The sequence below is a fragment of the Oryx dammah genome, unplaced genomic scaffold, assembly GCF_014754425.2.
Source record: "Oryx dammah isolate SB20612 unplaced genomic scaffold, SCBI_Odam_1.1 HiC_scaffold_21, whole genome shotgun sequence".
NCBI classification, from domain to species: Eukaryota; Metazoa; Chordata; class Mammalia; order Artiodactyla; family Bovidae; genus Oryx; species Oryx dammah.
The window spans coordinates 20,244,101-20,374,955 of NW_024070205.1; the positions used below are offsets into that span (position 1 = coordinate 20,244,101).

Sequence of the window (130,855 nt, forward strand, 5' to 3'; positions counted from 1 at the left end):
TCCTGTGATAAACCATAATGGTCAAGAAGATGAAAAAAGAATGTCTATATATGTATAACTGAGTCACTTTGCCGTGCAGCAGGAATTAAATACAACATTGTAAATCAAGCATACTTCAACAAAAATTTTAAAATAAAACAAAATTTTTGTCTAGATTATTAAAAATTATAAAATGAAACTTTATCTAGCCAAAAAAGAAGTTGATTTCAGATGAAACAACCTTTACAGATAATTCATATGTAGCTGAGCTCCAGATATCTCTTTCCGCCATTAACTGTTTAATATCATTCTCCATCCTTTCTCTTTGTAATGTATATAAGTCATGATATTCTTCTACAATTCTAAAAGAAAAATTAAAAAACAGATACATAAATACATATCTCAAAAAAATAACTTTGTTCTAAAGCAGGCAATCTGTTCCTTTAAAACTCATCATAAGGTAATTATGGCATAACTGCTGGATATATTAGTAACATTAATATATAGGAAAATAGAAGAAAAAATATTCACATTTCATGTATAAATCTTACAGAGGTCTTAAGGAAAAAGTTTAATATATTGTTCCCTGCTCTAAACACTTTTCATCATATTCTTCTTTATTCTCTAGAATTTTCACACCATGGTATTCTAGTGGTATAACAAGACATTTAATAAAAAATTCTAAATACATGTAGTAGTAATATAACTGTTTTTAGCTTTTTTTCTCATTGAATTTAGAATTCTTTACTAAGAAGATACAAAGGCACAAAGCCCAATAATTGTGAGCTATATTTTAAAATTATATATAATTAGCATAAGATTTAAAGAAATTCTCTACCAATCAAAAGCTTAAGTTTAATTAATTAAGTACCTTTATCTTAAATCTTTTTTCTTCATGTTTACCAAAATATATCTTTTCCTTCTAACTGAATTAAAAGCCCTTCCAAGATTAAATACAAACGCAGAAGTTATAAAGTGATTGGCAGCCTTTCACAAACCTTTTGAAACACTTCCTCCTAAAGACTATTAGGGCTTCCCTGGTGGCTAGGTGGTGAAGAATCTGCCTGCCAATGTAGGAGACGCAGATTCTATCCCTAGATGGGGAAGATCCCCTGGAGAAGAAGACGGCAACCCACTCTAGTATTCTTGCCTGGAAAATTCCATGGACAGAGAAGCCTGGCGGGTTACAGTTCATGGGGCCTCAAAAGAGTTGCCATGACTTAGCGACTAAACAACAACAAGGACATTAACTTTTCTGAAACAATAAAAAGCTAGTGACATAAAATTCTTCTGATTTCATTGAAAGCCATTAACCACCTACATCAGTTCCTAAAGCCTCCTTCTATTTGGAGACTTCGACTTGTTCAAACTGCAAAAAAATTAATCACCATAGATGTCATGCAGATGAATATACATGTAAAAATTCAACAAGCTATAACCTTAACAGCTACACACTAAAATTAATGCACTAGCTATGCACTAAAATTAATGACCCTTGTTTATAACAGCCAAAGAAAAAATGCAGAAATAACCTTAATGTCCACAAACAAGGGACTGGCCAAATAAAATACATAATGTAGCTCTCTGATGAAAATACTCTGTTGCTAATTAAAGATCATGTTCTTAAGAGTGTACTACATAGGAAAAATTTTTGTGTAAAACATAAAACAAGAAAACCCAAATGATAATGGACTATATTCAGTTTATATGATTTTTTAAAATATATATAGAAAAAAGAAAAACATACTGAAATAGTAATAGTAGTTAACTCTAAAAGAATTGTGAATGTTCTTTATTTTCTTATTTATGTGTGTCTGTATTTTCCAAATTTTCAACAAAATAATCATTATAAAAATATTACCTGTAATTTCTAATCACATGCAAAACAGGAACCATCCTACCTCAGAACCACCAATGTTTAAAGAAAGTGAGACCTTTTTCTTCTCTTTTCTTCCCCTTCTCTTTGATTTTAGAAGATGTTTTGTTCTTATAATGGACATTAGCACAAAAGAAGGTCTAGTTTATTTTTTTAATTCATTCAACAAATATCTGTTCAGTGCCTGCTATATCCCAAGTAATATTCAAAACTAAACAAAAAATAAAAATAAACTTTGCCCTTATAAAGTTTATTTAGAAGAGCTAATGAATAAATTAAAGTAAAACATACTATATTAAGTAGTGATAGTGCTGTGGATAAAAATAAGTCAGATAAAGGGGATTAAGAATATGAAGTATATTACAATTTTAAATAGAGGGGTCAGGAAAGACCGTATTGATAAGATATTTGAGCAAAGGTCCAAAAGAAGGAGGGAGGAAACCATCCAGCTGCCTCGGGGAGAAGGACTCCAGGACCTGAAGCAGGCCCCCCTAGTGTGTTTAAAGAACAGCACAAAGACAAGCAGACTTAGAATAAAGCAGAAGTCAGAGGAATTCTGGTAGGACGAGTCCCGTGATTTTTTTAAAAATTTTGAACAGAGAAATGACATCATTTGAGTCAAGTGTTAAGAGATCACACTGGCTGGTGTGTGGAGAACAGACTCACAAAGTGTAAGGGCAGAAGTAAAAAGGCCATTTAGAAGTTTATTGTAATACCCCAGGCAGGAGATGAAGATGGTAGTAGTTAAAGTGGTGACGATTCTGTATATATAACGAAAGGAGAGTTGACAGAATTTGCTAATGGAGACGTGAGATTTGAGAGAAAAAAGGGATCAAGGCTAATGCCAGGACTTCTTGCTGGAGAAACTAGAAGGAGGGAGTTGCCATTAACTGAAAGGGGAAGAGCATGTGGGAAGAGCAGATTTGAGGGGAAGAACAGGAATTCAGTTTGGAAATGTTAAGCATCTAAGCAAAAACGTTAAGGCTGTTGAATACATGTCTGGGATTCAAAGAGAAGACTGAAGCTAGAGATACAAATTCATGGACGTGGTTGAAGCTGGAGATAGAAATTTGTGAATTGAGAGTATATAGATGATGGCATTTGAGGCCACGAAACTGAATAGATTCACCTAGGAAATGAGTATAGAAAGAAGAAAGATCCAAGAATGAGCACGCCAACACTTAGAAACTGGTGAGATGCAGGCAGAGAAAACAAACTTATGGTTAACCAAAGGGAAAAGGGAATGGAGAAGGACAAATTGGGACTTTGGGATTAGCAGATAAAAACTCCTATATATAAAACAGATAAACAGGATCCTACTATATTATACAGGGAACTATGTTCAATATCCTATAATAAACCATAATGGAAAGGAATATGAAAAAGTATATATATATACATATATATTCTATCTCCAGCTTATATCTATATATACATATATATATACACAAAACTAGTGGAGGCAATAGAATCCCAGTTGAGCTATTTCAAATCCTAAAAGATGATGTTGTCAAAGTGCTGCACTCAATATGTCAGCAAATTCGGAAAACTCAGCAGTGGCCACAAGACTGGAAAAGGTCAGTTTCCATTCCAATCCCAAAGAAAGAAAATGGCAAAGAATGCTCAAACTACCACACAATTGCACTTATCTCACATGCTAGTAAAGTAATGCTCAAAATTCTCCAAGCCAGGCTTCAGCAATACATGAACCGTTAACTTCCAGATGTTCAAGCTGGCTTTAGAAAAGGCAGAGGAACCAGGGATCAAATTGCTAACATCCGCTACATCATTGAAAAAGCAAGAGAGTTCCCCAAAAAACATCTATTTCTGCTTTACTGACTATGCCAAAGCCTTTGACTGTGTGGATCACAATCAACTGTGGAAAATTCTCAGAGAGATGGGAATACCAGACCACCTGACCTGCCTCTTGAGAAACCTGTATGCAGGTCAGGAAGCAACAGTTAGAACTGGACATGGAACAACAGACTGGTTCCAAATAGGAAAAGGAGTACGTCAAGGCTGTATATTGTCACCCTGCTTATTTAACTTATACGCAGAGTACATCATGAGAAATGCTGGGCTGGAAGAAGCACAAGCTGGAATCAAGATTGCTGGGAGAAATATCAATAACCTCAGATATGCAGATGACACCACTCTTATAGCAGAAAGTGAAGAACTAAAGAGCCTCTTGATGAAAGTGAAAGGAGAGTGAAAAAGTTGGTTTAAAGCTCAACATTCAGAAAACTAAGATCATGGCATCTGGTCCCATCACTTCATGGCAAACAGATGGGGAAACAGTGTCAAACTTTATTTCTGGGGGCTCCAAAATCACTGCAGATGGTGACTGCAGCCATGAAATTAAAAGACGCTTACTCCTTGGAGGGAAAGTTATGACCAACCTAGACAGCATATTAAAAAGCAGAGACATTGCTTTGCCAACAAAGGTCCGTCTAGTCAGGGCTATGGTTTTTCCAAGTCATGTATGGATGTGAGAGTTGGACTATAAAGAAAGCTGAACGCCGAAGAATTGATGCTTTTGAACTGTGGTGTTGGAGAAGACTCTTGAGAGTCCCTTGGACTGCAAGGAGATGCAACCAGTCCATCTGAAAGGAGATCAGTCCTGGGTGTTCATCAGAAGGACTGATGTTGAAGCTGAAACTCCAATACTTGGCCACCTGATGCTAAGAACTGACTCATTTGAAAAGACCCTGATGCTGGGAAAGATTGAGGGCAGGAGGAGAAAGGGATGACAGAGGATGAGATTGTTGGATGGCATCACTGACTCAATGGACATGAGTTTGGGTAGGCTCTGGGAGTTGGTGATGGACAGGGAGGCCTGGCATGCTGCAGTTCATGAGGTCGCAAAGAGCTGGACATGGCTGAGCAACTGAACTGAACTGAACTGATACACACACACACACACACACACACACACAAAACTGAATCACTTTGCTCTGCACCAGAAACTAACACAACACTGTAAATCAACTATACTTCAAATGAATAAATAGAAATTGGCGAGATGAAAGGAACCTGTAAGGGATCTCAATAAGGAGCCGAGAGTAAAGTAGTAGGAAAACTAGGACAGCATAATATACTAAAAGACATTGTTTTAAGTAAAAGCAACTGGTCAGTTATGACAAATGCTGCTGGTAAGTCAAGCTAAATGAGAACTGAGAATGGGCCTTTGGATATAATAATATGGAAGTCAATGGTGACTCTGACAAGTGCAATCTGGTGGAATGGTGCGGTTGAAAGCCTGACTGGAGTGGGTTCAAGCGATAACGGGAGGAGAGAGAGTAGAGAAAAGGAGTATGACACCTTTTGAGGAAGTCTGTTGTAAGGGGAACAGAGAAATGGAGCCACAGCTAGAAGGGGATGTGTCGTCCTCAGAGACTTGGAAGGTTGTATGTATGGTTTTTGGGTCTGGGGAAGGGGGGTTTTCTTTTGTTATTATTGTTTTTAAGATAAGCGCAATTACAGCATATTTGTATACTGGTGTGACTGATCAAGTATAGGGAAATATTAATGATACAGAAGAAAGAGGGAATATGTGCTGAAAATATCAAGAGTACTTAAGAGTGGATGTAATAGGACACAAATGGAGAGACTGACCTTAGAAAGGAGACAGTTTATCCACAGTGAGAGAAGGAAAGAGCGAATGTATGAGCACAGATGTAGCGGGGTGGGGAGATGAGAGAACTGAGCTCTCTCTTCAGTTTGCTTCTGTATTTTAGAAAGCAAGGTCATCAGCTCAGAAAGAGGATGGAGAGGTAATATCAGAGATCGGAGGATAAAAGACAGAGTATAAGGTAGTTATTTACCAAGATAACAAGGATGACTCAGCTACAGAAAACAGTAGTACATTCAGTGGACAAAAAATAATCAAGGTACCCCTCATTCTAGCAAGTGACAAAACAGAATACAAGTCAGAAAGTTATTTTTGAATTTATATTTTGTATAAATTTGTGTTTTTCTTGACATCTAGAAAATACGGTCACTCTTTAACATGTTAAAAAAAAAGCAAAAGATAATGCTGGATTAAAAGGCACGTAGAATAAGATACAATGTGTGGTACTAGATTGGGCACTGGTTTGGATAACCCAATGTAAAATTCATTTGGGGAATAATTAAGAACATTCAAATAGGAATTGGGTGGGGACTTTTCTGGTGGTCCAGGGGTTAAGACTTCATGCTATAAATGCAGGAGTCCCAGGTTCAATCCCTGCTCAGGGAACTAAGATCCCACATGCCACATAGTGCAGCCGAATAAATAAAGTTAAAAAAAAAAATTGGGTAATATATGAGGTAAAAATTTGCTGAAACAGCTATGGATTATTGACTGAAAAAACAGGCTAACAGTATGTACAATACAACTTTGGTTTAAACAATGCACGTATGCACATAGGAAAAATACCCATAAGAATATACACTAAGGTATTTACAGTAGTAATCTATAGGGAGTGAAATTGTGATTTTTTTAAATTTATTTTTGATTGTATTTATTAATTTTCTTAAAAGGCACATGTACTATTTCTATGATAATATAATAATATCTTAAATCAAGTAAACATGAAATTAAAATGCAATGAGATATATCTTTTGACACATACCCAAGAGCTTCCTAGTAATCAGAACTCCAACAGAAAATGAAATAGAAGTTAGAAAACTACAGCCTGTGGGTCAAACCTGGCCCATCGCTTGTTTTAGTATACCCCATGAGTTAAGAACTTTACTTTAAAATATTTTATGTATTTGATTTACTTTTTAATAGTTTTTAGTGGTTAAAAAACAATAGGAGAATAATATTCTATAGTAAATGGAAATGTTATAAATTCAGATTTCAGTGTCAGTAAATAAAATTTCATCGGAACACTGATGCTGCTTTTGCACTACAATGGCACACATTGACAAAGGCAGACTTGTATTAGAAACCATATCTCACCATCTGGCCCTTTACAGAAAAAGTTGGCTAAGTCCCTGAAATAGAATAATAACATTAGGACCTCAGCAGAGTCACTAACATCTAAAAGAGAATTAGACTCACATTACTAACTACTAACTTGGAAAATGCAAACAAAAACCAGATACATTTTCATATTTATAAGACTATAAAAGATATGGGCAAAAGGGAAATCTCATACACTGATTAGAGGATACACTGGTATAACTACTTTGGGGAGTATTTGGTAACATCTAGCAAGACAAGGGTAGAATATGCCATGACTCAGTAATTCCCCTTCTAGGTTGTACACCCCTGGAAAACTTTCATACAAGGAGACACAAGATGTGTATTACAACAGTGTGTGGAAGAGTTAATATATACAATGAGCTTTATGTATATTAACTCCTTCAGGAACTGCTGTAATTTTAAAAAATTTCAAATTCTTTTAAAAAATTTTACTTCTTGAAAGAAGGTGTGAAGCAAATATGACATAATGGCTAACATTTGGTAACTCACCTGGCATTCTTTTCAGCGTCTAAAAGAGCTTGTGCCAAATCTCTGTGAGCCTTCTCTGCTTCCTTTGTTAATTTTATATCATGTGTCCGAACCAGACACAGTTCCCTGAAATAGAGCAAGCCAATTTTATAGCCATAGCTGAACATTTTGAAAAAGTTTCTGCCTAGGAAATCAGATTTATACTCAGGAATCTTTTCAGTTATCATGCATATATCTCTTCCCAGTTTTTCTGCCCTATAAACCAAGGCAAGAAATCTAGTATTCATTCAGGTGAACTCTAACCAGGTTTAGCAATGGAGTCAGACTGGCTAGAAGAGGCAGAAAGAAGATGTGGAGAGCTCTCTAGAATGGAGTGAGGGCAGAGGCTGGCAGCCAAGGCCTTAAGGCGGCTCTATCCTACCCTCTGGCATGTCTATTCTATTGTCTTCATTCCTGCCACTAACATCTTGCCACAAGGTTAGCCAATCACAAAATGTGATAGCTATTACACAACTGCTTATTCTCTTTGGGATTTGAACCTTAACATCCATAATCATGGCACTGCTCTGTAAACCAGATTAAGATAAGCACCTCTATTTAGGAAGGAAGAACAAGAGTCTTTTCCCTATCAAATATACACAGAGCCCTAGTTTTGTGTTAACCTATGTAACCCATGTCTCTGCATCTCTATCTAGGCCTTTCTGTTCTCTTGCAAAAGATGAAATGAGAGTCAGAGAGTCCTTTAATCATTCTACTTTCCCTGAGTATCTTTTACTATCTTTAGAGACAAAGCTTTGATAAGCAGTTTTCACCTGGTCAGTTCCTCAATCACATTCTTAAAATTGTACAGTTCTTCTAAAATGCGCTGGTCCATCACTCGCTGAGTTACCATGTCTTTGTAGAAGTCGATCATCTCCCGGGCAATTTGGTCAAGCATTTGTACATACCGCTCTCTGCATGAGAAAAAGGAAGACAAGACATCAGGCAGAAAGGAACAGGAGCCAGAAAGTATGTGAGAGAGAAAAGTAATTTTAAGGAAAGAAATAGTGAACAGACACTCATAAAAGCTATGCGCGAAGAACAAGCTAGAGAAAGACCTAGGCTGTGAATTTGTGCCATCTCATGAATGAATTCTGAATGCCAAGTGAATGAACTATGGAGAATTTTAACCAGAGTCATAGTTATCTGGAACATAATGTCTGAGATGTAGAACAAAATAATGACTTCTTTTATTTCTTCTTCTAATTTACAAACTCTATGATGATAAAAACTATATCTTACATATTTATTCATTTACAACATCTGACAGTATCTTGAATAGAGTGGGACTTTTATAAATTAAATTCATGAATAAACCCACTTTCTCAAATTGACCAAAATGTTAAAGGACACCAACTGTAAGTCCCTAAGTACAGTAAGTAATTTCTCTTGCTTCTGAACAACATCAAACAAAATATTTGGAAATGATTCTAGATGATAAACTATGAATACCATAACTGAGAAGTCTTCATTTATTTTAAAAGTGATCTAGGTATTATATTCTAAAAACAGAGACCCCAGGATTATAATATCTTTGAGTTGGAATAATCATTTAGTTGAATCTCTCACCCACTGACAAAAAGAATTATCCAGCCCTTGCTTACACACTTAAAGTGACAGGGAGTTCATTGGGAAGCATCAATTTTTAAAATGCTTTCTTTAGGATTTTCCCTTATGGCGATATAGGAACAACACACTCTGAAGGGCTTTTCCATTAAAACACAACTACAGGATGAACCTAGAGCCTATCGTACAGAGTGGAGTAAGTTAGAAAGGGAAAGACAAATATCATATATTAACGTATACATATGGGATCTGAAAGGCAGCACCAACAATCCTATGTGCAGGGCAGAAAAGGACACGCAGACATAAAGAACAGACTTTTGGACACAGTTGGAGGAGGAGAGGATGGGATAATTTGAGAGAATAGCACTGAAACATACACATTTCCATGTGTAAAATAGACAGCCAGTGAAAGTTTGATGCATGACACAAAGAACCCAAAGCCAACCTGGGGGGATGGGGTGAGGAGGGAGGGGGAGGAGGGTTCCGGAGGGAGGGGTTACACGTGTGCCTACGGATGATTCACGCTGATGTACGGCAGAGGCCATCACAATATTGTGCAGTAGTTATCCTCCAATTAAAATAAATTAATTATTTACAAAACACACACACAATTATATCCATGATAAAGCATACTTTCTGAAGTATTACTTCACTCGCAGAAAGAAACTCAAGCCTCTAGAAATGGAAAAAAACAAAAACAACAACACAAGAGCAACAAACTAAATACAGTAAGCTAACAATGGGGTGGGAAGTGGCAACCAGTAAAAATTATTCACCAGGAAAACGCAAGATTAGAGGTGGCCCAGTAAAAGTGCTAACGTTGGGTCCCAGAGACCAAGCCTTGGGCTTTCTTCAAAGCAGGCAACCTGGGTATAGGAGGAAGCCAGGATTCCAGAAGAGAAAAAATGCAAATCATCTCTTCAGGAAGCATCCATCATTTATACCCTAAGGATTTCATGGTTAAGATTAACCAAATTATTAGTCACACAAGCAAAGATTGGAAAACACTCGCAATTACACCATCATGAATGAGACTCAGAAGAAACAAAATGGCAAGTAACTAATGAACTGATTCATGACATACATGCTGAAGTATCTAAGGGAAATACACTGATGTCCGCCTTTTACTTTTAAGTACACAAAATTGGTGGATAAATACCAGGATGGCTAGATAGACAGATAAGCGATAAAGCAAGAAAAGTATATTAATGGCAGAATCTAGATGTATGTATGCTCACAGTAAAATTCTTTCCATTTTTATGTGTATATTTGAAAATTCCCATAAAATACTGGAAAAAATAACAACCGGAAAAAAAGTCAGGTGCCTGCATACAAAGATAAACATAATGTCAACCAAAAATAATTACTGTGGTAGCCCTATTTCTGTGAGTCTTACTCAGCTTATAACCAATCTGTGTCAGTTATTCTCCCCTTATAAAAAACAGCTATTATGAACCTCTGTTTCATATGAAACCTTCCTTCTACAGCAACAAGCCTGAGACAGTTGCATGAAAAGACATACACACAAGCTGATCAGAAAGACATAAAGCAGAAAACTAGTGATAAACAGACAGACAAGCAAACAGCTAGGGGCTGATATAGAGTATTTCTGGGGCATGTGAGGTGTTACCATTTGCTGGGGATATCTATTGGATCCTCCCAAAATCTTGTGAAACAGGGAGGACTCTGTAAGATACCAGCCTGAGGACAACAGATGTCTTCCTCATTGAAGGTTAGCCCTAGTTCTTCAAAAAAAACTCCTACCACAGCAAAATAGTGGACATTAAATTATGCTGAACCGACAAAGTGTTTCACTATTCCACAAATACATCATGAATGTTCCCAGCAATCATCCTGAAACCTCATGGTTTATCCCTACCTACTTTGTATCCTTAACTCCAACTCTACCCTATTCTAAATTCTTAGCTTTGAAGCCCTGCGTGCTGTGTTTGGTTGCTCAGCGGGTCCAACTCTTTGCAACCCCATGGACTGTTGCCCACCAGGCTCCTCTGTCCATGGGGATTCTCCCGGCAAGAATACTGGAGCGGGTTGCTATTCCCTTCTCCAGAGGATTGTCCCAACCCAGGGATTGAAAGCAAGTTTCACACACTGCAGGATTCTTTACCCTCTGAGACACCAGAGAAGCCCATTTCAAGCCCTATTCTGATCCTATTGCTAGCATTCTGAAGTTAGTATTTTTGTCTCCCTAGCATCTGACTCAATTTTCGTTAAAGAATTCTGGCTTTGATTTCCCTGTCTCTTTCTGTCTAGACTTCCTGGAACAGGGCCCCACCCTATTTTGGCCTGTAAAAGCTAACTCCTAAAATCAGCTGGAAGAGTTCCACTCACATCAATTTCTCACTAAAGAAACTTTGGATACCGTCATCTAGTTCCTCTCCAATTGATTCCTCATCTGGCCTTCCTGACTTTGTTCTTAGAGTGACAACTCAGCCTTCATTTGTCCGTATCCGTGTTCTGATTTGGCATTCTGCAGCTCTTGGTGGTGTTCCAACAACTTACTCCCTAGTGTTCTAATCTTGATCAGTCTCCTGGTAGTGGCTTTGCTTCTAGTTAATGAGTAGTGTCAGACAGGCACACTCTGTTTCCACAAATCAGACAGCGGACAAATAGGACACATGTATACTGTTAATTCCCATTCGGGCGATACAGATAATCAGAGAGATCTAATCATTTACCTATGGTTCCAGGGCAAGTAAGCTGCAGATATGTAATCAGAACCCAGTATTCTACTATTCCTTTCAGCTTTTGGAAAGTACCATAGTCATAAGGAGAAGAACTATAGTACTAATAGTATTTATAATCATAATCTATCATTATCATTTGTACTGAGCAGCTACTTACTTCTGTGCTCTCATTTAAACCTCACCACAATTCTATGAAGCATCTTAACGCCTGACCCATAGTAGAAACTCAGTAAATATCATTTTCAAGTGAACAAAAAGACAAATGAAAATTTTCACATAGCTATTATCTTCATTTACGGATCAGAAGACTAAGGTATAGATTTTTACCAAGGTCATACACCTAGATGATGATTTAAAACCAGACTGGTCTGTCTTCAGAATCTTTTTTTTTTCTACTTTTTCTACTTATTCACATAGCATTTCACTCCCCATCATAAAAGAAGAGGGTGTCAAACATCCCAACAGAAATCAACTTAAGGAAGTTCTCAGATAATATACTTTTACTATATAAAATAGAATAGAAATACACTTGGGTCCCTTATTATCAACAGAATAGAGACATATATTTTTGTGATTTTCTGAAAAACAGATATAAATATAATTCCAATACAAAATTCAGGAGGAAACTGGGATACTTCAGTAACAGCTCGAACCTGATTTTGGACAGTAGTTCTCCTCTATCTGCACAGTCCACACTGACTTGTCGAATCAGTTCATGAAATACTGTGTTATAAATGGTCTGTTCCTTCTTCAGTATATGAAGCAGTTTGTGCATCTGGCAAAAGATAAGTAAGACAATCAGTATTTATTATAGTCTTGCCAGTAAAAGACATCTTAGGGGGTAAGCACTCTGAAGTTTTAGTGTAACTTTTTGAAATACCTAGATTAATTTGCTCACTTACATTTTTCTTTATAAATATATATAAAAATGATCCATTAGTAAAGTGTCTACCTCTTTATCCGATGCACTGAGAAAGTCACAATATTACTACTATGTTATACCTGCCAAAAATACAAAGCCTGAATTGAATAATTACACATCAGACAAACCAAAATTGAGGAATATTCTGTAGATATCAAAGTTAAGAAAACCAAAGACCAGTTTCAGGAACATGACAACTAAAAGTACTATGTGACCTGGGATTCTGAAATAGAGGGGGAAATAGCTATAAACGCCATTATAGGTACAGTTAATAAAATTTGAAACTTGAATATGAACTGTATTAGATAATATTATCATATCAACATTAAATTTCCTGATTTTGATAACTATATTATAGATATATAAGAGAATGTCCTTATTCATAGGAAACATACCCTAAAATGTTTGGTGATAAAGATGCATGAAGTTGCCAGCTTACTCTAAAATGGTTCAGGAAAAAACCCATACACATGGAGGATGTATACAGAAAGAGAAAGAGAATGATAAAGCCAACAGGGCACAATGTAAACAATTAACGAATCTGGGTAAAGATTACATAGGAGTGCCTTATACTGAACTTGTCTATAAATTTCAAATTCTATAAAAATAAAACTTTACAAAACAAAAGAGAAATAGCCCCATAAAGGAAAAAAATCTGTATCTATGTAAGACTGAAAAAGCTCTTTCATTAGGTGCAAAATAAAAAGTACAAGTGGTAAGAAACCATGGTTTAATTGGCAGTGTTTTTTAGTACTACATGAAATAAGGGTTTTATAATCAGTGGTGCCTTATATTCGGTTAAATACAATAACAATAATAAAAAATTATAGCGTTTACCACACGTCAAGCATTGTCCCAGGCACTTTACATTCATTATGTCATTTAATCTCCACAATAACCTTATGAGGTAAATAGTATTATCTGTAAGTTACAGATGAGGAGGAAATCAAGGCACAAATACATTAAATGACCTGCCCAAGGTCACCAGCTAATAAATGGCAGGGTCAGGATTCCAGTCCAGGCATTTTACTTCCAGAGCAAATGCTCTGAACCACTAGTGTTCACTGATGTTTGCAGTTACCTTGGTTGGCCCTGTATATTCCTGATTTTCCACACCGGCCCTCTCCAGCATAGTGTCCATCACATCATTCAGTTGGATCACTTCTACTCTCTTATTAGGTTTCCTAAAAGATTAAGACGGCAGATGTATATAATTAATGTTATAAAACGTCATGATCAAAAGGCAAAAGGAACATAATATGTATAAAGAAAATGTACATACTATGGAATATTAATGGCATTTTAAAGCATTATACCTGTACGTACTAATCTTGTGGGATACCAATAATACAGTAAAACAAAATACAAAAACAAAACAAAAACCAAAAAAATACAAATAGTATGATCCTCTTTTTCATAAAAGAAAATAATGTTCTGTTCTCCTCCCTCAAAAAAAATTTTATATACCTACTGTGTAAGACTATAACACAGAAAAATGTGGAGTGATAAACATCATGCTGTTAATATTGGCTACAAGTTGTTAATATTGGCTAACAAGGTGTTACTATCAGATACTTCACAATCAAAAAGAAAATGGACAAAGGATAGATAAGAAAAAAAAAAAGCCTATAGCAAAATGGAGAAATACTAATAGTTAAATGTAGAATATAAAGGTATTTTATATATATTCAGTAATCCCACTTAAAAGACTTGAAACCAAGATCTCAAAGAGAGGGACTTCCTGGTGGTCCAGTGAATCCACAGTTCCACTGCACGGGGCACAGGTTTGATTCCCAGTCAAGGAACTCGGATCCTGATTGCTGCATAGCATGGCCCCCTACCCCCCAAAAAAAGGATCTCAGAGAGAGATTAGCACTCCATGTTCACTAAAGCTCTATTCACAATAGCCATTGAAGCTCTATTCACAATAGCCAAGATGTGGAAACACCCTAAATGTCCATTGATGAATGAATGAAGAAGTATACACACACAGGAATATTATTCAGCCTTAAAAAAAAAAGAAAATACTTCACTATGTAACAACATGAATGTACCAAGAGGATATCATGCTAAGTGAGACAAGGCAGTCACAGAACAAGCACTGCTTGATTCCATTTACATGAGGTACCTAAAATGGTCAAACTCATAGAATCAGAGAGTTTAATAGCAGTCTGCAAGGGCTGTGGGGAGGAGGAAATGAGAAGTTGCTAATCAAGGGCATAATATTTCAATAATGCAAGGTTCTAGAGTTTTGCTGTATAACACTGTGCCTATAATTAACAACACTGTATTTCACCCTTACAATTTTATTTTTTTTTTACAATTTTATTAAGAGGGTAGATCTCATATTAAATATTTTTCCCACAATAAAATTTAAAAACAAGAACAAAAAAAAACATTTAAAATGGTAATTTTAAAAAAAAGTGTTTTCTAGCACTTTGATGTTATTATAAATATGTAAAGAATCAATATACAGTTGGACAAAGAAAGCACTGATTAAATGACAGAAATGTAGGCAATCATTGTCTTGGGTTTCTATGATAATTTTATTATTTTTGTGTAATAAACTATCAATAAAAAGGAAAAAAAATATAGTTATTCTTTCTTAGAAACATTCTCAAAATAAACTGTACTTACATGGATGGGAAGAGCAATAGCCTATTTTCACTATCTGTGAGGAGAGTAGTGTATTTGCTGCAATAAATAAGACAGGTAAATGCTATTGTAAGAAAACTGTTTGGCCTATTTATCACATAAGAAAACATGAAAAACTTAAGATCTCACAGAATTGAGAAGCTTGGAGACAACCAGAAAGTTCCATTGTTTTACACACAAGATCATACCTAAATGGCCTTAGACATCTACAGACACATATACTTAGATTTAAAACATTTAAGTAAAAGAGCATCAATCACATTTTCCAATATATCACAATACAAAAATTTCTTTGATTCATTAAAAAAAATGACCTATCAAAAGCGGAAGAATGTTCTAAGAACACCAAAGTCAACAAAGTTAAGTGACTAAACAGGTTACAAAATTAATAAGAACTAGAGATGAAACCAAACCCAGTTTTCCTGATGCCCAACATACATATTTGTCGCCTGGAAGTACGTGCCTATACCTAAATGGGTATCACAATGCGAACCACGTGGCAATTCTTCAAATTCATTACTGTTTATGTATCTTTTTTCTTCCTCCAGTTGAAAAAAATTTACTTTGTTTCTGCCCTCTACTGGAACAGAGTTGGTTAATAAGGTCCATTTTCAGAATTTAGATTCGTGAAAAATATTCAGGGACTGTAAAGGCTCAGAATAGTTTCAAATGTGAGTGTGTGAGCGGGACTACAAACAATGATACCCTGGGAGCAATGAGTACACCTAGCACCCAGATCTTGGTTTCTGAGAACTCTTCTCCATGTAAAGGAAAACAGTACTTCTCAAAGAAGTGACTCAGCTCATTTCAGAGCTGGAGTTGGGAAATCCAAGATGAACCTGAAAATCTCACTGAGCCTGAGAATAAGAGAAAATGGGCACGTGCCTAAAGAACACAAGAGCTAGCTCAAAGGAGCTGGCATTAGCAAAATCAGGAAAAACCTGAACATCAATGATAGCAAAGAAATATGACTCACCAAAAAAAGGGAGAAATCTATGAGTCTATACTGTAAAACAGCAACTAATACATACGAGAATGATGGAGCTAAAAAAGTCGTCAACAGGATCTATAACTAGCATGTTGTAAGGAAACACACACTGAAGTATTTGGTGGCAAAAGGTTATGAAGGCCTCCAACTTACTCTTGAATAGTTTAAGAGTGTGTGTGTGTGTATGTGTGTGTATTAAAGCAAATGAGGTAAAACGTAATTACTCAGTGAGTCAGGAGAGAGTACATGGGAGTTCCTTGTCTTATTTTTGTAACATTTTTATAACTTTAAAATTATATAAAAATTAAAAGTCACCCCCCAAAATGAGTTACATTTAGTTCCCTTTGGCAAAATACTGTTCTGAAACCCACCATTATAAGGAAATGCCACATAACATGTACTGGATAAGGTGAAATGAATGACAGCTTCTGGATATTTTACTATAAAAACTAGTCCACAGTTTTAGTTTTTCAAATTTCAAATTATGAAACATTCAAGTGTTGTTTTGGAAAATAAAACCATTTTCAACCTCATAAAGCAGGAATCAAAGAAAACTAGAAATGACTAGTTTGAAGTCTGGAGTTAAGCCCCAGAGCATGCATGCATTATGAGGTTTCAACTTAGAGGGATACTTTCCTTTGTCATTGCTCAAAACCATTTATAAAGAGGAAGCAAGCATTCAGAACAAAGATCTAATTTTTTTCATTCAAAATTAAACAATAGGTAAAAGACAGAGAACAATTTAATCACGAAAATCTCAAAATTTTAAAAATTGAAATATAACTGATTTATAATATTATGTTACTTTTAGGTGCACAGCAAAGTCACTCAGTTATACATATATTTTTTCAGAATATTTTCCATTATAGGTTATTACAAGATATTAAAGATATTACAGGATATTGAATATTTTATAATCGAACAGTTCCCTGTACCATACAGTAAATTCTTGTTGTTTCAAACTCTTTTAAGTAAGACATTTTTCATTAGTTTTTGATACCTTCCTTAAATTTTATTAGCATGTTACGCTGAACGTTTACTCATTTCATTGTAGATATTGACTAGGAAAAGGCTCCCCTGGTGGTTCAGTGGTAGAGAATCTGCCAGCCAAATGCTGGAGACACAGGTTTGATCCCTGGGTTCAGAAGATCCCTTGGAGAAGGAAATGGCAACCCACTCCAGTATTCTTGCCTGGGAAATCCCATGGACAGAAGAGCCTGGCGGGCTACAGTCCATGGGGTCACAAAAGAGTAAGACACAACTCAGCAACCAAACAACTGCCTAGGAACATGAGTGAATTGCTCAGGTTCCTCTATGTCTGGGAAGCAGGAAACAGCTCAACTTGTCAGATATTCAGTATATACCCCAGTACTCACTCATCAAAACACTCTAAACCTGAAACTCCTGTATTTGACACAATATGAAATTCTTCAGGAATCAATGTATCTATTAGTTTCTTTGGCTTAAAAAGAAAGAACAAGAATAAAAACATTAGATGAGTCATATAAATCCTAATTGCTATCCCCAAAGGATACTATTTATTAAGAGATTTTGGTTAGAGAAATAACAACACTTAGTAATATGGGTCATGGCAAGGAATAATAAACTTTTAGCAGAAAACAGGTTAAAAAATTAACCGTGAATTAAAGAACAATCTTGGTTTTAGTATTAGATAACAAAGAAATCTATTGACTTGAAAATTGAAGAGTTATTTCAAATTTACCTTAGCAACCTGCCAAAAATAAGAATTCTACAACTTTTTTTTCCTGCCTTTTCTTAAATTGAAATCTAGCTGATTTACGATGTTGTGTTACTTTTAAGTACTCTACAACTTTAAACTGTGGGTTTCTTAAAAAAAAAAAAAAAACTAGGCTCCTCTCCTGTATTTTCAAGATTAAATAGTTGTAGTTCGGAAAACTGCTTAAGATACATTTGATCTTCTCCCAGTAAATTCCCTTTTCTAGAAAAAATTAGAAAAGTGCCATGAAAAAATTAGAAAACCTAAACAATGCAGGCCGTTAGAGTTTCACATGGCTTTATGTTTTGAGGATTTTTTTTTTTTTTAGGTAGAGGGAGAGGAAGTTATTTGTCAAATACTTGACTTACCTTATGAGGTACAATGACTCCATCACGTGACTGCAGCGCATGGTGCGTTCGTGGGGGACAAACCGCACTCTCCCTCGTCTCTCCTTTAACATATTTAACATCATACAGAAAAGAAATATCCCTAAGATTAAAAAATACAAAATAAGTTTTTTGTTTGGCTACTGGATAAAAGTGGGTAATGCCCACACGCATCCTTCTAGTGGGTAAAAAGGGACACAAAACTGGTCTTCTTACCTCATCCTTTACTTAGAAGGCTGAGGCATTAGAGTTTTCCCCTACATCCTTCCTCTTCTCCACCTCAAACTTCTTTCTCCTTTCCTTCAACCTCGGGTTAAGATGTATTCTATTCCCCAGGATTACTTCCTCCACTTCAGTCCTTCATTTCATCTTTGCCCACATCCTTGGGGATCTCATTCTGTCAGTTATAATCTCTGTGTATTTCCTCTTCTCTTGGAACATTCCCTCCGGTCTATCACTCAGGTCGTTTCTGCTTCTAAAAATCTTCCCCTGACTGTGCACTGGCGTCAAGTTACCTACCTCGCACTTTCTGCTCAACATTAGACTTCTTACAATTTCCCTGCAATTCTGATTTCATTCCCATCTCTCTGCTGAACTCATGCTCCAGAAAGCTGAGGATGACTTTCTACAGTTCAGTGACCAGTTCTCACCTTCCACTCCTTCTGGGGTATTTTCCAGGGTTGATCACCTCACTTTCTAAAAACACTCTCCTCTCCCCTGCCCTCTGTATGACTGGACTCCCTCGGTTCCCTCGTCCCACCCACTCCTTCTTGGACATCTCTGTGACCTCCTGCCTACCAAATGGAAATGTTCCACAACATCCTATCCTCATTCCTCTGCGCTTTCCCTACAGGGTCTCCTTTGGCTATGCTATCAAATCTCACCTTATCATACTTGTTACTTCTAGATACTTTTAGTAACTTCGAGTTACTAAATAATTCTCCTGCATTCTAACTTGTCATCCTTCTGTAATCACTAATTCTGTCAGTTAGCACCACCACTCTACTCATCAAAAATCTCAGCATCCATAATTGATTCTGTCCCATCCTTTGTCCTCAATATCTGTCACTAACACTTATTGATTTTATCGTCGCCCTCTTCTTTTCTCTTGCCAATGCCAAATCAGGGTAACCTTTGCCACGTAAGGTTATGTATCCACAGTGTCCGAGGACTCCAGTGAGGATATTTCAGAGAGGCCACTGTCCTGTCTTACCTACTACAGATCTCACATTTTAAACATTCCTACTTAGATGTCATTTGACATTAACATTTTAACGTCACATTATTGCTGCACTCAGAGCTAATAATTTTTCAAAGTACTTCAAATATCTCATAACTACTAATTATTAAATGGTAATAATTAAAGTCATGGTCCACTGGCATAAAATAAAGTACCGATACTTATGACACCAGAGCCCCAGAACACAGAAGTCCATAGCCTAAATTTCTGCCACTTTTTCTAGCACTGAGACATAACTGAGGAATAACACCTTATATTTACACAGCAGTAAGAGCAGTGTACAGTTTTACAAGTGCTCTTGCGTTCATTATCTCATTCGTGCTTTCTATATCCCTGGGAGGTACACAAAATGGAGTCAGTTATTCCCTTTTTACAAATAAGAAACTGAACTCAGAAAAACCAAATAATCTACCCAAGTATTAGTAACTGTAAACTCACTATTAAGTGGTATTTCAGTAAGGAGCATGGCAGGAGTTAAGTTTTTTCTTTTTTTTTTTTTTAGAGGGAGTAAATTGATAAATGAATGACACAGAGAAAATTAGGAGACCACAATCTTCACAGAGAAAATATTGACACTTTGGATATTTTTAGGAATGATATAAAAACAACAAATATAACTTGCTGATTTGATCACTTCCTTGATGGTGGTGCAGTGGTAGAGAATTTGCCTGCCAATGCAGGAGGCACAAGAGACCTGGGTGTGATCCCTGGATCTGGACGATCCCCTGGAGTAGGAAATGGCAACCCACTCCAGGACTCTTGCCTGGCAAACTCCACGGACAGAGGAGCCTGGTGCACTACAGTTCATGGGGTTGCGAAGAGTCAGACATGACTGAGCGACTGAGCACACACAGGTGTAAAGGTTAAGGGTTTGCTCTGAGGAAAACCAGGGGCTAAGCACTTATTTTTCAAGTTTTTGCATGTCATAAAACTATGTTACCTAGCTCTTCTCAGAAGTGCAAATAAAAGAGGCCCTAAAGACATTCTGCCTGATACTGTCCCTCCTGCTAGGGTACAATAAGGAACAGAAGAGTAAGGGGACAAGTACACAAAGGCACACCAAGGCAAATTTAAATGAGTGAAACGTCAGAAGAGCCAGCTTCCATTGCCATCCTACTGATAATAATCATACACAAACGGCAGACCCATGCCCTCTTCAGATTGTATGCTGGTTCATTAAAGATACTTTAAGCTTTAAAACTATGATACTGTGATTTTTCCAGTTCTGCTCCTCCCAAGGAAATCATACAAAATGAGATCATGACTCTGTTCATCGCCTCTACCCCACTATCTTCCCTCTTTACCTTCCAGCTCCCGTTAGGGAAACTGGATGGTCAATCAGGTATTTGAACTTATTTCTTCGGACAGGGTTATGCCAGACATGGTCAACAGAGCGAGGAAGAGTACCCTGGGGGAAAGAAAACAACCATGAGTACACAGCAGAGGGCGCTCTAGGCAAATGAAATCTATTCTTAATCATTTTTTTTTTTTTTGAGTACATTAAAGGCATTTGGATACGGTTTAGAAAAAGTATAATTCTTACTCGATAACAAGAAGAATTATTATTGAAACTAGAACAACTTAATAGTGAAAGAAAAATATCAAGACTCCGGGCTTCCCTGGTGGTACAGTGGTTAAGAACCTGACTTGCAACGCAGGGCACAAGGACTTCCCAGGCTGGGGAAGATCCCACAAGCCCCGGAGCACCCAAATCCGGGCCCCACAACTACTGAGTCCAGTGCTCGAGAGTCCAGGAACCACAACTAACAAGCCCACATGCAGCAACCAGTGAAGCCTGGGCACCCTAGAGCATGCGCTTGGCTATGACCAGGGGCTACTGCAATGAGAAGCCTGCGTGCTGCAAGGAGAGAGTAGGCCCCGCTCCCTGCAACTAGAGAAAGCCCACGGGCAGCAACCAAGAGCGAGCCAGCCAAATAAATAAACAAATAACTTTTTTTTAAAAAAAGAAAAACATCAAGACTAAGACTAGTAATGATCATTTAGGTAAATCACACAGAAACAGGTTAATGGATATACTCAAGTATTTCCTTGAAAGTACTCATGCAAAATATTTTAGCTTTCAATCTAGGAAATTAATTTTAAAATATCCTTAAGACAATCTGGAATATAAAACATATTAAATAAATACTTAATGAACTGGATGTCAAGATAAATGTTCCCAAGTACTTTATACACACACATACACACACACACATACATACACACACACACACACACACACACATACACACCTTTGGAGTTTTAATTTTCTTAGGAGGCAGTAAGTTTTCAGGACAAGGACCAGCATTGGCCACAGTGGTCAGAGAAAGCAGAACTTCCTCAGGGATGAACTCATTTTGAAGGGAAGTAGGAAGGGGTTTTGACCGATCCACCAAAATTTTTTTCTCCTTTAGTTCAGGAAGTCCTAAGAAAATAATGGGAAAGAAAAGCTTACTGTAGTTTTTGTTGTTGTTGTTAGTTAGTTAGAGATTTCCAGGCTGTCTCATCAATCCTATATATATGTTGCTGACAGAGAGAACCATTGCCTCTGGTTGTCAAGAATAGCAACAATATTTAAAACACTGTATCATCTAGTCAAGAAAAAAAAAAATAACTCATACTGTTTGCCCTACTCATGTTACCGAAATCACAAATCCGTGTGTCCTATGCACAGCGAAGCCCATCAATATTAAACGTTAATGTTTGGAACAGAGAAAGGTTTATTACAGATTCACATGAGGAGATGGGTGGCTCATACCCTAAGAACCCCAAAGTTACGGAAAGCTTTCAGCAAGTCCCTTTAAAAGCAAAAGGGGAGGGATGGGCGTGGTTAGTTGTTGCAGACTTCTCAGGGTCAGATTCTTTGTTCTTGAGGTCCAGCCATGGGCAGGTAGTGATGTTCCTGTGAATCTCTACCAGATGAGTGGTATTCTCTGACCTGACAAGGAAGAGCAAGGTTACAGGGTATAACCTTCACCCTCCAATGTCGAGGTCCCGGCTAAGAGGGGGTAGAGCAGCTCCTTCAGGGCCAGGCTCCCACACGCTGCCCAGCTGTCATCCCTGAGGGAGCCAGGCATCCAACCCAACTGGCCCTCATTCTCCTCAGGCCGCCCAAATGGGGGAGACCACGTCTCACAGATTGGCACCCAGGCAGACAGCCATTGCTCTTAGGTCGCAGAGACAGGGAAGGGAGAATCTCACTGCTGCCTCAAGGCCTGGACCAAGGCTAGTGGAGGGCCTTAGTGAGGGCTCTGGAGCCCCACAGGCTGTTCCCTGGGCCCTCCAGCTCACCCCCTGGCCCAAACCTGGGTAAGCTAGAGGGCCTCCAGCAGAAGACCTGTATCTGTCTCTTACCTCACTCTCCACCTGATGACCACACCACTGATCCTTGATTGAATCACTTCCCCACTGATCCCTCATTGACAGTTATCAGTGGGCCACTGTGGTGCTGACCAATGGCTGAGAAGGACAACTGACAATCCTTCATTAACAGTTGGTTGCTTGCAAGCAGGGCGCACTAAGGCACCAAGCAACGGCTGAGCAAGACCTGTTGCCTAGTAACAGGGTGTGGAGTAATGAGGCACAGTAATGGCTGGCTGCTAAGGGCTGCGCTCATTCTGCTCTGTTACACTCACATCAGACATGAGTTCAAAAACTCATGTACAATGATAAACCTCCATTACTCCAAATTCAAAACTGAAAACAACTCACTTAACTTGATCAGTTAACTGGGATAGCATAAAGATGATGGGGATGTCTATTTACCCTTTGATGTGAAAATCACAAAAGAAATCTCTTCAAAACTGTCAAATTACTTAGTGATTTTTTCTATCTAAGTTCAAAGGTGAAAATTCAATTGGAACATTTACAGAGTGGAATGGATTTGAGTTGGATTTAACAGAGAACTGTGATTGTTAGAAATGAAAAGAGTATAATCAGTTCAGTGCAGTTCCCCAGTAGTGTCCAACTCTTTGCAAGCCCATGAACTGCAGCACGCCAGGCTTCCCTGTCCATCACCAACTCCCAGAGCTTGTTCAAAAACAAACAAAAAAAGGAGTAGAATAATCTGAGCAAATTAGTAAGGTACACTCGGTATAAAGAATGTTCTGCAGAGTTCAATGAGGGCAGATGATTTATAAAGAGAAGGTAAACACCTAATATAGGAAAAGTCTCCTATGTAGTTAGTCAAGGAGGGCTGGGCTGTCACTCCTCTTAAAGAACTCTCCACTAATCTATGCTTCTCACATAGCATGGTTTATTTTAATTTTTATAAGGATGTATCATGCTTTAATGACCATCAGAACACATGAAGTTCACATTACCAAATCTTTATCTCTTGTGAGTTTGGGATGGAGTCAGAATATCAGAAGAAATAAGAAAAAAAAAAAAGGTAAGTGGATTCTAGCAGAGTCTCTCCTAAAAACAAGATGTAGGTGAGCTGGAGGAGCCTTGAACATAACAAGGGGAGAAATGAATCTGGCAGATTCTTATTCTAGAACAGATCTGCACATCCATATATGAATGAAAATCTTATGTAAGTACCTTCATTCAGAATAATTACTAAAACCTGATACAAACTCTTGAGAAGACTCTTGAGAGTCCCTTGGACTGCAAGGAGATCCAACCAGTCCATTCTAAAGGAGATCAGTCCTGGGATTTCTTTGGAAGGAATGATGCTAAAGCTGAAACTCCAGTACTTTGGCCACCTCATGCGAAGAGTTGACTCATTGGAAAAGACTTTGATGCTGGGAGGGATTGGGGGCAGGAGGAGAAGGGGACGACCCAGGATGAGATGGCTGGATGGCATCACTGACTCGATGGACGTGAGTCTGAGTGAACTCCGGGAGTTGGTGATGGACAGGGAGGCCTGGCCTGCTGCGATTCATGGGGTCACAAAGAGCCGGACACGACTGAGCGACTGAACTGAACTGAACTGATACAAACTAGTTCCTTAACAAAGAAAAATCCCCCAAAACCCAGAAAGTACTGTTTCAAACCACCACTGGTACTTAAAATAGGTTGAATTTAGAACAACATAAAACTCATCAGCATTTGAAAAAAAAAATTACAATCCTTACGCGGAGTAGGACTGCAAACTATTATAAAAGGCAAGGCTTTTGATTTTATTTAAACAAGTATATTAGTAAAACAAAACTAATTAAAGTATCTGAAATCTCAGATTAAGGAAAAAAGTGAATGGTTGTGATTTCTGATTATGGTCATGATTACTTATGCCTTGACGAACGTTACCTGTCTCTTCCTTGGATGCAGAGATTTTCAAGTTTTTGCCCTCAGGTGTTGACGTGGAGGGTGTTTTCGGGAGTGACATTAAGCAATGCCTAGCACTCTCTGTAAATAGTTGAAATACCCCTCTGGAAAGCTAATCTACAACCATATCACCGGCATGCAGTACTGGGATTTGGCAGAGTTGCAACACAGACCTGCAGGGAAAAAAGAGACATAGAACGGAAGGGAGGGAGGGATACCCGTTTAGTGTTCATGCTAAATTTGGAGTTTACAATTCATCTACCTTGGGTTTTCTTTGGGGAGATTTCTGGGCTCTCCCAAGATATCTGATGCAACTAAAATACCTGGGCCCAGGCCGGGAAGGACACGCTGGGCCCACCCCTCCGACCACCGGAACCACCTAAGGGCGCCCCTGGCTTCCCCACAGGCCGGCCTCGCGCTCGCAGCTTCACCGACTCGAGGTCGGGCAGAACTCGACCTCGTTTCTGCCGTCAGAAGTGATGGGAAACGGACACTTGCAACCCGTACCCGTAAATTGTGTTTCCCGCCAGACATCTTGTCGCCACGCCTTTCCCCGGACGCCTTCGTGTTGTCATGGAAACCCAGGACCCCGCGCCTTGGCAACCCTCAATGGCGGCTGCCTTCGGCGGTGCCGGCGGACGACGGAGACGGCTAAGAAACAGTCTCTCGGGGATCGGATGTTTTAAATCATAACACGCTTTCAGTTGCGTGAAGAATAAAAACGTTTAATTGAGCCGTTCTTACGGAGTCAGAAAGTGTCTGGATCCCAGGGCTTCCGCAGCAGGTGGGCGCCAGGGCGCAGGCGCTAGCCAGTGTCGCACCCCCACCCCCTCGGCCTCCCCACTCTCCCACCTTGGGACCAAAGGCGGAGTCCGACTCGAGCGAGTGTTTCGCCATCCATTCATTCCACTTTTTTGTTTCCTCTGTTTTTCCACAACCAAATTCAGGGGGAAATGGGGTGATCAACAAGTACTGAGTTCCCATCAATCCTATCAACTGAGGCAGTATTGCGGATGCTGCCTCTGTCCTTGGCATTTCCATTGAATCTTCCTTGGATACTTAAGAGCCACTTGCGCCCGCGCCCCTCATACCCCAACCCCTACCCCCATTTTCCCTGCGGGCGGAAGGCATTCCTAGGTACAGAAATTTTTAGCTGGAGGTCGGTGGGGAAATTGCACCTCAGGCAGAGACAACCCGATCAAATCGTTAGGTCTTACTGCTTAAAAACATGATCACAGGAAGTTATGTGATAAATACATTGAAACAGAGAAGGTGAAAACCCCCTCTCAACACCACCATTATCGGCTCTGCTGTACCCGACCCACAGCAAAGCCAACTGACATCTGATTATGATAAAGGAAAATACACTTTATCACAAGGTGCTAAGCAAGTAGAGCAGGCTCAAAAGACCAGAATTCCCTGATGGCTCTCAGTGAGGCGCTTTAGAAGCAACGTGAGAAACTGGCCACAGGCACCTGATCAGCTTGTAGACATTTTGACAGCTTGATTGCGGATTAGTGGTGAGTTAACCGGGTGTTATTTCAGGAGTCAACATCAACCTTACTGTTCCAAACGGTCTGGGGTCTATGTGCTTTCAAGAGCATTCAGTCAGTGTCTTCTGACTGGTGATGGGGTTACTATCTGTAAAACAACTGGAGGATATGGCTCAGAATATTTATCTATAGCCTTTGAGTAGGAACTAAGCGTCCTTGACTTGCTTAAACTGTTATTTTATCTTACTTGTTTTGTTTCTAAGTGTTCTCACTTCTCTGAATTTGCTCTTTGGAACGTGGAGAAGGCCTAGAAGGCTAAAGCTTTCCTGCAAACAGGAGGCAGGGGATGTGGGGTGGGATCTGTCCCCTGGAAGGCCTTGGAGTTCTACTGCCCAGATTCAGGATCATTTTGTATTAAGATGGAATCTTAATACTAAGTAGTGCTGGTGGAATCCCTGCATTTAGATGAAGCTGTTAGGTATTATTTCAGGGGTTCTGAAGAGCTGCAGTACCATAGTCCTTTATGTCTCAGTGCAGAAAAGAATTTAGCAAGAGGCAAAGTGTTGGAGAAAACTCTTGAGAGTCCCTTGGACTACAAGGAGATCAAACTAGTCAATTCTAAAGGAAATCAGTCCTGAATATTCACTGGAAGGACTGATGCTGAAGCTGAAACTCCAATACTTTGGCCACCTGAATCAAAGAACTGACTTATTGGAAAAGACCCTGATGCTGAGAAAGACAGGAGAAGGGGACGACAGAGGATGAGATGGTTGGATGGCATCACCATCCAAATGGATGGACAGGAGTCTGAGCAAGCTCCGGAAATTGGTGATGGACAGTGAAGCCTGGCAGGCTGCGGTCCACAGGGTCGCAGAGTTGGACACGACTGAAAGTGATAGATGTGGGACTTCACAGGTGGCCCAGTGGTAAAGAATCCACCTGCCAATGCAGAAGACACAAGGGACTCCAGTTCAATCCCCGGGTCAGGAAGATCCCCTGAAGTAAGAAATAGCACCCCACTCCAGTATTCTTGCATGGAGAATCCCGTGGACAGAGGAGCCTGGCAGACTAGTTCAGGGAGTCGCAGAGTGTGACACGACTGTGCACACAAAGTGATAGATAGGAAATGATTTATTAGAATAGGATACTTGTGAGGTTTACAAATGGGTGGGAAATTTCATACCAGGAAAACTTGCTGGGCTACCGTTTTATAATCAAAGGAAAAGTGGGGAGGAGAACTTCTTTGACTTTCTTGAGTAGACATCATGCTTCCATCATCAGCTCCTCCTCCAGGTTGAGCAGGGGAGCTTTCTTGCCTCTAGCCCCGGTCAAGCTAGGTCTGTAAGTTATTGTTTATGTGTGCAGAGACCATGTCCTAGGGATTATTAATGCTGAGCTCACTGGGCAGGATGTGGCTCTCACAGCACCATTAGCTTATTATTTGAGGCATGTCTCATCCTTTTGTTGCACGGTTTTGTTGCTAAGCAAACCTCTATTGCACAGTCATTAACTTACAGGGGCCTCCCACATTTTTTCTATTTACAACCCCCTGGGGGGATTAATTTTCATCACCTATTGTTCTTTAGTTGCTAAGTCATTTCCAACTCTTCTGCAACCCCATGGACTGCATCCCACCATGCTCCTCTGTCCATGGGATTTTCCAGGCAAGAATACTGGAGTGGGTTGCCATTTCCTTCCCCAAGAGATCTTCCCAACTCAAGGATCAAACCCACATCTCCTGCTTGACAGGTTCTTTACCACTGAGCCACCTGGGAAGACCATGTCCCTTTACTCTGTCCCTATCACATCCTCCTCCAGGTGTTTACCCCTTTATGCTTAAAAGCGGGTAAAGGGCAACGATTGATCAGTGGTTATTTCCAGGTGAGAAGGGACGTAGGCCTGCCTGGAGGAGGAGTAAAAACTTGGCTGAATGTCCATTCTCTATTCGGAGAACTGCAAGTTAATGTCATTCTGGTTAGCGTCATCCTTTTAGCTCTCTTAGATGTTAAGTATTGGAGGATGAGTCTACAAAAAATTTAAATTAAGAGAAATACAGCAGTAAGCATTAGAAAGTCATTAAGAGAGATTATGACCATGACTTTGAAGATTCAAACTGTTTTACCCCAAGGAGTTTCCAAATCTGGAAGAGGATCACTTAAGGCCTCAATCTGTTTTAGTTAGGCCTAGAATGTTTTATATTTGAGGGTCTATTGAGTCTTCTCAGTATAGATTTAATCTCTTATTTTTTGTTAATATCCGTTGGTGATGAAAATGGCTTCCCTGCCCCTCTAGGGACAGAATTGTTTTTTGGTGTTAGTTATATAGATGGCATCTCTAGGCAAAGCCACTTTTGGACTTGGACCCCAGTGGCCTTTTGATTGTGAAAGCATCAAAGGCTGAGGGACCCCCATCACTCTCTAGCATCTGAGGCATTTCCTCTTCCAATGCCCAGCTGGTCACTGAGTCGTTATCTATTCTTTGAGGCCCCATTGACTGCAGCCCACCAGGCTCCTGTCCATGGAATTCTCTAGGCAAGAATATTGGGAGTGGGTAGCCATTTCCTTCTCCAGAGGATCTTCCCGACCCAGGGATGAAACCTGGGTCTCCTGCACTGCAGGCGGATTCTTTACCATCTGAGTCACCAGGGAAGCCCCTCCAAAGCCCTGGCTGCTTGCAAAGGGCCCATTGATCACAATCTTTCCTGCCGTGTCCCTTCTGTCCACACAGGGCACACTGATTTTTGTCTGGGTACCCATGGGCCTTGTGGCCCACCATGGCCAGACTGGCACAGAAAGCCTGGTCTCCCTTTGCTTGTCCTGAGTGGACAAAGCCATTGTCACCATCTGGGCCTTTTGTTTATCTCTGGGTGCGTTCCACCTTTTTGGTCATATCTTTGTTATTGAAAAACCAAATAAACCAGTTGGACAAAATTGCTCATGGGGTCTGAGGACCAGCAATTGTTTTTTCAATTTTGTGTCTGATGTCTGGGACAGACTGGGTATGAAATGCATAGCCAAAAGGGCCTGTTCCTTGGGGAAGGGGGGTCCACATTTGTATACTTTTAAAAGTTTTCACTAATCTCCCTTGAAAAATGGCAGAATTTTCCTCTGGTCCCTGTTGTACTTCTTCCACTTTTTTCCTAATTAGCAGATTTCACTGTAACTTTTTTATACCTTCTATTAAAAACAATCATATGATCCCATCTATCCCTATCAATAAATTTAGTGACTTCATTGTGGATCTGCCTTAGGGACAGCTTTGTTCCCCACCTGGTGTACTGAATGGCCCTCTTGTGCTTGGCCTGTCATTTCGTCAGTATGGACTCTGGCTACCAGTATCACATGCTGTTCTTTCTCAGGGGTGTAGCAGTGAGATAAAAATCTGTAAATTCCCCCTGGTGAAATCAAAAGATCTGATTAACCAGGTGAACTCCTGTGTGACATGTTCAGGGTCCTCAGAAAAATCCCCCAACTTATCTGCCAGATTTAGATCAGACGCTGAAAAAAGCTCATTTCTTGATTTTTATCAGAAATTTCTCTTGGAGGCAGAACCATAGGGGCACTTAGTGATAACTTACATAGCTGTAGGTAATAGCTAAACCGAAAATTACCCCCTTGGTTAACTTGGAGTACAAAGGTCTCTCCTCACCCTTGGGTGTGTTTCCCCTGGGATAATAGCCTTGGTTTGAGTAGCCATTTCCATAAATATAGCAGCTTTCATCAAAACAATAGTTAGCTATTGAAAAGTTTTCTTCTCATGTTAAAATCCACCATGTAATTTAATTAAGAATTTAATGACTTTTCTAATGCTTATTGCTGTATTTCTCTTAAATCTTTTTGTAGACTCATCCTCCAATGCTTAACATCCAAGAGGGCTAAAAAAGATGATGCTAACCAGAATAACACTGACTTACAGTTCTCCCAACAGAGAAGGGACAGCCAGATGTTACCCCTTCACTAGGCTGACCTACGTCTCATCTCATCCAGAAGTAGCTAATGATCATGATCGCCCTTTACCCACTTTTAAGCACAAAAGGTTAAACAACTGGAGTGGGGAAATAATAGGGACGTAAAGGGACATGCAGGTGACTAAACAGTTAGTCCCACTAGGGAGTTGTAAATAGAAAAGGAGGGAGACCCCTTTAAGTTAATGATCACTCAGCAGAGCAGGTTTGCTTAACCACAAAACGATATAACAGAAGCATGAGACAAGCCCCCAAATAATAAAACAATGGTGGCAGGAGACTCACACCCTGCCCAGTGAGCTCAGTGAGCTGATGGTCCCCAGGACACAATCTCTGCACACATAAAAAACAGTAACTTGTAGATCTCGTTTGACCATGTAGGGACAAGAAAACTCCCCTGCTCAACCTGGAGGAGGAGCTGACAATGGAAGCATAATGTCTACTCAAGAAGGTCAAAGAAGTTCTTCTCCCCCTCCCCACTTTTCCTCTGATTATAAAACTGTAGCCCCAGTAAGTTCTGGGATGCAGTCTTTCTCACTTGTCCACTTGTAAACCTCTCAAGTGTCCTATTCTAATAAATCACTTATCTCTCACTTTGCCTCTTGCTACATTCTTTTCTGTGTTAAGACATAAAGGACTATGGTACCAGAGCTCTTTGGAGACCCCCAAAATGACACCTAACAGTTTTGTACATGCCTCTAGTCTGAAAAACAAATGTCAGAAGGGGAGAAAACTTCTTTTCAGTTGTCATATCTGTCAGTACCAAGCATAGTGCCTGGCACAAACACCTTCAATACATGATGTTTCAAAATCAACTGAACAGTTCTATTGCTTCATTGCTTCTGTGTTTATATGCTTAAATCTCTGGGTTTGGGGCTAACAGCTGATAGAAATATGAGCAAAGGGTTGAAAATAAAAACAATATAATCTCTATGGCCCCTGTTAATTCTGAACACGTTGGACGTTTAGGCTACCACTTCATTTAAGATAACTAAAAAGCACCACAAAGCATAGTGACGCATCTGCTAGCATAAAGGTTGGCCTTCTGTTGGGAGGGGCATATTCACTGCAGAAGTGTGAATGTAACAATGTAGAAATAAGGAAGAAAGCATTTAGAAAAAATGGAGTACAGAGATAGTTTGAGATTTTTTTAAAAAAACTATCACTTCTGAAATCAGGCCTCTATTTTTCTCAAGTCTAAATTAGCTATTTAGAATAAGTCTTTACACGGAAGACAAACTTTATTAAGGATTTAGTAGATTATATGGCTTGTACAGCTTTCCTACTAACCTAAAGCTTATGAATTTTAGCATCTACTGACTTTCAAACTAGGCATTAAATTCAGGGTGGGGAAGAGCACCAGTGGACTAAGCAAGAAGGACTTCTCTGTTTCAACCAGAGTGCTGCTGCTAAGTCACTTCAGTCGTGTCTGACTCTGTGCGACCCCATAGACAGCAGCCCACCAGGCTCCCCCGTCCCTGGGATTCTCCAGGCAAGAACACTGGAGTGGGTTGCCATTTCCTTCTCCAATGCATGAAAGTGCAAAGTGGAAGTGAAGTCGTTCAGTCGTGTCTGACTCTTAGCGACCCCACGGACTGCAGCCCACCAGGCTCCTCCGCCCATGGGAGTTTCCAGGTGAGAGTACTGGAGTGGGGTGCCATCGCCTTCTGTGTAGCCGTATTCTACGTTCTTTAAAAACTGGGTTCCAGCACTCTGTGACATGACAGAAACTTCAGTGATGTTGGAAACTACTCCAATATTTACATAAGCCTCACTAATAATATTCCTTTATTCTTCAAAACATTTATGTTCCAGTTCCTTCCATTTCTGAGCCATCAACATAAAATCCTGGAGATGTGAAAAAATGCCCAAGGCAGAGCTTTCTTTGACTGTACACACAAACACACACACACTACTGTATAAACCATGTAAGTTACATGAAATTTTCCATTAGTAAATAAGTCACTTAAATTTTATTAACAGAAGTATGAACTGTCTTCCATTTAGAGATTTATTCTACCTTCTAAGACTAGAAGTATTCTTATATTGGCGCAAGAAAGGCCTTATTAATCTGTTATCTCCACGATTTCTAAATATTAGATACACTAGTTCTAAACACTTAATACTTAAGTAAAAGCAGAAATACTTAGATAATTCCACAGAAAACAAAAATATTTTTTGCATAAAAGACCTCAACAATTCATAACTTGTATCTTTTTTAGGCTATGTAGCCCATGTGACCAACTTTTACAACATAAAATGTTCCATTATATTTCCTATGAAAACTTCAGGATTCAATTTTTCAGGCAAGTAGAATTTCCTTTTAGAAGTTTGCCACCCTACCCTAATACTGAACAGATAAATCTGAAAGTAATTTTGGATCTGGCAACAGGAATGCTTTTAGCAATCTTGTTACCAATTCTATTACACGAGAGCCTATATTACATCAAGGTGCAAAGCCAACGCACATCATCCTGAGAGTCTATTTAAAAGAAAAGTATATATTTTGGGGAGTGTGCAGGAAACATACTCCTTGTCCAGGTCTTTTTCTTTTTCTTTAAGGATTCCAATGAAATAATACTAAGGATTTAGGTTTGAAATTTATGGAGAGTAAGAAAATAATGAGGCCCTATTTTCACCAGGGCTACTTGTTTGTAGCAACCCTGTGAGGTAATTATTATCCCCATTTTACAGACAAGGAAAACTGTGGCTCTGATAAATTCAGCAACTTTGGGTCCCAATGCTAGAAGTATGAGGTTACCTTAATTACAAGTCTGTACATGGACTTTTTTGTTTTTGCCACACTGGTGGTTTACAAACTGGGTATTCTGAGTAAGAGGAAATGGGTATAACCAAACAAGAAGGGCTCCAGCCCTATATCCCTATCTGAACCAGAAGCAGCTATTTTTTATGTTTTATATGCGGGCTTAAACCTAACAATTTAATTTTTCTTAAAAGGTTTCAAAACTAACATATTTAAACTACTACACTGTATTATGTATTAGGCCACCTACTTACCACAGTTATGCTAGTTTATCGTCATTTTCCCCCAGAGAGAACAATGAACTTTATTCAAAATTACATAGTTCTACACAAAACAAAAATATTTTGGCATAAAAGCCTTCAACAATTCATAACTTACATCTTTTTAGGCTACGTAGCCCATGTAACCAACTTTTACAACATAAAACGTTCTGTTATGTTTCCTATAAAGACTTCAGGATTCAATTTTTCAGGCAAGTATAGTTTTTATATAATGATGAAAATTGCCCATACTAAATGAATTGCAACCTCGGTTTTCTAATTAAGCTCTAACATGAGGAAGCAACTTTACCTAGGCAATTGCAGTAATTAATCCACCAAAAACTAATAAAAGCACCCTCCATTTTCCTTCCCTATCCAGAACTGAGAATAAAAGCATCTAACAAATGTATGACATTAGAGATCTTAGTTGTTCTCTTAGGTAACACACCCAAACTAAGGATTATACTCTATAGGAAATTAATTAATTAATACTTTATAGGAAAGAAATTTTAAACTCATTACTTTTCAAAAGGAAAAAAAGTATCATTCCATAAGTGAAAATCATTTCTACTGCTATTAGCAAAAGAAGGGAATGAAAAAAGAAACAACCTCAATAAATCTTTCTGAAACACATTAGTAAGAAGTTTTAGTTTATTTGTTTAGAAGAGTGTAAGTAGTTCTCTAAAGGCAAGACTTTCGTTAAAAGCAGCTAGTAGTAAGATCATGACTGTCAAACTAATGTCTTTCACAGAAAGTGGCTTTTCCTTTAAGTGTTTCTAAAAATATCTTAGGACAGTCTTATCATTCTAAACAGTCTATAATTATATACATATTATTTGTTGTCACTTTAAAATCTTGGGTAGAAAAAAAGTAGTAATAAACAAAGGGAGGATGAGAGTTTAAAAACAAATAAACAAAACCCAGCCTTGATCAGTCTAATAAATACAGTATTCAGAATGAGTACACAGCAACAAAGTCCTCTCGAGAGTGTACATTCACAGTACTGAACAAAAAATACAGACCTAAGAATTCCATTCTCTCGCTTCAATAGACTGGCTTATTCATAACCACATCTTAAACCAGTGTGCTTTTCTCAGCTCCCTCTTTATATTTAAAATGTAGTTCTAAGTTCCAGTGATTGACTGATTTTAATTTTTAGAAAAATGCTGGAAATTGTGAGCTATACTAAAGCAGTCTTATTGGAATGTTATTCCATTACAACTACAATACCACTGTACAGATAATTACTGCTTGGGAACATGTGGAGTACCTTTTAAAAATAATCTTCCTTGAGGTACGGTTTTGTCTGTTGAGGGTGGATTTGCCTAAGCTCAACTGGACCAAAAATATGGGAAATAAAAGAGGGGACTTAGCTGGGAACTTGCAGTACACATAAAGTTATGACTATTAAGAAATTTTACTTACCTTTCTGTGAGATTTAAATTGACTTTACATCAATTTGAAAAAGACTTCTCACCACTTTCTAGACAGCAGTAGGGCTGCTAGAATACCAAGATAATAGCTTCTCAAGTAGGCTGCTTTCCCAGTTTTGAGTAATTAAGTCTCCCTTCTTTGGGGTGGACCTACATGGTCTCCAAAGCTCCATCTTTACAGACATAATCAAACCTCATATAAACAACCAAAATAATTCCTACACACAACATTGTATTATTAGCCCTAGGCATCTTATAACATGGGAACATCACACAATAAAGTACATTTTCTTGAAAATGATCACCTATTATTTACTGTACCTAAAGTACACTACCATTAAGAATAACTGAGCGAATGCAAAAGCCAGCTTCTCTGGATCTTTAGTATTCCCTTAATATTAATGGTGGTGATTAATACTTAAGATACAGACTCACTAGTCTGCAAAATAACAGAAGTCAGTATTCATTAGATAAAACAACTATACCAATGGTTACTTCTAAATAACTTCAAAAAAATTATTACCTGAAAGTTTAAACAACAACAAAAAACTTATCTTCCACATAAGTTTTACAATAAAATAGTTTAAACACATGATTGATTCTGTCATACATTAGAAAATATTTTTCTTTGTCCAGCCTCACTTCTTTTTCTCTTCCCATTTTTGTCCCCTTCAATATATAATATTATGGATGCAAACTCAAGAATTCAAGGTGTAAGGGATAATTTTGCTTCACAGATATCATGACTACACAGTATAACAAAAACAAGATAAAAATTGAATAGACCTGAACTTAAAAACAAAATACAAATTAGGATATGTAATAAGATTATATTTGGAAAAATAGATATTTTCTCTACTAGAAACAGCAAAACATTCCACATTATTTTCTTTCCCAACTGCATGGTTAATTAGCATACATTCCAATAGTGTGCATGAAAAAATTTCTAAGCCACAGGTACTTAAGTGATTTCTTCAGCAGTGTTCTGGCTAATTCAGTGGCCAAGAAAACATGATGTTTGGTCTCTAATTAGATGGAGTTAAGAAACAAAACCAAATTTCTGAGATTTAGCTGATATGATTTAACAATCTGTTGTTACATCAGCTACAAGTTTCCCTTCTCCCAAAAAACAAAAAAATCGACTGCTTAAAAGTGTCCAAACTTCCAGTAAACTTCTAACAGTTCATTTTCAGGTGACCTAGGAATGGAGTGAGCCATCTGTAAAGCCTGAAGTGGTCCAAATAACACAGATAACTTCATGATGGCTGAAAACAGACGCTGGCCCCAAGTCAGGTAGAATACCCAATCTTCAATGTCAAGGAAGGAAACAAAGTCCAAGCTTCTAAAACACATAACGACAAGTCCAGGAACGTGGTCGAATATAATCCAGAAACGTGGGCTTTAAGGGGAAAAAAAAAAAGGAAGAGTAGTTTATTTGTATGCTCTGTACATATGAGGTATGGGGTAGGTTAAGGGGGTGCTGTTACGTATTGTACTGCTTTTTAAAACTCTTATTATGTATGTATTTATTTTTGGCTATACTGGGTCTTTGATGCTGCTCGGGCTTTTCTCTAGTTGCGGCGAGTGGGGGATGCTCTCCAGTTGCGCACTGCAGGCTTCTCACTGTGCTGGCTTCTCTTGCTGTGAAGCAGAGGCTTTAGGGTGCAGGGGCTTCAGGAGCAGCAGCACAAGGGCTCAGCAGTTGTGGCTCCCAGGCTCTAGAGTTAATGGCTCAATAGCTATAGCACATAGGCTTAGCTGCTCTGCAGCATGTGGGATCTTCCCAGATCAGGGATCGGACCCAAATGTCTCCTGCATTGGCAGGCAGACTCTTTACCACTGAGCCACCAGGGAAGCCCACATCCTGTACATGTCCTAAATGCCTTCCAGCATTTAAGCTATAAGCAGCTCACTAATTCAAAAAAAGTCCACCATTTTTATCTACAGCACAGATTTACTTGCTCTAGAAGCTTTACATGAGGCTAAGTCCAGTAAAATTTACAAAACTGCATGGACTCCTGACCAAATTTCAAATAGACATTACCCTTTTTCTGTATCTTGCGTTTTATTTTATGAGCACCACTCTAAATGGTGGTGGGTTAAGGGTGATAATATACACAAATTACTATAATACAAAGTTTAAATTTTCTGAATCATCTAAATGAGGAAGAGGAGAAAGTTCAGAAATAGAAGAGAGACTGGAGCAAGAACTGGAAAAAGCTTCATGGATGACACTGCCTCCAAACTGGATTTTGATAAAATTTGACGGGTGATATCTGAGTGCAAAGAGCAGAATGACGAGAGACAAGAGTTCAGAGCAACTGGTTCAAATGCACAAAGGGGATTCGTAGGAAATAAGGAGGGGGTTGAGAGCAGCACAGCAAGATCAGGGTGGGCAGCAGAAGCTTTGGGAGGGAAACTGACTGATTTGATTTCAAGTATCTTTAGTTATGGGCTCCCCAGGTAGTGCAGTGGTAAAGAATCCACCTGCCAGTACAGGAGGTGCAAGAGACGCAGGTTCAATCCCTTGGTGGGGAAGATCCCCTGGAATAGGAAATGGCACCCCACTCCATTATTGTTGCCTGGAAAACTGCATGGAGCCTGGTGGAGTCACAAAGAGTTGCATGCAACTGAGCACACATACATCTTCAGATATAGGTACCAGGGAGAAATACCCAGGTGGACGTATCAAGAAGCCCCCGCCCCACCCCGCCAATATTTGGGAGTTATCTATAAGCAGCTAAAAGCTAAAGTTCTAAGAATGACACTCTCACATAATTACAAAAAAGAAAACAAAAACAAAATAACAGGATTGAGAAAGTAGCTGACATAAGCACAAGTAAAACAGACAGTGAGAAGCTGCTGGATAACATAAGGAGCTCAGCCTGGTGCTTTGTGACAGCCTAGACGGGTGGAATGCCAGTGTTGGGAGGGAGGCTCAAGAGGAATGAGATATATATATATATAGCCGATTAAAGCTGTAGGCAGAAACCAACACAACACTGTAAAAAGCAATTATCTTCCAGTTAAAAAATAAAGGGAAATCGGCTCATAGGCATATGGTCTAGCTGAACGCTGCTGCTGCTGCTGCTGCTAAGTCGCTTCAGTCGTGTCCGACTCTGTGCGACCCCACAGACGGAAGCCCACCAGGCTCCTCTGTCCCTGGGATTCTCCAAGCAAGAACACTGGAGTGGGTTGCCATTTCCTTCTCCAATGCATGAAAGTGAAAAGGGAAAGTGAAGTCGCTCAGTCATGTCTGACTCTTGGTGACCTCATGGACTGCAGGCTACCAGGCTCCTCCGTCCATGGGATTTTCCAGGCAAGAGTACTGGAGTGGGGTGCCATTGCCTTCTTGGGAACACTGTTATGAAGAGTTTATTACTTCAGGAAGAAAGAGGTAAAAGATAAATATTTGTGGGTTGGAATGGATACACATGCCACCAAGAAAACCCTGGAAAAGACCTGCACTTTCAGGGCACAGGAAGAATATTAGAAGGAGCTAAATAAAAATCAGATGAGGAGGGAAAAAAGAGAGACAGAACTAAGAACTAGGAGAGTTCATGGGAAGAAAACAAAAGAAAAGTTCAAGGACAGTACAGTAAAATTAGGTAAGTTACTGCTTTTATTCCACATTTCCCCTCCCCCTTAACATTAATTAATCACCGTCTCCACTACTCCCTTCCCCTTAATCCTGCCCACAACTCTCATAATCAGAGGACAAATAGGTTACTTTTCTACTCCAGTCTGATTGAACACTCACATTTTTCAGAGGGCAGTGTTGACGTGCATACCACTCTTGAGAATAAAAACAAAGGAGGACTCCATTGCCCGCAAAAAGGGAAGTCCACATCAGAACGTTCCAAATTGGTCTTTTCCGACTATCGTTGACAAGAAAGTTGAAAGCCACTAAAGTTATGAAAACAACAAAAGTTATATGCAGTCATCAAAACAATCTACCAGGAGTTTAGGAGACTCAGATGTTTGCTATAATCATGCGGTTATCATAAATAGCTTCAACTGTGTATATATAGTTCTATTCTGGCCACTGGTGATATAAGTAAAAACGAAGCTTCATTGTTAAAACTTATTAATCAGTGATTATTCGGAAATTAGTCAGTATTCTGAAAACATATATTCCATGAAAGCATTCATATTCTAACTTGTCCCTCTCCACCCCACCCCAAAAAAGGGTTAGTTTTTTTCAGACTGTGAACACTGTGTTAAGAATGGCCAGGTTTTTAATAGTTTTTATGAGCTACCAAAGCAGTGGTATCAACAGTCTTCAAGAGGTTATTTATTTAGCTCACTTCCCAACGTCAAAGTGTAAACATCTTGCAACAGAACTGTGTATAATTACTCAGAATGAATGTTCTTACTATCCGACAAACACAGCCTTGATATGGTACGAGTACTATCTAGTTTTCTGCATCAATGTTCTGTTTTCTTTTAGCATTATACTCAGTATTCACGAGATGCCCAGATACTCACTTCCAAAGAACATGAAGAGCACAAAGAGCACTGGATAGAAAAAGTTCAAGCACACAGCCAAGGCGTACTCGTGCACCACGGCCGACACGGCAAAGACCGCCAGCATGGCTGCTGGCCTGAGCCTCTTTGTGAAAAACTGCAGTGAAAGGGAAACATAACGGCAACTTTCAAAAAGTAAGTCATCGAACGTGCACTGCACAAGACACACTGAAAACGTACTAAAGGCGCCCATTTAATTAGATTTGTATTTGATTTTCTAAGTTTACTCCTCGGAGTAACACAAATGTACTAAAATAATGACAAAAAACATCTGTGCTTAAAAATCCTTATTTCACTACATGAGGCATTTCCAAAACTAATGTTGAAAGATTGAGCATATCTTCAAAAACATTAATAACTTATATCTGTAACACACTATGGTTGACAAAACATAGTTTTCATTTATAAATGGACACAGAGTAACACTGTACGGTAGACTGGGCAGGTACCATTTTTACAGGTAACAAAACTAAGATTCAGAAATAAGTGACTTGCCTCATCCATAAGTCAAACTACCCTTACAAGTGAAGGACACCCAAATATAATGTCATTTGTACAATGACACACTGTCATTCAGCCAATAGTGCCCTTACTTAACAATTCAAATCTACAATCCAGACATCAGTGTTAATCAGATACCAGTGTTAACTGACTACATTTAAGTCAGCCTAAATAAATTCTGTTGTAAAGAATGTCTGGAAGACATACATTAATAATCTATACTGGAGAGTTGTAAATTCGACCATAGGTGCTTTCTCCACTTCTAACAAAAGGAACAAAAACAAAAAACAAATGGAGAAAGTTAGGGGGAGACTGGAGATTATCTGTTATTATTATTGGAGATTATCTGACTCCTTAAAAAATATATATCAACCATTACTGGTGGATCATTTCAGCTTCTCCAATGCCTCCATGCATTCTTACATTGCAGCTGTGAAATCCAGAGCAAAGACATGGTCTTAATCCTAGCACATGTACACACTGGTCCTCTACGCAGTACTACTCAAAGCAGAAGACTTCTGAGACCTTAAGGGCTCACAAGAAAATTGCAGACAACTAAGGATAATTTCTTATAGCTGTACAATACTAATACTTTCTGGAAAAGAATCTCTGTTTCTTCAACAATTTCAACTAAACCCCACTGCTCACCCAGAGAAAGTCCTTGTAAGCATAGTAATATAGCCAGTCATGGACCACCACATTCCAGGTCCTGTAATAGTTAGAGTACGATGTAGAGTTCCACCAATCCTGAGGAAAAAAGCAAAGGTGTAAACACATAAACAAAACCAAAGCCAAACCTCCTGAATACTCCCAGAGAATAGACGCACATAATGAGACATCCAGAGACTGTTATGATAAATTGCTGGTCCACACACTGATGCAGAAAAATCTTCAAAGGCATTTTGGTTATTAGTGTTCAGTGTGACATTAATCCTAGTTCAACGGATGATTAAGTTCCCAGGTTCATTGTTTCTCATCGTCATCAAACAAGTTATGATGGAAGGCACATCACATAATCATTCAAGATAAATAAGTAACCTAATGTTCATCTAAGTAACAATCACTTACCTTGCTAAAACACAATGAGAGAATTTGAAGGTCACACAGACTCAGACAGTGTGATAACCCTCAAGATCAGTCTGCTGGTATCATAAGCAGCAAAATGTTAGCTGTACAACAAGTAAGAGGGCAGCCACCTCCAAGGTGCTCCTTTAGACGTATCTTGTTCCCTCTAAGATCAAATCAGTGGAAGAAGACATCTAAAATTTACACCACACTCACAGCTCTTTTTGAGAGAGGAGTGGAGTAGGCTTAGAATGTTGCCAAAACATCAACAAACAAAACTCTAGAGGACTTAGGGTAGGATTACAGAACACCACTGGGGGAGGAAATGGCAACCCACTCAGGGAATCTCACCTGGAGAACTCCATGGATAGAGAAGCCTGGCAGGCTACAGTCCACGGGGTAGAAAAGAGTCGGACACGACTGAAGCGACTTAGGACAGAACACTATGAACCGATCTGCCTCAGCCTACAACTTAATACCAACTTTGGAAGCATAAGAATGCTATCTGAAGCAGAATTAAAAGCCTTTCAAAACAAAGGAGGGAAACGTTACTTCCTTCATGAACTGTTGAACAATCTTACATGTAACAATTTGCTGAGATCACTCCTACAGCACCAGACAGCCAATTTCAAATGAATGAAAAGTCAGCAAAGTCTCAGAATGCCCTCTGGACACATGCTTTCCCACTAAAATCACCAGAATGGGATCCAGTAGAAACCAAATCTGGATCTAAGGGAGCAGACGTTAGAGGTAGCAGAAAAGACAAGACTATGCCACCTTTATCAGCAACAAAATTTCTGACTTAATATTCGTAAAACCTGTGGGGGAAAATGACTTCACATTTATGTTAAAAAGCTAGGAGCCAACAATATTCAAATACTTAACAATGAGGAAACAAAACGTGAAAAGGAGAATGAGTCCAAGTACATGTTACCTTGTAAAACATCCTGTCACCAAAGCGTAACATCTCAGCAAAGGCATTGAGCCAACAGTGCAAAAAGGCAAAAAAAATAAGCAACAGTATCAGCACACCTAAAAATAAGATGAACAATATTAGAGTCTTTCCAAATAGCTCATATACTAGTAAGTTAATTACATGTTGTCATTTGCTTAGCTAAATTACTCTGTAAAATTAAAATTATTCCAGCTTATCATTCCAGAAACGATATGGTGTCTTTTGAAAGCTAATTATTTCAACCCAATAAAGAATGACTCTCTTCCAAGTGGGTTTTATAGACAAAAATGGCCCAGCTTGTTTTTAACGGAAATGCCTAAATGTATGGCTTAACTTGGTAGTAGACTTCTGTCATTCTAAAATACTCCATGCCTTTGAATCCATCCCACAACCTGGAAGCAACTTTCTAATACCTCTCTACCAGGCAAATGCCTGTTTATTTTTTAATACCAAATACTAAATGTCACCTCCACTATAAACAAAGTTCATCAGCATTTTATATACATTATACAGTATTTTAAAATATCCATTTATATGCCCATCCCTTTCAAAAATAGTAGTCTACTATGTATAAGACTGTGTAGGAGAGACTATGACTGGCTGACCTGGCTATAACACACAATCCTTGAGCTTACGGAATTTGTAGCCTAGTGAGGAAGATATACATAAGTAACACGTACTCTATCAGAAGGACAGATAGACTTACTGGAGGAAATCTTGAAGGGCAAGCGGGGAGTGGTACTAGAAAATGTCTGGGGTAGAGGGAAAGGAAGAGAGGACATGACGATACCATGTAATACCATTTAATGGGCAGAGAAAAGAGAAAGAGTAAGTAAAGGGAACTGAAAGCTGCTCACTGCTGTGTACGGCATGGCCAGAAAGACAGGAGAGTTAAGAGGGGCGAGAGAGACTGTACCATGCGGTCAACAGCATTCAACGCTTCGTGGAGATCAAACAGATTAAGGGCTAAACCAACTACTGCAAGAGATCAGTGATTTTAATAAAGGCCATTTCAATGGCCTGGTCCGATCAGGAGCAGGAGCAGAGTGACTGAACCGTGAATGAGAAGATAAAGCATAGATATGGACTACGTGCATTCCCTACAGTCAGAGAAAGCAAAGCTTGCATGAAAGCGAGATGCCCAGTGGAAAAGACAGCCAGAGATAGGAAGTACGCCTCATTTGTGGGATATATGGAAAGAGATCAAAGATGGGTATAGATGTGTAGATGAGTTTATAGTGAAAAGCAGGTCAATCAAAGGTACTCATATGCAATAGCTTTCGGCTTTCCTTGCAACTTCATGAATGGCCATATTAACCAGTAACCACATTACCTGGCAAGATGGAGTTAAATATACATAAGATCAGAACACGAGCGCTAAAGGGCTCCTGTTTGATATTCCGAAATAAGGGGGTGCAGAGCCTTTCAAAGATGTAGTACATATAAAAAAAGCAACCAAAAACCTGGAACATAACAAAGATAATTATAATAATGGTGGCTTGATCAGGAAAGATAAAAAGTTATTTTTTTCCTTCAAAAGAAGATACCTATGTGATCCATAAACTAATGTACACACACACACACACACACACACCATTTAACATAGTGTATAAGATTGAACTTTAATCCTTCAGAGATAGTACTCAAGGCTAATATCTATCATACCCATTCTCAAGCCTTTACCAAATGGCATTTTTAAAAGATCAGACTTTGAAATCTGCTTTTCCTGTTACATGAAACCCATAACAAAAAAACTTATTTCATAAATGGGTATTTGATTGACACAAGATTTTAAAATTTGTTCTTCTGGGATTTATGATACAGATAAAGGGTTGGGAGAGTGTCAGACCACATCTACACATATATATGTATCAATAATAAAAAATAGAAAGGGAGGGGGAAATTAGTGTAGATGCAAACTGAAGTAACCACATAGAATTACTTTAATTACAATAAAAATATTTATTATAGAAAATTACTTTTGATGTACTGGCAAAACAAATACCAGTTTCTGTACTGGGAAGAGTTTCCACTTACACAAGATATCTAGAATAGTCAAATTCATAGAATTAGAAAGAACACTGGTAAATGCTTGAGGCTGGGGTAAGGAGAGGGGACGAGGAGTTAGTGTTTAATGGGGACAGAGTTTCAATTTAGGAAGGTGAAAAATTTCGAGACATGGATGATGGTGAGAGTTGCACAATAACATGAATGTACTTGGTGCCACTGAACTGTACAGTTAAACATGGTTAACACAGTATGTTGTACACTATTTGATTTTACCACAATATTAAAATACATACACACACACACACACACACATATATATATAAAAGACTTCAGTAAGAGTTTCAGAGCTCCTGGGAGACATGAATTTACCAATATTTTAAATATATTAAGTTATTGTTGTATTCAAATCCCCATCTCCTACCAACCAACAAACCTCAGGCACTTCAAAAAAATTTACCTGTGCAAACTGCATAGTCACATAACCCCATCTTACAGTTGGAGTCCTAAAAAGGAAGAAACGAAACAACTTTCTCAATAAATAACTGAACTTTAAAAAAGATCCTCACAGTATTTTCCCCACACAGAACATCATTTCTGATATAGGAAACACATGTGTAATTCTGTTGAGAATTACTGCAATCAAATCAGATTGCTAGAATCGCCATTTGGGATTTCCCATGCCAGCAGGAGTCCTGCTCTGTACTCCTACCGGAACTGGCCCACCTAACCGCCTCACTCCTGGCACGTTCTGGTGCTATCCCATTTCTGCTTCCTAGTGCCATTACCTGGGATAGTTGTCACGGTAGATGAGGGTAGGAGCAAACAAGAAATACAAGTACTGGTTGACTGTGGGTACTGGAACAGTGCCTGGAAAAAGGAAACCATGTTAGACTGGAGGCTCTTCACTTCCTTTCAGCAAAACTGAAAGGGGAAAATAAGCACAGAATAGGGAAGACAAAAAGCTACCTCTCCTTAGCTCATGATGTTTCCTCTTGCTCTGTCAAAATGATGACTTCTTATCCCTAAATTAACTGAATATTACCAATCCCTCTGTGGGCTTCCCTGGTGGCTCAGACGCTAAAGCATCTGCCTGCAATGCGGGAGACCTGGGTTCAATCCCTGGGTCAGGAAGATTCTCTAGAGAAGGAAATGACAACCCACTCCAGTACTTCTGCCGGGAAAATTCCATGGACAGAGGAGACTGGTAGGCTATATATAGTCCATGGGGTCGCAAAGAGTTGAACACAACTGAGTGACTTTTAATCCTTTTAAGTTAAGTTATTCCTGTGACTCCTTGATTTGGAAGAAGAAGGCACATAGGCATAAAGCGCATAATGAATCTATTAACATTCTACATAGGCAGAATACTCTCTGAGATAAATCACAGAAAAAGCCTCTACGACCCACCTCCCAGGGTAATGGAAATAGAAACAACAAACAAATGGGACCCAATTAAACTTAAAAGCGTTTGCACAATGAAGGAAACTATAAGCAAGGTGCAAAGGCAGCCTTCAGAATGGGAGAAAATAATAGTAAACGAAACAACTGACAAATAATTAATCTCCAAAATATACAAGCAGCTGCATGCTGCTCAACACCAGAAAAACAAACAGCCCAACCAAAAAAGTGAGCCAAAGAACCAAACAAACATTTCTCCAAAGATGACATACAGATGGCTAACAAACACATGAAAAGGTGCTCAACATCACTCATTATTAAAGAAATGCAAATCAAAACCACAATGAGGTATCAGCTCACAGCAGTCAGAAAAGCCACCATCAAAAGTCTACAAACAATAAATGCTGGAGAGGGTGTGGAGAAAAGGGAACCCTCTTACACTGTTAGTGAGAAAGCAAACTGGTACAGCCACTATGGAAAACAGTGTGGAGATGCCTTAAAAAGACCCAGCAATCCCACTGCTGGGCATAAACATACACACTGAGGAAACCAGAATTGAAAGAGATGCATGTACCCCAATGTTCACTGCAGCACTGTTTACAATAGCCAGGACATGGAAGCAACCTAGATATCCCATATAAAATGGGGTATTACTCATTTCCCATTGGAACGCATCTGAGTCAGTTCTAATGAGGTGGATGAACCTGGAGCCTATTATACAGAGTGAAGTAAGTCAGAAAGAGAAACACCAATACTGTATATTAAGGCATATATATGAAATTTAGAAAGACCGTAACTATGATCCTATATGCAAGACACCAAAAGAGACACAGATGTAAAGAACAGACTTTTGGACTCTGTGGGAGAAGATAAGGGTGGCATGATTTGAAAAAATAGCATTGAAACAAGTATATTACCATATGTAAAATAAATGACCAGGGCATCTATTCTACCAGTCTCCTTTGATGCATGAAGCAGGGCACCCAAAGCCAGGGCTCTGGGGTAACCCAGAGGGATAGGGTGAGGAGGGAAGTGGGAGGGGGGTTCAGGATGCAGGGGACACTTGTATACCTGGGGCCAATTCATGCTGATGTATGGCAAAAACCATCACAATATTGTAATTATCCTCCAAATAAAATAAATTAAAAAAAAAAATTCTACACAAATAATGCAAAGTTGCAAGAGTCTAATAATCAGTGTTTTTAAATTTGGGTTGCTACAAAGGTAAAACAGAAACAATCAGGAAACAGCAAGAAAATCTTCCAAATTAATACAGACCATATATATATATAGATATAGATACAGATATATTTCTCCTTCCTAACAAGTCAGGTTTTTTGTTTTTTGGATCCTTATATTTAAAACCAAACATAATCTCTACAGAATATAATATACAATCAATCCCAGTAAACATCCTAAAAGGTTGAAATACCCTATGAACAATCCTTTGAATTCTGGAATTACATACTTGATTTCTCCTTGGCTGAATTGAGTACCCGAGGCACATTCTCTCTGACAAATGAGTGGGCCTTCATTATAAAACGAATCTGCAAAGGAGAGGGAAGGAAAGATGACTTTTCTATCATTGTGTTGTCTCCTATAAGCAACCACTGAACAGCACAAGATTATAATCACATAAAGAGCTATTAATTTTGTATATGCCAACTCAAACTCACTTTAACGGACTAGAACAGTGAAGACTTCTCAAGAGGGATATGTTATTACTCAAATTATTTTGCATCTAACACCTCTATTACATGTATATTATAAATTGAAAAATTAAAACCCTGTTCAAAGAAAGTCTCCTGAAATAGTCCTTTCCATCCAACAGAGCATTACAGACAACCAAGCAGAGTACTGCTGTTACTGCTGTTCAGTGGCTGTCATGTCCGACTCTTTGCCACCCCATGGCCTGCAGTACACCAGGCTTCCTTGTCCTTCACTATCTCCCACAGTTTGCTCAAACTCATGCCAATTCAATCAGTGGTGCCAAACAACCATCTCAACCTCTGACGCCCTCTTCTCCTGCCCTCAATCTTTCCCAGCATCAGGGCCTTTTCCAGTGAGTTGGCTCTTCACATCAGATGGACAAAGTATTGAAGCTTCAGCATTAGTCCTTCCCAATGAATATTCAGGACTGATTTCTGTTCGGATTGACTGGTTTGATTTCCCTGCAGTCCAAGGGACTCTCAAGTGTCTTCTCCAGCACCACAGTTCGAAAGCATCAGTTCTTTAGTGCTCAGCCTTCTTTATGGTCCAACTCTCACATCCGTACATGCTGCTACTGCTAAGTCGCTTCAGTCGTGTCCGAATCTGTGCGACCCCATAGATGGCAGCCCACCAGGCTCTGCCGTCCCTGGGATTCTCCAGGCAAGAACACTGGAATGGGTTGCCATTTCCTTCTCCAATGCATGAAAGTGAAAAGTGAAAGTGAAGTCGCTCAGTAGTGTCCGAATCTTCACGATCCCATGGACTGCAGCCCACCAGGCTCCTCCGTCCATGGCATTTTCCAAGCAAGAGTACTGGAGTGGGGTGCCATTGCCTTCTCCGCACATCCGTACATAACCACTGAAAAAACCACAGCTTTGACTTGATGGACCTTTGTCAGCAGTGATGTCTCTGCTTTTTAATATGCTGTCTAGGTTTGTCATAGCTTTCTTTCCAAGGAGCAAGTATCTTTTAACTTCATTGCTGTACTCACCACCTGCAGTGGTTTTGGAGCTCAAGAAAAGAAAATCTGCCACTGCTTCCACTTTTCCCCCTTCTATTTGCCGTGAAATTATGGGACCAGATGCCATGAACTCAGTTTTTTGAATGCTGAGTTTTAATCCAGCTTTTTCACTCCCCTCTTTCACCCTCATCAAGAGGCTGTATAGTCCCTCTTCACTTTCTGCCATTAGAGTGGTATCATCTGCATATCTGAAGTTGTTGTTATTTTTCCCAGCAATGTGGATTCTAACTTGTGATTCATCCAGCCTGGCATTTTCCATAATGTACTCTGCATATAAGTTAAACAAGCAGGGTGACAATATACAGCCTTGATATACTCCTTTCCCCATTTTGAACCAATCCATTGTTACATTACAGATAGCCAATATAAGTCAGAAAATTCTGAAGGGCATACAAGCAAAATAAATCTTTCAGATGGTTGTATGACAAAACAATCAATCTGACACTTTAAAAGTAGAGTTTTTAATGACAAAAATATTTTCTAATTTAGATGGCTTCTAGAAAAAATGTTCAAGAACTAAATGTGAATTCATCCAGAATAGTTCAATTTATTTCAATTATCAAGAATTAGAGAACACTGAAGATAGAACGAATTTTAAAAGATGATCTAGCTAACACTTTAATTTTATAATTAAGAGCCTAAAGAACTAGATATGAAAATTTATCCAACTAATAAACAAAAGTAACTGAATTATTATTATTAACTAAGCAAATCATTGCACTAGGCACACTCAAAATCTTACCTGTTCAAGTATAACAATGAACCGGGAAGCTGGGGGTAGTGTATATGCTAACACAACATAAACTGGTCCTAAACCTAGAACTCCAATCTGGAAGACTACAAAGAGGAAGCAGTGTATGAAAGAATAGACCAATGGATGAGAAGTCCTGTGATAGCCTCTGGCCCAGCGTTGAAACAAGAAATAAGGAACTATAAGTGTACATAAGAACATGGTGAACCACGTCCACAGAGCAACAGTAACTTTCCCAAAAGCATAAGACAGGAGATTGAACTCAAGCACCAGCCTGGGGAGAAAAAAACACAAAGAACACAGAAGTAGATTTTTTAATACACACTTATTCATAAAATTCAAAACTTTCAGACCCCAAACCCTCAACTTCAGCAAACAACACTAATAAACAGAAGTCATGGATATAACATTTGTGCTCCTAAGCTTCCACTTCACAATTTATTTACTTTCTAAAAGCCATAGGATAATATGGTCTTTGAACATATGATATCTAAAATACTAAGACTCAGAACTTCCCAATGAGTAGATTCTCACATTAATGTATTTTAAACTCTGAAATATTCTATGGCAAAGTTAATATCTGAAACAGCAATCAGTTATGTACAAACGATGGTCTTTCAGAAAGAAATAGTACAATCTGAAAATCTAATATACATTACATCATTATCTCAAATTTCAAACATTAAATTCCAATAAGCTACCCTATTTTTAGAAACAAATATAATACATACCACAGTAGAAAAATTGATGTTATATATACAAAATTCTCTCCAAATTTTCCTAAAGGAAAATTACCTAGAAACAACTAATATGGTCTATTAAAACAGATCATTTAAAAAGTTAAAAGTAATAAAACTTCTAATATTTTTTTTGGTTGTACTTTTCAAGAGAGGAATCTCACTCTTGAACTAGCTGCTCTGGGATTTTCTGAAGCAATTTAACTGAATCTTTTTTTTTTTTTTTTCCAGAATATAAATACAGGGAAAACTCTCAACACCCCATGCACCCACTAAACCGGTATGCTGTCTTACCTTCCTTCATCAATATAATCTACTGCAAGTGTGCTGAGAATGAAGAGAATGAGGAGGGCAATGAACATGTGATATATTGTTCTGATGTGGTCCACCTCTAACAGCTCACTGTAAATACAGTTCAAAGAAAATTAATCAATATTTTAAAACACCAAATATTAAAGACTTTACTTCAAAGTAGTTCAGAAGATGCTTAATCCATGCTCCAAAAATATCTCAACAGTAATCATGAAATATTACTAACAGTATTCTTATAAAGAAATGAATAATAACTACCTACTCACAGAGCATTTCAAAAGAAATGCTCATTACCTACTCAAAATGCACTTTTAATTTTCAGTTCACAAATGAGGTTGCCACAATTAGTCTACATAGCCTATTTTTCCCCCATAAAATCTACATAACTGCTATGACTGATTCATATTGATACATGGCAGAAATTAACACAATATCGTAATTATCCTTCAAGTAAAAATAAACAAAATAAGGAGGCTTCCCTGGTGGTCCAGTGGCTAAGACTCCGAGATTCCAAGGCAGGGGGTCTAGGTTTGATCCCTGGTCAGGGAACTAGATCTCACACGCCGCAGCTAAGAGTTTGTATGCTGCAACTAAAGATTCCATGTGCCTCAACTGAAACCCAGCACAGCCAAATAAATAAATATTAATAATTAATTAAGGGAAAAAAATCTGCACAACTAGGGTTCTAAGATAAGTAAATTTGAGAAAACTATCATCAAGTCTCAAAGCCTAGCTAAAGAGAGATGAAAAAAACTTATGTATCAAGAAGGCAGCAATACTCTCTCAAAAGTGGTTTACTTAATTGGGAAAGTTTTGTTCCAGCTCTTTGGGTAACCAATTCTCTGAAGCACAACTTCAAGGAATTTATCAGAGGACCAATAACCACTCTTACGTACAACTTCTCCTTTGAAACCAGACACAGAACCAAAAAAATCAAAAGAGGAGCATGAGATGGCAAATGTACAAAAAGAAGTATCAAAACCAACGGATTATATGAACACAGAATAAATATTCATAGATTACACAGTGATTCTAACAATCAGAATAGCTTGATTTTTAAAAATTCAAACAAATAACCAGAACAACTAAAAATACTTACTCTAAGACAGATCGCCTTATAACAAAAATCTTTCCATGTTCCAGAGGTGCTCTCAGATCTCTGGGAAGACCAAAAATTAAAATAAAATATGAGTACTTCAAGTATTACAAGAAATTTAAACCTATGGATAAAGAGAAGGAATAAATACTACCAACTATAGCTTGTAATATTAATTAACTGCCTTCTCACTACGATCCAGGTACTGTGTTAGGGTTTTACGCATGTTAATGCATTTGCTCCTTCTGAACAATGCTATGAGGTAGGTGCAGACACATCTGATTAGGAAGAAGAGATGTTAGGCAAATCTAACCAGAGCAGCACTTAAGCCTCCTGGAAATGGGCGGCCAGCCCTATGGAGATAGATGCATTCCTGGAATGACAGGTTGACAACCACTCTTCCTTCTCCTAAATATTCCTAAAGACAAGACTCCAGCCATACTTTACTCAGTTAACATACTATTATTGATCTGTCCTCCAAAACAGCACTTTTATTTATGATCCCTTGTGCCTCAGCTGGTAAAGAACCCGCCTACAATGAGGGAGACCAGGGTTTGATCCCTGGGTTGGGAAGATCCCCTGGAGAAGGGAAAGGTTACCCACTCCAGTATTCTGACTTGGAGAATTCCATGGACCGTATAGTCCATGGGGTCACAAAAAGTCGGACACAACTTTCACGACTTTCACAACAACTCCTAAGGTCTTCCAACAATCCCCAACAGCCTCATGATCTAAAAAAGTGCTTCCAGTTACTAAAACCTCCCATTTTAACGTCTATCTCTATCATCATCTTCAGAGTTTCTTGTAGTACCGCTAGCACTTCTGATGACTCTCCTGATCAAAACTGTTCTCCAGAACAGCAGACTGTCAGAGACCATAATAAAACGAGGCATAAAACCAAGGAAAGCACAAAATGGCCAATTAGCACACACTGGCCTTTGACAGCCCTCCATTCCCTCTATGGCTCTGGATGGCTGACCAATAAGAATAACTACTTGCATTGTACTTTATTACAAGTACTGTACAGAGTACAATAGGGTGGCAGGATTATGACATAGGGAAGAGCACTGACGCTGGAGACAGACTCTGGGTTCAAATTCCCACTGTGTTATCTTGGACATTTAACTGCTCTGTGCTTCAGATTCCCAAATTTGTAATATGCAGACAGTTATAGTATCTGCCTCACAGGGTCACTGTTTCGTTTAAAGGTAAAGATTTCAACAAGCATTGGCCACGTTATTTTATGAGTCAGCATAATCTTAAATGAGGTATGCTGTTTGTTATAATCCACATAGTAAGATGAAGAAACCCACCCTTCAAGAGGTTAAAACAGCAACATACAGCTAATAAAAGGTGATGCTAGGGTGTGAGCCCAGGCATTTTACCCACTGAGCTGTACTAGACTATATGTGAGCATTAAAAGAAACTATTTGTACTTACTTAGCTCTGTGGTTGTTGTCTCCCTCAAATATAGAAAAGGATGTGAGAGCACAACCACCATTGTCTAATGATGTGGATTTTTCAATGAGATTGGTCACAAAATCATCAAAGTGACTGCCAACTTCCTTCATAAAAACGGGCTTCAATTCCTAGAATTTTAAGACAAAGAAAACCATTAAGAACTAACTAGTTTATGAGTTGTTAACATTTTTTAAAGGGTTCTCTGGTTGGTTTTTTTTGGCTGTCCAGGACAGGATATGGGATCTTAGTTCTCCAACCTGGTTCCCTATGAAAAGAAATCCATGTTAAGTGAATTCACAGGAGTAAAAACAGAAAAGTGATTTCTATATGCATCTGACCTGTAGTTTCAGAAACTGCTACTGAAAAAGCAACATGATGATTTATGTCAACTAAATGAACTCCTCTGAATTACATATAAACCAAAATGACAGAAATGCTAAAAATAACTTCAAATTTTTATATGGAAAACAAAGTAAAAATCAATATTATGTCACCATTATACAATTTTAAGTCCCCTTCTGAAGCAACACCTTCAGCACCAAGTACCCAGTGTTTATAAGTCATGTCTTTACTGTATGATACCAACATTCATACAATATTTACTCCTACCTCTATAGCTATATATTTATCTACTCTATAACACATACATTTATAACAGAATTGTTATACATTTTAACACTTCAAAACTTACAGAGTCTTCAAAAAGCACTGGCCAAAAGAATTTCTTCAAATTACAAGAGGCCACCTACTGTGGATGCTCAAATTGTAAATTGTGGTATTTTTAAACTGGCAGGACTCATGTATACAAAGAAAAACGAAGCATTACTTACTAATTTCTTCAAGAAAACAAAATGCTCTCCCTTCTAATTATATTAGTTAGGTTGAACCTAAGCCTTTGACTGTGTGGATCACAATCAACTGCGGAAAATTCTGAAAGAGATGGGAATACCAGAGCACCTGACCTGCCTCTTGAGAAACCTGTATGCAGATCAGAAAGCAACAGTCAGAACTGGACATGGAACAACAGACTGGTTCCAAATAGGAAAAGGAGTACGTCAACGCTGTATATTGTCACCCTGCTTATTTAATTTCTATGCAGAGTACATCATGAGAAATGCTGGGCTGGAAGAAGCACAAGCTGGAGTCAAGATTGTCAGGAGAAATATCAGTAACCTCAGATATGCAGATGACACCACCCTTATGGCAGAAAATAAAGAGGAACTAAAGAGCCTCTTGATGAAAGTGAAAGAGGAGAGGGAAAAAGTTGGCTTAAAGCTCAACATTCAGAAAACGAAGATCATGGCATCCGGTCCCATCACTTCGTGGGAAATAGATGGGGCAACAGTGGAAACAGTGTCAGACTTTATCTTTTTGGGCTCCAAAATCACTGCAGATGGTGATTGCAGCCATGAAATTAAAAGACGCTTACTCCTTGGAAGAAAAGTTATGACCAACCTAGATAGCATATTCAAAAGCAGAGATATTACTTTGCCAACAAAAGTCTGTTTAGTCAAGGCTATGGTTTTTCCAGTGGTCATGTATGGATACAAGAGTTGCACTGTGAAGAAAGCTGAGCACTGAAGAATTGATGCTTTTGAACTGTGGTGTTGGAGAAGACTCTTGACAGTCCCTTGCACTGCAAGGAGATCCAACCAGTCCATTCTAAAGGAGATCAGCCCTGGGTGTTCTCTGGAAGGAATGATGCTACAGCTGAAACTCCAGTACTCTGGCCACCTCATGCAAAGAGTTGACTCATTGGAAAAGACTCTGATGCTGGGAGGGATTGGGGGTAGGAGGAGAAAAGGACGACAGAGGATGAGATGGCTGGATGGCATCACCGACCTGATGGGCGTGAGTCTGAGTGAACTCCGGGAGATGGTAATGGACAGGGAGGCCTGGCGTGCTGCAATTCATGGGGTCACAAAGAGTAGGACATGACTGAGCAACTGAACTGAACTGAAAATATTTGAAGTAGCCTTTTTTCTGGATTCTGTTTTTGCTTTCTGGATTGTTTTGATTTGGTTTTAATATTTATTTGGCTGCACAGGATCCCAGTTGCAGCACACAGGATCTTCTTCCTTACATTGTACAGGATCTATCCTTGTGGCGCATGGACTATCTAGTTGTGGCACACAGGCTCAGTAGTTGAGGAGCACTGGCTTAGTTGCTCCATGGCATGTGGGATCTTAGTTCCCCAACCAGGGATCAAACCCACGTCCTCTGTACTGCAGGGTGGATTTTTAACCACTGGACCATCAGGAAAGTCCTGGACTCTTAACAGTTTGACCAAGTCCTTTAAAAGCAAAGCCTTAAAATATTAATGTATCTAATGAAACTATGTGAAAGCTTTTCAGACTACTTTCTCCCAGAGTTCTCAAATGTTTGGGTAGGGGGGAGGTGGGAGAGGTCTTGGGCAGTGAGTATACACTGAAATCCCAGCCCTCAGGACAGTGAAACTGAGCAGGATCCTATGAGGCTCCTGGGCACAAGTCTTTCTGTGTCCTAGTTTCTTGTTTGAAGGAAACAGGCTTCATTCAGCCTCCTTGACCTTCCTTACAAAGGTTCAAACAGTGGCTAATCATTGAAGGAATGGAATGCAGAAACAAGGGAGGGGCACTGAAGAAACAAGAGTGCAGGGTCTTCCCTGGAGGTCCAGTGGTGAAGACTCTGCTTCCACTGCAAGGAGCATGGGCTCAATTCCTGGGCATTCTTGGTCAGGGAACTAAGATCCCACAGCCCATGAGAAAGTGAGAAAGTGAAGTCGCTCAGTCGTGTCCGACTCTTTGCGACCCCATGAACTGTAGCCTACCAGGCTCCTCGGTCCATGGAATTTTCCAGGCAAGAGTACTGGAGTGGGTTGCCGTTTCCTTCTCCAGGGGATCTTCCCCACCCAGGGATCGAACTTGGGTCTCCTGCATTGCAGACAGTCACTTTACCATTTGAGCCACCTATGAAAACTTACCACATTAAATCATTATAACTAGGCTCAATCACATCTTTATTATCAAAATAGGAACCATTACAATCAACACACTTTTGCCAATGAGAAAAGTTTGTTTATTCCTGTAGCGTAAAAATCTGTGCTTCAGGATTCAGTGAACTCTTGGAAAGCATTTTCTGTCTCCTGCTGGTTGTAGAAGTGTTTTCCCTGCAAAAAGTTGTCCAGATGCTTGAAGAAGTGGTAGTCAGTTGGTAAGAGGTTAGGTGAATATGGTGGATGAGAGAAAACTCTGTAGCCCAATTAGTTCAACTTCTGAAGCATTGGCTGTGTGACATGCAGTTGGGTGTTGCCACGCAGAAGAATCGGGCCCTTTCTGTTGACCAATGCTGGCAGGAGGCGTGGCAGTTTTTGGTGCATTTCATTGATCTGCTGAGCATACTTGTCAGATGTAATGGTTTTGCTGGAATTCAGAAAGTGGCAGTGGATCAGACCAGCAGCAGACCACCAAACAGTGACCGTGACATTTTTTGGTGCAAGTTTGGCTTTGGGAAGCGCTTGGAAGCTTCTTCTGGTCCAATCACTCATCACTGCTGGTTGTCATATAAAATTCACTTTTTGTCCCACATCACAATCCAATCAAGAAACAGTTTGTTGTTGCTGCACAGAACAAGAGAAAATGGAACTTCAAAACAACGATATTTTTGGTTTGTGGTCGGCTCATTAGGCAAAAACTTATCGAGCTTTTTCACATATCTCCAATTTGCTTCAAATGCGGAAGGACCAAAGAATGGTTGAGGGTGACGTTGAGTTCTTTGGCAACTTCTTGTGTAGTTTTAAGAGGATCAGCTTCAATGATGGCTCTCAATTGGTCATTTTCATTTCCGATGGCCAGCCACCACAATCTTCATCTTCAAGGCTCTCAACTCCTTTGCAAAACTTCTTGAACTACCACTGCACTGCACATTCGTTAGCAGTTCCTGAGCTAAATGTGTTGTTGATATTGTCAGTTGTCTGATTCTTATGACCCATTCTGAACTCCAGTAACAAAATCGCTCGAACTTGCGTTTTGTCTAACATCATTTTCTAGTCTAAAATAAATATAAAATACACAGCAACTAATAAGTCATCAGTTTAAAAAAAAGCAAGAAATGTGCATTAAAATAATGTATAACACAAGCACATTTACTTGAGAATGTATTCCAATATCAAATGGCAAAGTTCAACAATGCAAAACCGCAATTACTTCTGCACCAATCTAATACTACACCAAACAGAAAAATTCAGGAAAGGTCACAAAGAGAAAGGAGATGCTAGTCCATATGTCCTACCAACCTCCCAGAATGCATCCTGGCTGACTGTTACCTGTACCACCAGGAAGGACCCTGAGTCAGAGACAACCTGGAAACTGATGCCACCCCATGAAACCCGAGACCGCGAGCCACGCGGCAGGGCAGTCCTCCTGGGCTCCCTCACTCTCCCACTCTCCACCCGGGTGCTCCTTCCCAACAAAGTCGCTTGCTTTGTCAGCACGTGTGTCTTCTCAAGACAATTTACCTCCTAGTGTTAGACAGGGGCCCATTCTCGGGCCCTAGAAAGGGTTCCCCTTCCTGCTACAGTTTTAAGGACAAAACATAGAGAACCTATGTCCCCTGGAAGAAATAGAGTTTTATAAAATTACTTGTTCACATTAAGGTTATTCAAATAGTATTTTTACTTTCTCTTGCTTGTTTCATTTCAATTACATGCCCCTCTTCATTCTGAAATTTTTCAATAGGTATGATGCTTCCCCAACCAAAAACAAAACACCCAAAAAAGTGGCACTCAAAAAAAAGGTTCTTTCCTCATTAAACTCTATTAATGCTTTTGCACTAACCTAAAAGAACTGAACTGCTTAATAAATCAAGGGATTTCTCCAACTACAAAAATGTTGTCCAACATAGAAATATACTGAAAGAGAAGAAAGGAAAGAATTCATTTGTTCCACTAAGTGCTAGAGACAGTTCTGGGCACTGTTGTGGCACTGTTTGTAGCACTGGTGAGATATGACAATGAACAAAACCTAGTCCCTGTCCTCACGGAACTTAAAATTCCAATGAGGGTAAACAGGACATACAGGATGCCAGATGGTGTTAGGCAAGAAATAAAGAGGGACTCAGGGAAAGAGGGGAGAAGGCAATGGCACCCCACTCCAGTACTCTTGCCTGGAAAATCCCATAGACGGAGGAGGCTACAGTCCATGGGGTTGCTAGGAGTTGGACAAGACTGAGCGACTTCAATTTCATGCACTGGAGAAGGAAATGGCAACCCACTCCAGTGTTCTTTCCTGGAGAATCCCAGGGATGGGGGAGCCTGGTGGGCTGCCGTCTATGGGGTCGCACAGAGTCGGACACAACTGAAGCGACTTAGCAGCAGCAGCACCAGGGAAAGAGGGTGTCATTTTTCAGAGGTCAGGGAAAGCCTCAAAGATTAAGATGACATTTGAGAATATCTGTAGAAGGTAAAAGCACAAGTTAGTTGATTTATATGTGGGGAAAGTACCAGAAAGAAAAAAGCATACGCGTAAAAAGGCCTGAGGCAGGAACACCCTTGACGTGTTTGAGAAATATCAAGGAAATAGGACATCACAGTTGAAGCAAAAGAGTGATAAGAGTTGAGGTCAGAAAAGAGGGGAGGGTGAAAAAAAAAGCAGGAGAGGGGCTAAACCATTTAAGGTCTTAACACTTTACAACCCTACTCATATCAGTTCACTGAAATCTCACTCAGCATTACAAAAAGAAGCCTGGGATCCTGAGAGGTGGTAATTAGGAATCAAGCCATTTCTTTTCACTAGATTCCTCATACCCTGGAATCAGTACCTTTCTCAATTAAGTACTGGGTCAAGTAGCGTGGCGGGGCGGGGCGGGGGGGTGTGCGGAGAGAACATAATGTATGTTACAAAGATATCAGTAAAAGCTGCTGAAATCAGGTCTTAATCTACCCAACTCAACTTAAACATACTCAGTCAGCTTCTCAAGGCACGAACTCTTCTTGTGCCTTAGTTATGTCTCACCCACAGATGAGCTGTTGCCACACATGCCAAAAAACTTGCAATTTCCAAAGGCTACAGCAATCTCCTTATCCTCACCCTCCTTGGCAATCAGACCATTCTCAATCACCTTCCTTTTCCCCTCATACTCCAAAAGTTTTACTGTAAACAAAGAATGCTGCCCACCATAAGCCACAGGCAGTGCAGTCGCCCCATCCACAGCCCCCCGCTGCCCTCAGGGGAATTCAGAATGGAGAAAAACTCTGTGTTTTGGATATACAGACTCCTAGACAGTAAGCTGATTGGCAGTAATCTTTCTGTGCTTGACTGTATGTTTTTTTCCAGGCAAAAATCACATATATACGTACAGATCTCCTGACTTCTCACCTGCTTCTTTTGAACACTCCCCTAAGAGTCACTGAGAGACTATTTCCTGGGCTTCAGGGCCCCTGAATAAGGTTCCTGAAACAAACTTAACTCACTTTTACATTCTGAGTTACTCTTTCAGTGGAAGTGAAACTCAGCAGGACCCTGTGGGGCCCTTCCAGGTATAAAAGCCTTTCTGTGTTCCCTGTTTCTTGTCTGCAGGGAAAAGGTTTGAGCCTCCTAAACCTTCCCTGCATTCCAAAGAATGGATTCATACTAATTAGATGTTACTAATGCAGAAACACATAAACTAAAAGATGTTTGCTCCTTGGAAGAAAAGCTATGATCAACCTAGACAGCATATCAAAAAGCAGAGACATTACTTTGCCAACAAAGGTCTGTACAGTCAAACTATGGTTTTTCCAGTAGTCATGTACGGATGTGAGAGTTCGACCATAAAGAAAGCTAAACATTGAAAAAAAAAAAAGAAAGCTAAACGTTGAAGAATTGGTGCTTTTGAATTTTGGTGTTGGAGAAGACTCTTGAGAGTCCCTTGCACTGCAAGGAGATCCAACCAGTCAATTCTAAAGGAAATCAACTCTGAATATTAATTAGAAGGACTGATGCTGAAGCTTCAATACTTTGGCCACCTGATGCAAAGAGCCAACTCATTAGAAAAGACCCTGATGCTGGGAAAGACTGAAGGCAGGAGGAGAAGGGATGACAGAGGACGAGATGGTTGGATGGCATCACCGACTCAGTGGACATGAGTTTGAGCAAGCTCCGGGACATAGTGGAGGACAGGGAAGCCTGGAGTGCTGCAATCCAAGGGGTCACAAAAAGTTGGACACAACTGAACAACAACAACAATGCAGAAACAAAGAAAAAGCAGTCAAGATACATAGTTCAACACTAAAACAGAATCCTGGTTCCTCCTCAAGGGATATACTGAGGAGTGATATAATGGCTCAGATGGTAAACAATCTGCCTGCTGTGTGGGAGACCTAGGTTTGATCCCTGGGTCGGGGAGATCCCTCAGGGAAGGGAATGGCTACCCGCTCCAGTATTCTTGCCTGAAGAATTCCATGGACAAAGGAGCCTGGGGAGGCTACAGTCTGTGTGGTCACAAAGAGTCAGACATAACTGAATGACTAACACTTCTGCTCCTATTCAACACTTAACAGATACATATCTTCAAATTGTTCTTCAGAAACAATTCCAGGTGGAAGATGGTAACTTTAGGCTCACAGTGCAGACTGGTCCAACCAGAAGGTTGCTGATTTGAGATTCCTAGAATAGCACCCTGTTACCTCTTTACCAATCAATCAGAAGAAAGTTACACACTCTATAGATATCTCCCCAAATGCTGCCCTGTCACCCCAAAAGTTGCCTTTAAAAATTCTTCCCTGAAAACCACCAGGAGTTCAGGTCTTTTGAGCATGAGCCACACATTCTCCTTGTGCAGGCAGGTACAGTACAGAATCCCCTGAGAAAGAAACTAGACATGGTTTTCTTGACAAAAGAGAAGCCATTTTTGGCCTTAAGAAACTTTGTTATCTAAGCCTGGTGACAATGCTTGCCTTTGAACAGGTCTCAGTAATTAAGGACATTAAAGGAAGTAAGGGAATGCATGGAACAAAGGAAAAAAGAGTCAAAAAACAACAGTTCAGCAATTAATCAATCCTAGTTTCTCCTCAAGGGATACATAATAAATCTTCCAGTTCAGCAGGAACTAAGGTCCTCACCAAGGTGGAAGCTGGAATCATAATGTTGGCCTCCAATCAACTAAAGCTTCTGTTGACCTCTGGCCCAATTTTATGCTGAATTTTCTTCAGCTCAAGCCCCTTCATGAGTATGCATGTACCCTTAAGTTAAGACTTTCCCAATTTCACTGTTGGAGGGACACTGTTTTGGGAAAGACCCCCCAGAATTTTCCAAGTAATAAATCACTCTCCCGTTCTTTGCCCTGGTTGTGTCTTTTGGTTCAACAAACACCCACCAGGGAGGGAGTGAACCCCATTTTTTTGAGTAACACTTGCTTGGTCCTTGCAATAAACCTTTCTCTGCTCTAAACACTAATATTTCAGTTTGTATGGTTTCATAGTATACCAGGCACATAAACTTGGATTTGATAAAGGCATTTCTTAATGCTGATGACATAAAATGGGTATTTTATGGCAAGACAAGACAAATTTTTTCTCTGCCTGTCCAAACCTCCTCCTTCCCCTTTAGCATATATTATGCACCTGCATTAATCTGACCTCCTTAGGAGATAACATACCTTCCTAATCTCCTCAAGGGTCACAATTCCTTCAGAGATAACCTTCCCTCTTAATCTTGTAAAGGGCCCCAATGACCCATAGTTTCCATGGGGATTGTGTAAGCTGTCAATAATGTCATTTAATGCATAGCCTCTGACTCAAAATGTAACTATCTATGACCTCTCATAGGTGGAACGGTTCTTAGAACTTTCTGAGAGGCTGTTCCCAGGTTATAGTCCTCAATTTGGCTCGAATTAAAGTTTTCATTTCTTTTTTAACAAGACTTTTCCATTTTTTTCATCAACAATAGCTTTGTCCTCTTTCTCTGAGGAATTAAAGTTGATAGAAGCTGCTGCCACTGGGACATAAGGAAGAACTCTATTGTTGACACTATTAAGTTTCTTTAGCCTCCTTCTTTCACATATCCAAGTACTGGTGAAAAATAAAGAGTGACTGCTTATTATTGTCATTCCTTTTGTAAGAGGGAATACAGAAAAACATAGTACAAGGAATGTTCCACTTCAGCCTTCTTCTGAGTTCTTCTATTATATGAAATTGGTTTTAATAGGCATTTCAAAACATGACCACAATAAATCTGTCTAAAAATGTCTATCAATAATCTGAAAAGGAGACTGAAGGTTATAGGCTTTCTAATTTATCTTCTCAATCTCATCCCTATTAACAGTCATTTCAGCCAGCCACGTAGTATGATTGTCCCAGCACAACAGATAGACAGAAGGATGATGGAAGGAGGCAGACCATTAACTAGAAACTATCTAAGCACCTTGCTTTTCTAATCTATCAAAGAACCTCATTTTTTAAAACAAGCAGCTCATGAAGACAACCTCTAAGATTTTAATAATCTGGAATAACCACCATGAAATGAAGACCCTATTGTTAGAACACAGTGAAGACGCACTAGTGATTAGAGATGAAGCTGGAGAAGCAAACAGGGTCTCCTTCATGACAGACCTTTAAGCCATTTTAAGATTTTATTCTTGGCCACACCACTTGTAGTATCTTAATCTTAGTTCCCCAACCAGGGATCAAACCCGCACCCTCAGCAGTTAAAAGTGAGAGGTGCTAACCACTGGACTGCCAGAGAATTCACTCATTTTAAGGATTTTTCATTTTATTCTAAGGACAACTAGAAACCATGATTTTTTAATAAGCACAAGGTTTACAAACATATTCCGATTTGCACTTTAGAAGGAGAACACTTCTACAATAAAAAGCCTTCCAAACAGAGGTTACTTTGGACTGAATCTTAAAATGAGAAGAGTAGGGTTGTTTTTGGATAAAATAACGGTTACAGAGGCATGAAAAGAAAAGTAGGCTGAGAGAAAGAAACACCAAGTGAAAATATATGCTCTGAGCACAGAGCACAAAACACTGTATTCTTGGCACTCTCAGAGGGCATGGAAGCTCTGCGTCGTTTCCCCATATCTGCCCTGTGCATCTCTCCCAGCTGGCTGTTCCTGAGTTATTATATCCTTTTCTAATAAAATGGTAACTTAGTAAGTAAAAAAGAAATTTAAAAATAAATTATACTCTGACTCCATAATATCATATCACTAGTTCATGAATTATTTGTTTCTCTGATTCACTGCCTGGCTTTGCACAGAGAATCTTTTTACCCTCACAGTGGCATGGAACCAGAAACCTGACCGTTTCATGCAAAGCCAGTAGAATAAAATAGGTTAATACAGTGTTTAAATTGACTCTCCAAGAGAGGTCTCCCCTGACAATTCACTCTAAAGTTACTGCATCTTATTCTTTTCATCACTGCACTTAATACAATCTGAAACGCTATATAGTTCTTTTTTGGTGTCTTAATGTCTACCTTCCCCACTTGGCTGTAAAACTATGTCTATTTGTTAACCACTGTACAGCCAGCTCTTAGCAAAGCGATCGCCAAGACAATAGGTGATAAACACATTTCCTAAGTTTTTGAAATCAACTCCTGCCACCAAAACTCTTACTCATACAACTGCTCACTTTATTCAATGTCTATTATTAATATAAAGCAGAAAGTAGATACTAAAAATAATAACACATAGCCCTGACTTCTTTGTGGAAACTATTAAGTAGAAGGGAGTAAAAATCATTATTATTGCCTGCAATGACTGTTATTAATTAAATGACTGCTTTATGCTAGATACTTTCTAAGGGGCTTTTATGTATTATTTCTAGTCTTAAAACAATCTCTGAAGTATGTAACAGAATGCCTATTTTACACATGAGAGATCTAAGCTTGAACAAGTCAAGTGATGTGACTTACCCAAGGTCACCACTTGTAGGCTACAGAACTAGGATCAGAACTCCAGTCTATGACCTAAGTTCACATTACATTATATTGCTTTCCACCATACTTTATATAAAATATTTTCTATGATTAAAAAAATATTTTTTTCTATATGATTAATGTAAGTCAAAAAAGTAAAACCTAAAAAGTCAGTGGTGTACATACATGTAGCCTGAAAATGACAGGTAATACAGTAAAAAGGTGTTGTTTAGCAGAAGTTTACAGTCCTAAGTAGTGCATTGTAATATACTCCTCCTCCAAAGGAAAAAAAAAAGTCTTGAGTATAACTATTACACAGTCCTTAATAAGGAAGCCAAAGTTCAAGATAAACCAGGAACTAATGAAATCAGAGCTCTGAATTTTAATCCCTTTTTTGTTGAAAATGAGATTCATCCTGGGCTATCTCCCAACTTAAGTTAGACTCTAATATTCTTGATATTACATTGTTATCAGCCTAAACTGACCTGAAACACACTTTTTAACCCCAAGCTACTTAGGTAGCTCCCTCATCTTAACCATCCAAATAGTATATTGTACTGCTTCTCATCATCGTTGCCTACCTCCTTCACTTCATTAGCCATTATTAAATGCCAGAAAATCAGAAAGGAGTAAAACTACATCCCCAGTAGTTACCAAATGATATATCCATCATTTTTTTAAATCACATTTTCAAAGAACATTTTAACACACACAAAAAAAGCCCACAAAATGATGTTAAGAAAATACACAAACTGATTATATAAATTGATGCTGATTTTGCCAGTGTATCTATGACACAAATGCCTACATGTGTCTACTTGGATCTGCATGTACAATACAAGAAAGAAAACAAATTACTGGGAGGAAATAAACCAAAATATTATTTCCAAGTGATGGGTATATGGGTTGTGTTTCCTTTTTATACTTTGTCTCGTATAAATTAAAACCCACATTAAGAAAATACATTCCTCCTGTTCTTAAAACAATCCTCCTGTTGTCATATGGTATCATAACATTAAAATAAAATCTGTTAAACCTTGTGCTTTCTTTTTTCTTAATATGCCACTGATTTTTCTTTGGCACTAAAAAAGAAAACAAATATTTGAAAAGAAAATACCTCAATCAGTGATATGCAGAACATTACTAATTTTGATATTTTGGATTCTCATTAACTATAAAACAGAGAGTAACCGTAATCTTTTCAATAGAGCTCTAACATCACATAATTTCTTATCACAAATACCAACTAACAGTAACCTCACTTTATAGCTTTCAATGAACACTTTAAAGGCATCTAATTCAGTTGTTGCTCCTCTTGCTTCTATTTTATATGTAGTATTATCAGCTAGCATGAGAAATGACTTCTCCAAAATCTCAGCTCCTAACGTAGTACCTGACAGACCAGGGGACCAAGTATGTGTTGTTCACAGAACTGAACATTCCCAAAGGCAGTATATGGGAGGGACATTTCCTCATTTTGTAAATAAGTGATGAAATCATAAAGAACAATGAACTTTCTCAAGGTTCCAAGAAGACTAAAGACTAACACATTTATGTATTTAAATAAAATAAGAAGAGGCAGAAAGGGAAACAGAAGAATGTACACAGCCAGAAGAAGGTAAGAAATGATCAGAAGACCAGAGGTAGTGAACTACAATAGACAGTTTTTACAGTGACTGTTACCATTCAATCTATCATTTCCCACCCCCTTCCTTAGTATCAGGACCCTTAATTTGCTACCTGGGCACTTAAATCCCAGAATAAATAAATTTCCCAGTCTCCCTTTGCACCTTGGTGTGGCCAGGAGACTAAGTTCTTGCCAATGAGATACAAGCAAAATTGGTTTGACCAAACCTCCAGAAAACTTCCTTAAAAGACAGCTGGTACCTGTTCCTTGCCCCATTTCTTTCCCTACATCAATTCTGTTCTTTGAATCTCAAATGAAATGGCTAGAGCCACTTGCAATGACAAAATGGGTCATGGCCTACAAATGGTGAGGTAGGGAGGAGGAAGGAACCAGAGTTACTATACCAGCTGTGGAACTCTCACCTCCAGATCATTCCCATGAGAGGAAAATGTATTTCTATCTTGTTTAAGTCACAATTATTTGGGTCCATCCTGTGTTACTCTTCAGCGTTACTGGTTGGGACATATACTTGGATAACTGAGATATTGAATGGTTTGCCTTGGAGACGAAGAGAGATCATTCTGTCGTTTTTGAGACTGCATCCAAGTACTGCATTTCTGACTCTCTTGTTGACCGTGATGGCTACCCCATTTCTTCTGAGGGATTCCTGCCCACAGTAGTAGATATAACAGTCATCTGAGTTAAATTCACCCATTCCAGTCCATTTTAGTTCGCTGATTCCTAGAATGTCGATGTTTACTCTTGCCAAAAAGGTCAGTTTTCATTCGAATCCCAAAGAAAGGCCATGCCAAAGAATGCTCAAACTACCACACAATTGCACTCATCTCACATGCTAGTAAAGTAATGCTCAAAATTCTCCAAGCCAGGCTTCAGCAATATGTGAACCATGAACTCCCTGATGTTCAAGCTGGTTTTAGAAAAGGCAGAGGAACCAGAGATCAAATTGCCAACATCCACTGGATCATGGAAAAAGCAAGAGAGTTCCAGAAAAACATCTATTTCTGCTTTATTGACTATGCCAAAGCCTTTGACTGTGTGGATCACAATCAACTGTGGAAAATTCTTCAAGAGATGGGAATACCAGACCACCTAACCTGCCTCTTGAGAAACCTATATGCAGGTCAGGAAGCAACAGTTAGAAATGGACATGGAACAACAGACTGGTTCCAAATAGGAAAAGGAGTACGTCAAGGCTATATATTGTCACCCTGCTTATTTAACTTCTATGCAGAGTACATCATGAGAAACGCTGGACTGGAATCAAGATTGCCGGGAGAAAGATCAATAACCTCAGATATGCAGATGACACTACCCTTATGGCAGAAAGTGAAGAGGAACTAAAAAGCCTCTTGATGAAAGTGAAAGAGGAGAGTGAAAAAGTTGGCTTAAAGCTCAACATTCAGAAAACTAAGATCATGGCATCTGGTCCCATCACTTCATGGGAAATAGATGGGGAAACAGTGGAAACAGTGTCAGACTTTATTTCTGGGGGCTCCAAAATCACTGCAGATGGTGACTGCAGCCATGAAATTAAAAGACGCTTACTCCTTGGAAGAAAAGTTATGACCAACCTAGATAGGATATGCAAAAGCAGAGACATTACTTTGCCGACTAAGGTCCATCTAGTCAAGGCTATGGTTTTTCCAGTGGTCATGTATGGATGTGAGAGTTGGACTGTGAAGAAGGCTGAGCGCCAAAGAATTGATGCTTTTGAACTGTGGTGTTGGAGAAGACTCTTGAGAGTCCCTTGGACTGCAAGGAGATCCAACCAGTCCATTCTAAAGGAGATCAGTCCTGGGTGTTCTTTGGAAGGAATGATGCTAAAGCTGAAACTCCAGTACTTTGGCCACCTCATGCAAAGAGTTGACTCACTGGAAAAGACTCTGATGCTGGGAGGGATTGGGGGCAGGAGGAGAAGGGGACAACAGAGGATGAGATGGCTAGATGGCATCACTGACTCGATGGACGTGAGTCTGAGTGAACTCCGGAAGTTGGTGATGGACAGGGTGGCCTGGCGTGCTGCGACTCATGGGGTCTCAAAGAGTCAGACACGACCGAGCGACTGAACTGAACTGAACTGTGTTACTCTTACAGTACAAGATAACCTCAACTTATACAAATGATCAGTCAATTTCTAGGCAGAAAACACTTAGACCTGTCTTTCTAGCAGTCTGCCAACAAATCAATAAACTGGGACTATCCAAAAACTTCTTTAGTTTACTCAAACAAATCAAAGTGTGAAGAAGAGTACTCATCTGTAGACATTCCATTTCAGTCCTATTCATTATGGATTGCTCCTTTAATGGCCAAGCAGCTGCATTAGATACTGATGTGAAAAATAAGACTAGAAATGGTATACAAGAAACAAGCTAAACATAAATGTATATTTTTAAGAAGTAGAAATAGAAAGTAAGTTTTCATCCCTTCCAATTTTCACATTAGACCTAACATTTCCCCTATAAAATCATGTACACTGATAAAAGTTCTACAAATATCAATAGTAAAGATATCCTCTTTTCTCTTCTCAATATACTCAATTTCCTCTGGAAATTGTCCTCCAATGTGAGAACAGGCACCCGAAGTCTAGGTTAGGGTGGTGCCATAGGGCCCTGCCCTTCTGAACAAACTTCAGTTCTCTCACTCATAGACCTGAAACTCATGAGCTTAGAAAGTTTGACTGGAAACCTTATTAACTGAAAAATTCAGAAGTAGCTGAACTCTTGCCATTAAACACCCTTTCCAAAGTCTAAGTGTTCAACTTCTCCTAGGACTATATGACATACATTAATCTTTCAAATATACTTTCTCTTATATTTAAATAAGGGAAAGTAGGTTTCTGTTATTTGCAACCAAGAGAAAAAAAAACAGTGTTAAAGATAGCTAATTTCTCTATTACTGCAGAGAATGTAGTTCTAATCCAATCATTTGAATCTCCCTTGGACTGTTCCAACAAAGGCCCATCTAATCAAGGCTATGGTTTTTCCAGTGGTCATGTATGGATGTGAGACTTCGACTATAAAGAAGCTGAGCACCAAAGAATTGATGCTTTTTAACTGTGGTACTGGAGAAGACTCTTCAGAGGACCGCAAGGAGATCCAACCAGTCCATCCTAAAGGAGATCAGTCCTAGGTGTTCACTGGAAGAACTGATGTTGAAGCTGAAACTCCAATACTTTGGCCACCTAATGCAAAGAGCCAACTCATCTGAAAAGACCCTGATGCTGGGAAAGACTGAAAGTGGGAGGAGAAGGGGACGACAGAAGATGAGATGGTTGGAAGACATCATCAACTCAATGGACATGAGTTGAGTAAACTCCTGGAGTTGGTGATGGAAAGGGAGGCCTTGCGTGCTGCAGTCCATGGGGTTGCAAAGAGTTGGACATGACTGAGTGACTGAACTGAACTGGACTGTTACAAGATCTTTAAAGGGTTGTTACAACACAATTACAAGGCTTTTAAAAGGTCATGACTGAGAGTTACACAATGCCATATGATCCCACTAGCACCAGATTTTTTTTAATTGAGTATTTCGAAGTTTTTTATGACAGCATTTAGATCTAGAAGTGACTAAGAAATTCAATCAGTTCAACCCACTAATGCCATCATCTCTCTCATTTCTCTTCCCTTAGGACTAAAGAGTTTGCTTGACAATCTTCTTAACATCTTTACAAGTTCAATTCCTGGGTTGGGAAGATCCCCTGAAGAAGGAAATAGCAGCCCACTCCAGTATTCTTGCCTGGGAAATCTCATGGACAGAGGAGCCTGGCTACAGTCCTTGGGATTACAAAAGAGTCAGACACGACTTAGCAACTAAGCAACAAGAACAAATGTGAATTTGATAAACAACTAACTTTGAGACTAGGTTATGTCTCAAATGTTGCATGATGATTAACAAACTATCTGTTGTTTGTCTGAAATTCAAATTTAACCAAGTGTACTGTATTTACATCTGACAACTCTAGATACATGGAGCTGAAAGAGTTGCCCAATACAATCTATAGATTATCTATTCTGTTTACAATAGGAAGTAGAGAATTAGGAGCAAAAGTTTAAGTTAGCTACACAGACAATAATACATACTCTTAGAGCTGAAGGGGAGCTTGTAGATAACTAGTCCAGTGTTCTCACTTTAAACATTAAGGGAAAAGTGTGCCAACTGGATTGGAATATGACACCAAATAACAAATGACTAGAAAGACTTTATTTTCATTTATCTTTAAAATTATTTCTAAGACCCACAAGGGAAAAGAACAAATAAATTTCATGGCTCTGAAAAATATTCACGTACCTGCCATCTCAAAGGTCATTTCACATTAGTGAGTGTAACCAATAAAAGAAAACAACAAAAAAATATAACCAGTTAGACATTATTGTTATGAAAGGGAGAATTTAAGTAAATAAGGTTACATATATAAAACACCTAGTTTAAGACCTAGCACACAACACGACTTCTAAATGGGTTACCTTCTCCTCCCTGCCCCTGTTTAGTCACTAGACTATTAAAAATATTACAGGAGCTTCCAATGTGGTCTCATCTTCAAACTCAATAGTTTCTTCAACTTTGATATCAGTATAGCATTCCTAATACATCTCCCTCAAAAACATTCCAATTCGTTAATAACGGCAAGATGTTCAATCTCATTTGATACCAAATTGCCAATCAAAACACTCCTAAGTTAAACTGCCTGTTAAGTTCACCAAAGGAATTTTGGTGATTCATTCAGAACAAAGCAGTGTATAACAATTATAGAGTATAGGCTAAGGGCATAAACTAAGAACTTAGACGTATAAAGTAGGACGGATAACATTTCAAGCTGGGGTTTCAGAAAACTTCAGAAGCACCAGCATTTGAGTGAGAATTTGAAGAATACAGAGGATTTTGATTGATGAAGGTAGGAAGTTAAAGAAAATTTTACGCTGAGCTTCATGAATAAGGGCATGAAGGCAGAGGAAAAAAATGCCTTACAATATGGCCCAAATTTTATTTTCTTATCATATCCCACCAGGGGCACAGATGTCAATCAAGTGTCATTTCCAAGATACAGTTTAAGTTGCTTACTTCCATACCTCTGCTCAAACTATGCCCTGCTTATCTTACATATCTGGTTTTATCTTACATATACTGTTTTACAAAATAAGATAAAAATATCTAAATTTAAAGTATTCTATATAAATGCACATAAGTGAAAAAAGTTAAAGTGTTAGTTGCTCAGTCGTGTCTGACTTTTTGCGACCCTATGGACTATAGCCAGTCAGTTTCTGTCCATGGAATTTTCCAGGCAAGAATACCGGAGTGGGTAGCCATTTCCTCCTCCAGGGGACCCTCCCAATCCAGGGATCAAATCTGGGTCTCCTGAACTACAAGCAGATTCTTCACTGGCTGAGCCAAATACAAGGCAGACCCCCCTTTTAGGGGGCTTCCCGAGTGGCTCAGTGGTAGAGAATCTACCTGCCAGTGTAGGAGACAGGAGTTTGATCCCTGGGTTGGGAAGATCCCCTGGAGTAGGGAATGGCAACTCACTCTAGTATTCCTGACTGGGAAACCCTATGGACAGAGGAGGCAGCAGGCTATAGTTCACGGGATAACAAAGACACAATTTAACAACTAAACAACAATATAAATGTGTATATGCATGCATGCACACGTGACTGATTAATAAATGAAAACAGGGCTATTTCATCTACATCACTGGACATTTATATATTCAGGTTGGCTAATCAATTTTGGAAGTAATCTTCTTACTGGGAGATAGGGAGCCTTGCATTTGAAGCCAACTTACATTCAGGCACACATAGTAGTTGATTTTTTTAAATGAATTAATTTACTATTTTTGGCTGCACTAGATTATTGTTAGTATATGCAGGCTTTTTCTAGTTGCCATGAGCAGGGACTACTCATCATTGCAGAGCAGAGGCTCCAGGCTCACAGGCTTCAGTAGTTGCAACACATGGGCTCAATAGTTGAGGTGCACCGGCTTAGTTGCTCTGAAGCATGTGGAATCTTCCTGGACCAGGGACTGAACCCATGTCCTCTGCACTGGGAGGCGGATTCTTATCCACTGTACCACCAGAGAAGTCCTTCATTTTTTTTAAGTGTTCTTTGTTCTCCAGATTTCCTGAAGGTGCTGGTGCATTCAAACTTGTAGAACTGTTTCCCTTGCCTGAAAGGTCTTTGTTTACTTACTTACTTATTGGTTGTACTAAGCAGTTTGCAGAATCTTAGTTCCCTGACCAGGGATTGAACCCAGGCCACAGCAGCAAAAGCATTGAGTCTCCTAACCACTGCATCACTAAGGAATTCCCTGAAATCTCTTAATGTTGTTTGCAAATTGATTATTTCTATATGTTCTGTATCCCTAACAGGGAATCTCTAGCTTCAGATTCAATGTTTATTGAAGGCCCATTATTCACTATGAACCATGACAGATACTTTCATAAAGTACCTACACAAGCACTTATACAAGCATTAACTGTACCATGTTCACTAAAACTGACTTTTACTGGTGAAAGATGTATGACAGCAGAGGAAAAAAGTGATAATCTGGTTCTTAGGCAGAGTGACAAGATGGTAGATCTTATTTTCCTGTTCATCACAGTTCAGTTCAGTTCAGTCACTCAGTCGTGTCCGACTCTTTGTGATCCCAAGAATTGCAGCACGCCAGGCCTCCCTGTCCATCACCAACTCCTGGAGTCTAGCCAAACCCATGTCCATCGAGTCAGTGATGCCATCCAGCCATCTCATCCTCTGTTATCCCCTTCTCCTCCTGCCCCCAAGCCTTCCCAGCATCAGGGTCTTTTCCAATGAGTCAACTCTTTGTATGAAGTGGCCAAAGTATTGGAGTTTCAGCTTCAGCATCAGTCCTTCCAATGAACACCCAGGACTGATCTCCTTCAGAATGGACTGGTTGGATCTCCTTGCAATCCAAGGGACTCTCAGGAGGCTTCTCCAACACCACAGTTCAAAAGCATCACTTCTTCAGCGCTCAGCTTTCTTCACAGTCCAACTCTCACATCCATGAGACTGGACCACTGGAAAAACCATAGCCTTGACTAGACGGACCTTTGTTGGCAAAGTAACGTCTCTGCTCTTAAATATGCTATCTAGGTTGGTCATAACTTTCCTTCCAAGGAGTAAGCATCTTTTAATTTCATGGCTGCAGTCACCATCTGCAGTGATTTTCGAGCCCCAAAAAACAAAGTCTGACACTGTTTCCACTGTTTCCCCATCTATTTCCCATGAAGTGATGGGACCAGATGCCATGATCTTAGTTTTCTGAATGTTGAGCTTTAAGCCAACTTTTTCACTCTCCTCCTTCACGTTCATCAAGAGGCTTTTTAGTTCCTCTTCACTTTCTGCCATAAGGGTGGTGTTGTCTGCATATCCTGTTCATCACAGGATAAAGTCAACTGGTAAGAAAAGTAAATAGTTCTTTAAACAGTTTAGCATTAAAAACTGCACTGAATAAAACCGTTTACTCTAAAACTCTACATTTTTGTTTCTGGAAGAGAGAATTACTTACCTCTGCCTCTGCTGTCAACTGTATCTTCTTTGATATCAACTGTTTTAAATCAACCCGACCTAAGTAAAGAAAAAATGTAATTTTTAAGTAGATGGGAGAGCTACCCATCACCATTATTTAAATCACGAACTTAAAAAACAAGCAAAACATGACAAGTACAAACTTTGGTAAAACCACAAAACATAACACAACTTTTAAAAAGGAAGCATTGGCAATATAAATAGAAGGAAATTTATACATAAAAATGGTAAGCTGAGAAAAAAAAAAAAACACTACTATAGGTACATACCATGCTTACAACTGTATTAATCATAAGATGCTACAAGATCCAATTCTGACAATAACAGGAAATTAGATTATCTGAATGGATCCTGTAACTATGACTAGTAAAATGTAAAAGCAACAATAGAAAAATCAGATAAGTTGGATTTCACTAAAATTTTTTAAAAATCTTTTCTGCTCCAAGGGATATTACCAAGAAAGTTAAAAGACACAAAAGAGGGGAAATACTTGCAAATCTGATCAGGAACCCGCATACAAAAGACGTAAACAACTCTTACAACTCAATGGAAAAGACAAACAGTCCAATTTAAGTGTCTGAACAGACATGTCTCCAAAAGATACACAAATGGTTGATACCATGTGAAAAGATGCTCAACATCATTGCCATCAAGAAAATGTAAATCAAAACCACAAACAAATATTGCTTTACACCCAGTAGGATGGCTATAAGTGCTGGTCACTGTACACTTAAGCTTATACAATGTTATATGTCAATTATCTCAGTAAAGCTAGAAAGAGCTGTACCAGCACGAAATTTTGAGAAGAGTGCTAGCTATTTCAGGGACTGGATGTGACAACTGTTTCATTATACAATTAGAGAAGTGTTACTACATACTTGTAAAAATGAAGTTTGTAAGAGTGGAACCACTTGGTACAAATAAAACAGTTTAAGTGAGGAGGAAAACTTTTGACCAGGATATGCAGAAATTAAAACCCTCTCACACTGCTGCTGAGAATGTAGTGCTTTTGAAAAACTCTGGAACTTCCTCAAAAAGTAAACACTGAGTTATTACCGTATGAGCCAGAAATTCCACCTCCTAGGTAAATACACAAGAGAAATGAGAACAGACTCCCTGTTCCCATTTATAGAAAAATTTTAAAAATCCAAACCCCCTGCCCCCCAAAAAAATCTAACAAAATCACCCACACCCTATGGTGTTTGAGTAACTAATATTTTGGTAAATATCATCTGTTCTTTTACTTTGGTAAGTATCAAATAGTAATATTAAATATTATAAATATACATATTATAAAAATGGAGTCATTATGCATACTGTTTTCATTTATTATACTGTTAATATCTGCATGTCTTACACAGTCTTTTACATCAATTTTATTGGTCTACTATTCTATTTTTATGTCTGAAATAAAACTTATTTAATCCTCTATTTATTTATATCTTTTCACAATAATCAACTTGGAAAAAAAGCCATGGAGAATGTGAAGGTCCAAAATATATCTAATAAAAGCCCTAAAATGAGAGAAAAAACTTGAAGCAATAATGGCTGAAACCTTTCCAGAAGTGTTAAAAAATGCCAGTCCTCAAAGAAAGAGCGAAGAATCCCAAGCTGGGTAAAGATATATGATTGTAAAACTGTATAATACAGAGTTTTTTTTTTTTTAATTTATCTTTTACACAGAGGTATATTTTAAAGCAAACTACAAAAGGCCCTTGAAAGCAGCAAGAAAGAAAATATCACTTTCAAGAGAACTGCAATTATGCTGAGTATTGACTCATCAATTCCAACAACAGAAGAAGCCAGAAGGCAGTGCAGTAATATCTTTAATTGTTGATAATGGTGGAATTTATAACTGGGAAGGAGGCTGGAGGTCATACTGTGAACAGTCTGTATCATAACAGCTTTCAGGAAATTAAGAATTTTTTAAGCACAAGAGTTACTGATCTGATATTAGAAAAGTCCACTCTGACAGGACAGAAAAGAAAGGATCACAGAAGTGAAATGCAATAAATCCTGACAAGAAATTAATACTGCCATAAGTCAAAACAATGGCACTGGGAGTGGACAGATGAGTTTTGAAGATATTATCAAATTGATACCTTATTAGGTAAGAAATACGAAGGTGAAACAAATATCCACTTGATTTTTCTATCAGTTGTAAAAAATACTTTTATTTAGCTCTCTACTCAGAGAAGGCAATGGCACCCCACTCCAGTACTCTTGCCTGGAAAATCCCATGGATGGAGGAGCCTGGTAGGCTACAGTCCATGGGGTCGCTAAGAGTCGGACACAACTGAGCGACTTCACTTTCACTTTTCACTTTCATGCACTGGAGAAGGAAATGGCAACCCACTCCAGTGTTCTTGCCTGGAGAATCCCAGGGATGGGGAAGCCTGGTGGGCTGCCATCTATGCGGTCGCACAGAGTCTGACACGACTGAAGTGACTTAGCAGCAGCAGTAGCAGCTCTCTACTATCTATGATCAGACCATGGATTCATAAATAAATGAATACAGAAGCTTCTTCCCTTCAACTAATGACCACAGGGAGATGGGGAAGAAGACACCAAAGATTTATTCTCACTACTGTGCATCACTTCCAAAAGGAATGTGTCTATCCATAAATAACATCACCACCATTTCAAATTGGTTTTGATGAGTCAAGAGATTGGAAAGCTGGGAAAGTTTTTCCCAGTTAGACTAGAATCTCTGAAGGCCCTACTCCAAGTGACAGTAAAGTTATATAAAGTCAGAGAAAAATTTTAAATTAATTTTCTTTCACCTTAAAATTAACCTCATATAACATTCAGAAGAAAATTTACTTTCCTGCTATCCACCAAAACTTAAATGTCATAAAAATCAAAAGAATAATGCCATAAAAGCAAATATCCAATGATTTAAAGACCTATATATAGACAATCAACCACCTGAGTAAACTCAAGGTTTCTAAATTTCTAAAATGTTGACTCTGAAGTAGTGATAAGCAAGGACTGAGTGTCTTGCAGTGTCTGAAGTATCTGTCTAAATCATTAATATCACTGTTAACTGATCATTAACTGCTAATACCTACTAGTAGACCCAAAGATAAATCCTTAAAGAACACTACTCTCGATTTTTTTTTCCTAACCTACTGATTTCTAAGAAGTCAGGCTCGCAACATTTATCTTCATTAATACTACCTCACACTTGTAGAATCTACGACACTGAACTGAATATTTAAAAACGCACTCCCTGAAGTATCAAAAATCTAATTTGAACCAGTTTTGATGAAGACCTTCCTAAAATTAGCACCTGTAAAAAGAGAAAGAGATTGTACTATACATAATCTTTATGTTAAATAAAAGATTATTTATTGTACCGTGCTATTATAATACTTTAATTGATATTAAAATGGAAATGAGAGCAATGGAGCCTACACTAAACAGCTCCAGAAAGTTATTCTTTTCTACCTGGGCTGCTGCTTCACAACTTTTCACTAAATCTGACTCCTGTAAAACCCTATACTCATATTACTAGGGCAAATTTATTGCCAGTGTTACCCAGAAGGAAAAGACTTATTAATAACCAAACTTATTAAATTAGTAACTCATTTGTTCATTCAATTATATATTCACTCACGATGTAAAAATCCTCTGAAAACCCAGTACATACAGGGTACTAGGCATGTATTTCAACTGCCTCCTCCTTTAGGATCTCAGGAGAAATATGCAAACACAGATAATTACAATACACAGAAGGGCTGTGGAATCATAAGGGTGGAGTGAGCTTTTGCAGAGGAAGTCAATATTTGATATTTGAACTGAGTCTCAAATGATAAGGAAAAATCACAGTGAACAGGTACTAGGATTATGTCAGGCAATGGAAACAGCATGAAGACTTGTAAGGACTTGGGTCTTCTGGGACTTGACCATGAGTCAAATGCCTCTAGGTGCCAAGCTCTCTCAACTTTACAATACTGTACTTACGTCTCCCACATTGGCAGGTGGGTTCTTTATCACTTGCACCACCTAGGAAGCCCTACTGTATTAAATAGAGGCTTTTACTAAAGGGCAGCTTTTAATTCCTTACTTTCTAGGTTACCAGTTACTTTCTACATCAAAGCTGTCCAACAGATATATAAATGTGAACCACATATGTACTTTAAAATGTCCTAGGAGCCACATGAAAAAGTAAAAACAGATGCAAGTGAGTCTGAAATGTGGTATGTATTTTACAACTATATTAAATGAGTTCAGACTAGCAACAGTTCAAGTGTTCAACCGGACCATACTGAACAGTATAGTCCTTGATCAGGTATCAGCAATTTTCTTCTGTAATGGGCCAGAGAGGCTTTGGGGGCCATACGGTCCAGAAGCACTACAGGCATAAATGAATGAAAGTGGTTGTGTCTGACTACTTCTGTTCTAGATGGCTAAATTTACTCTAAGTCTGGCTGACATACATGCACAGTTACTTCTGATAATCTCATGTGACTATGGTGAACAAGGTTGGTGCTTCCCTCACAAGGGCATTTGTCTCATTCCCCTTGCCAGATGATTCAAGAATAGGCATGAGTACTCAGTGATTAGAGATGGCCCACTTACAGTTACTGAAAACAGTTTAGAAGGAACTGTTTTATACATGTGTCAACAAATTTAAGAAAAACAACAAAAGATGGTATAGATTTTAGGGCTAGTAACATACAACCAGAAAGCTGTTACTATCCTGAAAAGCCAAGGAAAGTCAAAGAGAACACTTTGGAAAGAACTGAACAGAAGTGATGGTTACCCAGCCCACAGGAAACTGACATGACAAAAACACTCCTTACTCTCTGCCCTTGGATCTCCTATCAGGGCTGTCCAACCCAACCATGACCAAACCCCGCCAGAAACAAGAGGGCACGGGAGCCACTGGATTGTGCCCTGGGGGGCTGACGCTATGGACTCTAAGTAGGGTAGAAAAGAACAAAGAGGCAAAGGGCAGACAGCATAATTTATAACCTAGTTCTGGCCAACGAGACATGAGAAGTCTGTTGGACAATTTCTAGAAAAGATTTCATTGCTCTAAAAAGAAATGTAAGGAAACAGGTTTTCTTCTGATGGAAATTACTCTTTTGCTTTCCCAGTTTTCTTACCCAGCCGAGAGTTACTAACCCTCTGTCATTATTTCCATCCTTCCCTCATCAGCACCACCACTTTCCTGGACCTGCCAAGCCATATCCCAATCCCAGATACTGCCTATCTGCTTTTTTTGATTTTGAATTGCCACACCTTGCAGAAATAATATAGAAAATAGGCCCACTATATAAACTGATGCTGTCAAGTCTTAACCAGGCCTGCAATAAAAAATGTAGTATCTGTCTTTGCCTCTTGATGAATTTCTATAACATCCATCACAAGCATAGATCCAAACATTTTCCACCTTTTTCAAGTCCCAGCCTTACCAGGTAGCCTTACCTTCAATTGATCATTTTAGGTACCAACTCCTAAAATGTCTTGTATTTTCTAATGTTCACTATCTTTAATCCTCTTCTCCACTACTCCTGTGTCAGAGAAAGCCCATCTCTTTTTCAAGACTAACCCTTTAAACTATTGCCTTGATCCTATATATGTCTTTTGAGAAACTGTTCAAATCATTCAACACATTGAGTAGTTTATATCACCCACATTACACTCAGAGCCAATGTAGTCTTTAAAATTTTGCTGAAATTATGATATGGATGTCATCAGTGGTACTCAAAATCAAATCTGTGAATTTTTGTCAAGTAGTACATGTTTACTTAACATTTTAGAAACAAATATGTAACTGAAACAAGCCTATGACTTCACAGAATTTACTGCTTAGGAGGAGGACTGTTCAGTGATCTTTATAATAGTAAATACAGTACAGAGATAATGGCAAAATTAAAAATAACTGAAATTTTGCAAACAGTGCCCTTTGGAAACAAATGGCAGCTCATTTTCCAATGAAACTCATCTTTTGTGACCCAACCATGCTATTCTTTTCTTTTTAATAAATGTCCTAGAAAAGTGATTTACACTTTCATCTTCACTTTCTCACTAGTAATTCATCCCCAACCTGTTTTTGTAACTCCTCCTTTTCTAGAGTCACTATGGTCTCCAAACTTCCAAATCCTCATCCTCGTTAAAACTTGCTGCAAGAAGTTCCCTGGAGGCCTGGTGGTTGGGATGCTGGACCTTCACTGACAAGCCCTGGGTTCAACCCCTGCTTGGGGAATGGATATCCTGCATGTCACATGGTAGGACCAAAAAAAAAAAAAAAACTTGCTGCAAAATTTCAATATTTATAAAATATTGATCATACCTCATCATATTTATTCTTTATAACAATCCAGTGAGATAAGCAGAGAAGGCAATAGCACCCCACTCCAGTACTCTTGCCTGGAAAATCCCATGGACGGAGGAGCCTGGTCGGCTGCAGTCCATGGGATTGCTAAGAGTCGGACATGACTGAGCAACTTCACTTGTCACTTTCATGCATTGGAGAAGGAAATGGCACCCCACTCCAGTGTTCTTGCCTGGAGAATTCCAGGGACGGGGGAACCTGGTCGGCTGCCATCTATGGGGCTGCACAGAGTCGGACACAACTGAAGTGACTTAGCAGTAGCAGCAGTAGGTTAAGAAGATAGCTAGGGGCTTCCCTGGTGGCTCAGTGGTAAAGAATCCATCTGCCAATGCAGGAGACATGGTTTGATCTCTGATCTGTGAAGATCCCACATGCAGAGGTGCATCTGAGCCCATGCACCACGGCTGCTGAACCTGTGCTCTGGAGCCCAGAAGCTGCAACAAGAGAAGCCACTGTATAGAGAGGCCCACGCTTGGCAACTGGAGAGTAGCCCCTGCTCACCGCAACTAAAGAAAAGCCCGTGCAGCAACCAAGACCCAGCACAGCCAGAAATAAACAAATAAATAAACGATAGCTAGTGTCTCATTTCTATTTTCCAAACAAAGAAATAAGATTCAAAGACACTAACCATCTTGCCCACAGTCCTATGGCCAGTAAATAAATGAGCCTGAAGTAAAACCCATCTTCTGATCTCTAGCCATAGAGATCAGGAAGAAAAAAATTTGATCAGTCATAAAAAAGAATGAAATTATTCCATGTGCAGCAACATGATTGGACCTAGAGCTTATCATACTAAGTTAGAAAGGTAAATATCCTATGATATCACTTGTATGTAGAATCTAAAATGTGATACAGATGAACTTACTTACAAAACAGAAACCGACTCACAAACTTATAGAGAACAAACTTTTGGTTGCCGGGGGAAATTTCAATCAGGGGAAGGGATAGTTTGGAAGTTTGGAATGGACATGTACACACTGCTATACTTAGAATGGATAACCAACAAGGACCTACTGTGTGGCACTTGGAACTTGGCTCAATGTTATGTGGCAGCCTGGATGGGAGGAGTGCTCGGGAGAGAATGGATACGTGTGTGTGTGTGTGTGTATGTGTGTGTGCGTGTATATATATACACATACATATATACGTATATATATACATGTGTGTGTGTGTGTACACACACACACACACACACACACACACATACACATATGGCTGAATCCTTTCCCTGTTCACCTGAAACTACCACAAGATTGTTGATGGGCTATACTTCAATACAAAGTAAAAAGTTTTTAAAAATTCATTAGTTACAATTTACAAAACCAAGTGCTACTTATAGTGACTAAATTCTTATAGATGACTAAGGAGTAAAAAGTAGTGACTAATAACCATTTTTCAAGTTTCACTTCTTTTAGCTGGTGTTTTCTTTGAATCCTTGTGGCAAAGTACAGAATTAGCTAATGTGTAGGCACTGACTAGCATGTTTTTACTTCCTAGAGAAGTTCAAACTCATTTTAAAATCCTGGTTATTTTCTAAAAAATTCTCATTGACTATACCACAGAAGACCTTCATCCCAACTTTACCTTGCTCTCCACATAGATATATATAATCTAAAACCATCATGGGAAAGCCATCTCTATGTCCATAGGATGGATGGGTTTAGGAGTAGTCATTGAAAGAACCAATTATTTATCAATCTTAGAAGCAAAAGGGGAGATTAAAAAAAAAAAAAGTATAATCCATCTAAATCCTCTACTGCTCCACTGACCTCAAAAAACCTTTCAAAATTCTCTACTAGTTACATCTACACTATTGCAGAGAAATGGAATCTGAACCAGAAAGGAGGGTGATAAGTATTATACAGAAAAGGAGATTTAATAAATAATGTTGAAACAACTGAGTAGCCATTTCAAAAAACTGTAAAATTAGATCCCAGCTCACTTATTAAAAATAAATTTCAGATGGATCAAATATTTGAATCTTAAAAAAACCCATAAAGGTAAAAAAAAATCATCCATTTTCCTTTTTCATTTTTCATAATCTTGGATGATTTCTAAGCATGACAAGACATCTAAAAGCAATACAAGAGTTATGTGATTACATAAAAACTAAACATGTACACTATCAGCAAAGTCAAAAGATAAACAGTTAAAAATATTCATAGTACATGATAGTCAAAGGGAGTAACTTCCTTAATATAGAAAGAACTCTTCACAAAAACAAAAGAAAAATAACAGCCATCTGATAGGGAACAAAAATGGGCAAAAAATAATGGACAGGGCTTTTGAAGAAAAAATATAGTAAATATATGGAAAAAGTTTTCTGCCTCATAAGTCATAAGAACAAATTTATGCTATATATGATACTGTTTTCCACCCCTCAAATTAGCAAGCTTAAAAAAAGATTAGCATGACATATTAACAAGAGTACAGAGAAACAATATAGATAGCAGTATAAACTGGTATAACATTTTTAAGAAAGACAGTAATATCTAAATTATAAAAGAAAAAACTCTTTGATCCTGCAATTTCACTTTAAAGAATGTATCCCACAAGTACAAGTAAGCAAGGACATGGTTTCAAGGATGTTCTCTGCAGCACTTTTTATAATCTAAATTTGTGGAAGCAACCCAGACGTCCACCCAAAAGGGACAAGTCAAATTACTAAGAATTTATGCAACAGGGTTCTTTCACAGCTCAGATGGTAAAGCACCTAACAGCAATGCAGGAGACCCAGTCTGATCCCTGGGTCAGGAAGATGCCCTGGAGAAAGGAACAGTACCCATTCCAGTACTCTTGCCTGGAGAATTCCATGGACAGGCCACAATCCATGGGGCTGCGAAAAGCTGGACTGAGGAATTTTCATTGTGCAACAGAAATGCTACACAGATACTTTTAAGACAATTTTACTTACATACATTGAATTTAAAAGTTTAAAAAATAAATAAATAAATAAAAGTTTAGAAAAAGCAAATTGCAGAAAAGATCCTAAATATGATCCCACAAGTAGGAAAAAACAGAAGAGCAAAACATGATTACTTAAGGGAAGAATTATTACTTTATAACTGTCTACAATATTTGATTTTTAAAAAGAGCATACATTATTTCAAATTTTAAAATTAATAAGCCCAGTTCAGCCATTTGTTTCTTAATTAAATCAAACTGTTTTTACTTCTTCAACAAGGACAACTGAAGAGGAAATAGCCCCAATCTATCATGAGGACAACAGACTGAAATCTTAAAGGTATAGTATAGGTAAATTGCAAAGGCAATAAATGGACATACCAATCTCATCTGGTCTATCATTTTTAAGCTATAAACATATTTCTACCCTATAACTGAAATAACCCTGAACTACACTACTCAACCAGAGCTAACTTTGGTTTATTTTTTGTCACCACACCTGTATCAACTGTATGGATTGCCCATATACACAATGAGAGAAATTGGTCCTATTACCATTAAACTTTTACAATATCATATAATCTTATTTTAAAATCAACAGAGATAACTTTAATAGAAATGTGAGAAGGTTTGTCATAGATTAAAAAATTCCCAGCCGATGTAGATACAGCAGGGAGTTCCTAAATCTACTTTAGGATCTGCGACAGAGAGCTGCCAGCACCATCAGCAAGAAGATAAACGAATACCTTCCTGAACTTAGTGAAAGAATGCTTTAACAGCTGCTCCCCTTGGTTTTGCCTAAGAAAAAAAAAATCTAAGTATGTCTGACGGCTGTAAGTCATCCATATAGGTACTGGGTTGGCCAAGAAGTTTGTTCGGTTTTAAGTAAAAATAAAACATATTTTTCATTTTCACCAAGAACTTTATTGAACAACCTATTCACTAACCGAACCAACCCAGTAAGCAGTGAGTCAATGACTGCTTATACAGTTAGTTAAGACTCCAACCCCTATCCTCTGATTTCCTTCTGCCTTTCTAATTTTGTCCTCTTGTCTATAAAAGAAAAATAAAAACACCACAAATCCATCTCTGAACTACCTTCTCACCCCACAGTCCTCTCCAAAAGCGAACAAATCACCACACACATAACACTGTACAGTCTTAACTCTATGCCTTTGAAACCCAATCCTTTCTACCTGGATTTCTTAAGAGCCCCTTCCCAGTCTCCTCGTCAAAGTTCAAAGTGAACTTCTACTTCCTCTGTGAGATACTCCCTTCCATTCTAAAGCAGTGGTCCCCTACTCCCACTGCAGGTGGTCTCCTATACCATTTAGTCACTGTATTTATTTAATTCCTTTTTTTAACACAGGACTGTTAACTCACTCTTTTGACCGTAAAAGCTATAAAAAGTACTAATTAATATTCAATAACTTTATTGCTGCTGGTAATTACGCCTCATTGTACAAAGCCTTTTTTCAAGTAAAGTAGAATCTGTCATCTCTCAAATGCCATAGTTTGTTCAAAAGGAGATAACATCCATGACTGAAGAAAGGCTGAAGAAATAAGCACTCTCATACTGCTACTGGGAGTGCAATATTTCCGGAAGGTGATTGGGCAATACTCAGCCCAAAAATTTTACCAGCATTTATTCCCACTGACCTAAAAACAATTTCTAGGGGCTTCTCTGCCAGTGCAGTGCTTAAGACTCTGTACTTTCACTGCAGAGGGCATAGGTTCAATCCCTGGTCAGGGAACTAGGACCCTGCATGCTGCCTGATGGGGCCAATTCAGCCAAAATAAATAAATAATAACAATACAGCCAAAATAAATAAATAAAAACAATACAGCCAAGGGAAAAAATCATAGACACACGAAGTTCTGTTTATCTGCACTTTCTAAAACAAACATGTTTTGGTTTTACCCTAAGGGGAAAAAATGTATTCTCAATCTACTTAGTTGATGAAAGCTCTACCTAGACCAGTCAGTTTTATGATAAGATGCATAAACTGAATGAAGGTGCCAAATTACACAATAACAATGATATTCACTTTTTTTCATCTGTTTTTGCCAAGAGACTCTCAATTTTTACATAAGGCAGGTTGTTCTCTCTGTTCAAACATTTATGTATGTATCGCAAAGAACCCTAAAATCAAATAAAACTAGAAGTCTACTAACCAAGTTAATATTTGTTAAACACTTAAAATAGTGCCTGGTATATGATAAACTATTAGTAGTTATTATTATGTATGCTCAAGTCACTGAGTCATGTCCAACTCTTTGCGACTCCATGGATTGTAGCCTGCCAGGCTCCTCTGTCCATAGAATTTTCCAGGCAAGAACACTGGAGTGGGCTGCCATTTCCTCCTCCAGGGGATCTTCCAGACCCAAGGACTGAACCTGCATTTCCTGCACTGGCAGGCAGATTCTTTACCAAAGAGCTACCTTGGAAGCCCCAGTTATCATCATATTACCTTTACTCATTAATCAGCTATCAAATGAACAATGTAGCAAAATAAATGGCAGTGAAGAATAGGTATTATCTATAAAGTAATAGAAAGATAGACAATGTTCTCAACCTGATAACGGGTACCTACAGGAACCAACAGCCAACGTTAAGTATCAGAAAAACTAAAAGCTTTCTCCCTAAGATCAGAAACCACCCAAGAATGCCCAATGTGCACTCTTGCCAAGTCTATTCAGCATTTTACTGGAAATTCTAGCAAGTGCATTTAGGTAAGAAAATGAAACAAAATGCATGAAGATTGAAAATTAAGAACTAAAACTAGCATAAAGTACACAAAAAAACCTCACAGCTAGTAAATGAGTTCAGTAAGGTTGAAGGATACAGTATCAATATACAAAAACAAGCTTCATTTTTACATTAGCAACAAATGATTGGAAAATGAAATTAAGAAAATTCCACTTACAATAGCAGCAAAAGGAATAAAATATTCAGAAATAACTTAAACGTGTAAAACTTACAAACTGAAAACTATAAAACATTGTTGAAAGATATTAAAGACCCAAATACAAATATACTTCATTTTACTGTGCTTTGCAGGTATCAAAGGGTTTGGTTTTGTTTTTACAGATTGAAGCTTTGCAGCAACTGTACACTGAGCAAAGATATCAACACTATTTTTTTCCAACAGCATCTGCTCACTTCATGCCTCTGTCACATTCTGGCAACTCTTGCAATATTTCAAATTTTCCACTATTGTATTTGTTATGGTGCTCTGTAATCAGTGATCCAGTGTTACTACTGGAAGAGGAAAACTTGAGAAAAACGGATGATGGTTAGCATTTTTTTTTAAGTTTTTTTAAGACTCCTTTTTTCTTTGATGTGGACCATTTCTAAAGTCTTTATTGAATTTGTTACAATACTGCTTCTGTTTGGCTTTCTGGCCGACAGGCAGGTGGGATCCTAGCTCCCGACCAGGGATAAAACATGCACCCACTGCATTGGAAGAAGACGTCTTCAGCACTGAACACCCAAAAGAGTCCCAGTAAGAACGGCTTTTTAAATTAATGTATGTACCCTGTCTTTTTTTAAAACGTAATGCACATTTACTAGTTTACAGTGCAGTGTAGGTCCGGGAAGACTCCACATGCCGTGCGGCAACTAAGCCTATGTGCCACAACTACCAAGCCTGCGGGCTCTACAGCTGCAACAAGAGAAGCCGCCGCAGTGAGAAGCCCATGCACTGCAATTAAAGAGGAGTCCCCGCTCGCTGCAACGAGAGAAAACTCACACGCAGCAACAAACACCCAGTGTAGCCAAAAAAAAAAAAAAAAATTAAACAAAAAAAATTTTTTTAATGGCCAAAGGGTATGAATAGATAGTTCTCCAAGGAAGATCCACACATGGCCAACAGATACATTAAAAATTGCTCAACACTATTACATGAGAAAAATGCATAACAGAACCACAGTGAGGTACCATCCTATACTTATTAGAATGGCTACTACTAAAAAGACAAACCAGGGCTTTACTGGGGGCTCAGTGGTAAAAAATCTGCCTGCCAATGCAGGAGACGTGAGTTTGATCCCTGGTCCGGAAGATCCCATATGCCACGGAGCAACTAAGCCCGTGTGCCACCGCTGTCGCGTCTGTGCTCTAGAGCCCGGGAGCTGCAACTACTGACGCCTGCAACCCCAGAGCCCATGCTCCACAACACCGGAAGCCACCACGAGCAGCCCAGACACAGCAACTAGAGAGCAGCCCCTGCTGGCCGCAACTGGGGAAAAGCCCTTGCAGCGACGAAGACCCAGCACAGCCAAACCAACCAAAAACAAGAGGAAGTAAGCACAGGTGGATGCGGTGAAACCGGAACCTTTGGGTGCCACTGATGGAACCGCAAAATGGGCAGCTGCCACAGGAAGCAGTATGCCAGTTCCTCTAAATGTTAAAAATAGAGCTACCACAGAATCCAGCACTCCTCCTTCTGGGCATCACAGCCTCCATCTGAGCCAGTCTCTCGTAATAACGCTAAGTGTGTGTGTATATATCCTATGGGGTCTGCTTCTCTGGAGAGCTCTAATACACATCCCAATTGAGAACTGCTACTCTTAAGAGCTGTCTCTCACACTTTAACCTGCATAGGAATCACCTGGCGATCTTACTAAAATGAAATTTTTATTCAATTAAGTGTGCGATGGGGATTTCTAACAGGCTCCAGGTGATCCAAATGCCCCTGGTCCCAGCTTGGCAGGCCACGATGACAGACGTGGCATGGTATCCTTTAAGCCCTCACTACTCACAAGTCACATTTTACCCATCTGCTTACTCCCCCAAGGTGAATCAATGTTAAAGTAAATGGAGAAACACTATTTTCAGATCGGCATTACTTACATTAAAACAAGGAGGAGCTCAGACTTCGTGTTTCAGGCTAAATACTTCAATTTTCATTATCTGCACTAAAATCTGAACCGATTAAAACTTAATGAACTAAGACAATAAGGAGTACTGAAAACATGTAGAAGTTATACATGTTTAAACACATTATTTAAAAAAAAAAAAAGGGACACAGAGAGAAAATTATCCGGTAGCAGTTCAGTTCAGTTCAGTTCAGTCGCTCAGTCATGTCCAACTCTTTGTGGCCCCATGAACCGCAGCACGCCAGGCCTCCCTGTCCATCACCAACTCCCGGAGTTCACTCAGACTCGCGTCCATTGAGTCAGTGATGCCATCCAGCCATCTCATCCTCTGTCGTCCCCTTCTCCTCCTGCCCCCGATCCCTCCCAGAAGTTTCAATAAAAACAATGTGAATTAGCACCTAGTCCCTAAATCATAGAAGGGGAAGGTTTCTAACCAATGCTGGCTTACCATTCTGCACAACTTTTACATTTTAAAATCACACTAAAACTACCTCATGTGCCAATATAAGTATTTTATAAATAGCTAATTAAGAGTCCAACAATCAAAAAACTTCATTATGCAAACTTAAGCAACAACATTTATATTCCTGATCCAGTAGCTGTATTTAATTTACAACTAAAGCTGAACAGGAAAAGCAAAAGCTTTTCTTTATGAAAGAAGTCTCAGGATACCAAAGATAACCCATCTCAAAAAGTTTCACACCTATTTGTTAACCAAACAAGCTTCAAATTTCAAATCCTCACTGAAATCAAACCTATAAAAACGTCACAGCAAAAATAAATCGCCTGATGCAATAGATGACAAGTGAAGTTGTGTTTACCAGTCTTATCATCCTTAAGCAGAAACCTTGACCTTAACAAACAAGTACTGCGTCAGTCTTCCTTGTATTCAGGTTAAGCAAACCTGGACACGAGAACTAACACAATTCCCTCATCTGTCTCTCCCCCAAGATTTTTACCTAGGTTATTTACCCTGCTAATTATGCTCATTACGCTAATTACAACTATGAAAAGAGTAATTAGTAGCACTTATTTCTAATAATCTAATTATGTTAAAGCAGGGAGAGGGGTTCTCATTCACTTAACCTGGAGCTCCACAAGGGCAAACACATCTGTACCGATCACTGCTGTAGCTGCAACACTTAGCAGAACACCAGTAAATACTGATAGGAATTAGGTAGTTGAAGAAATGAATAAAATGAATGAATGATGTCTAAAACATAGTACATACCCACAAAATGTTCAATGAATCACTTTAAAAGGGCTTATTTTTTAGTTTCTTTGTTATCAAATAAAAAAAAACTAAACCATACACTGCAAACCCCACTCTCATCAGTAAAGCTCACCTCTATTATGAGAGGTGCAGCAATTCACACACCAGCGTCACAACCAGTATTGAAAGCGGCTCTGACTGGCAACGAAACCGAAGTGTTCCTTTCTATTCTCTTAATTTCTTTCTCTCCTCTGCGCTTTACAGTGCCTACCAGCACATCTATTTTTAAGAGCTTAAGAGGGACCTTCCTGGTGGTCCAGTGGTTAAGGTTCCAAGCTTCCACTGCAGGAGATGCAGGTTTGATCCTTAGTTGGAGAACTAAGATCCCGCATGCCTCACACCACAGCCAGTTAAGAGCTAAAAAGATGGTAATCCTTGTTCGGGAACACTGCATTTGCTCCTGATTTCATTACTTCACCTCTGAAAAAGTAAAAGCCTCACCATTACTAGGTGCCTCTTGGGACTCCTCTGCACAGCCTCTCTGGCATTCATGCTCTCTCTCGACATGGTTACTGGACTTCGACAGCCGTTTTCGTACAGACATCTTTTCTTCACCCACTACCATGCTGTCTAGGAAAGAAGATATAAAAAGCTTTAAACTAAGGATATGGCATAGGTAAATTTCATAATATCACCATATTTAAGGGGAGGTGACAAATGATATATTTTCCTCCTTTTGTTATACATTTAATCACGTTTAAACATTTTCTGAGTACAAGATACTGTAACAATAATGAAGAAATCAGTCTTGATAAAATCACTGGCTGGTTTCAAAACAGAGCCCCCATTCCTTAAAAAAAAAAAAAAAAAACCTGAACAAACAAGGCATAAGTACATAAAAAATTAAGAATTAAGTAAAGGGTAAGTTAAAAGATGCCACAGGATAGAACACGATAAATAGTCAAGTCAGTGGTAAGAATGATACATACCTGAAGTGCAGAGACAGAAGAGATCATTAAAGGTGCAAAGGTTTCATAGGACAGAAGGTATGTGACCTGAGTCTTGAAGAATGAGAACGAAGGACTCCATGGGTGAGAAAGGGTGAAAGCAAGGTCCTTGTAAAGCCCTGCTCAGGGGCCCATGACTGATCAGACTACTTTGCTAGAGGACAAGAAACAAGCTTCTGTTGAGTTTTACTAATTACCAAGACTCTGCTAGGTGCTTTAATTCTAATCTTCAAAATTCTGTCAAAAAAAAAAAAAAAATCCTATTATTACTCCTGGTTCACATATGAGAAAAAATAAGGCTCCAGGTAGTTATGGTCAATGCCTTTCACACATACACCAGGAACATACCAATGGCTGGACGAGTTTATTAGGAATGTGTATCATGGGAAACTGTGGGGCATCCCAGGGAAAGAATATTTGAAGCGACTTATTTCGGGCTTGGGATCTGACTAAGTGATTTTGGGCAGAGTCCAAAGAAGCAGGGGTTCACTCTGGCTTGAGGGTTATCAGAAGGCGAGGATAGTTTGATGACTGGGTATACCAACAAATCTTCTCTACAAGGAGGCAGAGTAGAGGCTGGCTAAAGCTGTGACTAGCAAAATAGCAACAATCATTCCCAGTAGATTGGGGAGGGAGATGTTGGATTCTTTGTGACTTGGGCAGCCATGATGATTATATTATCTTATTCCTGTCTTGATCCATCATGTTGACCGAATGGTCTTATCTAAAGCTGATGTTCAGTGAAACCATTTATGTTCAACAGAATACCCTGAAGACCTAGCTGTCAAGTGCCAGGCTCGCCCACAAAAACTCCAAAGCCTAACTGATTGCACCAGAGCAGCTCCGGGACTATTTGCTTCTTTTCATGACAGTAACTTGTCCAAGACCACAAAGCTAATGGCAGGGTCAGATCTGAACCTGGATCAGATCCAAACTACAAACATCACCTGCTGTTTGGATTTTTTTTTTCTTAAGTTGATAATAGAAAAAGACTTGAAAAAAGAGCTAGGGTCAAACTGTAAAGACCTAACAAATTAGGACTTTTTTAAAGCAGTGGTAGGCCATTTTAAGCACTGACAAACATAATCAAAATCAAATTTTAGGCAGATCAATATCAAGACTATAATATGTTTACTCCAAAGCAGTGTTAACTACATAGAAGTTTTCGGCAGTCTAAAGCAAAACATAATAAAGTATTCACTACATTATTTTAAAATCGTAAGATTATGATCTTTTAATACAGTTATGTTAAAATGCCCTTTACATACAAAATGGAGTACACGGTGAATTTGATTGTTTTCTTAAATACCAATGCTCGGCAAAGTAAAAATCTGACAAATCTAGATCACTTCCCTTCTAATTTTTTTGTTGTTGAAATCAAATGAAGCAGAATTATGGAATAGTTCCAGACAGCTCAGTGGTAAAGAATCCACCTGTCAAGGAGGAGATACGATCCCTGGGTCGGGAAGATCCCCTGGAGAAGGAAATGGTGACCACTCCAGTATTCTTGCCTGGGAAATCCCACAGACAGAGGGGCCTGGTGGGCTACAGTCCAAGGGATCGCGGATACAATTTGGAGACTAAACAACAACATATCAAGTAAAAATTTTAGGAGAACAATAGATCTAATTAAGAAGAGAAACCTAGGGAAGAGGTCAGGGTAACTGGTAAAATTTAAAATCATCTGTGTAACACTGACAAAGGAAGCTAGAAGAACATCTAATTCTTCAACGTGAAAGATTAGAGAACTGACAACTGAACTCTGAGGGAGGCCCTCCAGTAAGACAAGAGGTAGAAAAGAAATCAGGGACAAAGAAGAGAGAAAGAAAAGATGCAAAAAGAACCAAGATGTTTCAAAAAGGAATTCTACAGGGCTTAACAGTATGGAATTAAAAATAGGGACTCTTACTTTTGAGTCCTTACATGTTTTATATGTATTATTATTTTAATTTCAATATAATCTTTAAAGTAAACTATTTTATTCCCACAGTACTTCCTCTGGTCACCATGTCTTCCTATATACTCTTTCCTGTCTCAAAATATGGTTTGGGGAGGTGGTTTAGTTTACTCCAAATCATACAGGGATTCAAAACTGCAGAAAAGGGATTCAAAACCAGAACGACTGGATTCCCCAGCCCCTACCCCAATCAGCAGGTGGCCCTGACTCATCTCCTCTTCGAAGGTTTCTGATCACCTCACCTTCCCCTGCGGTCCAAATGCACCTTGTGTATCCTGTCACACTAATATACTCAGTGAGCAATACCATCTGCCTCTTCCACTCAGCGTAAGCTTCTTAAAGACAGGGACTAAATGGTATTTTCTCTTTGAATTCCCCAAATCTAGTGGGAAGTATCTGGAATATGATAGGTATATATCATTACAGAAAGTGATGTATCAGTTAATACCGCAACAAATTATTCTGAGTAATAAGATACAGTTCTCTAAACTTAAGAGAATCAAGAGGAAAATCTACAATGGAAGAACACCAATGAACACCATCTTCACTGTTAACAGCTTTACACTTTCTACTCAACAATAAGCTTGACAATTGTTCTTAATTGGGGGTGGGGGCCCCCTAGACTAAGGGTCTGGGGAAGCTACTTTGGATATTTCAAATATAAACTGAAATAGACAATTATACATTTGTCACATAAAGCAAGCAATACAGGCTATGTCACTTTGCTTGTGGCTTGAGACTGTATCAACTCAGTGAGAAATCAGTAAAAGAGGTTAAAAAAAACAACAACCAAGTTTGACAAACAAATGCTGTTAAACTGATCAAAAGGGGGGAAAAAATCTAAGCCTGAGTACACTGTAGAATAGCAAAATCTTAAAAGGAGTCCTTGGTGATGAGACTGGGAACCATCAACCTAGCGAGTAAAGGGTAACTTCACAAGCTAAAGCACAAGTACCGAGTTTGCACAATTACACTGCCACAGATCAATGGAGTGAGCCAAAGAAGAAAACACCAACTCTTCATAAAGACCTTTATGTCATAGTCTATACTAGTATCTTTGCCCTCAATTTCCTCCATTAGCAGGAAAAGAGAACCATAAGACAGCAGGGAAAACTCAAGATGTGGTATCACAATACCAAGAGGTAGTCAACGTCTCTGCTCTATTACACTGCATCTTCAAGGAAATCCTCCAACCCCTGAATCCTTCGTCTAGAAAGTTAAATACTACTGCACACACACAAAAAGATAATAAAATGTTGGCACTCTGCTGTGTATTAACAACCTAGTTTAAAAAACTAAGTGAACGCAATCCCTACATATCTGTGCTCTGTATGCTACATGACACAAATATAAAGTTCCATTGTCCCTCAAACTCTCCATGTTTGCTCTTAATAGGTGATAGATGATGGTAGAGTTCCATAATTACACACTTTCTCAAACGCAGCTCAAGCATCATATGGCTTCCAAGAAAACATTAATAAATTTTGTTACTGTCATACAGAATTTAGGAAGGAAAACTATTACCTATGCTTCATCTCAATTTTGACCAAATCCAAGATTATGAGAAGATGTCTGAATTGAGTTCCTCCTGCCATCCATGTCAGTTAACAGTACATGACTGTTGTGGCAGAAAATGGAAGGAAATTACAGTAACGCTCAGTTCAACTGTTCCTTCTCTACAAAGATGGATCCCTTCAGCCTCTGTGTGGAGAGCAGACCACAGGAGGCCAAGAGTGTAAGCAAGGAAACACCTTGTAACCAGGTGAGATGAAAGAGAGAGATGAATTTTTGACTATTCATTTAAATGGGACTGTGAATCCACTCTTACCAATCTAGACACAGGCAGACTACTTCAGCTACTGCCAAGTTAAAAATTCAAACTGTCATTAATTCTAAGTGGTTTCTAGGTGCTGGCATGAATCACTGCCCTTATAATGTGAGATCACAGTCTTTTCTTGTCCTTCTATTATTAACAACACAGGAGAGGAAGTTATCCTCATTTCCTGTTATTTCCAAGTTACTGTTCCTCCTTCCCTTCCTTAAAATAGTCAGATTATCACACCTGATACTTTGTATGTACCGTCTTCCTGATCACTCCCCTCATTTACTAAGAATGTGAATACATCATTTACTCCTCCTGTCTCCCTTTCAGTAACTCTCCCACACTTTTTTTACTTCAACATCCATGTTCCTAGATCCAAGCTCCTGGTCTCCAAGTTCCTAGACTTCCTTCTTTCTCCAAAAAGCTGTTCTTATGTCCCAGTCAAATCCTCCCCTGTAACTTACTGACACCAACAAGTGCACCATGTCCATAATTCTAATTTCCAGTGGCTAACCCTCTGATCACCACCAGTTCACTCACTATGATACCCTTCTCTCCTCACCAGACCCAGACTTCCCTGAGCTCCAGACTCCTATCCAAAGGCCTACCGGATCCCTTTATGTAGGTAGATGTCTTTGGGCATCTCAAACTTTAACAGGACCAAAAGTGAACTACTGATGTTCCCGCCAACTCCATTCTTCCATCTTCCCTAATTCAGTTACTGGAACTAACAGTCTTTGCCCAGATTAAAAACAAAAAAACCCAAAATATCCTTCTTTACTTCCCTTAACCAAGCCAACAGCAGTGCCATTTTACTCTGCCTTCAAAATATATATCCCATTCTAACATCTTTTTACCCCATCCACCACCTTCAGCACAGTCTAAACCACCACCACTTCTCACTGTAGTAGCCTAACTAGTCCCTCTTCACCTTCTCCCTCCTGGTCACACAGGGCCCAGAGTAAACTTTTTAAAAGGTAAATCTCAGCAGATCATTGCACTACCTCAAAATCCTTTAAGCACCGAATTGTTTCAAGTCCTCACCACTGTTAAGTAACTCCTCCATCCATGATCGGCCATTCCCCTCCCTGGCCTTCATCTCCCTACCCTCCACCTTCTACTCCAGTTCTCACTTGCTCTCCTCCTGTCACTTTGGCCTTCTGCTGTTTCTTGGTCAAGCCAACCTCATTCCCACTTAAAGGTCTCTGCTGTTGCCTCTCTCTGGCTCATCTCCCTCAGAACCCTCAAAGATTCCTCCTTTACTTCATTCAAGTTCTCAAATGTCCCCTCCCCAGGGACTCCCTAATCTACCCTCAACTAAAATAAACACTCACACCCACCTTAGTCTTATCACTTCCTCTGTTTTATTTTTCTTCAGAGCATGTATGGGCTAATACATTATAGTGTTAATTGCCTGTCTACACCATGAAATGGAGAAGGAAATGGCAACCCACTCCAGTGTTCTTGCCTGGAGAACCTCAGGGACGGGGGGGCCTGGTGGGCTGCCGTCTGTGGGGTCGCACAGAGTCGGACACGACTGAAGCGACTTAGCAGTAGTAGCAGTAGTACACCATGAAAAGACTAATCTCCGTGAAAAGCAGAATTTTGTCTTGTTCATCACTTTATCCAACTATCTAGAACTCTGCTTGAACAGTTGGTACTTAATACATATTTCTTGAATGAGTTAATAGTTATCAACTATTTTCACACAGTAAGAAAATAAAAGAACTTCCTTTCACATGTTCATGAAACAATCATCAAGAAGCTAGAATGAGAGCTGAAACTCATGTTCATTTCTAACTTTACCTTTTAATACTGAAAGATAAATATAGTAACCAGTTTGGGGTTTTTAAGTTGTATGGATATACCTAAAAATGATCTGTTCTAGAGCTTAAGATTTTTCATCAACATCTGCCATTCTGGACCCAAAAACAAACTTAGACTATGAAAAAAACCTGCCAACAAATGCTATGATTTTTACTTCACTGGAAAACCTCTCAAACTTGAGAGACTGTTCTCCTGAAATAACTCAAATAATTAGAATAAACATTACTTTCTGATAAGACCTTTTTGTGTGTATTACCTCCTTTAAACTTAACAATAACCCTGAGGTAGGTAATCCTGCCCCCATTTTAAAAAGAAAAAAGCAGTGACATCCAGAAGCATAATTAGAGACAGTAATAAAGAAAACTTTAAAAGTAGGAAGAAAGGAGAAAGCAAGCACAGGTTTTTTTCTCTGAAGGTTAAATGGCTCACATTTCTTATGAGTCCCCCCAACACATCACTGCATCAGAGCAGACCTACTTCCCTGGCCACAGCAGTGAATTCGAACCAACAGAACTCCCCTAAAGTTCATGCTTTAATGACGCTGGCACACTTTTTAAAAGGCTATGGACACTTAAACATAGAAGGCAAGGAAAAAAATCTTAATGTACACTGAAAAACAATTTTTTAAACTTTTGACACAAAACATAGGTGTCAGGTTATCTGAAAATTCAGGTATTTTAAGCATCTCTTTCTACAGTGATGTGAGATTTACTCTAAGTAATACAGAGGTCTACCTCATTAGCTGTTCTCGCACACTTATGTGTGTGCATGCACACACACACACACACACACACACACACACGAGAAGGCATAACCAACCACTTGGAGAAGTTGGGTAAGTCCTCATAAAGGTGACATTAGAACCAGAGTTCAAAGAAGAAACGAAGTTTGCCAGGCATCAAAAACAGAGCCAGATGAAAAGCACTATGAGAACACGAACAAGTACAGACCTTGCTGATAGATCTATTATTTCAAACATTTTATTGAAGTCTACTACACACCAGGCCCTGGGATACAAAGATGACTGCCAACAGTCTGAACCCTCAAGGAATGAAAAATTAGTGGGAGAAAGATATAAAAACATAATTACAGGAGTATTACAGAATAGTAATTCAGATGTATGTACATAATGAAGAGAATACAAGTCTGATGCCCAACAGGGTTTAGGGGCAATTAGGAAGGGTTTCCTGAAGTAGGTAAAATCTAGGTTAGATCTAAAAGGAAGCAAAGGAAAAGACTGGAACACAAGGGAAATGGAAGGGCAAGGACAAAAAGTCAAGGGCCCTCAGAGGATTCTAAGAAGTCTGGAACTTAACACAAACAAGGAGTTGATAGAGGCTTTTAAACAAGAGAGTGACTTAATATTTGTCTGAGGTAGTATCTGTCTTTTAGTAAGAATTCAGGCAGCAAGGTGGAGGATTCGTTAAGAGAAAGGAGAGCTTGGCAGTGCTGGGGCCCAGGACAGGCTGCCCCAAAATATGCCTCAATGGCACACTGACTGTACTGAAGAAACAGCCGTTGTCAAGACTTTGACCCTCCTCTCTGTCCTGCTTTCCTAAAAGCAGGAAATAAAACCTCCATGTAAAAGACACCCTCCCTGTATGGGGAAGTAGAAAGACATTCTTATCACCAGAGATGGGGAATGCAGGGCCCAGAGGCCTACATAAGGAAACACCTGGCACTTCTTTGCTAATTTACTACCCAAGCCCAAACTTTGCTTAAGATTCTTACTAATCAAGCACCCAAACCTAAGTTTCTTTGTCCAGTCAATTCCTAATTTATTGTTGGTCTAAAATATATAAGAGCTGCCACCTTCACTCATTTCTTAGGTCCTGTTTCTATGAGAAATCCATGCCCACGAATTAAAGATTCTTTTTCTCCTGTTAATCGACTTTGTATCAAGAACTCAAGAGGGGTTCAATCAACGATATACTCCAATATAAAATAAAGTTTTCGTAAAAGGTTAATTTATGTTATGTATTATTTTATCAAAATAAAGCAAATTCTAGGGGGGGAAAAAGAACTCAAGAAGGGTGAAGGGGGGAAATTTTGCCCTCCTGGACCACAGAAGAATAATGAGCTCTCACAAAATGATAAAAGCCTAAAGTAAGGCTCAAATGACATGTGTTTCTTAAAAGAAAAAATGATTTTATGAAGAAGAGATGAGAGATCACATAAATTTACAAACATTAAGCTGAGGCATCTCTGAGACACCCAAGTGCCTACATCCAGAGTGCATGCATGCTCAGTCACTAAGATCTATCTGACTCTGTGACTCCATGGACCGTAGCCCACCAGGCTCCTCGGTCTATGGGATTTCCCAGGCAAGAACACTAGAGTGGGTTGCCATTCCCCTCTCCAGGGGATCTTCCAGACCCAAGGACAGAACCCGCATCTCCCATCTCCTGCATTGGCAGGCCGATTCTTTAACACTGAGCCACCTAGAAAACACTTATATCCAGAAGGCAGCTGGAAATACAGATCCCAAGTGAGTTCCTGAACTAAGCCTCCGGGTGTGCCACTAAGCTAAGTAACTAAAGGAGAAGAGAAATGAGTAGGTAAGTTCATACAGTACGCCTGAGTCAGTCAAGTGATGACAGTCCACAGGCAGATGAACATACAAACCTGGACTGAAAACAGATGTGGGATTCATCGGTATACAAGCAGCAGCTAAAACCAAGCACAGACAGGAAGTCTCAGGAGAAACCATAAGTCAAGAAAAGAGATTACTTAGAATATAATAAAGCTAACATTTGCCATAACTTTGGCTAATTTAACCCTCACAACAACCTGTGCAGCAGGGTTTTTTTTGGCGAGCTACACAGCTTACAGGATCTTAGCCCCCTAACCAGGGGTTGAACCTGGGCCACGGGCAGGGAAAAGGTCCTAACCACTGGACCACCAGGGAAGTCCCACTATTACCCCACTTTAAAAGTGGTTTATGATTTTCCCAATACTACAAGGCAATTAAAGAACTGTATAAAAGAGAGGCCGAGGAAAGATGAGAGGAAAACCAGGAACAAGGAATGTTCCAAATCAAGTTAGAGGATTCAAGAGGTAACCTACGGTCAATATCATGGAAAATTTACATAGACCTTAAAAAGAGAAGGAAATGGCAACCCACTCCAGTATTCTTGCCTAGAGAATCCCATGGATGGAGAGGCTTGGAGGGCTACAGTCCACGGGTCACAAAGAGTCAGACACAACTGAGCGACTTCACTTTCACTTAAAAAGAGAGGAGAAATAAAAAAAAGAGGGTGGGACATAAGCTGTTTCACAATCTGGGGACATTATTTACTTGCAGTTGGTTTCAGGAAGTAATATATTGAATTGGGTTGCAAAATGAGTTTTGAGGAAGTAAAAATCATGATCATAAGACTAGACTCACCAGAGGTCCAGCAAGAAAGGAACCAGGCACTCACCATGCCAGTAACATTTACAGGGCTGGGTGCCAGCGTCAGGTCATACCTCACTTAACATTTCCTTTTAAAACAGGCAAATAATTCAGAAATACTACTCAACTCAAAGTCACATGCCAGTTAAGTGGCAATAGAAACATTTACACCCAAAGTGACATAAAGCTGACTAAACAGCTATTTTAAAAACACAACACACTAAACAATTATTCCTTAAGAATCCAATCAATTCAATGGTTTTGGTATGTTCAGTGTGGTAGTATCTAACCTGTCTTACACAAGCAAAACAGAAAAAACTGGACTGAACCACTGAAATGTACTGTGCTAGAAAGAAGTGTTCAAGTGTTCTGGGTTAGCCTGTCTGCAGTGTTCTTATTTAAAAAGCTTTCAAAAGAACCTGTAAATGGAGTAGTGGTAAAGAGAAACACTTTCCAGATGAATGTAACAATTCAGAGCAGAAACTTGCTCTTCCTTCCTTCTAAAGGCTGGCCCTAGTACAACTCTGTATTTACACATCAAAGAACTAGGTCATTAAGTCAATCAGCAAAACTAAAGAACACAAATTCTCATTCAGATCTATAGGGTCAGTATAAGCACTTACCCTCTGTAAATTCCAAAAATAAATTTCTCTAACTAGTCTTTGTTAAGGGGCTTCCCTGGTGGCTCAGATGATAAAGTCTGTCTGCAGTGCTGGAGACCGGGGTTCCATCCCTAGGTCAGGACGCTCCCCTGGAGAAGAAAATGGCAACCCATTCCGGTATTCTTGCCTGGAAAATCCCATGGACAGAGGAGCCTGGTGGGCTACAGTCCATGGGGTCCCCAAGAATCCGACAGGACTGAGCGACTTCACTTTGAACTTTGAGCCTTTGTTAAAAACCTTTTCCTTTTCCAAGGAAACAGATAACCTCTAGAGAATATTTTTCATTCAAAAGATCCCCCTCTGTCCTCCAACTCTTTCACTGTGCAAGGTACTGAGTCTTGAGAATTAAGCCCTAAATAAGATGGACCAATCCAGCCTTCATGAAATGCCAGTAGAGGAAACAAGCACTGACGTAACTAATCCAGCTCATTACAACTGATAATGAAATGAAGCAAAGGAAAACAGAATGCTGGGAGGGATTAACCAGGACAGGGTGGGTTTCCTGAAGAGATATTTGGGCTGACACTAGAGGAAATTAGAGAATTAGAGGTGGAGTAAACCCCTAAAGACCAGGAGATAGTAAAGAGAAACTTTCTAAAAAAAATAAAGCTGGTATGGCTTGAGCCCAGCGAGCCAAGAGAACACCGGCTCAAACTGAACTGGAGATGAGCGTGGCAGTAGTGTTTTGATCTTTATCCTAAGAATGTGAAATCTTTGCGAGCTCTCAGCACGTAATGCAGTGAGATACGTGCATTTAAAATAATTACGCATTAAAGCTCCTTGCAAAATCCGTCCTCATGCCTAGACAAGCCACAACTTCCCTAATAAGCCATGCATCGATACTCTCCACGTTAAAACAAGGGGGAAAAAAATGCTTCAAGTTGAATTCTACTCAACAGACTGAAAAAATAGCAGCTTAAACAGCTAAGCATCCACTTTAATATTGTGACCAATACACTTAATCCATATACAAACGTGGAAGATAGAACGTATCGTTGTTTCTCGCTTACAAATAATTTCTGAATATACATATCACTTAAATGCATGCCTATTAACATTTAAGAATGACAGAAACTTAATTACATCCTAATACGGCAAAATAAAATATGAGCTACATTAAACTCTTTGACACCCAGATTTACCACACTTTCTTCCCCAAAGTCAATCAGAAGTTGACTCTGAGTGCGTTTTTGGTATCGCTTTTTCAGGAATAAAATGTTTTCTAATTCATAACTTTCTTTACCACTGGCTTGATAAAGGTCACAGAATTCGAGGGTGGACACCAAACAAACCTCTAGGGTTTAAAAGGCTGCCAGCCACCCCCGCGCCCCAAGGTAACTTTCCCGCCCGCCCCAACCCCCAAAATGACCAGAACCCGCGGAGCCTCCTCCTCCCCCGCAGCCCCGGGGCAAGGCCAGGCCGGCGGGGCCGGAGTTGCAGCAGCCACGTCTCTCTCCTTCCTCTTAGGCAGAGGTGGGCAGACCCAGGCGGGAAGTGAGGAGGGGGACAGGGAAGCATGGGCCGGGGGCCGGAGAACCTCACCACGGAGGGCAAATCCGAGAAGCTGTCCCAGCCCTGCTGGCAGACAGGTCGGCTCCCCGCTAGCTCTTCTGATGCCTCAGGACGGCCAGCAACGCAGGCAGCCCAACCGCAGACGAAGATAAAGCTCCCGACTTCCTCCGCCTCCAGCCTCTGAGCCCGCTACGCAGCGTCACGCGCACCGCCAGCGCCGGCTGAGGATTTCATTGGTGGTCCCGCCAGCCTCCAGGCTCCGCCCACCGCCCACGGCCGCCCCGCCCCTTCCCGGGCGCGCGCGGTGCCCAGGGCTGGAGACTGGGGCTGGCGTTGGTCAGTTGACATGGTTAGCTTCGTGCAAGCAGATTGTAACTCCCAAGACAGCCGCTTGCTTTCCACTTCTGCCCAAGGGATCTAACGTGCTGCAGAAATAGGACCGAGCCAACTTGGGACAAACAGTTCTTAACTGTGTCTTTCGGGGAACTGGATAAGGATACAGTAAGATAAATGAAATAACGAGGCAATTAATAAATTTAAAAGGGAACTTCACAATTTAAAAAATGGTACAGAGAGGTTTGGGACATAAGTTAGGTTGTATGTATTTAGATCGCTTAGGCTTTAGGAAGATAAAAAGGATGTGTCAGTCCGTCAGAAGTCTCTGACTCTGTAGCCCATCAATCTCCTCTGTCCATGAAGTTGTTCAGGCAAGAATACTGGAGTGGGTAGCCATTTCCTTCTCCAGGGGATCTTCCTGACCTAGGGATCGAACCTGCCTGTCTCCTGCATTGCAGGTGGCTTCTTTTACGGACTGAGTCACCAGGGAAGCCCTTTTTGAACACAGTTCAGTTCAGTTCAGTCGCTCAGTCATGTCTGACTCTTTGTGACCCCGTGAACTGCAGCATGCCAGGCCCCCCTGTCCATCACCAACTCCTAGAGTTCACCCAAACTCGGGTTCATCTAGTGGGTGATGCCATCCAACCATCTCATCCTCTGTCGTCCCCTTCACATCCTGCCCTCAGTCTTTCCCAGCATCAGGGTCTTTTCCAATGAGTCAGCTCTTCACATCAGGTGGCCAAAGTACTGGAGTTTCAGCTTCAACATCAGTCCTTCCAATGAACACCCAGGACTGATCTCCTTTAGGATGGACTGGTTGGATCTCCTTGCAGTCCATGGGACTCTCAAGAGTCTTCTCCAACGCCACAGTTCAAAAGCATCAATTCTTCAGCACTCAGCTTTCTTTATAGTCCAACTCTCACACCCATACATAACCACTGGAAAAACCATAGTCTTGACTAGACAGACCTTTGTTGGAAAAGTAATGTCTCTGCTTTTTAATATGCTGTCTAGGTTCGTCACAACTTCCCTTCCAAGGAGTAAGTGTCTTTTAATTTCATGGCTGCAGTCACCATCTGCAGTGATTTTGGAGCCCAGAAAAATAAAGTCTGACACTGTTTCCACTGTTTCCCCATCTATTTCACATGACGTGATGGGACCAGATGCCATGATCTTCGTTTTCTGAACGTTGAGCTTTAAGCCCACTTTTTCACTCTCCTCTTTCACTTTCATCAAGAGGCTCTTTAGTTCTTCAATTTCTGCCATAAGGGTGGTGAAATATAGGTAAACTTAGGGTGAGGATATGTGAGACGGGAATGATGAGGGTAGTAGTGATTGAAGGGTCACACTGACAGCCTAAAACAAGCTAACCCAGCCCCTGTAATCACTCCACCCTTAGGGCAAGCAGGTTTGAGATTGCCACCCATGACCTAATCAAGCAGCCCTGAATAAATGGATCAAGGTTACCTGAACTGGCTACTCTCCGTGGATCTTTTACAAGATTTGTATAGTTCCCCTGGCCAGCCAGAACAGCCAGCGTTGTTCACCCCAAAGCAGAACCTGGCCTCAGCTTTCAATCAGTTCATGACTCCCAGTTGTTGGCAGACCCACCCAGTTTACCTCTTCTGATAGGAACAGAGTAAAAGGACAAAATAGGGGATTAAACAGTTAATCCCAGTAGGAATTAACTAGAAAGTAGTTAAAAGTAGTAAGTAGAAAAAATATGGGAGACCCCCTTTAAGTTAATGATTACTCAAGAGAGCAGATTTACTTAGCAACAAAACCATGCAGCAGAAGCACAAGCTATGCCCCAAAACAGTAAAACACCACGATGACAATAGGGTATGATAGATGCCAGTGGCTTTTGTCCTTCACCTCTCTAAATCACTTCTTATCTACCATTTTACCTCAAGCGGAGTTCTTGCTAAGAACTGAAGGACTGTGGTACCAGAGCTCTTTGTTGTGTATGTGCTCGTCACATCCGACTCTTTGCAACTGCATGGACTAGATTCTACTAGGCTACTCTGCCCATGGTATTTTTCTAGGCAAGAATACTGGAGTGAGTTGGCATTTCCAGCTCCAACCAGCTCTTTAGAGCCGCTAAAACAATTCCCAAACAGTTTCACTTCTACCCTTGCAGTTGCTAATTGTGTCAACTGGATGACAATAGAATCTGATAGATCCCAACAGAGTTTGTCCTTCACCTCTCCCCTCCTATCAGTTTAAGAGCAGTAGGAACACAGCGACTCCTTTCTTTGAGACTCAGCTCGCCACTATATACACACTTGTTTGACTCGTTTTCTTCCTCCATTTCATTTATTCATTCGAAAAATATTGCCTTTTGTTGTCGGCACTAGGGATACAGTAGTGAATATAACAGAAACCCAGCACTTACGTGTCTAGTGGAAAATATAAATTTTTTTATAAAAGTAAATAGGATAATTGCAGGCAAAGATAAGTGCTAAGAAGAAAATAAAACAGGGAGTTGTTTGTGGTCCAGTGGTTAGAACTGCAAGCTCTCACTGCTGGGGACATGGGTTTAATCCCTGGTCAGAGAACTAAAATCCCACAATCTGAGCAGTGTGGCCAAAAAAAGAAAAACAAAACAGAAGAGTCACTAAAGGACTTTTTGAGGAGATGATCTGAACTGAGACTTAAATGAGGAGAAGGAGCCAGCTATGCCAAGTATGGGGAAGAAAACCATTCTAGACAGAGGATATGGTGTGGAATGCAGATGCTGAGCAACTTTGGCTTATTTGAGGCACCAAAGACCAGGAGGCTTGAAACACTTTGTATGGAGGGTATGAGACTGAGGTTGTCAAGTTAAGCAGAAGCCTAATCATGGGATTTCTTTGGAAGGAATGATGCTAAAGCTGAAACTCCAGTACTTTGGCCACCTCATACAAAGAGTTGACTCATTGGAAAAGACTCTGATGCTGGGAGGGATTGGGGGCAGGAGGAGAAGGGGACAACAGAGGATGAGATGGCTGGATGGCATCACTGACTCGATGGACGTGAGTCTGAGTGAACTCTGGGAGTTGGTATTGGACAGGGAGGCCTGGCGTGCTGCAATTCATGGGGTCGCAAAGAGTTGGACACGACTGAGCGACTGAACTGACTGAACTGAACTGAAATTTCCCGTGATTCCCTAAAATTCTTTTATGTTGCTGGTGAGCCTGAAAGTCCACCAATTATCCTAAGTTGCACATATATTCAAAATGTAATGTTAACTCTTAATCAGATAGTTTTCCTCATCATATGAACTGAATTAGGAATAATCAACATCCATGTTGATTTCTCTGGGTCCATGGGGTCTCAAAGAGTCGGACATGACTGAGCAACTGAGCCCACACATGTGCACAGAAACGAATTTAGTAACGAGGTACTGTATAAAAGGGTGAACGTGAAATTGGAACATGAGGTTAGGAAGAGCCGTGGGCGTTGGGCACCTGTAGAATATTATGAAAGGTGGACTACTTGGGGTTATGCTAAAGGCTATATTAGCAAGTAGGAGGAGGTGAAGAAAGAGGTGAGAGGCCACTTATAATGAACCTCATGGTTTTAAAAGCCTTGCCTTGGGCCATTCTGAGGAAACCCGATCCTAATAAAAATAACATTAGTCTATTCCTAATTTTACATAGAAAGACAATATGACGCCTGTATGTATCAGTGAAGAGTCACTGTTTTTTCTGTTTGCTTATGCAGTTATGAAGTGCAAGAAGTTACCCTGTTAAATGCACATGCTAGTTGAAACTACAGGAAATATCTTCTAATAAATATTGAAGATTCCAAGATAGGATTTAGAGCTAAAATTATGACCAGTGACTGACAACACAGAATGATAGCACTTAAAAGAGTTGGAGATCACTAAGCCTCTTTAATTCTATGGATGAAGAAACTGAAAACAAGCAGGTTTAAATGGATTTCTCAACTTCAATCAGGTAGTTAATGCAACAGTCTGAACTTGAATATCACAACTCTCGACTTTTAACCAAGGGCTTTCTATAATATGATGTAAAAGTCTGAGAAACCAGGTTAAATTTTCCTGAAAGTTTTCACATTTTAATTTCAATAAGTTTTTTTTTTAATGTGAAGAAGCATGTTTGTGCTTAATGATTTTATATTTAGTAGTTCAATTACTTTTGACAAATTTCTTCAATTACTTTTTGAAAATTTTTCTTTCTTTCTGTCAAGGGTTCCACTTTTTGGATAATCAACATGGACCTTCTGTCTAGCACAGGGAGCTCTGCTCCATGTTATGTGGCAGGTTGGATGGGAGGTGAGTTAAGGGGAGAATGGATTCATGTATATGTATGGCTGAGTCCCTTTGCTGTCTACCTGAAACTATCACAACATTGTTAATCAGCTATAATTCAATACAAACAAAAAGTTTAATAAAAATAATAAAGAGCTTTATTTTTAAAGAAATTTCTAGAAGACCTATGCAATTTATTATAAGATCAACACCAAGATAAATCCATTTATTTTCTGAATATATTCCAGATGTTACCAAGAGTCCTCCTTTTGATAAAACAATAAAATCTACTTTCCTATCCTGAACGTAGCCTGGTTTTCTTCTGAAATTCCTCTGTCTGCTATACATATTTTCCCATGTCTGGACATGGATAGCCAAAGGCAGAAGCGAAGTAGAAGTTCAAGTCAAATGAGATATACTTGTGAGGCCTGACCTCTGAGGCTACTCCACCTGTCAACTTAGTCTACTTATTCAGGACACACTTCAAAGCATTTGGAAGGTAACTAAACAAATAAAGGTTAGAATGTTCTGCTTCACAATGCGGATTGTAAAGCAGTGACATTTCTCACCAGGAAAGACACAAACTAATACATTACTTTCCCAGGCTCCATCCTCCCCCTTATCAATAATGCACTGTGAGGAACTTCCCTGGTTGTGCAGTGATTAGGACTCTGCACTTGCACTGCTGAGGTTCAATCCCTGATCAGGGAATTGAGATCCCAGGAGCCATTCGTCACCGGCCCTCCTCTAAATGCATTATATCAAACTTTCACACTCGAATGTGAGTTTTAGCTCAACTTACTGCATCTTCTAAGACAATTTGGGTCTATATTCCCTGGTGGCTCAGTCAGTAAAGAATCCATCTGCAATGCAGGAGATGTGGGTTTGATCAGTGGGTAGGAAAGATCCCCTGGAAAAGAAAATGGCAATCTATTTCAGTATTCTTGCCTGGAGAATCCCATGGACAGAGGAACCTGGCAGGCTACAGTCCATGGGTCACAAAGAGTCAGATACTACTCAGCGACTAAATCACAGCCACCTCAGCTTTACTCTAAGTAAGAGTGACAAAAAGGTGAGGTTTCCAATCTCATCTATCACTGACATTGGTAGAGAACAAGAAAGCATTGTGGAGAAGCTGTCTAGAACCCCTGAAATCTCACTTGGTAGAGAACAGGGTATTCTGGCATTACAGTATAATCCACATGTCTGTGACTGCAGATTAATTCATTGGGTAATAACAGAGTTCACTACAGTTCGCTGAAAAGGTGAATGCAAAATTTTGGACTCAACGTCTCTGAAAACGAGCATATCTTTTCAAAGGAATTTTTTAAATATAAGTGAATTTATGTTATGCCAGCAGGACTTTCTTTTTAGTGCCCCATTCAATGCAATTTTAATTGGAATACTTCTGAATGTCCATTTAAATTGTCTTAAGGATCTATGTCCGGAGAAGGCAATGGTACCCCACTCCAGTACTCTTGCCTGGAAAATCCCATGAACAGAGGAGCCCGGTAGGCTGTAGTCCATGGGGCCTCCAAGAGTCGGACACGACTGAGCGACTTCACTTTCACTTTTCACTTTCATGCATTGGAGAAGGAAATGGCAACCCACTCCAGTGTTCTTGCCTGGAGAATCCCAGGGACGGCGGAGCCTGGTGGGCTGCCGTCTATGGGGTTGCAGAGAGTCGGACACGACTGAAGTGACTTAGAAGTAACAGTAGCAGAGTTTATGTTTAAACAACATGTTTTTAAATAGATTACCTTAGAGGCTGATGAATCAAAATAATACAAATAAAAAATATATACCTTCGTCTCTCAGAGGAAAGGCAATAGATAAACCCACAGTAATGTCGTTATTGTTTTAAGACTGCTCTTTCTTTTCCTAGCTCAGGAAAATCTATTTAATAATTTTCTGAATGTCTCTAAAAGTCCGAATGTCATCTCTTTATGTTGAAATTTTGTCTGTTTTAATGAGATTAAATTTATAGCAAAACTCACCCTTCAGAGATAGTTAATTGTCCTATAAATTGATTTGATAAGCTAATCCCTGCTAATATTTTAACATGTATGAACTTATCAATGTGTTCTCTAGTAGAATTACACTTCTAGAAACTTTTTGAAATAGTATCCTATCCAAAGTCAAGATTCTACTGGACATAATTCCAAGTTCACTGGCAGATCCATAATCAGGGTATTTTGGAGCAGGCAGATCTCAAAGAAGTTTTATTGCACAGACCTTTGACTTAACAGTCCAATTCCTTAAACCAGTTTTACTGGACTGCCCTATAAAAGTTTCCCCTAGAAATGCAGAGGTAAATGAGAATTCCCCTTTCTGATAGTATATGTAAAGCTTTTTACAGATCAAAGATGAAAGAGTAGAAAATAAATCCCTTCAGTGTGAAAGCCAGACCATAGCATGTGGATATCTGTGCTTTCCTTTTTCCTTTTAAAAAAAATAACTAGCAGACATCCCTCTGATAACTTTTAACCAGAATATCTTCAAATAAAATTATTTGGCAAATGAATAAACATTTACTGAACACCTGCTATGTGTCGGATACTCTGCTGTGTGGCATTAAATGTGCATGAGCACATTTCATTATTCTTACTTTTCTAAAGCCTTTTTATAAAGCCTTCCTATAAAGCCTTCCTTTTATAAAGCCAATCCAGTGTTTATGATGTTTACAATCCAGGCTCTAAATTTCATATGAAAGTGAAAGTCACTCAGTTGTGTCTGACTCTTTGCAACCCTGTGAATTACACACTCCATGGAATTCTCCAGGCCAGGATATTGGAGTGGGTAGCCATTCCCGTCTTCAGGGGTTCTTCCTAACCCAGGGATCAAACCCAGGTCTACCGCATTGCAGGTGGATTCTTTACCACCTGAACCACCAGGGAAGCCCCAAAATTTCATATATGTAAATATAAATAAAATGGTTACATGGTTTATATATCCATTAGGCCATATTCCTTGAGGTAGAAGACTACCTGTTTATTCTTCTGTCCTCTGAGCCTGAACCTAGTCCAATGCCTGGCACTTAGTAAATAGACTCTCATTAAATCTTCTTGGAAAAATTATTTTAAAAAATATTTATTTATTTGGTTGTGCTGGGTCTTGGTTGCGACACTTCGGATCTTCAGTCTTTCTTGCAGCATGTGGAATCTTTAGTTGTAGCATTCAAACTCTTAGTTGCAGTATGTAATGTGGAATCTAGACCGCTGACCAGAGATTGAATGGGAATGCAGAGTCTTAGCCACTGGACCACCAGGGAAATCCCTGGAATTTCTCAAAGAAATTATGGAACATTTTAGTGGACAGTTCATTTTGATCAGTTCTTCATAAGTGTGTTACTGATAGTAATGGTGTTTTGAGTAAAAGGAATTGATATATGACCTTGTTCTCCCCAACAGTGCTTTGTAATAATGAGCACCCAATTGATGCTTTTGAACTACGGTGTTGGTGAAGACTCTTGAGAATCCCTCGGACTGCAAGGAGTCCAACCTGTCAGTCCTAAAGAAAATCAGTCCTGAATATTCATTGGAAGGACTAATGCTGAAGCTGAAGCTCCAATACTTTGGCCACCTGATCCAAAGAACTGACTCATTGGAAAAGAACCTGATGCTGGGAAAGATAGAAGGCAGGAGGAGAAGGGGATGACAGAAGATGAGACAGTTAGATGGCATCACCAACTCAATAAACATGAGGTTGAGTAAACTCCGGGAGTTGGTGATGGACAGGGAAGCCTGGCATGCTGCAGTCCATGGGGTTGCCAAGAGTCGGACACGACTGAGTGACTGAACCAAATACAGATTTAATTGAATGAGAAGCTTTTTTTAAAAAAAGCATTGTGAGGGGTACAGAGCTCTATATGACATAGTTTTATAAAAAATTTTAAAATGTCATATACAGCTCTGTACCCCTCACAGTGCTTAAAAACAAAGAAAAAAATAGGGCTTCCCTGGTGGCTCAGACAGTAAAGAATCTGCCTTCAATGTGGGAGAATCTGCCTGCAATGTGGGAGACCCAGGTTCGATCCCTGGGTCAGGAAGATCCCTTGGAGAAGGAAATAGCAACCCGCTCCAGTATTCTTGCCTGGGAAATCCCATGGACAGAGGAGACTGATGGGCTACGGTTCATGGGGTGGCAAAGAGTCAGACATGACTGAGCGACTTTTATAAAAATATATGTAACCAGAGACTCCACTTCCCTAGTCCCCAAGCTTGGGGTTTATGAGTGCCCTCATTTTCCCTCAGAGTGTGGATACTGGATCCTAGTAGTCCAGGATGCTTAGAGAATACAGGGTAATCAGTACACAGAATTTCTTGCTGTTCTCACATGAAATGGAATGCTGACAGTAAATGGCAGCTGGCTTCTACAGGGTGCTGGCTGGTCCTCTATTCTGGCCTCTGCCAAGGCACTGGCAGGATGCTTGTTCATAACAAGCTCCTCTAGCCGCCTGCACTGCTGCCTTATGGGCCATAATCTGGCCCTTGACCCAGAATCAGGATGTGCTGAAGTGTGTGCCCCTTTATGGACCCAAAGCTCTGGCTAATTTTACTCTTTTCCTCTTTAGAAGCCTGGCAAGCTACTTCTAAGTTTAGCTCCAAATAGAAAGAGACATTGTTTCTCTAGCCCGAAATTCCAGCCAAGTCTTCATCCTCAGCATTATGACCATCTTCTAAGTCACTGGGCCCCATAGGAGAGAAGAAATAGCTCTTTATTTATATTTACGGGCTCACCTTCCCATACTCTCCATGGTTCCCACCATAGGAGTCAAAGAGTGGACAGCAACTACTTTTTGGCAGACAAGTAGGAGAGAGTCTAGCTTGAATATGGCTAGCCCCCAGACTGCTTTTTTTCTACTGTTTTGTGAGCCTTCCAGCCTCTTTTCTCCATCCTGGGTCCTCTGAGACAGACCTTCTATCAGTGTTGGGATACTCTTTTCTCTGGTTTCACCTTTGTTTCTTGAAAACTTCAAAATATGCCTTAGCTTTTATGGTTCATCCTTCTATAAATATGTACCTTTTCCAGAGCAAATAAAAGCACAGACATAGCTGGGCAGTTCCTTCTGGCCTTAAAAGTCTTTGATGATTACTTCCAGACAAAGTTCAGAGCTGCTGACATTCCCAGTTGATTGCAGGCACCTTAGAGTGAGTCTTGATGGTGCTTTCAAAAGTGCCATCTTTTCCTCTTTCAGAAGTAGTGTCCTTGATTCTAGAAATCATGGAGGCAATCTTCACAGCTTTAGCCTACATCTCTGCCCTTCACTAAGAGCAGTGTCTCTGATGACTTGATTTCTCCATGGCATCCATTGGAGATAAATTTTTGGAGCAAAGCCCCCAAATGTGTATGATATCTTAATAATTTTGAATCTGGAGACTCCCCTTCCTCTGAGTCTAGTCTTAAAACTTTTTGAACAGAGAGATCTGACGAGTTTCTATATTCTGAAAAAGAATCTTTTTTTTTTTTTTTGGTCTTAAAGATCACTTCATAGCAAATATATGGGGAAACAGTGGAAATAGTGGCTGACTTTATTTTTCTGGGCTCCAAAATCACTGCAAATGGTGATTGAAGCCATGAAATTCAAAGACACTTACTCCTTGGGAGTAAAGTTATGACCAACCTAGACTGCATATTAAAAAGCAGAGACATTACTTTTCCAACAAAGGTCTGTCTAGTCAAGGCTATGGTTTTTCCAGTGGTCATGTATGGGTGTGAGAGTTGGACTATAAAGAAAGCTGAGCACCGAAGAATTGATGCTTTTGAAGTGTAATGTTGGAGAAGACTCTTGAGAGTCCCTTGGACTGCAAGGAGATCCAATCAGTCCATCCTAAAGGAGATCAGTCCTGGGTGTTCATTGGAAGGACTGATGTTGAAGCTGAAACTCCAATACTTTGGCCACCTGATGTGAAGAGCTGACTCATTTGAAAAGACCCTGATGCTGGGAAAGACTGAGGGCAGGAGATGAAGGGGACGACAGAGGATGAGATGGTTGGATGGCATCACCGACTTGATGGACATGGGTTTGGGTGGACTCCGGGAGTTGGTGATGGACAGGGAGGCCTGGAGTGCTGTGGTTCATGGGGTCGCAAAGAGTTGGACACAACTGAGCAACTGAACTGAACTCAAAGTCCCAAATCCTAATGCATGCAACAAAGTAGATGGATTGCAAAAGCATTATCTGAAGTGAAACAAAGTTGCATGCTATATGACTGCATTTGTATGTCATTCTAGAAAAGGCAGAGGTAGTAGGGACAGAAAACGTCAGTGGATGCCAGAGACTGACAAGGCTCAGGGGAGGGACCAATTACAAGAAGATAGGGCAGCTTTTTGGGAGGTGGGAAGAAATGTCTATATCTTGATTTTGGTGGTAGTTCAATGACTCAGAACTCACAGAACTGTGCTAGTGTACAATGTTAGTAAAGAATGTTTTTTCATATATAATTATGATTTTTTTAAGTGGAGAAAACTGTTTAGCCCAACTGCTTTTAAGAACCTATGAACACTTCACCACATTACAAAGACATTTCCTACCTGGCGTCATCAACTACGTTTAGGGCACCATTGCTGGAGCACTTTGTTGATATCTAGTCACTTTCTAATATCTGCTTCTTTTGCAAGACTTTAGCAATTTGTTTAAAATTTTATTTCTTTCCCGGGAATGGAAAGGTCATTACAGACAATACCCTCAAATTCTAGAAATCATTATTTCTATAACAGGCTAAATGGCCTTTCCCATAGGTTATTATAACATGGGCATATCTCTGATGCCTTGTCCAGGCTTGGGGTGATTTGAGTTTTCTTGTATACCAAGACTTGCCACAGTCCATGCAAGGAGATCAAACCAGTCCATCCTAAAGGAAATCAGTTCTGAATATTTAATGGACGGACTGAAGCTGAAGCTGAAGCTCCAATACTTTGGCCACCTGATGCAGAGGACTGACTCATTAGAAAAGACCCTGATGCTGGGAAAGATTGAAGGCAGGAGGAAAAGGGGATGACAGAGGATGAGATGGTTGCATGGCATCACCAACTTGATGGACATGAGTTTGAGCAAGCTCTGGGAGATGGTGATGGACAGCGAAGCTTGGTGTGCTGCAGTCCATGGGGTCACAAAGAATTGGACATGACTGAGCGAACTGAACTGATGTTTCAAGAAGAATGCTGTTATTTTTTAGAAATCTCAGGGGTCTGAGTTAGAAACTTTAGAAACTCCCTTTTATACAAACTCTCCAGGGATGGGAATCAGAAAGAAGAAATTAATATCATGTCCTCTCTCCTGCATATTCTGCCAAGCACTCTGTATTTGTCTGGTTTTAAAGGCAAATAGCTTAGAATCCTCCCAAACTCAGACTAATCACAAACTCTAGTCTCTATCTACCATATTAGCAGGGACTTTAAGTATCTCACCCACCCCTGTGCTCTAACCTATCTGTAGCATCATAGTCAATGTCTAAAAAACACTCAATTCTTCCTACTTTGGAAATTTCAGTTGGTCCATAGTACAAGTATATGCTAAATGAAAATTCATCAATATCCTGGGATAAGGCCATTGTTAATGTGATTTATTGTCTCCATGAACATGTGATACAAAGATTGTCCTACTTTTTCATCTTCCAAAATAAATTACACTAGTTCCAAACCCACTTACCAGGAAGTCTAGAATTGCTGTCTCTTCAGGCTTCTTCCTCCCTCTGAATTTTCAATTAACTCAAGGTCTTAAAGAGTTCAAAAGGTCAGTCTAACACCGTTCCTGTGACAAAGACTGTTAGCTGATCATCAAAACTAAGATTGTTAGATTTGGCATGTATATAAGATGCCCAAATATTACATGGGACATACTTATACTAAAAAAAAAAAGAATTATTGTTTATCTGAAATTTAAACTTAACTATATTTTATCTGGCAACCTTACAATAACCATTTCTTCTCTCTGGATATACAGTGCTACTGTATTTCTCAGCTTCCCTTGCAGTTAGGAGGGGTCATGTGACTGGGTTCTAGCCATCAAAGCCTCTTAAGCACAATCCTTGTTTCTCTTTTTCTTTCTGTCTGGCTGGGGAATCCATCTGGTAAAGATGATGGAGCAGTAGGATGGAAGGAATCTGGGTACCTATCACAGCTTGGGTAGGAGCTGCCCTGGAGAATCACCAAGGACAGCCATGTGCCATGAATCCTGAACACTCCATAAACTTGTTTTTATTGTTAAGCCACTGAAATCGAACATTTATTTATTACAGCAGTTTTACCTTAACCAATACAGATTTTTAGTATCTTGAAATGGACGAAATACCACTTGCATCTGCTCAGCTGCTATAACAGAGGACTATAGACTAAGTGGCTTATAAACAACAGAAATTTACTTCTCCCAGCTTCAGAGACTGTGAAGTCCGAGATCAGGGTGCTGGCAGGTTCGGTGTCTGGTAAGGCTCTGCTTCCTAGTTCATAGAAGGCCATCTTTTTACTGTGTCTTCACATAGTAGAAAGGGGAAGGGATTTCTCTGGGGTCTTATTTAAAAGGGCATATATCCCATTCATGAGCGCTCTATAGCTGTCATAACAATACCCTAAAATTTGTGATGAGCTTAGTGAATCAGCAGTGGGAAGATATTATAAACCTAGGAAAAGAGAGATGCATATTATGCACTAACAAAAGATTTGATAAGGTGTCACTTGAAATAACTTAGAAGGATGACTGTGTGATTAAATGAATTTATAACTCTAGGGCAGAGAGGTTTAATCTTTTCATCTGTTTCTCTTTTTTTGCTTTCTTCTTTCCGTCCTTCCTTCATTTTCTCTTTTTGGTACCATGTACCCCTTTGGCAGTTTGGTGAAGCTGACAGACCCCTTTTCAGAGTAATATTTTAAAATTTTCTTTAGTTTTTTGGCTGTGCTGGATCTTCATTGATGTGTGGGCTTTCCTCTAATTGTGGTGACTGGGGGATACTCTCTAGTTGCAATGCATGGGCTTCTCATTATAGTGGTTTTTCTTGTTGCAGAGCACGAGCTCTAAGGCTGGTGGGCTTCAGTATTTGCAGCTCCCGGGCTCTAGAGCTCAGGCTCAATAATTGTGGCTCACGGGCTTAGTTGCTCCGTGGAATGTGGGATCTTCCCAGACCAGGGACTGAACCTATGTCTCCTGCATTGGCGGGTGAATGGTTTACCACTGAGCCCCCAAGGAAGCCCCAGAGTAATATTTTTAAATGTATGAAATAAAATGTGTACAAGAATACCAAGTGTATTGTTAAATGCTTATCACAATACTTTCAAAAAACAAAGATATGACACAGTAACATATTCACATCTTTCTTAATCCATTAAGTGTCTAGAAAGAGAAAATGAGAAAGTGAAGCCTCAGTCATGTCCGACTCTATGTGACCCCATGGACTGTCGCCTATCAGGCTCCTCCATCCCTGGAATTTTCCAGGCAAGAGTACTGGAGTGGGTTGCCATTTCCTTCTCCAGAGGATCTTCCCGACCCAGGGATCGAACCTGGGTCTCCCGCATTGCAGGCAGACGCTTTACCCTCTGAGCCACCAGGGAAGCCCATCAGCAGGCGCCTGAATAGGACTTGAACCCTGGACCCTCAGATTAAAAGTCTGATGCCCTACCGACCAAAGTATCTAGGTACCCAGATATTTGATCAAACATTCTGGGTGTGTCTGTGAGGGTGTTTCTGGATGAGATTAGTATTTGAATCAGTAGACAAACAAAGCAGATGGACCTCCCAATGTAGGTAGGCCTCATCCAATCCAATGGAGGCCTGATTAGAACAAAAATGCTGAGTAAGGGAGAATTCATTTACTCTCTGCCTGACTGTCTTCATGCTGGGACATTGGTCTTTTGTCTTGAGACTCAGACTCAGGCTGGAACTTACATCCTTGGCTCTCCTGGATCTCAAGCCTTCAGATGCAGAATAGAACTATACCATTAGCTCTCCTTGGTCTCCATCCTGCCAACAGCATTTCTTGGGACTACCATAATTTCAAAGTAGTGATGAGTATAAACAATATTTTGAGATATGTTACAACATGTATGCAACAACTATAATATTATATGAAAATGTTGTTGTTGTTGTTGTTGTTCAGTCGCTAAGTTGTATCCCACTCTTTGTCCTTCACTATCTCATGGAATTTGCTCAAACTCATATATATTGAGTCAGTGATGCCATCCAACTATCTCATCCTCTGTCATCTTCTCCTGCCCTCAATCTTTTCCAGTATCAGGGTCTTTTCCAGTAAGTTGGCTCTTTGCATCAGGTGGTCAAAGTATTGGAGCTTTAGCTTCAGCATTAGTCCTTCCAATTCATAATTAGGGTTGATTTCCTTTTAGGATTGACAGATTTGATCTCCTTGCTGTCCAAGGGACTCAAAGTCTTCTCCAGCACCACAGTTCGAAAGGATGAATTCTTCAGCATTCAGTTTTCTTAGCCAACTTTTTCACTCTCCTCTTTCACCCTCATCAAGAGACTCTAGTTCCTCTTCAATTTCTGCATTACAGTGGAATCATCTGCAGATTTGAGGTGTCTGATATTTCTCCTGGCAATCTTGATTTCAGGTGTGATTCATCCAGTCTGGCATTTCACATGATGTACTCTGCATATAGGTTAAATAAACAGGGTGGCAATATACAGCCTTGACATAGTCCTTTCCCAATTTTGAAACAGTCCATATTATATGAACCAAGTATTATATGAAAATACCTGGAACATAAATCACAGGTGCTGCTAATACTACTGTGATTTGTTGCCTATATTCGTAATGAATAGAGGAGAGGCTAACTTTCAGTTGGAGGTTAGTGATACAGCCACTATGGAGAACAATATGGAGGTTCCTTCAAAAACTAAAAGTAGAGCTACCATATGACCATACAATCCAACTCCTGGGCATATATCAGGAGAAATACATGGTCCGAGAAAGCATACATGCACCCCAATGTTCCTTGCAGCACTGTTTACAATAGCCAAGACATGGAAATGACCTAAATGTACACTGACAGAGGAACTGATAAAGGAGATGTGTACATATATACAACAGAATATTAGTCAGCCATTAAAAAGAACAAAATAACACTATTTGCAGCAAAATGGATGGGCCTAGAGATTGTCGTACCAAGTGAAATAAGTCAGAGAAGGAGAAATATTGTATAACATCCCTTATACATGGACTCTAAAAAAAAAGTGATACAAATGACCTTATTTACAAAGCAGAAACAGACTCACAGACTTAGAGAATGAACTTATGGGGGTGGGGGAAGGATGGCGAAAAGGGATAGTTAGGGAGTTTGGGATCAACATGTACACACTGTTATATTTTAAATGGATAACCAGCAAGGACCTACTGTATAGCACAGGGAACTCTGCTCAATGTTATGTGGCATACTAGATTTGAGGCGATTTGGGAGAGAATGGACCCGTTTATGTATGACTGAGTTCCTTTGTTGTCCTACTTGAAACTATCACAACACTGTTAATCAGCTATACTCTTTTATTAGAGTATACAAACTTAAAAAAAAGATATAATTTGTTTCCCATGTTGGTGGACACTGTTGGTGCTCTGCCCAGTCTCCCCAGATCCTTTTTAGGGGTTCCATCTGCTAATTCCACAGTTTCTATTACCTTTGCTTTACCAGTTTTCACCTGAGATCTATTTCAGAGCACTATCCTTGGGCTACTATAGCCCTTTGTCTACAAATGTAGAAATTTGGGAATGCTTGTGTGTTTCAGTTCCCAAAGGGTGAATCATAGTCATTGACAGGTAAGGATGATGACAGCCCAGTTTCTTTGCTTTGGGAATGTAACATATGCTCCAGTGGGATCAAACTGAGGCTGGAACTTGGCCTAAAATTTCATTCTGTCATTATTTCTGCTTTTCCCTCAACCCTGGTTACTCACTAGTAAATCACTTGCACTTGAATCCTCATTTCAGGGTTTGCTTGCTTGACTTAATACACCATCCAAGTTACGAATCCCTGGGTCAAGAATCCCTGCTCTAGGGAGAGTGGTTGGAAAGAGTTTGAATGCTAGTATATTTTGAATTTTAACTTTCTGCTCTCAGCAAGTTATTATTCTTGAGAGAGATGGGCGTAGGTTAGAACTGAGCTGATCTCAATTCAGGCAGAGGTCATAGAGGATGAGGAAAACCCAGATATCATGAACTTTATCAGGCTGGGAAATCCTACTACTTCTAGATTCCAAATATCAAAGGATAAGATAGAAAAAGCCTTGAGCGGAAAAAGGCTCAGTGAGACTGTTGAGTAAATAACATGACAGCTGTGTGGCAACTAGGTAATTAAGGATGTTGTCTTCTCTGCCAACCCTTAAGGTAACTATCTTTTAGGTGAAAGAGCAAATCATAAGTAAAGAAACAAAGAAAATGACCCTGAAAACTGCATCTAGATATGGTTGCCAAATTTAGCCAATAAAAACACCGGAAACCCAATGTTTTATCTGGCAACCCTAGGTCAGGTAAAAACTTTGAAAGTATTTACTGGCACCTGAGTCTTTTTGAAAGCAAATAGATCAGAACGTCGAAGTCTTTGAGGGAATTATATTGATAAAGAACCCACAAGCCTAGTCTATAAAGCTTTTGCCTATCCAGGAAATTTTTTTTTTTAATTAATTTCTATTTCAGTATGGTTGCTTTTCTTCCCCAGTGGCTCAGTAGTAAAGAATCTTCCTGCATTGTAGGAGACTCAGGAGATGTGGATTTGATCCCTAGGTTGGGAAGATCCCCTGGAGGAGATCTGCCAACGCACTATTCTTGCCTGAAAAATCTCATGGACAGAGGAGGCTGGCAGGCTGCAGCCTAAAGGGTAGCAGAAAAAAAAAAAAAGAGAGAGAAAAAAAAAAAAGGGTAGCAGAGTCGGATATGACTGAGCGACTGAGCAGACAAGAGTATTTGCTTTATAATGTTGTGTTAGTTTCTACTGTACAGCAAGGTGAATCAGCTATATGTTTATATGTATCCCCCTTTTTTAGATTTTCTTCTCCTTTAGGACACCACAGAGCCCTGAGTAGAGTTCCGTGAGCTATGGTTCTTATTAGTTATCTACTTTATACATAGCATTAAGAGTGTATATATGTTAATCCCAATCTTCCAGTTCATCCCACTATGCCCCTTTCCCAGTTTGGTGTCCATATGTTTTTCTATCAGGAAATTTTAAAACAACCCTCAAGCTTCCGTGTTTGCATGGGCAGGGAGCACGCAGTGAAAGTGCCTAAAGAAGACACATTCTTCAACGTCGCCTTCAGATGTGACCGTGAAGGATAATGGGAAAGGGAGAGGCTTGCAGAGGATGGAACCAGTAACTATAGAGAAAAATGGTAACAGGAATCCCACCCAAACAGCAGGACCATAGTCTAATCAAGGACAATTTTCTCCACCCCAAGATAGATATCTATCTGCACAATGCCTGTCCAGCTGTTTTTTACAGTTGCAAAACCAGCAATCTCCTGTTCTTCATTTTCCTGAATGAGGGTTTATTTGTTTTACTGTGGGTAGTAATGTCCTGCTCCACCACTGAATATAGGGGAGGGAAAAGGACAATTTACAGAAAACTTGTTTTTCTAATTCAAAAATCCTCTGATCATGAGAACCTATATCCAGACCCAGTGGAAAATACTGTGTCACCCAGAGATCCTGGATTTTGAGATTGATGTAATAACTGAAAGATTACGTTAAACCACAGAGCTTCTGAGGATTCATCTAAGACTAAGGCTAAATTGCTCCTAAAGTATGGTTCCAGACCAGCAGCATCAGTATCACCTGGCAACTTGTTAGAAATCCAAGGGTCCCTGGCGGTCCAGGGGTTAGGACTCTGGGCTCTCATTGCCAAGGGCACAGTTTCAATCCCTGGTTGGGGAACTAAAAATCCCTACAAGTAGTGCAGAAAAAAAATTAGAACTCTAAATTTTCAGCCTCCACCCCAAATCAGAAGTCTGGAGGTGGGACCCAGCAAGACCTTCCAGTACCCTGATGCACATTTATGTTTGAGAACTATTGACTAAAGAAACAGCTAGTGTTAAGTAGACAAAACTAAGAATATTTACTGTCTAGATTCTGTGGTTCACCCACTTTCTCCTTGGCTACCATAGGAACTGTCCCTCCTTCAGAGGGCTTTAGAAGCCATGAAGATCTGACTTCTGCTGTCAAAGCTTCCCTGAGGGCCCAGGTCACTGGCGGGTGTAAGGTATACCTTGATTTCTCTGACTCTAAGGCTACCACTGTATCAGGCCAACTCCTTCATTCAGTCACTGAACAAAGATTGTTTGTGCTCTTATTATGTTCTAGAAATTGTGCTAAGCACAGAAAAGAAAAAAAAAAAACAAACCAGCTAGTGTTAACTAATATAAGAAAAAAGCTGGTATTAACTAATAAAACATCTAAGTGGGCAATCCTTAAAGTGGATCTGTCTACTGTTCCTATTGTTTCACAGGAATACTATTGATCACTGGTCTAACTCTACATAGTCAAAATTATGGTTTTTCCAGTAGTCATGTATAGATGTGAGAGTTGGTCCATGAAGAAGGCTGAGTGCCAAATAATTGATTTTATATTATAAAATGTTAAATATTTTATACTATATTTTAATAGTTTATGTTAAACCTCTTAGGTAATTTTGATTTGTCTCTTTTCTTTTGGAAATCATCATTTTAGAGTAGGATTTCTCAACCTCAGCAATACTGACATTTTAGGCCTGATAGTTTTTTGTTGTGGGAGGAGGCTATCCTGTGTTTACAGAATCTTTAGCAGCATTCCTGGCAACTACACACTAGCTTCTCATAGCACCACATCCTGAGTCATGTCTCCAGACAATGAAAACCCAGAGGTAGGATTGCCAGAAAAGCTACAGTATGCAGGACATGTACGTGTATGTGGGACATACTTATGCTAAAAAAAATTCACTGTTTATCTGACATCCAAATTTAACTGGACAGCCTGTATTTTTAATTGCTAAACTTGGCAACCCTACCTAGAGGGAAAAATTGCTCCCAGCTCAGAACCACCTGAGAACTAGGCTGGAAATGGTTATTAAAGTCATAGATAAAAATAAAACCAAGTATAATTTAATATCGCTTTATTAGAGATACATTTTATTTATTTAAAAAATATTTACGTATTTATTTGGCTGCATCGGGGCTTAGTTGTGGCAAAAGAGCTTAGTACCCTGGCGATGTGTGGGATCTTAGTTCCCAGGTGGCACAGTGGTAAAGAATCCTCCTGGCGATGCAGGAGATGCAAGAGATGTGGATTCGATCCCTGGGTCAGTCAGAAAGATCCACTTGAGAAGGAAATAGCAACCCATTCCAGTATGCTTGCCTGGGAAATTCCATGGACAGACAGGTGGGCTACAGTTCATGGAGTTGCAAGGAGTTGGACACGACTGAGCACACACACAGAGTTCTCTAACCAGGGATCCAACCCAGGCCCCCTGCATTGAAAGTGGATTCTAGACCACCAGGGAAGTCCTAGAGATACATGCTTTAAGAAAGACACCTTTGTCCATATATTCCTCAAATAAACAGCCAGACAAAAATTGTTTGAATGATAGGGTCTCAGAAATGTAACTGGAGCTCTGGAAACAATATATAGTCTATGAAGGCAGGGATCCTTGTTTTTGTTTACTGATACATCCCACCTGCTTTGAACAGTGCCTGGCACATAGTAATCAAACAATAAATATTGTTGAATGAATGAATGAATGAAAGCATTGGGAGTGTTGAGTGTGGGATGAAAGTGTTTGTAAGACTGTAAGCATCTGTGCGCGCTAAGTCATCTCAGTTCAGTTCAGTTCAGTTGCTCAGTTGTGTTCGACTCTTTGTGACCCCATGAATCACAGCACGCCAGGCCTCCCTGTCCACCACCAACTCCCGGAGTTCACTCAGATTCACGTCCATCGAGTCAGTGATGCCATACAGCCATCTCATCCTCCGTCGTCCCCTTCTCCTCCTGCCCGCAATCCCTCCCAGCATCAGAGTCTTTTCCAATGAGTCAACTCTTCACATGAGGTGGCCAAAGTACTGGAGTTTCAGCTTTAGCATCATTACTTCCAAAGACATCCCACCCAAAGACATCCCATGGCTGATCTCCTTCAGAATGGACTGGTTGCATCTCCTTGCAGTCCAAGGGACTCTCCAGAGTCTTCTCCAACACCACAGTTCAAAAGCATCAATTCTTTGGCGCTCAGCCTTCTTCACAGTCCAACTCTCACATCCATACATGACCACTGGAAAAACCATAGCCTTGACTAGACGGACCTTAGTCGGCAAAGTAATGTCTCTGCTTTTGAATATGCTATCTAGGTTGGTCATAACTTTTCTTCCAAGGAGTAAGCGTCTTTTAATTTCATGGCTGCAGTCATCATCTGCAGTGATTTTGGAGCCCCAAAAAATAAAGTCTGACACTGTTTCCACTGTTTCCCCATCTATTTCCCATGAAGTGATGGGACCAGAGGCCATGATCTTCGTTTTCTGAATGTTGAGCTTTAAGCCAACTTTTTCACTCTCCTCTTTCACTTTCATCAAGAGGCTCTTTAGTTCCTCTTCACTTTCTGCCCTAACGGTGGTGTTATCTGCATATCTGAGGTTATTGATATTTCTCCTGGCAATCTTGATTCCAGCTTGTGCTTCTTCCAGCCCAGCGTTTCTCATGATGGACTCTGCATAGAAGTTAAATAAGCAGGGTGACAATATATAGCCTTGACGTACTCCTTTTCCTATTTGGAACCAGTCTGTTGTTCCATGTCCAGTTCTAACTGTTGCTTCCTGACCTGCATACAGGTTTCTCAAGAGGCAGGTCAGGTGGTCTGATATTTCCACCTCTTGAAGAATTTTCCACAGTTTATTGTGATCCACACAGTCAAAGGCTTTGGCATAGTCAATAAAGCAGAAATAGATGCTTTTCTGGAACTCTCTTGCTTTTTCCATGATCCAGTGGATGTTGGCAATTTGATCTCTGGTTCCTCTGCCTTTTCTAAAACCAGCTTGAACATCAGGAAGTTCTCGGTTCACGTATTGCTGAAGCCTGGCTTGGAGAATTTTGAGCATTACTTTACTAGCATGTGAGATGAGTGCAATTGTGCGGTAGTTTGAGCATTCTTTGGCATTGCCTTTCTTTGGGATTGGAATGAAAACTGACCTTTTCCAGTCCTGTGGCCACTGCTGAGTTTTCCAAATTTGCTGGCATATTGAGTGCAGCACTTTCACAGCATCATCTTTCAGGATTTGAAATAGCTCAACTGGAATTCTGTCACCTCCACTAGCTTTGTTCGTAGTGATGCTTTCTAAGGCCCACTTGACTTCACATTCCAGGATGTCTGGCTCTAGATGAGTGATCACACCATCGTGATTATCTGGGTAAGACTGTATACTTCCTTGTAAATAATGTATACTGATATCCTTTCTCCAGGAAAAAGATAGTTCTATCTCTGCCATGTTCAGGACATTCCAGAAACAAGTTGAAAGAATTATAGTCTATGTGAGCTATGTGTGGGAAAGGGGTGGGGAGAAGAATTGGAGTTGATCCAGTCCTTCAGTCTACCTAGCCTCTTTTCTTCTAAAAAAGAAATAGAGATCTAAACAAAGTATTTTGCTTTGACTTAACTACAGCAAATTTTTTACTTTGAGACTTTAAAATATTTTTATCAATAAGGGAATGAATTCAGATGCAATAAATGGCAGTTCAATCAACTCTGCCTCATTCCAAGCCTCTTCTTTCCCATTTGCCTGGAGTCCTCTCCTTCATGAGGTGGTACAAAAGTGCTGATTGGCTAAGATTCTGTTTACTTCAAATTCATTAAAAACATGGGGTTGGTTCCGGGACCAACTTCAGACTGGGGACCAATTCCATTTTAAATAAGATCCTTAATGTTCAAACTCATATACAGTGACATAAAGTTTTAGCAGCTTAGGAAAGGAAATTCTAAAATGAACTCAAATGGTTTGGATTGATCTAGAACATGAAGATTAACTGATCTCTTAATCCCACACATAGCACTATTTTAATCTTATATTATGACCTTGTTGTAGTATCTGTGAAGAAAAAGAATGATAACAATTGAAGACGAACACATTACTTTATAATGGCTTGATAGCATTGTGAAAAACAGAAGTTCATGGACTGTGAAGCCAAACTACCTGAGTTGAATGTTAACTCTGCTACTTACTAGATGTGTGATCTTTAGGCAAATAATTTCATTTCTCTATGCCTCCATCTCCTCATCTGCCCATTTAACTGAGGAGTTATAAAAAAGGCACAATATTGAGCAATAAAAATACCCTCTTAAATAGGGATGGACCAGCACAACCAAACATGAATAAAGACACATTTTTTTTTAAGTGATGGAAGTGGGGGAAACAAGTCTGAATATTTACACTTATTTTTGCCCTGTGACTGATTTATTATCCTCACATCTCCAAGTATGCGACCTAGTTCATGTGTGCAAATTGTTTCTAGAACCATATAAACTGAGCTTTATTTATGTTCTGTTTAGAATTCTGAGGCATTATTACACTCTTTGATCTATGTTGACCAAAGAAAAATGTATGTCTTCAAACCAGTGCTCTGGAAACGTCCTCAGTAACAAATAGCTACAGATTTCTTCTATCCGAGGAGGACACCTAGAGGCTACTTTTTGTGATGTGATTGCCAATCCTGAAATGCTTTCCAAATTGTTTTCTTCACAGATCCAATCATAAATCATTCATTGCAGGTCCAGTAAGTCCAAGTAAAACAATGAATAACTCATCTTTAAGGAGAGGAAAAAGGCGAAAATAAGTTACATTTATTTTCCAGGCACAGTAGAAGTACATTACAAGGTATAGAAGAACTCTTAAATGTGATAGTTGGGGGAACAGTTATAAAGGACATCTGGTGAACACTTGGGAAAATTTGAGTGTTAACTAAATGTTGGGTGATGTGATTGAGTTCATGATGATAGTCTTAGGTGTAGTTAGGGCATTGTATTCTTGTAGGAGACTATTTCAGTTCTTAGGAAACTCAGACTGACATTTTCAAGGGTAATGTAGAATGCCTGAAACCTAGTTTCAGATGTTTTGGCAAAAGGGAAGCATGAGTACACATATGGAGACAGCTGAAGCAGGTGTAGCAAGATGTCACCAGTTGGTGAATCTAGGTAGGGAGGAATATGGATCTTCATTATACTGTTCTTCCAATTTTTGTGCACATCCATTCCCCCCCAAAAGTTTCAAATTATAATGTAGAAGCATTGAGCTAAGTCACTTAAAATAGTAACTGTAGAATGTGAAATTAATATACAGAAATCTCTTGCATGCCTATACCTAACAATGAAACATTAGAAAGATAAATCATGGAAATAATCCCATTTACTGTCACTTCAAAAAAGAATAAAATATTTAAGAATAAAGCTACCTAAGGAGGCAAAAGACATATTCTCAGAAAACTATAAGATACTGATGAAAGAAATAAAAAGATGAAACAAACATACGTGGAGAGACATACCATGTTCTTGGATTGAAAGAATTAATATTGTGAAAATGACTATACCCCAAGGAATATATACCCCAAGCAATCCATAGACTCAAAGCAATCTCTATCAAATTACTAATGGCATTTTTCACATAATTTGAACAAAAAATTTTACAATTTGTATGGACACACACAAAAGACCACGAACAGCCAAAGCAGTCTTGAAAAAGAAAAACAGAGCTGGAGGAATCAGTTTCCCTGACTTCAAGCTATGCTACAAAACTAGTCATCAAAGCAGTTTGGTATTGTAGGCACAAAAATAGAAATATAGATCAATGGAACAGAATAGAAAGCCCTGAAATAAACTCATACACCTAATGGTCACCTAATCTATGAGAAAGAGGCAAGCATATACAATGGAGAAAAGACAGTCTCTTCAGTAATTGGTGCTGGAAAAACTGAACAGCTACATATAAAAGAATAAAATCAGAACACACCCTAACATCACATGTAAAAATAAACTCAAAAGGATTAAAGACTTAAATGTAAGGCTGGATACAATAAAATTCTTAGGGGAAAACATACACAGAACACTCTATGACATAAATTGCAGTAAAATCTTTTTCCAGCTACCTCCTAAAGTAATGAAAATAAAAGCAAAAATAAACAAATGGGACCTAATTAAACTTAAGAGCTTTTGTGAAGCAAAGAAAACCATAAAAAAATAAAAAGACAACCCTTAGGATGGGAGGAAAGATTTGCAAACCAGGCAACTGATAAGGGATTGATTTCTAAAATGTACAAACAGCTCAATATCAAAAAAACAAACAATCCAATCAAAAGGTGGGAAGAAGATCCAAATAGACATTTCTCCAAATAAGACATGCAGATGGTTAAAAAGCACATGGAAAGATACTCAACAACACTATTAGGGAAATGCATATTAAAACGATAATTGGGTATTATCTCACACCAGTCAGAATGACCATGATCAAGAAATCAGGGACTTCCCTAGTGGTCCAGTGGTTAAGAATCTGCCTGCTAATGCAAGGGAAGGTGGGTTTGATCCCTGGTCTGGGAAAATCCCACATACTTCAGAGTAACTAAGCAGGTATGCTGCAACTACTTACCTGCACCATAGAGCCCGCGAGCTGCAAATAACCAAAGCCTGTGTGCCTAAAGCCTGTGCTCTGCAAGAAAAGAAGCCACTGCAATGAGAAGCCTGTGCACTGCCACAAAGAGCAGGCCCCACTCCCCACAACTAGAGAAAGCCCTCACTCAGCACTGAAGACCCAGCTCAGCCAAAAAAAAATTTTTAATAAATAAAACATCTACAAACAATAAATGCTGGAGAGGATGTGGAAGAAAAGCAAATGTTCCTACACTGTTGGTGAGAATGTAAGCTAGTACAGCTACTATGGAGGTTCCTTAAAGCACTAAAAATACAGAGCTATAGCTACCATATGATCCAGCAATCTCACTCTTGGGCATATATCCAGAGAAAACCATAATTGGAAAAGACAGTGTTAGTCTCTCAGTTGTATCTGACTCTTTGTGACCCCATGAACTGTAACCTGCCAGGCTCCTCTGTACATGAAATTCTCCAGGCAAGAATATTGGACTGAGTAGCCATTCCTTTCTCCAGGGGGTCTTCCCAACCCAGGGATCGAACCTGGGTCTGCTGCATTGTAGGCAGATTCTTTACCATCTCATCCACCAAGAAGACCTCAACCTGAAAAGATACATGCACCCCAATGTTCACTGCAGCATTGTTTACAATAGCCAGGACATGGAAGCAACCTAAATGTCCCTTAAAAGAGGAATGGATAAAGAATATGTGGTACATATATACAGTGGATTATTATTCAGCCATGAAAAGAATGAAATGCTTTTTGCAGCAACATGGATAGACCTAGAGATTGTCATACTGAGAGAAATGTCAGATAGAGAAAGACAAATATCATATGATATCACATGTGGCATTTTTTTAAAAAAAGGCTACAAATGAACTTACAAAACAGAAATAGAGTTACAGATGTAGAAAATAGACTTATGCTTACCAGGGGATAAGGGAGACAAGGGTTAAGTTGGTAGCCTGGGACTGACAATATACACCCTACTATATGTAAAATAGATAACTAATAAGGACCTACTGTGGGCTTCTCAGGTGGTGCTAGTGGTAAAGAACCTGCCTGCCAATGCAGGAGGCTTAAGAGACTCAAATTCTATCCCTATGTCAGGAAGATTCCCTGGAGGAGGGCATGGCAACCCTCTGTAGTATCCTTGTCTGGAGAATCCCATGGACAGAGGATCCTGGTGGGCTACAGTCCATAGGGTCACAAAGAGTCAGGGATGACTGAATGGACTTAGCATGTATGCATGCACATAAGGACCTACTGATAGCCCGGGGAACACTACTCAACACTCTGTAATGGCCTATATGGGAAAAGAATCTTTAAAAAGAGTGGAGATATATATATATATATATATATATATATATAGAGAGAGAGAGAGAGAGAGAGAACAGATTTATATAGATATATAGAACAGATTTACTTTGCTGTACACCTGAAACTAACACAACATTGTAAATCAACTATACCTCAATAAAAATTTAAAAAATAAAGAAGAGGCCAGGAAAAAAGTTAACTGAATTTATATCTTAACTTGTGACATCTCTTGCACTGCTTTGTTCTCCTGTGTTAATATTTAACTTTTTACGTCTTAGATTCCCGCTGTTATTGTAACCACTCACATGATTATCCACTGCTGTTTGTATCTCTCATAAGGGAGATACACAGCAAATATGGATATTTGCTGATGCTAGAAAAAAATCTGATAGGAAACTTCATAGTTCCCTACTTGTGCTCTCTCTGACCTTATTTAGGGACTGGAGGATGCTTCTCTCTGCCCTTTCCCCAACCCCCAGCTTCCTCTGGCTGATTCATATTCATCTTCCAGATTTCCATTCTAGTGGAAGCCTTCCTTGCTCTGCTTCTGTGCTCTTAGGTCATTTCCTTTCTCTTAGCACTCATCACACAATATATTACAGTGTCTGTTATCTCAGCTGAATACCCCATTAGACTCTAGTTTCCCTGAGAAGGGAAATTTGTTTGCCTTTTTACAGCTGTAAACGTAGACACCGACACAATATCTGGCACATAGCAAGAATTTAGTAAATATTTAGTGAAAGAATGGCCAATGCTAGAGTGACTGACTAGAATCTCCTGACCAATGCAGGAGACACAGGTTTGATCCCTGGGTTGGGAAGATCCCCCCGGAGGAGGGCATGGCAACCCACTCCAGTATTCTTGCCTGGGAAATCCCATGGACAGAGGAGCTTGGAGGGCTGTGGTCCATTGGGTCGCAAAGAATCAGACACAACTGTAGCAACTAAGCATGCATGTATGCATGTGTGTAAACTATACACATGTGTTTTATTAGTTTTATATAAAATATTTTAAAATAGATTTCTATTTTATATAAAAGGATTTAGAAAAATATAATGCATTTATTTATTATTGGAGTATAATTGCTTTACAATGTTGTGTTAGTTTCTGCTGTACCATGAAGTGAGTCAGCTATATGTGTACATATACTCCTCCCTCTAAAGCCTCCCTCTCACCCCAAATAATGCATATTAATCCTTGTTAGCTTGTTTACTATGGCTTAACTAACTCTATTTTTTTTTTTTTTTTAACTGCAGACATATTTATTCTCTCCTGGCTGGCACAGCAGCCATAGCTAACTCTATTTTAGACTGAGTATTGATGGCTTTGGGGGAGAGGAGATAACTTTTGATGAATTTAGAAGTATTTGCCTTTCTCAATCTTGATTGGTGAGACTCTCAGAGTCAGAACTTTCACTTCCTCTTCACCACGTTTAACCTCAAATTCTTTTCTGCGAGTTGTGTAGTATGCTCTGTTTTTGTTATTTACTTTTTTAGTCCAGCTACATGGCTCCTTTTATCTGTCTCTTATTAAAATAATCACAGTTTAACTTTCTTTTTCAGTGATGTTTAGGTCATACTGGTGTAGGTATTGTCATTGTTCATTCTCATTATCTGAATTCTTAGAAAATATGGTCATAATATACACAATACTACTACTACTAAGTCGCTTCAGTCGTGTCCGACTCTGTGCGACTCCGTAGATGGCAGCCCACCAGGCTCCGCCGTCCTTGGGATTCTCCAGGCAAGAACACTGGAGTGGGTTGCCATTTCCTTCTCCAATGCATGAAAGTGAAAAGTGAAAGTACACAATACTGAAAGTTAAACTAGTACTATCTTGATATGAAGCATAATAGGCACAGCCAAAATTGAATCGTTACAAGGCTTTTAAATTGCCCACTTAAATTGCATCAGAGTAAGGTAACAATGCTTCTGGGCAGGAAAGCTATGACAAACCTAGACAGTGTGTTGAAAAGCAGACATTACTTTGCCAACAAAGGTCCATATAGTCAAGGCTATGGTCATCCCAGTGGTCATTATGGTTGTGAGAGCTGGACTGTAAAGAAGGCAGAATGCCAAGGAACTGATGCCTTCCAACTGTGGTGCTGGAGAAGACTCTTGAAAGTCCTTTGCACAGCAAGGAGATCAAACCAATCTTAAGGAAAGTCAACCCTGAATACTTGTTGGAAGGACTAATGCTGAAGCTGAAGCTCCAGTATTTTGGTCATCTGATGTGAACAGCAAACTCATTGGAAAAGTCCTTGATGCTGGGAAAGATTGAGGGCAGAAGGAGAAGACGGTGTCAGAGGATGAGATGGCTGGATTGCATTACTGATACAATGGACATGAACTTGGGCAAACTTCAGGAGATGGTGAGGGACAGGGAGGCCTGGTGTGCTGCAGTCCATGGGGTCACAAAGAGTTGGACACGACTGGGCAACTGAATGACTGAACAACAACAAGACAAAATGGATGATCCTTACTGTGAACTGGTAATCAAGGTTGCAAACATCAGCCTAGGAGTAAAAACAGCCATCAGTGACTACATAGGTGGGGTAATTCGTGTTGGAGCCATCTGACCCTAAGACAGTCTTGCTTTTAGTATCTGTTTCCATCCTATGGAGGAGTTTCCTATTTAGTGGGATTTTTCAGTGCTACAACTCCAGCAAAATAGAAAGGTTGATCTCTCTAGTACTGGCAGCAATCCCTAAAATGTCAAAAGAGACATAAGAGATTGGCAATGCTCAATTTTCAGAGATATATTCCTCTGAGACTATAATCAATTCCTAATCAATAGATGGAGCTTCCCTGCTGGCTCAGGGGAAAAGAATCCACCGGCCAATGCAGGACATGCAGATTTGATCCCTGGGTTGGGAAGATTGATGGAGGAGGAAATGACAACCCACTCTAATATTCTTGCCTGGGAAATCCCATGGACAGAGAAGCCTGGTGGGCTACAGTCCATGGGGTGGCAAAAGAGACATGACTTAGCAATTAAACAACAACAACTGATAGATAACTTGTCAGCATACATCCAAAAAAAGCAGTATTCACTGAAGCCATTTTCCATTGTTTTCCCAATTCTAATATACTGATGTCCATTTTATTTTATTATCATTTTTAAAATATTTACTTTTATTTATTTATTTGGCTGTGCTAGGTGGGTCTTAGCACACAGGGTCTTTCATCTTTGTTAGTAACACAACACTAAATCAACTATCCTCCAATAAAATTAAAATATAAGAAAGGAAAAAATAAAGTACCCTTGTTTCTTTTCTTGATAAGGTTATTAGTCCATGAAGTTAACTTCATAGACCTATATATTTTGTTTTTTTGGTAAAGCACTGAAACTTTCGACTGAAAAAAAATTCGCAACCTAAAAACTGAGAATATGCTTCACTCAAGGACATTAATTGAGGACTCTAGCTTGGGAAATCAGCCTCTCAAACAGCTTTGATGACTCTCCCAAAGAGGTAAGGGAGGAGCCAAGATATACAGGAAATTTTGCTGAAAAAAAATGTAGTCAAACATTAAAAGATTACCGCTAATCACATAGGAAGAACAGACATCTCAGGTTAATGAGTGTGGGCTCTTTCTATGTATGCAAGAGTCTTGGCTTGTTAAAATTATTCCTTTGATATGGATCTTAACAATCTAGGGCCAGTTTTCTGTATTTCTTCATCCAAAATACCCCTCAGGGTACACCTTTGGGTATGGTTGCAGTGACTGATGGCTTTATGGCCACAATATTCTCTTTGTTTACTGAAAAGGTAGGCAACATTCTCGGTCCATCGAACTATTTAAGAGTAAGTCGCTGATGCAATGTGCCATTTTTCCTTAGATGTGTCATTACTCCCTAGTACATGCACGCGTGCAAAATTGCTTCAGTCATGTCTGACTCTTTGCGACTCTATGGTCTGTAGCCCGCCAGGCTTTACTGTCCATGGGATTCTCCAGGCAAGAATACTGGAGGGGGTTGCCATGCCCTCCTCCAGGGGATCTTCCCAAACCAGGGATGGAACCCACATCTCTACGTCTCCTGCATCGGCAGACTTGTTCTTCATCACTAGCGCCCCCTGGGAAGCCCATTCCTTAGTATATTCGTGTGCATTTCCTATAAACATTCTCCTAGGTAATCACAATACAACCATTAAAATCAGAAAATTAACACTCGTGCATAGGGATCTTCTATTTCAGAAGCTATTCAAGTTTTGCCAAATGTTCCTTAGAAGAAACAGAGCAATCCAAGATGATGTTGTCTTTAGATTGTGATGCCTCTTTATTCTCTTATTCTGAAATAGTCTTTCCTTGACTCTCATGATGCATTTTTGCAGATTAAAGAATGTAGAATGTCTCTCATTTTGGAGTTTCAATGTCTCCTCAGTCAAACTCATTTTTGGTAGGACTATCCATGTTCTCTATTTGTAACCTGTCAGCGAGATTAGTTATGGTGATGTCATTTTATTTTGATCACTTCATTAAGATGCTATCTGTTTTCTCCATTGTAGTGTCTTTATTAAT

At 39.5% G+C, this 130,855-nt stretch overlaps 2 protein-coding genes across 3 annotated transcripts in view; both read right to left on the reverse strand.

The window, feature by feature from the left end:
• The window catches only part of AXDND1 (axonemal dynein light chain domain containing 1), a 74,062-nt gene extending 47,182 nt beyond the window's left edge, over positions 1 to 26,880 (reverse strand). Inside the window, exons 1-12 of the mRNA XM_040263889.1 lie at positions 25,310 to 26,880; positions 24,785 to 24,975; positions 21,787 to 21,959; positions 20,839 to 20,942; positions 18,277 to 18,397; positions 17,547 to 17,632; positions 15,165 to 15,221; positions 13,609 to 13,711; positions 12,259 to 12,380; positions 8,108 to 8,248; positions 7,317 to 7,421; positions 221 to 341 (exon numbers count right to left, since the gene is read on the reverse strand). Of these exons, the coding sequence (XP_040119823.1) occupies positions 221 to 341; positions 7,317 to 7,421; positions 8,108 to 8,248; positions 12,259 to 12,380; positions 13,609 to 13,711; positions 15,165 to 15,221; positions 17,547 to 17,632; positions 18,277 to 18,397; positions 20,839 to 20,942; positions 21,787 to 21,959; positions 24,785 to 24,863 (1,212 nt within the window). The 5' untranslated portion in view covers positions 24,864 to 24,975; positions 25,310 to 26,880. The remainder of the gene's footprint in view (positions 1 to 220; positions 342 to 7,316; positions 7,422 to 8,107; positions 8,249 to 12,258; positions 12,381 to 13,608; positions 13,712 to 15,164; positions 15,222 to 17,546; positions 17,633 to 18,276; positions 18,398 to 20,838; positions 20,943 to 21,786; positions 21,960 to 24,784; positions 24,976 to 25,309) is intronic.
• Positions 26,881 to 32,217: 5,337 nt separating this feature from the next.
• On the reverse strand, positions 32,218 to 100,051 carry SOAT1 (sterol O-acyltransferase 1). 2 transcript variants are annotated; one of them, XM_040263891.1, is made up of 17 exons: positions 99,877 to 100,038; positions 88,655 to 88,826; positions 88,167 to 88,295; positions 72,305 to 72,363; positions 52,240 to 52,388; positions 50,803 to 50,862; positions 49,686 to 49,793; positions 48,646 to 48,928; positions 46,641 to 46,719; positions 44,560 to 44,641; positions 44,232 to 44,277; positions 43,098 to 43,227; positions 41,744 to 41,841; positions 40,393 to 40,491; positions 39,205 to 39,340; positions 38,477 to 38,622; positions 32,218 to 36,115 (listed from the first exon to the last, which is right to left on the reverse strand). In XM_040263891.1, the coding sequence occupies exons 3-17, from the start codon at positions 88,288 to 88,290 to the stop codon at positions 36,059 to 36,061; spliced, it is 1,656 nt and encodes a 551-aa protein (XP_040119825.1). In that variant the 5' UTR covers positions 88,291 to 88,295; positions 88,655 to 88,826; positions 99,877 to 100,038; the 3' UTR covers positions 32,218 to 36,058. The 2 variants fall into 2 exon arrangements, with proteins under 2 accessions (XP_040119825.1, XP_040119824.1); XM_040263890.1 differs by lacking the exon at positions 88,655 to 88,826 and having other exon boundaries at positions 99,877 to 100,051.
• Between the last annotated feature and the right edge of the window lie 30,804 nt (positions 100,052 to 130,855).

Excerpts from the sequence above, each read along its gene's own strand:
- SOAT1 (XM_040263890.1), bottom strand. The coding sequence starts at position 88,290 with ATGGTAGTGGGTGAAGAAAAGATGTCTGTACGAAAACGGCTGTCGAAG. Across the intron at positions 49,794-50,802 it reads ATAAGGCGATCTGTCTTAGA|TGAGCTGTTAGAGGTGGACC; the intron begins GTAAGTATTTTT and ends CTGTATTTACAG. Across the intron at positions 43,228-44,231 it reads TGACTATGCAGTTTGCACAG|GTTTTTGGTTGCTTTTTTTA; the intron begins GTAAATTTTTTT and ends GTTATGTTCCAG.